Source organism: Rhipicephalus microplus, chromosome 3, assembly GCF_043290135.1.
Source record: "Rhipicephalus microplus isolate Deutch F79 chromosome 3, USDA_Rmic, whole genome shotgun sequence".
In the NCBI taxonomy this organism is placed as follows: domain Eukaryota; kingdom Metazoa; phylum Arthropoda; class Arachnida; order Ixodida; family Ixodidae; genus Rhipicephalus; species Rhipicephalus microplus.
In genome coordinates, this window is record NC_134702.1 from 139,326,358 (window position 1) to 139,436,106 (window position 109,749).

Consider the following 109,749-nt stretch of genomic DNA (forward strand, 5'->3'; position numbering starts at 1 on the left):
TGATACTCGTCAGATTATCATTCATTGTATCTACGCTAAGGTTGAATTCCTCGCTTAGAGCAGAGTACCTGTTCTGCAGTGACACTCTGAATTCCTGTACTTTCCCTCTCAGTGCTAGCTCATTGATTGGCTTCTTGCGTATCAGTTTCTGTCGTTCCTTCTTCAAGTCTAGGCGGATTCGAGCCCGTACCATTCTATAGTCACTGCATCTTACCTTGCCAACCACTTCCACATCCTGCACGATTCCTGGGTGTGCAGTCATTATAAAGTCTATTTCGTTCTTATTTACGCCATTAGGGCTCCTCCGTGTCCACTTGCGCTTTTCTCGTTTTCGGTAGAAGGTATTCAAAATACGCAGATTATTGCGTTCTGCGAATTCTACTAGTAGCTCTCCTCCGGCGTTTCCAGTGCCGATGCCATAATCTCCTACTGCCTGGTCTCCAGCCTGCTTCTTCCCTACCTTTGCATTAAAGTCGCCCATTACTATAGTATACTGTGTTTTCACCTTACTCATTGCCGGTTCCACGTCTTCATAGAAGCTTTCAACTGAAGCGTCATCATGGCTGGATGTAGGCGCGTAAGCCTGTACTACCTTCATTTTGTATCTTTTATTCAGTTTAATTACAATGCCTACCACCCTTTCATTATTGCTATAGTAATCCTCTATGTTGCCAGCTATGTTTCTGTGAATTAGAAACCCTACTCCCAGTTCTCTTTTGTCTGCCAAGCCCCGATAGCAAATGACGTGCCCACTCTGTAGCACAGTATAGGCCTCATCTGTCCTCCTAACCTCATCTGTCCTCCTAACCTCACTCAGCCCTATTATATCCCATTTAATGCCTTCTAGCTCCTCGAATAATACAGCTAGACTTCCCTCACTAGATAACGTTCTAACTTTAAACGTTGCCAAGTTCAAGCTCCAATGGTGGCCTATCCGTATCGCGAGATTCCTAGCACCCTCTGCTGCTTTGCAGATCTGACCGCTGCCGTGGTCAGTTGCTCCGCAGCTGGTGGGGACTGAGGGCCGTGAGTTAATTGACGAATTCCTACGAGAGGGGGTGGCCAGATACTGGCTGGCGGTTCGGTGTGGGGCAAAAAAGAGCTTTTCAGGAAGTCCTAAGCCTTTAACTACTCGGAGTGCCGTAAACAATTCGTCCTAGAAGGAGGGGTGCCGCGTATTGTGGCAGAGGCTGGTAAGCGGGCATTTTAGGAAGTTCTAAGCCTTTACCTACTCCGCGCCCTGTCAACATTTCGTCGTAAAAAGAGAGTTGCCCCGTATTGCGGTAGGCTGTGCAAGTGGGTGCAATGCGAATTTCTTGCCCGCTTCTGGATTACGCGTGTAGTGGGGGCCTCCCGGCTGTGCACAGGGTTGCTGTTGGGCATGTCTTGCATGGCACAAATGATTGGGTAGTAAAATAAAACAGACGACAGCTGCATTTAGGAAGAGTAGTTACACTTGGAATTGTTTTGGGTTGTCCAGTGCCCTTCGCAGCTGCAGTGCCGTGAACTCAGTTACTATTTTCATTGTTGCCGTTATTTTTTTCTAATGCTTTAATTGCTGCAAGTGTACCAGGATTCTCATTTATTCCTCTGTCGAGGGTGTTAAATCAGTGGATAAGGTATGACTCTCGTTGTTCACGTTCTCGATTTGATTTAAATCCCGTCTCTAAGAGCGTTACTGATAGTTTGTCGAATGCATGGTCGGGAAGATTGAGATGTTTGATAGAGGTAGACTTGGGGCTGATTTCGCATGGGCTCTGTGATTATTGAAGCGGATCCTAAACGGTGTTTCTGTTTGTCCGATGTACTGCATACCACACACGTTGCATTCGAGTAGGTATACCACATTAGAGGAATCACATGTTAGGTTTCCTCGTACGTTAATCAAAAACTTGGATTGCGTGCTGGTTGGTTTGTCTGTTTCTCGCATCGCCTTACATACAAGACATCGTGGCTTTAAACAAGGGCGGCATGAATTATTGGGGGGTGATGTGTTAATTTGGGAGTGGACAAGGGTGTCTTTGAGGTTACGTGGTCGTCGGTAAACGACGCCTGGAGCGGATGGGAATGCGCGTTTCAGACGTTCACTTTGTTCCAGAATGTTGTAATGCCGTTTAAGGATTTTGTTTACATTGGGGAAGTTTGTGCTGTAAGTCAGGCCGAGGTTTGTTCGTTGTGGGTCTTCTCGTGGTGGTCGCTTCATAAGTAAGTCTTCACGCTTTAGTTTTCTCGCTTTTTGAACAGCGTCATTAATTACATGTGGGGGGTATTTTTGTTTCTCGAGCATAAGTTTTAGCCTCTGTGAGCTCGTGTCAAAGTCAGCGTCTCTAGAGCAGATTCACTTAAACCGGTGAGCCTGGCTGTATGGAATACTGTTTTTACAGTGGCGTGGGTGATCGCTTTGGTAATGGAGGTATTGTTGTCGATCCGTTGGTTTGCGATATAGGGTTGCAGAGAGCTTCTCTTCTTCTATCGTTATGGTAACCTCAAGAAAATTTACGGTAACTTGCGAGTATGTGTGTGTGAAGTGTATGTTCGGATGTACAGCATTGTAAGTGTCGATAAAGCTGAGAAGTTCGTCCTCGCTGTGGGTCTAAATAAGAAAGATGTCGTCTATGTATCTTCTGTATAACATTGGTTTCAAAGAACTTTGTGCAAGAAATTCAGATTCTAGCTTTCCCATAAATATGTTGGCATAATTAGGTGCCATTTTGGTGCCCATAGTGGTCCCGCTGATTTGTCGAAAATACTCTTGGTGAAACTCGAATGAATTTAATTCGAGGACCGTCCTCGTCAGAGTTGCAATGGCAGAGAAATCTGGGGTGTTAGATTGTTTATGGTTTGTGTACATGTTTTTTAATGCAGCTATGCCGTCATCGTGAGGAATATTTGTATATAATGAAGAGACATCAAGAGTAACCAAGTACGAGTTTTTCGGCACACAGATACCTGCAATGTCTCGAAGAAAGTGTGTAGTGTCTTTTATGTACGACGCAAGGGTGCATGGAATGTGGCTTATTAGTTTGGCCACGTACCCTGATATGGGTTCAGTTATTGTACCGATGCCTGATATGATTGGTCGACCTGGGTTACCGGGTTTATGAATTTTTAAGAGGATGTAGAAGCGACCTGGAAGAGGGTATGCTGCTTGCATCAGTTTGTGGTCAGTGTTGGTTATCTTTTCTGCATCCAACAGTTTCTTTAGTTCTGTTGATACGATTTGTTTGTATTCGTTTGTCGGATCACCTAGGAGGCGTTCGTAAAATCTTGAGTCGTCTATTTGGCGGTATGCTTCTTGTGTGTAGTTGGTTGTATTAAGGATTACAATTGCTCCTCCTTTGTCAGCGGGTTTTATTGTTATGTCTGTCCTAGATGCCAAATTTTTCATACTTATTTTTTTCAGATTTTGTCAAGTTTTCTCGGTTTCCTTTCTGTCTGTGGTATTCGTGTACTATATCTTTCTGTACTGCGGTGACATAAAGGTCCAAGCACTTGTCTCGATTACTGTTCGGTGTCCAATCATTTGATTTACGACGGTGAATTGTTTCGTGGTTAGAAGGCCTGTCCAAAATATATTCGCGCAACCTTAAGCTTCGAGCGAAGTTGTCGAGGTCTCGGAGCAAGTGGAATTCATCGAAAAACTTTGTGGTCGGGCAGAAGCTTAGTCCCTTAGATAGCAGTTTTTCTTCGTCAGGTGACAAGCTCGTGTCCGATAAGTTTACAACCACAGTGTCACAGGGTGTGTTCCTAGATGGGTGCTCGTTTGTACCATTAGTGATTTCCTGGGTGGTGGTGTTGTAGTGATAAGGAACTATATCAGGGAACGCGGGTTTGGGCACATGGTCTCTTTTGAGTTTATGAATTTTTGTGGTCATGATGGCTTGGTATTTATTCTGTTCAAATTCTGTTAATCGCGTGAATTCTTCGTTCGATAAAGTGTTGTGGCGGAGAATGGTGTTGGTCGTAGCGACCAGTTTCTTTACCTGCTTATCACTGTGATTAAGAGCGATTTCTGTTAATTTAAGAGATGCCTCAAGGAGGACGTTTTTCCAAGTTATTTGGTCGTGTTCATCTAGATTTGTAGCGGCTGGTGTGAGGGAGAGTGCCATACTCTTGGGGGCTATTCTAGCACGAAGGTACACTTGCAATGTTGATTTATGCATTTCATGTCTAATTCGTTTGTCAGCAAGTTTTCGTACTTTAAGGAAAGTGGCACTGCAACTGGGAAGCGATGAGCTGGACCTACCTTTCAAAAGTCAATCTTTTTTTGGGTGCGGGGATGGCACTGATGAGGTGCGCAGGTTGTAGTTATGTCCGGCAGGCCTTCGTCGTTGTGGGGAGAATTTCGGCGTTGGGCTCCCGGCGAACGTGTTCGTTGGCAGTTCCGGGGTCCGCAATAGGGGGACGCGGTTTCGTAGTTCGGCAGGCTTCCCTTTGAGGAGTGGTGTAGTGGTGCTGTCGTGTAGTGCTTTTGGTCTCGACATCCGCAATGGAGGGACGCGTGTTGGCTGTTCTGCAGACTTCCCCCTAGTAGTGGTGCGCTGTTGATGATGGTGAGGGGGTGCTTGCGGCTCGCGGGAGTCACAGTTTCGCTGATCGTCGGGAACTCATCTGTGATGTTGGGTGGGTGTGGGGCTCCTGGTGTATGTTGATATGCTGATATGTTGATATGATAGAATCTGAATTTCTTCCACAAAGTTCCTTGAAACCAATGTTATACAGAACATACATAGACGACATCTTTCTTATTTGGACCAACAGAGAGGACGAACTTCTCAGCTTTATCGACACTTACAATGTTGTACATCCGAACATACACTTCACACACACATACTCGCAAGTTACCATAAATTTTCTTGATGGTACCATAACGATAGAAGAAGAGAAGCTCTCTACAACCCTATATCGCAAACCAACGAATCGACAACAATACCTCCATTACCAAAGCGATCACCCACGCCACTGTAAAAACAGTATTCCATACAGCCAGGCTCACCGGTTTAAGCGAATCTGCTCTAGAGACGCTGACTTTGACACGAGCTCACAGAGGCTAAAACTTATGCTCGAGAAACAAAAATACCCCCCCACATGTAAATTAATGACGCTGTTCAAAAAGCGAGAAAACTAAAGCGTGAAGACTTACTTATGAAGCGATCACCACGAGAAGACCCACAACGAACAAACCTCGGCCTGACTTACAGCCCAAACTTCCCCAATGTAAACAAATTCCTTAAACGACATTACAACATTCTGGAACAAAGTGAACGTCTGAAACGCGTATTCCCATCCGCTCCAGGCGTCGTTTACCGACGACCACGTAACCTCAAAGACACCCTTGTCCACTCCCAAATTAACACATCACTCCCCAATAATTCATGCCGCCCTTGTTTAAAGCCACGATTTCTTGTATGTAAGGCGATGCGAGAAACAGGCAAAGCAACCAGCACGCAATCCAAGTTTTTGATTAACGTACCAGGAAACCTAACATGCGATTCCTCTAATGTGGTATACCTACTCGAATGCAACGTGTGTGGTGTGCAGTACATCGGACAAACAGAAACACCGTTTAGGATCCGCTTCAATAATCACAGAGCCCATGCGAAATCAGCCCCAAGTCTACCTCTATCAAAACATCTCAATCTTCCCGACCATACATTCGACAAACTATCAGTAACGCTCTTAGAGACGGGATTTAAATCAAATCGAGAACGTGAACAACGAGAGTCATACCTTATCCACCGATTTAACACCCTCGATAGAGGAATAAATGAGAATCCTGGTACACTTGCAGAAATTAAAGCATTAGAAAACAATAACGGCAACAATGAAAATAGTAACTGAGTTCACGGCACTGCAGCTGCGAAGGGCACTGGACAACCCAAAACAATTCCAAGTGTAACTATTCTTTCTAAATGCAGCTGTCGTCTGTTTTATTTTACTACCCAATCAATTGTGCCATGCAAGACTTGCCTAACAGCAACCCTGTGCACAGCCGGGAGGCCCCCACTACACGCGTAATCCAGAAGCGGACAAGGAATTCGCATTGCACCCGCTTGCACAGCCTACCACAATACGGTGCAACCCTCTTTTTACGACGAAATGTTGACAGGGCGCGGAGTAGTTAAAGGCTTAGAACTTCCTAAAATGCCCGCTTACCAGCCTCTGCCACAATACGAGGCACCCCTCCTTCTACGACGAATTGTTTACGGGACTCCGAGTAGTTAAAGGCTTAGGACTTCCTGAAACGCTCTTTTTTTCCCCACACCGAACCGCCAGTGCCAGGAGGGGCCGTCTGATCGGGAGGAATGCGTTAGTGAACGGAAACATACACAGACCACTGACATCAGAAAGGTGAAGGGGAGAGGGAGAGAGAGATGAGGGGGGAAGTGGAAGGAAGAGTGGAAGAGGGGCACCCGAGGGGCGTCCACCTTATAATATTTTTCTCTTTTTCTTCTTTGTCTCTTTTTCTTCTTTTTCTTTCCTTTTTTTCCTTTTTTCCTTTTTTTCTTTCCTGTCTTTTTTTCCTCTTTCCTTGCCCTCTGATTTGAGATTGCATAAATCTGAGCACCGACAAACTGTATCTTTAATCCTGATGAAGGCCAGACTCTAGGCCAAAATGTCGAAATAAACCACGTTGTGACCGCTCACGGAGGATCTACTGGACTATATATATATATATATATATATATATATATATATTATCAACATGTACAATCTGCATACATTGCTCAATTGACTTGAGGACTGAAGGCATTATTACTTTGGGGGGAGGGGAATAGCGGTAGGGGCAGAAAGTGTCATCGCAACACTTATATAACGACTTTGTTTGTTCAAAGAACTGGACACAATGATACTTGGTTCGTTTTTTTAGTTATTCCCTCACTTATCTCCATGCATAAATAGATGTCAAGGGAGTAAAGCGTAAACACCCGCCGATAGTAATCTGCCTATGTGATGAAATACTCATATAGAAGCAGTAGAGAAAACAACGTCGTTTAAAATATACCATGATATGCAAAAGATAGCGTTTACAATAAATAAATATATAACTCTCAACACCTCCACACCACGTGTGGTTCAAGAACGACCAATGCAATGAACGCAATCGAAAATCATTTAACCGCTAATTACGCTCTTCTATGACAGTAATAACGTGAGGCACAATATGAAGTACGTGAAATAAGCACTAGAGTGTACCAAGCGAGACGTGTGTCTAATCTCATTAAGAAGCACGAACATGTAACCAATAATTGCGAAAGGCTTCAGTACAGCGTCGCGTTCAACCCACTGCTGAACACCGGGACCACATGTCTCAGTTTTTGCTGGTTCATCACTGGTACGATATGCTTGGGTGGCATTTTTTTTTATCCTGTCGTTTGCTGAAGCTCATATAGATTCGTACTATAACCTTGAGGCAAATCGGGTGGCACGGTCGTTCAACTATGTCGGCAATGATGGAAAACACACAGTTAGGATCTAATTGCGTTAGTTAGCGAACTGCCTACGGGTGTTTTCAGTTTCAATTCGGTTCTACGCGCAGCAGCTTCACCCGGCCTACAGTATTCACAGGCGTGCGTGTATGTGTTTGTCGAGGAGCGCCACAAGGAACTTCATCTTCTTGAAAGTGGCGGGAGAATGCTAGCTTCCCTGGTTTAGGTAACGTTGCATATTTACGGTTGGTATTTGATTGTTTTGGCAAAGTGCCGTTCACGTAACGATCCCTATTATTATATAATCCCAAATTTACCTAGGGAACCACATAGAATTCACTTTATTGTCTGTATCATTCTGTCTTTCCTGGACGCACTCAACGTGGCTGAAAAACTACGACGAAGCTGCGTGAACAACCCTCAATGATCCGCTGAAACTCCCGGCGTTGAAAAGATCTGTTCTGCTGTGTACGGAATGGTCTTTACAGCTGAGTAAAAGATCCGTTGTATACGAACCAATGATTTCACGATCTTTCTGCGCATGAGCACACGTGCCTGCCAGTAATTTTCAAAAAAAGTGTTTATTATTTATTGTTCTTTACAATATTTTTATATACAAAAATTTATTATGCATTTCTGAGTTCTAAACGCATGTTTATTTTCACCATTTCAAAAAAAACTTTGTATTATTTACTAGTGCCAAATCTCGAGAAGAATTCCTAACAGTGTATAATATCCCACTTTGGTTGAACTTGTCCCGGGTTTGCGTCAATATCAAGGTCTCACAGAGTTCCTGCGATCAGCCTTATAACTGGAAGAATGAAGCAAATCTTTATTGAGAAGGAGTTCATGTCATTTTGTTTTATTCTCGGTGAACAAGCGCAGCGAATGCCAAGAACTAATCCCATGGACCCGAAGCAAATACTAAACTTTTACTTTTCATGAATCCCATTGTGGTTGGAGAGTCTGGTGTCTAGCCTGTTCGTGCATTCTTTGGAATCTATAAGGATCCAGCATTCATAAAGCTCATACACAAGCAAACAAATAAGACAACCCCTCGCGCTGGGGCTTGTAGCCGTCATGTGTATTTTGGAGGCTGGGTTTCTCGATTCCAAGCCAGGGTGCTTCGCGTGCCCCAGGCAGACATTAAAACAAATTGTTTCAGTGCAAACACACGACAAATTCACGCACACCCATGTATCAAACGCACACAGCGCTGTGCGCGTGTACGTGTGTGTGTGTGTGTGTGTGTGTGTGTGTGTGTGTGTGTGTGTGTGTGTGTGTGTGTGTGTGTGTGTGTGTGTGTGTGTGTGTGTGTTTGCGCTCAAATAATTGTTTGCAATGATCTACCAACTAGCCCAACAACAAGTTCTTCTACTCGCGTAAACATTCGCTCCAGATTCCACTCTATAGGATTTGTGGTACGAAATTTCAGCTCAAAGTGTGGCCTTCTCAATCGGCATCAGCAGTGCGCTCGCCGATCACCGAGGAAACTGTGATGTGAAAGCACTCGCTCACTCTAGTCATGTTGGTAAAAGCCGGCACGGCCACTGTGTCTAGAGCTTTCAGTATTGTACGGCGTTGTGTGACTTTACCGCGTGAATTTAGCGCATTCACTACGTCGTCGTGATATTTAAAAAAAATGGCCCGAATCTACATGATACACTGTATATGTCGTCGAAAGACTATAGTCTTGCGTCTGGAGAGAGTGAAGAAAACGTTTATTTGATGTTCTGCGCGAGAAAATCGGTGAATGGTATTCTGAAGGCGCTGCGTTAGAGCGCCTAGAGCTTGTAACGGAGGCGAACACGCGCATCTAGGCACGTTAAACACGAGTGCCATCTGGCAGTTTTCTTCGAAAACGAAGGCGTGCAGCCCGCGGAGAAAGATGCGCGCCAGTCTCGGAGCTGATAAGGTGTAGAACGCAAAGCGACGGGCAGGAGCCACCACCGTGACGTCGTAGCAAAGCGTTGGAAACACCTTTTTGAGCAACGCGTTGCACTATTGGCGCCGCACAATTACATGCTCCATTCCTTAGAGTTACTTGTGTGTGCTTCTAGTATAAAGACAACCATAGAAAATATCGAAGCGTTGTTGTGGCGCCTCAGATATGCTCAATAATAGCTTTTTAATTGACGATTGCACAACTATGAACGCTATACTTTGAGCATTATAGGTGGGCGCTGTGGATGGGGTTGGCCGTTTGAGGTATAGTTAGGGTGGACAAACAGAAAACTGTACAGACAGACAGACAGACAGACAGACAGACAGACAGACAGACAGACAGACAGACCAATTTTTTTCCGTCGAAGGTCCCCAAGACAGAGTGTCGTCTTTAAAAACGAATTGTGGCGTGGCGGCGGCGTGCCCAGCTTGAAAATTTTGGCCGCAGCGCACAGCTCTAGCTGTGACAAGGCAGCACTTGTGCTGTAAGCCAGCGTCAGCGTAGCGCTAGAATCTGGTTCCAAATTACGCTCATGCACCGCATGTGTATCAACTGCCAGTCCTGCCGGGCACTCAGAACACATACGCGCTGAAAAAGTGCCAGCCAGAACAAGATCTTAAAATGCTACGGGGACGCCGGCCGACGCCGGCCGAAGGCACTTTTAGATTCACCTAGTGACATCAAGGAATGTCGCAGTTCGACCGAGTCGAAAGTTATGCTTTCCGCGCCGTTCATGCATCGCGATAGTAGGCAGTTGTACCATACATGCGCTGTGCGTGCATCCACTCGTGAGTCGTAATGCGTATATCCTATTATTGACATGCGGCCTTTCAAAGAGTACAGCAATAGTTTTGTGCCTCATACTACAGGCATACTGCCCGCAAATCGCTGCTGTAAAGTGAAATAGCTGGAGTCGCGCTTGCATAAATGCAATAAGTGTACTTACTCGTGCAGTTCACAGGGCTCGTAGTTTTTCTTGCTGATTGCGATTATATCCTAAGGCGGCGGAACTCGGTGTTTTTCGTTATGGACGGAAATCTGTGCAATCGCAAAACACCGCAGCGGCACGATTCCCGCGATGCGCTGTGAAATTCACAGGCAGTGCTCAGCAATCTCTTCCTTTTGCGCTGGTTGTCGCATGAGATGACAGCACAGTGGTAACCAGATGACGTTTTGTAAGCGGGCGCAGAGTGAACAAGCGCTTTTTCGCATTTTAAACTCCCAGAGCCACTGCATTCCATGCTAGCGAGACGCGCCTTGGAAGTTGCAAACAAATTATGGCGTAACTTTCACCGTCCAGAGAGGGCCCTAGTGCAAGCCCAACATGGCGGTCGTTTTGAGGGATCGTGCAGCCGGCGCGCCAGCAGCCGCCGCCGGTGTGCCCGTCACTTCGAACTGCGTAGTATTTTCGGATGCAGCCACCGTGTTGTCAAGGCTTTTCTGAGAAGGTCATTGACTCAAGCATGTATCATATTTGACACTGGGTGTTGAGAAACACTTGTGCGGCGTATATTGAAGTAAAAGAATCTTTGAACGCCAGGCACATCGTCTGCTGCGGTGTGAACCAATGCACGTACCGACACGGCCGGACGCGCATTCACTCGCGTGCCTTTCCAGTCAGGCCGTGGCACAGCTTTGTGAACGCTGCTCGTGCCATGGCCGGGGAAGATCAAGCGGCCGCGTTCGTGCAGAGCAGGAAACTTCGCCTTTGACTGCACGTCGTCTGCACAGCGGCATTCAACACATTTCGTGATTCTTCTAACTCAGCAAGGAAACAATAAAGAGTGAATCATTGCTACTACGACTCAGTACCTGTCCGACTTCATAATAACAGTAGTAGAAATTCCCAGCGATAAAATATAAATCGCTAGCCGACTGATATAAAGCCGACTGAACGATGGCACGGGCTGGCGGCGTGGACGTCCCCCGAACGACAATTATTACGGATGCCGCATGGCGACGCCACCATCTGTGAAAGTTGCGAAGGCGCCTGCGAGATAGGCGTGCTCTCGTCGTAGCGTCGCTGTGCCCAGCGTGCGCGCGCGTCAATGCTACATTGGAGCACACTGGGCCCTTCATGATGCGCTCGCGGCCGTTTTGCTGGCTCCACATATACCGAATTTGGTGTTACGCGACGTAAATGGATCACGAAATACATGACTGGTGCAAACATGATAATCCTGACACGTGTGTCACGTAAGAATATGGCAGCATACCACGCTCATAGGGTGCTCGCGGCCGTTTCGCTATAGCTCCACATAGATTAAATTGGTATCACGTGACGTGAATAGAAGATGAAGGTTAACGACACCTCCGATAATGATAATCATGACACGAAAGTGACGTACGGCATCATTTACCTTTACCTCGTAAGGTTCTGCTGATTTCAAAGTGACATACCATCATTTTTCGTTCGTGCTTCGCATACCATAGATTCCCACTGCACGTGAGATCTGCCAATTTTTGTCTCACTCGGTCCCAGTTCTTTTCAAAAGGCATGAACTAAACATAAAGTGAAATGAAGGAGCCAGTAGTACAGCTGAGAGTTTTCTAGTGCATGAACACCTGGCATGCATGAAAACGAAGTGTTTTTTGTAAAAAAAAAAACTGTTGACATGTCTGCTGCTGGGGACATGCGCCCTTTAGCGTGACTGATACGCGGTTATGAGTTACTGTACGCCGCTAAAACTGTTGCATTCGGAGACCAATAATTGACTGCTAAGTGAATATTAAATTTGTGGCTTGCACAAGATTATACGTACGGAACAGCACAACAGAGTTCAGGTACCAATGTTTCTGCTCGTGGTTGAATGAATTCAGCATGTTCAAACTAATATGAAGCCTTCCAGTGATCTAACGTCTCTTAACGTACCTGCAGCTTCACAGCAAATAACCGCAATATCACGAGAACACGAAAGTTGCACCGAGTCTCGCTCGTACGTCTTTTTGAGAATGGTTCGCAGAGATGAGACTTTAAAGGACTCACCTGCCTTGTGGTGCTCTACACTTGCTCGATCATAACGATTTTACCGAAAATGGGTGACCACCACATTGCGCTGGAGCAATTTTCGCGGAGAGCTGCGCATGCTCACTTGTATGTCGTCTGTGCAAGGCTACCCGTACCTAGAGGTGTGCGCCGACTGGTCGGCGCGCCGCCGCCGATAGTTTTCGCCGCGCCGCCGCCGCCGACCTTTTTCGTCGGCGCAATCGGCGCGCCATTTATGCGCCAGTACTGACTTTCCCCAGATTGGTCTTCTTTTTCATCGTGATTTATAGCTTCGTTTCACATTTTATGTAGCCAGTAAAAACCAGGCTTCTTAGTTATCTTCATCCAGCTTCAGAGACCAAGAGTACCACTATGAACAGCGGAACGAGTTTGACGGCCGCTGCATGAACTGACATATTGAACAAATTGACAAAAAATAAATGTAACAGTTACAGTAAAGCATAGACACTGCCATCTTAGGCTTAGAAGCAACTTATCTGTTTTTTTGTGTCGTAATTAGCTATGATTATGGTGATACGACGTTGAATGTAATGGCCCAGCGTTTTGATGCGTGCGAGTTCGCCATAGCACAATTCGAATATTCATACGGATGGAAAACGGCATCATTATCAGTCCAAGATGGCAGCCTATAATTGTGCCCGAAACAGGGCGTACATAAAGAAAAAATGAAGTGGTAGCAGTGCAGCACGAATGCAGCGCGTTAGATGAAGGGAGGAGGAGGAATAAATGAGGAAGGACATGGAGGTTAGGCGTTAAATGAAGAACTACACAAAACCCCGAAGGATGAAATTGAAAGGGAGAAGTTTAATGAAGATTAAAAGCGTCGAGGCATAATACATGCTCGAACCTACTCAGGGTATATCAGCACCTGTCCGCGGTGTTAAAGTTGATAATTTTCGAGGATGACCACTTATACGCAGCGTCTGAACATGCTGCAGAAAATATTCACCATCTGTTTTATTTTTTAACTTGTCTGTTTGTACCGGCCTTTTAAGACATTGGATACCCGGGATGAAGATGCCAAGGCAGTAAGATGGCAAGAGAGAGAAAGGAAGGCTGCGGGATTAACCATATCTTGGCATCCGGTTCGCTGCCTAGCACTGAGGGTTGAGAAATAGGGGCAAGAAAGGGCGTGTAGAGAGACAGAAAAGAAAACGCATGTGCACTCAGGAGTAAGATGGCAAACTTAACAGAGTATTTATTACATTCTGTACAGACAGGGCGAGAGGTCTCTTGCGAATGAGCTGGGTGGCTCACTATAAAGTGTACGTTTTGACTTAATCAGGGAATCGGTCCAGAATGCGCTGTTGAATGACGAGACACACACACCACTTCTGACGGTGCCGCTCACACTCGCTCAAGTCAAGGTCTTTGATTAGGGCGTGGTCACCACACTGCACCTGTGACACCAAGAAACCATTGTGGTCGTCTCGTCAAATGTCTTATGGTGTCGGAATGCCACCTCACTTCCCGGCTAAGATGGACAGTACACGGCGGACAGCAGGCTGGCAGCCCTTCGGTGACTTGTTTGATGAACAAAGAACGCGGCCCTCCCCCGTCGGCCCAGGCGCCGCGCGTAACAACGGCTATCCAGTGGTGAAAAGAGGCGTAATAAGCTTGTCTGAGACCACCAGTTTTAAAAAGAACAAAACAAAATTTTAAAAAACTTGCCAGTAGACAATTTACAAAAGACTGCTGGATTCATCAAAAATGCAGAGACCGACATTTGAGCGACATGTCATATATGACATAGTTCAGCAAAGTGGTTTTCATCACGTAACTTGAACGGACCTACTGGCACTGGGAGAGGTTAAGAATGATTGTCGCTGACAGATGTACTGCTGTTGCGAAGGTAATTCTCAGAGTCAACCAAATAAAATTTAACATTATATTCAAGTCTTGATAAAAAAACAAGTCAAGTTAGAAAGCTCCTCAGGTGGCCAAATAATAAATTACTTCACCATACTTTATGAAGAAGTAATTTGCAAATAAATAATGCAACCGCTGTTTATATGACATTCAATGGCGTGACCGCAATCAACGGTGTGTCGTCGCTATAAAACGGGAAAGTTATATGTGGACACGATCGGGCGAATGCGGTGGAGAACGAATATGTCACGTAATAAAAGCGATGTGATGTTGCACATTTTCATATTTACAACTCCGTGCCCTTTTGCTTGCTCGTGATGTGTTCGAAGGAGCTAGCCAAGTCTCAGGTAGAAGTCAAGCAGAGTAGCCGGGGCTGATAAGAGCAACGTTTATGTTCGCTATTTACACACTAAAGGTAGCATCATGGAAGCTTGATGAGAGCTTCTGAGAGCTGGTTCAGAGCGTCTCGGTGCTCGCGTTTTAAGCCGTGATCTTCCTAAAATTCTCTGCAGGAGAAAACAATAGACAGTTTGCAATAATCTGCAAGGCAGCTTTTCTGTAAGGTTAGTTTTCCAACCATAAACTCTCGTTCACAGACTGCTTTTCTCGCTCATTTTGTTTTTGCCATTCACCTTTTTGAGATCTTGTGCTCGCGTGCCTTTGCTGGAATTTGGAGAGGTGACATTTCGTTGTACTCACATGCATTCGCTGGAATTCGAAGAGGTAAAGACACAATGAGAGAGAAAAGCAGTCTGTGAACGATAGTTTTTGGCTAGAAAATAAACCTTACAGGAAAGCCGCCTTGCAGATCACTGTAAATGGACAGACTGCATGTCCATTCAGTCCAGGGCAGTCTTGTCTTGTCTTGTCTCCTAGGAGACCTTGGCTCATCAGGGCAGTCCAAATAAATTGTCGTCTTCATCTCCGTCCCCCAAATGGTGGGGGTAGTGGTTAGAAGAAGGCGCCTAATTTCTGCAGCCCAGCAGGGAGCACAGCGCAGCAAATAAAGATAAAAAAAAGAGAAGGAGAAATAGAGAGAAAGTCAAACACTGTCTTCTTTTCTACCCAGGAAATAGAAAGGATGCACGTTCAGTTCGTCACACGGCGAGAGAGAAACACAACGTAGGTCATAATGCAATAATACGCACAACACAGCACAGTGCGATAACGTTGCATCGCACGTGCAGAATAGGGCCTGCAGCGCTAGGCAGGCTAGGGCGTGGGAGAGTGAAAGACTTGAAAGCACCACAGAGTGTGGGAAACATACCTGACGACGAATCCCAACCTCTCGGCTAATTATTCAGCGCGTCTCGTGGCACGTCGAACAAATCAAGCTGCCTCGATTTCCGACAGCTCTTCCTAGGCCGTCAGTCAGTCAGGCGTGTCCAAAGAGTTTTTGACGAGCGGAGCCAACAGCCCTAAAGAATTCGAAGTATGACTTTCGTGTTGTCGCCTCTTTTGGCGCACCTCGAGAGCGTTGACCCGGAACAAATCAGGGTAGGTGAGGTGACTTTCCGCGAACCTTACCTGCTTTCCAAACCAGTTACTGCATGCAAGCTTCCCCTGAATGGATGAATGTGTGGTTGAAAAAAAAAAGACACTATCTTTCCTTGCGAGACCACGGCTCAGTCCCTTGAAGGGAAAGCGGAGAGTGGAGAAAATAGTTTAGAAGTAGGTAGGAGGAGAAGGTTTGGAAGAACGTGACGGTCATGGCTGCTAGAGCAGAAAGAGAATAGGGGCCATCGGCAGGGCAGTCCGAGTCGTACAACTTGGAAATGTGGAGCTGCAACCATGTACGCAGATACCTATGGTCATTCCCACGAAAAAAAAAAATCTGGATCACCTTTCTTGGGCAAGAATACAGAAAACTAGCTAAACGAGAAAGCTAAAATAAGTAAAGAAATAACCGATAATCTAACCACCAATTGTCACCACAGCTGCGGAAGGAAAGAAGCAAAAACGTAATCCGCGACCTCGGCACCAGCGGCTACACAGAGGCATTTCTTCGTAGAACACTGTGTATAAGAAAAGACACGGGAAACACAACACCAATGGCGCCGCAACGACGCCATGTGTCGACCAAACTTGAGCTCACGGAACAGGGAACGAAGCACAATGGCAGAACACTGCGAGACCACTCGCAACATATTTGCGTCATGCATACCAGTCCCGACGGCATGGTGTACAGCTCGTTGGGTTGTATTGTAGTCTTTCTGAATTCCTTGAAGTGCACAAAGAGCGCGAAAGGTTGGGTACAAGGAACTTGAACATAGAAAACGACTTTGCCATCAAGCCTTTTGCAGTGTGTACTGGACGAACGCAGTGACGGGTGACGAACGACAGGAATTCAGTTCTTATGCGCTTCAAAAATGACTATGAATAGAAAAGTTTTTGAATGGGAATGAAAAAGTCATCAAAAACATGGGTGTTGCTATGTCGGTGCAACAGAACTGCAAGCCTGTTGGAAAAAGATGGCAGCAATATCTCATAAAGAGACTGAAGAATTAAAAGCCTCTCTGATTGCCGAGAAGTAACAGAATTCTTCATTCACGTTACAGCTTGAATAAATTGATTTCCACGAGTGATGAAGGATCACGTATGGCATGAACGGTGCGTTTCTGCCTCCTTCCTTCTTGAAATATGGCCGCGACAATTTTCATGATAACCTAAATTACGCAGCCACTGTTTAATTGGTAGCAAATGACATGACAAAACCCATGATCTGTGTCATCGCTACATTTTAACAAAACTTGAAATCCTGCCAGATGGCGCATTGCTATCGGGAAATTTCGAGCGCTAACTAATGCCTCCACGCGACGTTCACAAGCACCCGTCCTGTCTCTCTCATTCTTGTTAGCGCCTTGTTTGGCGCTCACAACTTTCCAGATCGCCACATTTATTCAAAAAGAAATTGAAGTGGCATCTCAGGGCACAAGCAGTTCAACGAAATAGAGAGAGAGAATGGGCGCTCGATTGCTCGCGAATAATGCTGTTTTCTCGTCTTTGAAGCCACATTAATAATGAATCCGGAGCTTAGCTCTTATTCTCCGTTGATTAGGTACATAATCATAGATCAAGCTCAGTGTGGATTCCGATGTCATGTAATAAAGGTGACCTGGAGTGGCACATGTGTCACAACATGCTGCAGAACCCAATTTCATGCCTTCGTACCGTCATGATCATTTAATACGGACGTTTGTAGATTGGACTACAGAAACAACAAGAAAAGACCAAGAAATATTTAATTCTTCCGTTCGTTAGTAATGTACCTCGTTATGCGTTTTTCTGTTCTCTGGGAGCATATCACGAGAGTTGTGTAGCATGAATGAACATAAATTGCTGTTTCTATTTCACCACAGTCGTTGAACGGTGTACTCTATAAACGCATCATCTACAATAAACTTCGTGCCAGCACAATGCATAAAATGCTCAATTACATCACCAAAAAAAAAACGCGGATTTCACCGAAAGAAACTCGTAAGCCTCGTTAGATATTCAAACGTCAAATTTAGAAATAGCACTGCCATGAACGAGATTAACTCTATGGCCAAATTTCACTGCAAAAAGCGCTCGAATAACTGCACCTTGCAGGTATGCAATATACATTTCATGAGGTTTTAGAAGTGTGGTGACAATATTACTAAGGTTACATTGTTTTAGCGTTGAATTAGCTTTTTAGTCACGTTTACCGTGCTTTTAAAGTTAATATTTCACCTCATCGGTAATTTAGTGACGTCATTTCATTTCCACATCTTTAAATGAGAGCTATGAATAGTTGATATCCAAGCATTTCTTTAAAGATATGTGACTGGTGTTTATCAAAGGACCAACCCTAGAACGAGTGCCGGGGAGGGGAGGGGGGGGGGGAGATATGAACAGTTTATAATTTGAAAAATAAAGTTTTCGGCTTTACAAGCCAGAACGTCAATACGACACCAAGGCACGCCACAGTGGGAGGTTTGAAATATTCAAAACCATAGGTAGGCAAAATAAATAGAGCCTATACATAGACTCTCTGTAAATAGGCTTTTATCTTAGGACTCAATATAGGGCCCAGCCTATAGCTGAAATTTCAGTCACATATAGGTCACCAAAAATATTTTTCTCTCGAAAGAATTTTCCCGATAGACTGATTTCAATGAAGTAAATCAGCCCGACTTTTTTTTTTCGAATACACCTGAGATAGTCGACAAAACGTTTAGGACGTTTTGCGGGGAACGACCGATCAAACTTTACGTCGATACCTATCACTTTTCGTCTCCACTGTCTCTTTCTAAGTTCATGTTATTCCTTTCTTGACATTCAACTTCACAGTATTTTAACAAATCCGCATCATATTGGTTCTATAGAAGACAATAGCTTGTGGTATACGCATCTTAAACAAAACTTGGCCATGCACTTACGCCCCATCTCACTGTTTTCTATCAATCATTTCAGCGTTCTCATTTCACTTACGGTATTGCCGTGTGGTTGCGACGTCAAAGAAGATGGTACGTGGGTTGCTCAAGACGACACTTTTTATTGAGTGAACATGTGCATACGAAAGTGCAAAGTGCTCGAAATTCGTGCTTTACACAGATAGCGGTAATCAGAGCATTGGTCGTTGGTAATATGATCTGCGCGAAGGTACGTCGCCATTTATACACGTAGCATCCATATCGTAGGTGTCTCAAGCTTATCAGAAAATTCTAAAATAATCTAGAGTGTTCGCAGACAGCCAAGCGTCCTTTGCGCAAGGCAACTGATTAATATGTGGTGTTTAACGTTTCAAAACCACAACGTGATTATGAGAGATGCCTCCGGAAATTTTGACAACCTGGGTTTCTTTAACATGCACCCAAATCGCAGCACATAGGCCTACAGCATTTTCGCTTCTATCGGAAATAAAGCAGCCGCAGGTGGGACTTGATCCCGCGACCTGCGGGTCAGCAGCCGAGTACCTTAGCTACTGAACCACTACGGCAGTGCCTTTGCGCAAGACTGTGACATAAAAATACAAGCGAGCGTGGCAGTATAATAATGTTGTGATAAAATTTCAGCAGATGCAACATGTTTCACTGTGGATGCCATTTTCATACAGAACCGTCATCGGGTGGCCACGCGTTGCACGGTGGATCGACGTCTTTGGGTATTTTGAGAAGGCTAAGTTTCTACCTAAAGCATACCGCGTGACGACCGCACTGACGTTGACTGTAAACTTTAGCGAAACGAAGTGCACGCTTCGGTGGGATGATATGCATATCATTAATTATCAACCCTTCTGGATGAAAGGAATATATCTCCATGTGATGTTTACAGCCAGCCTGTAGACCGCAACAACTAACGGCGTGGGCCGACATCACTCCTGTAAGTCTATTTAGTGATGTATCCGTTACAGTAAAAAGTAACTAAATACCTCACTAGTTACTCAAATAAGAAAAAGGGGAACGTTTCACGGCTCCACGTTATATAGATACATAAAAAAGGTAACGCATTACCGTTACCGTAACCGAAAAAAAAACAGAACGAATGTTACCTCTGCCGTAGCTCCGGAGTCATCAGTTTTAATCAATGTGTCTTTGCTGCAGAAACCCACAATGATAATTTTAAATCTCAAATTTATGTTTCATACATACTAACCCAAGCAAGGATTATACTCAAAATGTTCAATTAACGAGAATTATTTGTACAAATGTACTGAACCTTAGCAATGTCATATAGAAGCTTAATGATGCCTGCACATGTGATGGCTTCTGACTCTGCAGTGACACAGGATGAAACCTTTTTTTTTTCATTGGAGCATTATACACAAAGTGAGGTCCAATAATCCACGGTATTCATGAAGAAACTATCACTGAACTCTCAAGAAATTTACAAATATCGGCCTTTTCTTGATCCTTCAGCACCTGCAATAAAGCAAGTCGAAATCGCCACTGTTGGATCTAGCCACCGAAATGGCCCGCCGCGCGCCAGTAGGCAATCACGGAGGCCTACGGAGGCCTACATTGGTGCCTTTTTATTAGAGGGGGGGAATCGGTAGATGTCGTGGGAAAAAGGGGGGGACACATACAAGTTTGTGACACCAGATGTGCCTTGCAGAGACTTAAGTCTAGAAAAATCACGTCTTGCAACACACATCTTGCAATAGCAGCCTTTTTTTAATATGTTGCAGGTTTTATTTTTGTTTATATAAGAATTCAAATCATGCCTAGAAATCAAATATACAAAAGAACAAAGGTTCTCAGCACTCGTAATTGCATTGTTCTATTGTGTCTTTTCCGGAACAAGTCGAGAGTGGCAGTTGCTATTTCGATTTCTTACACATCTTATGGGTATTGAGCACGTGAACACGCTACAACAAAGCATTGAAAAGGTGAATGTTTTAGACATACTTATCAAGCATTCTTATTTGTGACGTTTTTAAAGAGAAATTTTAATGGGGCCCACTTGGAAGGGGTGTCCCCCTGCCCTAACCAAACACAAAGGGGTCGGGGAGTCAACGTTCTCTGCAGGCGTGGTCAACGGACGCCCAGCTCGTGACCAGTATGGGCTGTCTATCTGAGCAAATATTGCATTTGCTGTCATTTGCACATATGACCATCGACAGGCTTTTGTCTTGGGGGGATGCAAAGCCTTCTTTCAACTTGCATCACGACTGAGGGAGTAGGTCGTGTTGGTGTCGCTAGAGTGGGTAGCAAGTGCTGGTGGAGCTTGAAGGGTTCAAGTGTCCTTTTTGCACCACCCGCCTCGCCCACGCCCATGTCTACACTGCATTCATTGAACACCGCGCTGAGAACTAGTTGAATAAATGCGCAGATTTGTCTCCTTCCGCATCCTATACCGCTGCATAAAAGATTCTCACATTGTGAAAAGTAGGTATTTTGATTCGTTTGAAGGAAAGTTACATTCAAAGCATGACAGATACTCAAAAAAGCGGTTTCATGCAATCGTAATAAGACAACTCGAAGCAGAGGTGCTTCTTCTTTTGTGCAGCGTACAATGTAAAAGTAAGATCAGATCCGGAAAAAGCGAAATGAGTGACGTGCGTCACTGCTTGCTCATCGTTCAATGAAAAAAGGTTTCATGAAGTATGACGTTGCCAACAACAACAACAACAAACTGATGCATCTTAAATTAAAAAAAGCAAAGTGCTGCACATTTACCGTAGAACATGGACATAGATTGAAATACGCGTTATTTTTTCATGAAAGCGAAATAAAAACTACTTTACAAAACGCTTTGCATTCATCGGGATGTCGACACATCTGTGTAGTGTCATTTATGCTATTTGGATTAAAATTCCTGAATTTCCACTAATTCAGTAACCTGTGGCGGAAGAGCCTTTTGAATTTTCAGTTTCGGTTTCTGCGCCGCTGACGCCGCCGCCGCCGACGAAAATTGGCCGCACGCCGCCACCGATGAAAAAACTGGCGTGCGCCGACAACGCCGCCGCCGCCGACTCTGGACGACCCCCACGCCGCCGCCGGTCAAAACCGCCTCGGCGCACACCTCTACCCGTACCTGTGCGTACAGCACACCAAGTGGCATCGTCGCGCGTTGGAGAGCGATTTTAGCGACCACTTTTCACACACCCTCATTCTAGCCACAGTAACCAGGTCGTTTCTTCAGCTAATGCTTTCCTCTGAAAATGTTGGTTGTGGACTGAGGGGGGGGGGGGGGGAGGGTAAACAACAAGAGGGAAGGCAGGGAGGTTAACCAGGCACATGCCCGGTTTGCTACCCTACGCTGGGGGAATAGGAAGGGGGCATAAAGATGAGAGAGAGAGAGAGAGGAAAGAGAAGAGAAAGAGAGAGAAAAAGAAAAAAGTTAAAAAAAGGAGGATTGTCAGTCAATCGGCTGGCGCGTATGCAGTGGTGGCACTACACAAAAGTTAAAGGTTGTCACAGAGGCCTGTAGTCCTCAAAAAGCACAAGACAGCTTTGACTGCTTTTTGAGCCGACGAAGGGCGATGACGGTGTTCCAGTAGCATCTGCACAGAGAGTGGCCGATCGTCCAATTGTCGCAATGCGTCCGAAAGCTTCTGTCTTTCAGAGGCAAATCGAGGGCAATGGCATATCAGATGGTCGATGTCTTCTTTGGTGCAGCAGACGTCGCATTCCGCGGTTGTGGACTGAAAGCTGTAAGGTGCCTTGTACGGACCGAAGTACAGTTCATTATTTTAAACACGAAATAATTAACAGTCTATAGTGGCTCATGCTTATAAGAGCTGCGAAAGAACACGGGGGCGAAGTATAGAATACACCCAAGACTGGCGCTTCCGTGTGTTTTTTTCGCGCTTCTTAAGCATGTATTTATGCCTATACTAGGCGAACTAGCTGTATTGCTATATTGACGCTAGCCTCCTTGACATTTTTGTCTGAGACTTCAGAAAACTTCGCGAGTTTTACAAAACCCGTACAACCCACGTAACTATCTCAGACTGAGTGTCGTGAAGAGTGAGGGGCTCGTTGTGGTTCTATCAAGCGACGTCGTTATGACGCCGTGCGATCCCATCCGTGACGTCATCAGGTGACGTGATCAGTCCACGAAGTTGCTTGGTGAACAGCGCGCGATGTGCATGAAGCTCCATGGAGGGAAGAATGGAACGATGGAATCGACTGAGGGCACGTCAAGGTAATTTAATGCGTTTCCTATTCACTGGGGGGGGGGGGGGTCCTTATTCTTTACAAGGAGTCTTGCCGTCGATTGCGTAACTCCATGCGTTACCAAGTGCACAGTGGGCTTTTCCACTGAAAAATTACAGATTGTAACAAACTGCCTTTCTTCAGTAAGTGCCATAACACTTCCTTAAATCACGAAACCTCGCTCCTTTCCTTTTGTTTGTCCCATTTGCGTGGCTCGTTCTAGTTCGCACATTAAATAACGAAATTCACGCACGTGCTATAGCCGGGGCACGCTGATAAGGAACGGAATTCAACATAGTTTGAGACAGGACCGAGCGGGAACACACACTGGGCTGAGGGATGGCGCTGACACGGTACTGGCCGTTCTGAATTCTTTCAAATAATTCCGTTCAAATACTGTGTACCAGCCCCAATCTAGCGTGCCGAGGAGGAGGCCAGACGTTCTAGCCCACAGCTACGCGGGAGCCCAGCCCACGTCGTTTTTTTTTTTTTCGTCCATTCAATAATCCAGCCAACTATACTGCAGTATTGCAAAGAGGATTTGTGTATAACCTTTTCTCGCGAAGTGGGATTTTCACAAAATAGCGCATGGAATTCTGCTTTAAATTTCTAACATGTTCGCGACATGCAGCCGCTTCGCAATTTTCAGCCACAGTCGACACCGCATAAACAAGGCACAGTGATAGCTCGTTAGCAATGACAAAACGTAATGATTTTCGCACCTATGTACGATGTCTGCGTTACAAATGAAACCGCCTGCAATAATAATGAGTATGCGCCAATTTCCTGCCGTCAGTCATTGAGGTGATTTCCAGGAAAGCTTTATAAATATGAAACGTGATAGATGAAGAGATGATGTTGTTTGAAGCGGCGGTTGCAATGACTGAACACTATAGCCATGCGTTACCAATCGTATTATAGTATATACGGAAAGTCGCAGCTCCGATTATTTTTTTTGTGTGTAGTAATTATGGCTGAAAAAAGGATGAGTCTGCGCATTAGCGAAGCCTAAATGATCTAATTCAATCCCCATTCTAACCACAAGGCGTGCTTCGTAATAAATTCGTGATTCTTTATTTGGCAAAACGCCGACTTTATTATGAGGAGATTGTGACCGCGGATGGAACGTGCATCTTCCAAATACCCTGTGACAGTCAGCGCGAAAAAGGACAGGAAAAAAATAATATACACGACTCTTATGTTTTTCCGTGTTATTTTTTGCGCTGACCATCGCTACTATGTTCCCACTAGCCAAATTTCCTATCGCTTCATGCACCTCCCATCTCTGTAGCGTGACACTTCATAGCCGATAAGCTACCAAAGTAGTGTGTAGAAAATTCCGAGGACAAGACCGATTAGCGCGTGTCTCGGCCGCAGCCCCCGTAGTCCGCGGTGACGATGCCAGACGTAAGCACCGCTTCTCCTTGTAACCTGCTCGCGGCAGATACCTCTTCCAGGGACTCGTTCCTCTGGTTAGCGGCGAGCACCACCATCGACGACGCGCTCGACTCGTTGCCTTTTGGCCGCTGACGACTGCGTAGATTGACGAAGCGGTTGAAGCAGGAGCGCTCGATGTTGGAGAAAGGTTTCTCGCAGACCAAGTAGAAGGCCCAGCCGAACAGGTAGCTCAGCACTGCGTTGCCCAGGAAGCCACGAACCTGTACATCGGGAGAGCACGGCACGTGGTGGCGATATTTCTGCAACAGTTGCTCGCATTACACAAAGAAGCGTCTGCAATATTTGCACTTGAAAAAAGTAAAACGTAGTGTTTTTCTTTTTTCTTGTCATGTAGGGAGCCGTGAACAACATTGTTGCTGATGTAAATTATCATTGACTTTCAAGGGCTCTGTAACTGCCGACGAAAGTTCAGTGAGCTTTCCATTACCTACGCACTGCAAATAAAAGTACAGCCCCAGCCACGCCATTAAAAAAAAACGTGGTGCAGCTTACATATGTAGCTATCAAATCAATTATATGTTGTTTGAAGCAAGAAGTTTCCCTTCATGTGAAATATACCGATCACTGAGGCCACAAAAAAGGTCGCGCCGTTTGTGCCCATGGATTAATTTTCTCCTGATGCGAAACTAATGAGTGCTCAGGAACCACGCATGAACAAGAGGTTCAAAGGACAGACGCTCCGAGGTTTGTTGAAAACAAGCATAAATATTTTTAACAGTAACTAGCAAGGGTGATAAGATTCGTGATACATTGTGATAATATTCGCGATTCGCGCATCATGAGCCCACACCAATGCAGACTCGAAGGTCGAGCAGCAAAGCGATAGAGATACTCTAAGATTATCACATCACATGAATGTTGCATTAAACAAGCTTGGAGTGGCATTAGAACAAATTCACTACAGCGGAAACGTAGATAACCAAAACGGAAAGAAGCGCCACTGAGGACAAACAAGCCATAAAAAAAAACGTCTGACGTAGAAAAAAAAACGAACCAACCCACCATTAAACACAATTGGGCTAGAACAAGTGTAAACGTATTAAAGATAATGTAAGTGGCCTATACTTAGCCAAGAAGCCGCTTGGATAAAAATTATTATCAAAACACAGCACACACACAAAAATCCAAGCACAACGATTTACCGCCAAAGCTCTGCCTCAGTAAACAAATAAATAACAAAAAAGACCAACAAGCCATTAACAACGTTAAGACAACAAGGAGCAACAAGCATGGTACAAACAAAACATCCAGCGTGAACCAACTTCCCAAAGACATGCCTTGCTGCGTCCAATTTCTACCGCATGCGTTTTTTTAATGCTTTAAAGCGCAGTATAAGAGCATCGTGACTCTGTCGGCGGCGATTCACCTCGTACCAACCCAAAGCATCTCTTAGGTGCAAATGTCATGCATAAGGATGCTTAAAAGCACCATTGTGCAGGCGTCGATATCTCGTAACGGCAGAGTACCTCGCGAGGAGCACACTCGTGCCCTTTTTTTTTCTGTAGGTTCTTGAGGCAGTGAGTGCTGCTCGGGGCCGCAGTTTGTGCTCGACAACAAGGCCACCTATGCATATAACTATAATTACGCAGTTGCGTATACCAGCAAAAAGCCCAGTGTCATAACCCTCAATTATAAAGTTGATAGGCTTCTGAAGGCACTGATACACTAATCCAGAACGTCTTGCTGGATGTTGTACGCTCATTTATATACCAGCACAGGAGTTCCGAGGTGTCATTGTGATGCTCATGCCTCCATAGCCTTTTCCCTCTTTTTAAACTTTAGGTATTCAAGGGGCTATAAGGAGTCTCAATTACTTATTAATGTGACAACTATTCAAACTGTAAGTGAAGCGCCAAAATCGAACACTTATACCATCCTGTTTTTGCCTGCACTTCCTACCGTCAGCGTGAAACGCCTTAACAGACAGTCTGTGTCGAGGTCTATGGAAACGCTCGTGCCAAATTAGATCACGGACATAAGAGTGAACGCCAGAAAGAATATACTGGCTGTGGACGTTTTGCACGCAAGTGCGTTGGGCGTTCTGCGCAGTGTAACTGACTTGGACGGCAACCAGGTGCGTTCTCATGTTCCCTTGGGATGTGATGTAGTAACCGGCGTGATCTACGACATAGATGTGGCTATTTCCAATAATGACTTACAATTTCTTGTCAAGTCAACAACTGATACTCCAATTGTTGATGTCACCCGGCTAGGCAAGTCTCGCTGTGTGAAGATTGCGTTTAAGAGCACATCCCTCCCCTCTCATGTGAAGGTGGGGTACTTCAGACATGCTGTGCGGCCTTTCATTCCAAAGCCTCTCCAGTGCCGTAAATGCATGAAACTTGGACATGTGAGCAGCGTCTGCGAGAATTCGGTGGTATGCCACCGCTGCGCCGAGCACCATGAAGCGGATAAGCGCGTCGCAACTGTCAAGAAATGCTCTAATTGCAATGGATCCCATGAAGCCACATCGAAGGACTGCCCGCGGATTCTGAAGGAAATTGCCATCTTGAAGGAGATGGTGCGCGATCACTCATCTCATCGAGAAGCCGCAGCTAAAATCAGAAGGCGTCGTTCACGTCGACGTCGGTCTTCGAGGACGCCCGCTACCTCCTCGACACGTTTGCCAGATCCCTCATCAGTACCACCTCCTTTGCCTCCCAGACCACATGCCGTGGGAAAGGCTGTAAAGGACAAAGCCAGTGAGCATACCCTAACTGCGACAGAGTGGCCTGCACTTCAAAGGGAAGCAGCATCAAGCGAACCGAAGGAGTTTCATGACGGCCAGTCCGCGATCCCGGTTCGAGATCTTTCCAACCAAGACAGGCAAGTGACTGCAATCGTGAAATCATTAATTGCCACAATTCGCACACTACTGGGCAGCATACAATCTTCGTCTGCTAAGAGTGCACTGCAAATACTAGATGCACTGAATCCAGTTCTTGCTAACTTCGTATAAGCACAATGGCTCAACAAAATCTCATCTTCCGCACTGAAGTTAAAAGTGCGTCGATTTTTCAGTGGAATGCCAGAGGCATGAATCCCGTATCTCGGACTTTCGCCAATTTGTTCGGGCCAATCAATTCCCTATACTTGTCATATGTGAACCAAACGTATCAACGCCTTATAGATTGTCCGGTTATGAAGCTTTTTGTTCAGCCGCTTGCGAAGAACGAAGCAACGTAATTGTTTACATTCGCACAGACTTGACTTATCTTTCGCACCCAATAAGTTAAAATGACGACAATCAGTACGTGTGTCTTCGTGTAAAGAAGATTGCAGTTTCGTTCACGCTTATTGGTGGATATATATCTCCTTCAGCGCGATTTGACTGCGACAGATTAAAAGACATCCTAATGAGGACCGATGGGCCTTGGATCATCACCGGTGACTTCAACGCCGATCACATGCTTTGGGGGAGCACTAGGATGAATGCCAGGGGCCGGAACATTGTTACATTCGCTTCCGATTACGACCTTTCCATCATGAACGATGGTACCCCCACATATCTGCAGGGTCTCACGTATGGTAGTTGCCTTGACCTGACATTGGTGTCACGGTGCTTCTCTCACAAAGTTAAGTGGTTTTGCGATATTGAGACTCATGGGAGTGATCACATACCCACCTACGTGACGATCGATGGTATCATAAAGAATTTCTCTTCCGGTGTTGCAATTGGCACTGACTGGTCGATGTTTACATCGCGTGTTGAGAACGCTTGCCAAGAAGGCCTCGCTTGCAGCCTAGAAAATACCATAGCGGAAGCTATGCAAGCGTCCATATGTAAATTACCATTTTCGTCTAAAATAACACAGTTTGACATTGAACTGGAAAAATTACGAGCTATACGAAGACGTGCTGAACGACGATACAGACGCACAAGATCAATTTACGATCTGAGGGAAGCAAAGCGGCTCCAGAAAAAGATTCAACGACGCATTTACAAGCTTGAGAGCGAACGCTAGAAAGCATTCTGCAAATCTCTAGACCCTCATAAACCGCTGTCATATATCTGGAGGACAGTTCGTGGTCTTCGCTCCTCTCCGCAACAACGGCACCCTTTTAAAGCTTTGGCACTCCATCATGGAAAAACAGAACTCGGGGTGGCTGAAGAATTTTGCACGAGAGTTGCCGGGAATATTATGAGTGAGAGCATCGACGCCATGATCGTTCCTGAGACGCGATTACCAGAAATGGACATTCCATTCACCATGGAAGAACTGGAAGGTGCGTTAGTCGCTTCTAAGCGCATGTCATCGCCAGGTCCGGATGGTATTACTTATAGTGCGTTGGGACACCTTGGACAAAAAGCCAGAAAAGAACATTTAACATGCTTCAACAACTCCTGGCTCAGCGGCAGTGTTCCCCGAGAATGGAAAATAAGTCGATTAATACCACTTTTGAAATTGGGAAAATCACCATTGGACTAGACAGCATATCGCCCTATTGCCCTCGCAAGCTGCCTCGGAAAAGTGATGGAAAAAATGGTTCTTTTTCGTCTCGAGTGGTACTTGGAACGATACACCAAATAGCTTTCTTGCATGGCAGGCTTTCGTCGGAGCCGCTCCTCTATTGACTGTGTCCTTGACTTATCGGCATTTGTTCAACAAGAAAAAAGTCGCAAGCGCATATCAGTGGCACTCTTTCTTGACGTGAAGGGTGCATATGATAATGTAGCTCACGATGTCATCCTCACTTCTCTCGCAGCAATGGGCATTGGTGGACTAATGTTTCAATGGATAAAAGATTATATACCTGGCAGGGGTTTCTTTGTACAAACATATGAGGGTGCAACTGGTCAACATTACACCTACTGCGGAGTACCTCAGGGAGGTAGGTGTTTTAAGCCCCACATTGTTCAATGTTGCCCTCATTGGTCTGGTGAAAGTTCTTCCAAAGTCGGTGTGCCTATCCATATACGCCGATGATATTTGCCTCTGGAGTGCTGCAGTTACTCGCCCTCAGGTGCGTGCACGAATACAGCGGGCAGCAACCCTCACGACAGCCTACCTTCAGAAACAAGGCCTAAATATATCAACTGGGAAGTGCGCGTTGATGGCGTTTACATGCAAACCAATGACGCCATACCCTGTTTACATCAATGGGCAGAGTGTCAAATATGCACGGACGCATCGTTTCCTGGGCATAATAATCGACAGAAGTCTTTCGTGGAGCCCACATTGTGCGTACTTGAAGAAGAGACTGCTATCTATTGTGCATATAATGAAATCCTTGTGCGGGAAAGCATGGGGAACTTCTGTGGCCTCCATGCTACAGCTGTACAGGGCCCTATTTCTGGGTCTATTGCGCTACAGCTTGCCGGTACTGACTAACACTTGCAAATCGAATACTCATTCATTGGAGAGTTTGCAGGGTCAGGCACTGCGTATCTGCCTAGGACTGCCCCGATGCGCTTCTACCTATGCCACAATCATGCTTGCCAAAGACCATCCGGTCAGGATATATAGAGTTGTGGGTTGCCTCAGAGCGCACATTCGACATGCTAGCCGTGTCCCCGACCACCACTTGGCCCTTCTACCTTCCGGAAGACCACGTGCTACGTTTTCAGACGTCATAGCCAAGCACCTAAACAGCATTCCATCAAGATATACGCCAGCTGCGAGATTGGCATGTCCTTTGTGGTGCCTCGACCAGCCGCAAGTACGTCTAGAAATTCCGGGAATCAAAAGGAAAAGCAATCACTCCAGAGTAGCATTGAAGCAAGCAACACTGCTATTATTACATGAGTTGTACTTAGACCGAACGCAGATATACACTGATGGGTTCGTCTCGTCCTCCAGCTCATCAGGTGCCGCTGTAATTCCGGCTGCAGCAATGACAATCAAGTTTAAGTTGTCGCATATGACTACATCTACGGCATCAGAGCTTGCTGCTATAAGGGCTGCTTTACAATATCTCGTTCAAGAACGTCCAGGAAAATGGGTCATATTCTGTGATTCGAAGGCAGCGCTTCAGAGTTTGCAGTCTGCCGTGCGTAGGAGGAGTCATGACCAATTGGTACAAGAAATAGGACATTGCCATCATGAAGCTCTAGCACGAGGGCATGATATTGCTACCTGTAGGCTGCCACAAACCATAGTGCGAATGCGCGTGTGCGCCCGACGAGGAAGATGAGGCTCGCTGGCTGCTCGAGCTCGGAGCCAGACTGGCCAGTGCTGCAACCGCTCTTGCAAATATATTTTTCGAATATATTCGCAATACTTTGTCTCGTTACTCACGTAACATATTTGGTGGAGGTGGAACGATCCCCGTCCTCACCACGCAGCTCCGCAGTGGCCGCATCCTCCAGCTTTCCGCCATGGCTTCCAGTGACAACGCGTCCGCTTCATCATCTGCGGCTTCTCCGACAACCTTTGTCGCCGTCCAAACACCACGTGATCCCGGGACATTTTCTGCGCAACCTGGCCTCGACGTCGACAAATGGCTTCGCCTTTATGAACGGGTCAGTCAAACTCACCGTTGGGACCCTACCATGATGCTCGCTAATGTTCTCTTCTACTTGGACGGAACCCCGCGTGTCTGGTACGAGACAAATGAGTCCGAACTCACCAGCTGGGACACGTTCAAGGAGAAGCTACGTGACATCTTTGGGGACCCGACCGGTCGCCACGCAGCTGCACGACAGGAGCTGGCTACCCGTGTCCAGTCGCCAACTGAATCGTATGTGTCATACATCCAAGAAGTTCTCGCTCTTTGCCGAAAAGTGGACGAGGCGATGTCTGAGGCTGAAAAGGTTGGACACGTTTTGAAGGGGATCGCGGACGACGCCTTCAATTTGCTGGTGTACACTAACGTCTCGACCATCGACCGTGTAATTCAAGAATGCCGCCGTTTCGAAACAGCAAAAAGCCGTCGGGTGCGCCCTCCTTTTTCTCGGTTGCCAAACACGGCGGCTACGTCCACCTGCTCCGATTCTACCGTCACACCGCCCTTTGAGCAGAGTGTAACGCGTATCGTTCGACGGGAACTTGAAGCAGCAAGTCCAGCGCCGCTTCAGCCCACTTCTTTCGAACATACGATACCGACAACCCCCGCGATCTCCGTTATTCAGGCGGTCGTACGACAAGAATTCGCCAACCGCGGGTTCCCTGATGCTTGCCCCATCTCTTGCCCCTCCTCCAGACCAATTCCCACTAATGCACCTCGACGTGACCCATTTGTTGCTCCACGATCTCGCAACCCGGCGGAATGGCGAACTCCTGACAACAAACCGATCTGCTTCCGGTGCCACCGCGTTGGACATGTCTCCCGCTACTGCCGTGCCTCCTGGACGCCGCCACATAGGAGCCAGTTTTTCGCACCTTATAGCCCATATGAAGATCTTCGCCGGTATTCGTCCAGCCGTACCGCCCCTGCTTTCGACACGTCTAACAGCCGCCTTCCTGCTCGTTCTCCGTCCCCTCAACGCCGTCGTTCCCCGTCGCCCCAGCCACGCCGCCATCACTCGCCGCCTAACTTTTCATCGTACCCGACGGAAAACTAGACAGTGCAGCCCCTGGAGGTAGTGCTGCATCATCCCTGTCTGAACCAAACCCTCCATTGACGCTTCATACGAACAAAAATCTTGTCGATGTACACGTGGACGGTATTTCTCTGTCGGCACTAGTCGATACTGGCGCTCATGTGTCCATAATCAGCGTTCATCTTTGTCGCCGCTTAAGAAAAGTACTCACGCCCCCTGCTACCGAAGCTGTACGTGTGGCCGATGGCGGCACTGTTCCTGTCATTGGCATGTGTACGGCTCGCATACGCATCGCCGACCGTTACATCCCTGTTCTATTCACGGTGCTCCAGAACTGTCCTCATGACCTCATCTTAGGGATGGACTTCCTGTCGACCCATTCTGCTCTCATCGACTGTTCCGCTGGTACTCTTTGCTTAGACCTTCCTCTTCAGCCGGATATTCACCCTGAACCTCAACACGGCCTTTCTGCCACAGACTTCCTCCGCTTACCGCCTAAAGCCCTCACATTCACCGAATTTGCCACGACCTCACCCGTATTGGATGGGAATTACATCGTCACGCCGATTCCTGATGTCCTACTGGCACGTGACGTCACCGTCCCTCACTGCATCGTAACTGTAGCCTCCAACCGGACCCGTCTACCCGTCATAAATTTCGGCTTCACAAAGCAAGTCCTCCCTGAAGGCATCCTAATTGCCACGTTGCGGTCCTTAGCCGATGATCACGTCACCACTTTCGCAGCCGACGCATGCCCCAATTTTCCTTGTCGCCCACTCGATGCCACATGCCTCGACATGTCAATACGTCCCATGATCGACCCTGACCTTCCCCCAGCGCAATCAGCCGCTCTCGCACGCCTTCTAGCTTCCTACCGTGACATCTTCGACCTTGACGACCGCCCACTCGGCCAAACTTCTCTTGTAAAGCACCGCATCAACACCGGTGATGCTGCTCCCATTCACCGTCGACCGTATCGCGTGTCCGCGTCGGAGCGCCAGATTATTCAAGCTGAAGTGAATAAGATGTTAACTAAAGGCATTATTGAGCCCTCATCAAGCCCATGGGCGTCACCCGTCGTCCTGGTTAAAAAGAAGGACAACACATGGCGTTTTTGCATCGATTACCGGCATCTAAATCGAATCACCAAAAAGGACGTGTATCCTTTACCACGTATTGATGACGCCCTAGATTGTCTCCACGGCGCACGCTACTTTTCATCCATCGACCTTCGTTCTGGTTATTGGCAGATTGCCGTAGACGAGAAAGACCAAGAAAAGACCGCCTTCATCACTCCAGATGGCCTATACCAATTCAAGGTTATGCCCTTCGGTCTATGCAATGCCCCCGCCACGTTCGAACGTATGATGGACTCTCTGCTACACGGGTTCAAATGGTCAACATGCCTGTGTTACCTAGACGACGTCCTCGTATTTGCACCTACGTTTGAGACCCACCTTGAGCGTCTGTCGGCCATTCTCGACGTCTTCCGCAAAGCTGGCCTCCAGTTGAACTCCTCGAAGTGTCACTTCGGCCGCCGACAGATTACCGTGCTGGGCCACCTTGTCGATGCTTCTGGTGTGAGACCGGACCCTGAGAAAATTCGTGCCGTCACGAGTTTCCCAGTACCCCAATCCGCCAAAGATGTCCGGAGCTTTGTGGGACTTTGCTCCTACTTTAGGCGGTTCGTGAAAGATTTTGCGGCAATCGCCCAACCACTTACCGATCTTTTGAAGAAAGGCGTTCCATTTTCGTGGGGGTCCACTCAAGCTGCCGCCTTCTCTCACCTCATAACACTTTTGACGACGCCCCCTATCCTCGCCCACTTTGACCCATCTGCCCGAACTGAGGTCCGAACTGATGCCAGTGGTCACGGTATCGGAGCCGTTCTCGCCCAATGCCAACAGGGACACGACCGCGTTATCGCGTATGCTAGCCGCCTCCTTACACCTGCAGAGCGTAACTATTCGATCACGGAGCGAGAATGCCTTGCTCTTGTCTGGGCGGTCTCAAAATTCCGTCCATATTTATATGGCACTCACTTTTCCGTCGTCACCGACCACCACGCGCTCTGCTGGCTTTCATCCTTAAGAGATCCTACAGGTCGACTTGGTCGCTGGGCTCTGCGACTGCAAGAATACACCTTTTCTGTGATATACAAGTCTGGACGCCTGCACCAGGACGCCGATTGCCTTTCTCGCTATCCAGTTGACCCATCGGCCACCATACCTGACAACGACGCCTGCGTGTGCTCCGTTTCTCAACTGAACCACATAGCCGACGAACAACGCCGTGATGCAGCCCTACGAGCTATCATTGAGCGCCTCGACTCCTCCCCATCGAACCGATCCTATCGCTCGTTCGTACTCCAGAATGGCACATTATACCGGCATAACTTCCATCCAGACGGCCCATCTCTGCTGCTTGCCATACCCAAACACCTCCGCTTGGCTGTACTCCACGAACTTCATGACGTTCCTACTGCCGGTCACCTGGGTGTGTCCCGCACATACGACCGGATTCGCCGTCGCTTCTATTGGCCAGGTCTGGCACGGTCCGTCAGAAGATACGTCGCGGCGTGTGAGGAATGTCAGCGCCGCAAAACACCATCGACGCTTCCGGCTGGGCGCCTTCAACCACTCGATATTTCTACGGAACCTTTCTTTCGCGTCGGCTTGGACTTACTCGGCCCTTTTCCTCTGTCTTCTGCTGGCAACAGGTGGATAGCTGTGGCCACAGACTACGCCACACGCTACGCAATCACACGCGCCCTTCCAACAAGTTGCGCCACTGACGTCGCCGATTTTCTTCTACACGACGTGATCTTGCAACATGGTGCTCCACGCCAGCTGCTCACGGACCGAGGCCGCACATTTCTATCGAAAGTCATAGCGGACATCCTACGCTCTTGTGCAACACGCCACAAGCTCACTACGTCGTACCATCCGCAAACAAATGGCCTCACAGAACGCCTGAACCGAACCCTAACTGACATGCTTGCAAAGTACGTTTCCTCAGATCACTCTGACTGGGACATCGCTTTACCATACGTGACATTTGCCTACAATTCTTCGCGCCACGACACGGCTGGTTACTCCCCTTTTTTCTTGCTGTTCGGCCGCGAACCCACATTACCCCTCGATACGACGATTCCGTTACCAGCAGCTCCAACTTCACAATATGCTCTGGACGCCATCAGCCGGGCCGCCCACGCACGCGAAACCGCTCGTGCTCGCCTTCTGACCTCCCAAGCAAACCAACGGCGTCGGTACGACCAACGACACCGCGATGTGCACTTTTCGCCCGGTTCGTTGGTTCTGCTGTGGTCTCCGACCAGGCACGTTGGCCTGTCTGACAAGCTGCTCTCTCGGTACACAGGGCCCTACAGAGTGCTTCGTGAGGTGACTCCCGTCACTTATGAAATCACTCCTGCTGCCTCGCCGTCTTCATCCACCCCTAGGGCCACCGACATCGTACACGTCGCACGCCTGAAGCAGTACCACTCGCCCAATGATCTTGACATCTAGATGCGCCGAGACGGCGCCTTTGCCGACGGGGGTTATGCTACCTGTAGGCTGCCACAAACCATAGTGCGAATGCGCGTGTGCGCCCGACGAGGAAGATGAGGCTCGCTGGCTGCTCGAGCTCGGAGCCAGACTGGCCAGTGCTGCAACCGCTCTTGCAAATATATTTTTCGAATATATTCGCAATACTTTGTCTCGTTACTCACGTAACAATATTATATATCAATGGATGCCTGGACATATCGGTATTACCGGAAATCAATTAGCCGATGATGCAGCCCGCTCAGCCCATGAAGAAACCCGTGTAGTCCCGATTCCTATATCAAGGAATGATGTAGCAAGACAACTTTACCTGCTGGCTCGAGATCTCACACGCACGTTCTGGTCGTCTACCAGCTTCCAAAGGTGTCAATATTATGAACTGGATCCTTCGCTCAAGCTAAAGCTAACATCACAACTTTCCCGCTCCGATGCGACACTGTTATGCCGCCTTTGATTGGGTGTTGCATTTACGAAGGTGTACTCCTTTCGCATTGGTATGGCAGACACTCCTACATGCGACTACTGCGGAGCTGAAGAGACCATCGAACACGTCCTGTGCAGCTGCGCTTGCTATGACACACAGCGATGCCAGCTCCGAATGGTTTTGAATCAACTTGACCCCGGACCATTTTGTGTGCAGAAGATACTAGGACCTTGGGCATCTGCCTCAGTTGCGCAGAAAGCAACTAAAGCACTGCTACTTTACCTAAAGTCAACAAACCTGAGCGACCGCCTATAGACTGTGTGTGCTCCCCGAGTGTGCTCGTGATTGTGTGTACCTTCTCATCTTTCTGCAACCTCTTTTCTACCCTTTATCCATTCCCCAGTGCAGGGTAGCAAACCGGATGTGCGTCTGGTTAACCTCCGTGCCTTTCCTTGCATCTTTATCTCACTCTCTCTCTATTAATGTGACAACACGCAGTCGCCACATTTTCAGTAATAAAGTGTTCGACCGTTCATGACGCCTGTCAGATGTACTGACTTTAGATACACAGACAGTGCATGAACGTCTATGAATGAGATGAACAAGGCAGATGTTCTGGGAACTGTGCAGCTTTACTTGATGATGAACTTCAATTAAACCTCGCTCGGGCACAGTTGATGCATTATTTTTAAGGTAATCATTTCGGCGAAAAAAAGGACGGACCACAGAGGAAGATACGAGGCAAGCACTAGCGCTGTGCTTGTATTTCAACACTGGCGTTGTATTGTGGTCCGTCCTGGTTTGCGCTGAGATCTCCACGCTCATAATTAACTTTATGACGAGCCATGGAGCTGAAAACACCGCTGGAGCTGCCCTGGTGAAGACGTCACCTTGTCTAAATGTGGCAGCAACATTTCTTGCAGTTACAGGCTCCAGTGATATTCCATGTTACATGATTTCTCCTCGCGCAAGAAACACGAGTAAAAAATTATTGTTGACAAAAAACATCTATAGGTCAACGGCACGGAGAAGGCGCGAATAATGTCGCCTAAGGCTTGAAAACCGTCGCATTCATTTGATTGCGAACGAACCTAATGATTGTATATGGAAATGCAAAGTAAAAATACCAGTGCAGGACCACAGAATGCTCGTAATTTGGACTTACCAGAAACCAGTGTGCAATGTAGATTCTCTCGCGGGCCATTCCAGGCGTAGCCACAAGCACAAAAAAATGAACGAGGTAGACGGAAAAGGTTAACCGGCCAAGCGGCACGAATGCCTCCCACGCGAGGAAACGGTTGACCAGGCCTGCGTAAGTGAAAACCCCAGTGAATAATTACACACAATTGTGTGCACAATGTTGCAAAACTAATACACGAAACTCCTAACTTTTCAGCATCAATGTTGAGCTCTGCGCATGTTGCGATCAAATCGATTGAGTAATAATAAAGATATGAAAGCTGATTCATGCCAAAGGCATGAGGGGTGATAGTGACTGACATCGACTTAAGGAAGTCCACAAACATTACGCATTGTTAGAAAGTCACAGATTTGCTGCAAAGACGAAGCAATGAACGCGATAGCAACATATTGGAGCGTCACGCACAGAATGGCAAGCAGATTGAAACGCGCTTTGCGTTTTTCACGCACAAATGACGCATGAAACGTACTCACAGGTACAGATTAACGCGAATAAGCGTCTCAGTTGTTACCTCGCTGTGTCTGAAAAGCACGCCCTTTTCGCAAACGGAGGCTCTGCAGCGATTGCAGTGACCTTTGTACGCCCGGTAACTACAACATAAACGTTCTAGTGAAAACCCAACGCCAGCCTAGACGTACGATCATCCCACCGCGAGATAAGGGCGCGCGAGAGATCACCACTCACCTCCTCCCCGCGGGCCAAAGCACGCGTGAAAGGTGAGAGCCGCCGCGCGCTCATTGCACCATCTTGCTGATAATGCTGAAAAGACGATAGTTCTCCTCCGAAATGCCCGCCAACAGCGGTAAGTGGTAAATATAAATAGTTCGCCGTTTTAATGTTGATGGGGGTTCTCCTCGGTGGCGTAGTGGTTAATGAATCGCATTCATGACGCGGACGCCCCACGTTCGATTCTGCGTGCCGGAGTCTTTATTTTTTTTCTTTTTTGCGTTTTCATATATATATATATATACGGTGCATGGCACCGACGCCAGCGGCGAAATCCAGCCAAGTGTGTCCATATAATTGCTAGTGCAATAATAGGAACGAAAAGTAAAAAGGGGTGCCATCGACCCTGGCTCGCACTACAATCACCGCGTTGGAACAAATTTCGGCATTCTGTTGCAATAATACATAGATAATTCTCTTCATGTAATAAAATCATTGGTTTCTATGTAAACAAGTTTGTTATAACTTTCTTATTCAATCACTCACACATAGAAAGACCCGCACGAACATAAATAAAGTATGGTTAAACCCTCCCTCACCCGCCCCCCCCCCCCCCCCAAACAAAAAAAAGTTTGGCTACGCCCCTGGTAGGAGGAAGCACTGCACAGTGCGATGTGAATAAGTGCGATGTGGATTAACAAAAATAAATTAAGAGGGTAAAGTATAGCTGGCCAGGCACGCACACAGCAAGATCTTCTTACCCCCTTTTCGCGATAGGGCAAGTGTTCCTGAAATATGTGTTTTCCCGTGCTTCATGAGGGGGCGGTATCACACTAAATGTTGCTGCTCCAATATTTCCCGCCACTTAACTTCCACTTTTCCACATTAAGTTAACATGGTCACGTCATCGCTTCCATCAGCCGTACAGGTCAGCGACATCGTACGCGTAGCACGTTTGAAGCTCTGCCACTCTCCCGATGACGTTGACTTCTAAATTCTCCGAGACGGCACATCCGCCGCTGGAGATTATGCCCGACGAGGAGAACGAAGAGCTGTCGCCACTCCCGGTTTGAGCTCAACCGGTCAACGCTGCAACATTTACAATCTCGTTGAACAGGCGCTTGTCGTTCACAAAACGATATATGTGGTACGCGAAAGGAAGCTGACCGGCGTGTCCCGACGCGCAGGCGTAAAGGATCCAGGCTATTCCTGCGGCGAACAGCGTGCGGTGAAGCCCGTTGTAGAGTACCACGTCAGCGCCCCAAGGTGGCGCTCCTTTCTGCCACTTGAACGCGCCGAACACTCCATAGACGCAGGCTGCCGTCGAGAACGACCACATGGCCAGCTGCGCCATCTGAAAAGAAACAGGTTTTTCGTTAGGCTGAATCAATCAAACTCCGTTGATGCAAGCTTAAAGAGACACTAAATTGAAATAATGGATTGCTTTATGTTGATATTGTTGCGATTGTTACTCTTCCGAACAACAACCACAACGATGTTCCGAAGTCGCAATCATTGCCATTCAATGCCTCTGCCACACCTGTGTCGGCGACAATAAGCAATGACTTAACACCTGATCAAACTGAAGATTTGCTCGCCCTGTTAAATTGACACCGTTCTCTATTTGACGTGAACTCGCCCGCCCTCAGCATGACTACCACCGCTACTCACAGCATCCAGACTGACGGCTCTCGTATTGTACATCGGCGTCCATATCGCGTGTCTCAGGCAGAACGCAAGATCATCGAGGAAAACGTCTCAGACATGCTACGACGCAACATCATACGTCCTTCCTCGAGTCCCTGGTCATCCCCAGTTGTTCTCGTTCAAAAGAAAGATGGGACAGTGCGTTTCTGCGTCGATTACCGTGCGCTAAACAAAATAACGCGCAAGGATGTTTATCCCCTCCCTTGGATCGACGATGCACTCGATTCATTACAGGGCGCAGAGTATTTTTCCAGCCTCGACCTTAGGTCAGGCTACTGGCAGATACCAATGTCGGAGTCTGATAAAGAGAAGACCGCCTTTTCAACGCCAGATGGGTTGTACGAGTTCAATGTGATGCCTTTTGGACTCTGTAATACGCCCGCCACCTTCGAACGCATGATAGACGGCGTATTGCGTGGTTTGAAATGGAAAACATGTCTGTGCTATCTCGATGACATAGTAGTGTTTTCATCCACGTTCTCGCAGCATCTACAACGTCTTGACGAAGTCCTCACATGCCTTGCAAAAGCCGGTCTACAGCTTAACACCAAGAAATGTACCTTTGCTAGCAAGACAATCAAGGTTCTCGGCCACCTTGTCAGCAAAGAAGGAATTCGGCCCGACCCCGAGAAGCTTGCCGCTGTCCTCGATTTTCCTCGTCCACTACGTCAGAAGGACCTGCGCAGCTTTCTTGGGTTATCTTCTTACTTCCGGCGCTTCATACGTGGTTTCGCGGAACTTGCGTCTCCGCTCCATCAACTCCTCGTAAAGAACGTCCCCTTCATTTGGTCCGAAGACTGCGAAAGCGCTTTCACGGCATTGAAGCAAGCCCTCACGTCGGATCCGGTACTGTGCCACTTCGATTCCACCGCACCCACCACCCTTCACACCGACGCAAGTAGTCATGGTCTCGGTGCGGTACTCTTGCAGCGTGACAAAAACTCACGCGAACGCGTCGTTGCCTACGCAAGTCGTGCTCTTACCGCTCCAGAAAAGAACTACACTATCACAGAGCAGGAGTGCCTTGCTGTTGTTAGGGCAGTGCAAAGATTCCGACCATATCTTCACGGCCGTCATTTTACCGTCGTGACCGACCATAACGCCCTATGCTGGCTTTCATCGCTGAAAAACTTATCGGGTCGCCTTGGTCGCTGGGCGCTTCGCTTACAGGAGTATGATTTCAATGTCACCTACAGATCTGGGAAGAAGCATCAAGATGCTGATGCTCTATCGCGCTGTCCTTTGCCCAGCGGAAGCAATTCACCATCGATACTCCAAAACAACAGCACCTCTTTAATCGCAGCGCTAAGTTCATCACCTGCCACCCTATCCGTCCTTGTTTCACAAAAACGTGTCGACCCATACTGCCGCACCATTGTTGACCGCTTGACCGGCTCTACAACTCCTCCAAACGCCAGACTCCGTCGACAACTTAAACAATTTAAGCTTGTCGGTGATGCTTTATGTCGCTACGTTTACCACATCGATGGCAACAAGTGGGTACCCATCATTTCACGTTCTCTGCAACGTGAAGTTCTGGAAGCCTTTCATGATGATCCAACCGCTGCTCATCTAGGCTACCACAAGACTTACGACAAAATACGAAGTCGTTGTTTTTGGCCTGGCCTCTCTTCAGCCGTCGCTAAGTACGTCGCCTCCTGTGTCCATTGCCAACGGCGAAAACGACCGACAACTGCTCCGGCTGGCTTAATGCAACCTCTTCTTTGTCCCGCCTCACCTTTTGAAGTCGTTGGAATCGACTTGTATGGCCCTCTTCCTAATATCATCCAATGGGAATCGCTGGATTGTCACGGCAGTCGACCACCTTACCCGCTACGCAGAAACAGCTTCTATACCATCTGGGACTGCCACTGAGATCGCCGATTTCTTTCTTCGCCACATCTTTTTGCGTCATGGAGCTCCACGCATTCTCCTCAGTGATCTTGGCAAAGTCTTCCTATCTTCCATTGTCGAGCAAGTTTTGCGTGCCTCGAACACTGTTCACAAGACCACTTCTAGCTACCACCCGCAGACCAACGGATTGACTGAACGGTTTCATCGGACCCTATCGAACATGATCGCCATGTACATTCACCCCAACCACACGAACTGGGATACAATTCTACCCTTCGTGACATTCGCCTATAATACGGCTGCTCAACGCACTACCGGCTTTTCTCCATTTTTTCTCGTCCATGGTCGCTCGCCGAGTTTCGCTATGGATGTCTCTTTCCTTTCGGCCCCTGCACCCTCGACGGCTCCTTTCTCTGAAGAATTCCTATCTCGTCTCGCACACTGCCGTCACCAGGCCGGTGTTAACACCGGCCTCTCTCAAGACACTCGAAAATCTCGCTACGACTCGTCTCGCCGTGTTGTGAGTTTTTCCCCTGGTGACGAAGTTCTTCTATGGACTCCACTACGCGTCCCCGGCCTATGCGACAAATTCATCAGTCGCTTCATTGGGCCATACACGGTGGTCGAACAGACATCTCCTGTCAATTACCGCGTTTCTCCTCTTAGCGCTAGTCCTGATCATCGTTGCCGAGGAACAGAGATAGTGCACGTATCTCGTTTAAAGCCTTATGCGCGACGCATTTCATAATACTGTCAAGCGACCAGGCGGCCGCTTTCACCGCGCGGGGGAATTAGTGTGAGCGCGACAAGCGAATGACTCTTTATTCTCTTTGTAATCATCATCACCTGTACATCTTCTTCATCTAAGAATATCATCACCGGCGTGATTGAGCTCGAGCCTGGCCGAATAAACCGGTTCCTCACAAGTAGAGGCGTAGAGGCGACACTGAACGGTGACCTGGCGAAGGCGACATGCGGCGAGACGTACGGGAATTCCCAGGCATGTCCGTATGGTAAGTAGGTGACAGTGAACGGTAATAAGACGATCGGGGGGGTGGCCGTAAGTAGTTCATGGTCGGACGGAAGCTTCGATGTTCTTCGGGAGCGTAGCCGCGTTGCTCGTCTTGTTGGCGCCTTCGACAAAACCGAGCAATATGTCCTCGATAGCCGCAGTAGTAACAGATTGGCCGAGGTGGGCGCTGAGGTGCGTAGTAAGGTGTTGCACGCACTGGCGGTGATAATGAAGCCACAGGCGTATGGTCTGCTGTTGTAGGCACAGAAACGGTGGGTGCGGCAGAGAGCGCGGCAACTTCGGCGTACGTGCGCGTCTGGCGCACGCAGGGACTGTTGGAACACGTCGCACGCGATGCGGAGGCGATCTCTTGTTTAATCAGGTCTCGCAAGCTATCTTTTTCAGGAGGTGAAGTAACTTCGACAGCACAGGAAGAGCAGCGCCCGTGCAGCTCTTCACGAACGATGTCGCGAATAAGCGCACGCAAGTCGAGGGGTGCAGGCAAAGGAACGTCGGTGGCATCGTAGCAAAGGCGAAGAGACTGAAGCTCGTCACGTCGCTGACAGATGGTTATCACGTCCTGGGTGGTGGCAGGATTTTGCGTGGCGAGGGCGTTAAAGGCGACGGTGTTAATGACTTTAATAATGTGGCGTATTTGGTCGTTTTGAGACATGCCGGTGTTAACGCGCTTGCACAGTGCAAGGACATCCTCAATATAAGAGGTGTAAGATTCACCCGGCAGCTGCGTGCGTTGAGCGAGTTTCTTCTTTGCTGCCTCAGTGCGAACTGCAGGGGCACCAAATACCTGACGAATTTGCTGCTCGAAAGTGTCCCAGTCGGGAAGATCCGGGTGGTGGTTCCATAACCAAGTTTTCGCAACATCGGACAAGTAAAATGGGACGCTGCGCAACTTGTGTGGATTGTCCCACCTGTTCAAATCGCTGACGAGGTCGTAATTCTTGATCCAGTCTTCGACATCATCGCCTCGGAGACCGGAAAACACAGGTGGATCACGCAGGCGTGTGTTGTTGGGCGGAGCGGGGGGCGGTGGCTGCAGTAGGACGGCGACGTTGGATGGGCCAGGGTTTTCTTGGGCAGCCATGGCAGGGGGTTGTACGCGACGACCCGAGCGGAGCTCCAGCGAGAACGGGCGAGAGGACTTGAGGGAACGAAAAGCACAGTCCACCACTTGTGAGGAACCGGTTTATTCGGCCAGGCTCGAGCTCAATCACGCCGGTGATGATATTCTTAGATGAAGAAGATGTACAGGTGATGATGATTACAAAGAGAATAAAGAGTCATTCGCTTGTTGCGCTCACAATATCTACACTGCATGAGAACTCTAATCTCGTTAACTTCGCCACGCAAGTTCATTATTAAAAGAGGAAATTAAGAACATAGTTTCGTTCTTCAGCTTCGCTTCGAAATGTTTGCGCGTGACGTCACTGATTTGAAATTTTATAATCTTCGTACTTTGCAGACAATTGTGGCAGGAAACTTTTCTGAAACTTGCTATGTTATGTCCATGTGCCACTCATAGGTCTATGCAGTTCACTTAAGGAGCGAAATGCAAAAGCGATGATGGTCACCTGTTATATGACTAAACAACCAGTAGCATCACGTAACAACTAGTCAAAGGACTGTTATATTGGAAAGAAACAGTGCGAAATATGAAAAGTAGGCATGGACGGACACATACACAGCACTGACTTACAACAAAAGTTTATTTGTCAAGACGATAATTATAGCGCGAGAACAGAACGACGGGCAAAGAGACAAGAAGGATACGAGCGCCAACTTCCAACTGAGTTTATTGCGCAGAACGCGAAAACATATAGAGGAGACAACAAACCATGTGACGAAAACCATGTGGCCCAAAGAGGAATAATTACATGAGTAAGGGCGAAAACAAAAGCACACAAAAAGGCAAAGAAAAGCCTATAAGGAAACAAAACAGAAAAGTAAAAGTAATATAACTACTTGCGCGCACCGAAACCTTCGATGAACGATGACAACAGTTATAGCGCGAGAACAAAACGATGACCCAGAGACAGGAAGGGCGCGAAGAACACTGTCTCTGTGTCGTCGTTTTGTTCTCGCGCTATAGCTATTGTCATGCCATACCAGCTAGCCCAAGCTGCCACACTTCGAGGAACGTTAGTCCCTTCTCGGACAGACAGAGACACGGAGGGCTTGCTAATGCATGACACCTGTTCGCGTGCCATCTGCGCGGCCTCGACGATGACTCGGGTGCGCTCATCTCTGTGCTTGTACAGCGTCACTGTGTCCTTGAAACGGGGCACACAGTTGTACTCAGTGCAGTGCTGAGGAAGAAAACCATATTTCCCGTTTCTAACATTGTTAGCGCGTTCTTTCAGTCGATCGTTCAGACACCTTCCGGTCGTTCCGACAAAACAAGCACCGCAGGAAAGGGAGGTCCTATAGACACCTTCCCGGGAGCATGCCACATACCTGTTTATATGCCGAACTCTACATTCAGTCGATGACGGCATTTTCAGGGGGCTAGTGGATTTGGTGAGCCTGAATATTCTGAATGGTGCAGAGAACAGCACACGAACTTCGACACGTTGTCTGATTTTCTTGAGCCTGTGTGATATATGGTGTTTGTATGGAACAACGGCTATCCTCTCACTCTCTGTATCCGTGTTGCTCAGATCCTATCGCTGCCTCTGCTCTGCCCTATTAGTCCGCAGGATAGTCTCAGCAACAGAAGCAATGAACGCCTCAGGAAAACCCGAAGCCTTACGCTGGGAAACTTGAGCTTTGAAGTTCGCAGAGATGTTGTGAACGCACGACCTATTTAAGGCATTTTCAAGACAGGTTCGTGCTATGCCTCGCCTAACTAACTTGCTGTGAGCGGAAGAAAAAGGAAGTAAATGTTTCTGAGCACGTGGTTCACAACACCAACAAATGTGCTGTGTGCTAAAAAAACAATCTTAAATCCAAAAAGCATAAATTGTCATTCTTGGGCATTTCATGCGTCACCACAAGAGGCATTAAACAATCTTCGAACACGCCTATTGTTTGAACCGCAATCGAGTGGAACATAAAAGGGTTACAATTTAAAAGAACCAAGAAATCATCCACGTATCTGAATACTTTGACAACGTGCGTGCCCTCTAACTTTTTCTGCATTATTGCTCGTTTTTGGCGATAGTAGATCATTGAGTGGAGGTGCTATGCATGAGCCGATTGAAACACCTTTTTTCTGCAGATATATGTAATCATTCCATTGAACGAACGTAGAGGTAAGGTACAGCAAAACAAGGTCAAGAAAATCTCGTGCACTGACGCCAGTTTTAATTGGAAGTTCATTCCCCCGAAGACTTCTGTTATTCCTTTTACATTCTAATAACTCATCGTGAGGCAGTGAGTAGTATAGGTCCTTTATGTCAATTGAAAAACCGAAAGCATTAGTATAATTTGACTGTTTGAAAAATTCTATCAGTACCTGCGAGTTTTTTATCAGAAATGGGTCATCAATCTTTAGACATTTTAGATGGGTCTGAATAAACAAGCCAAGTTGCTTTTCCCACGTTCCACTTTCTGTCACAATGACTCGAAAGGGCATGTCAACTTTATGTGTTTTGGCAGAAAAAACAAACATGCTAAGCCCATTTTTGTCGCTTTTACTAACAAGCTGTGCTAACTGTTTCATCTCTACGACACATTTCCTTGGCTTGCGTTTTTACTCTATCTAGACGAATGTTGGTACAACATTTGAAAACAGATCCAAAAGCTGTGACCGCCTTTTCTAGGACAGGCAATTAGGAAGAACAGCAAAACCACCCTCCTTACATGACGACACGACACAAAGTTGATTGTCTCTCACAAACTCTGCCGTCTTCCGCAACGGAAGGCTGGCGCTAGTAGGCTTACCCCCTAGGAGCACGTCGACGCCTTCTGCGATGCACCTGTCTGAATCCTCTGGTGAGGCGCGGCCAGCAACAGAGTGCACCATTGAAAGAAGCTCGGGTGCGGACCTCTCTCGGTCGACGGCGAACTTCGGACCTAGGGCGAGGGTGTTGTGAACGTAGTCTGGGAGGACGACATCACTGCAAGAGTGAACCACACCCAATTGCCGGTACTTTGTCGGGCACTGCGCACGAAGGCTAGTTAGCTCATGTGACCACAAGCTGTTTGCAGTGTGTTCGATTCGGTCGCAGTACTCTCGCCATCTTCTTTTCTTCACTCCCGGTGGAAGATCTGTTTGTTGAAGCTGGACAAACAAGGCGTTGCGGTACGTGCACTTATGTCGGTGCCTTTCAGACCACAGAATTTCGCACCCCCGTATACAATGGCCGATAGAAGGGTGGCAACCTCCAAACAAGGCTTTAACGTCCAGAGGCAGGTGCTTGGTGCGAATTCAGAAACTAAAGGTGCGCTCACGGCAAATGGAGACTGCGATGAGGGTTATGAGGACTGATTGATGAAGAAAAACACACGAAAAAGAGCCCAAATAACAAGAAATGTAACTCAGAAGTGTGGCAGCTTGGACTAGTTGGTATGACATGACGATAGTTATAGCGCGAGAACAGAACGACGACAAAGAGACTAGAAGGACATGAAGAATGCGAGCGCTAACTTCCAACTCAGTTTATTGCGCAGAGCGCGAAAACATATAGAGGAGACAGTAAATCATGTGACAAAAACCATGTGGCACAAAGATAAATTGATGAGTAAGGGAAAAAAACAAAAGCACAGAAAAAGGCAAAGAAAAGTCTACAAGAAAACGAAACAGAAAAGTAAAGGTAATATAACTACTCGGTGTGCATAAGTAGTTACATTACTTTTACTTTTCTGTTTCGTTTCCTTATAGACTTTTCTTTGCCTTTTTCTGTGCCATTCTGCGTGGCTATCAAGCAAATGTCTAGAAATGTTGCACAGAGCCATGCCTGGTCTCAGAACTAGTTTTTGAATAGACTCTAATGTTTGTTAAACGTGAATCGTGGCTACAGTGCTGGCTATCTAATTTTATAAACGTTACACATTTACTCGTATGATACAGCGGTGACTTTCAATTAACCTCGATCGTAGTATTGCGCTATACACTAGCTGATTCATTTAGTGTTGTCCGGAGCTATACCATACTTACGAGCAGCAGCGCTTTAACTCAGCTTACCGCTCCGAGTGTTGCTAATACCTATGTTGCTGTTGGCACCGTTCAGCAAGTGTAAACAACCCGTTATATAAAATACAAGCGGCTGTTTAACGTGCACCTGTTTGTGCATATGTACATATCTGAAGGCCACTTCGTAATGTTTTGCACAATAAAAACAATTACAACGCAGTCACCTTCCATCTGCATGTTTGGCATAACATGGATTCCCAAGGTATGTACATGGAATATGCCAAATTTTTACCTCAGCTAGTATGCTTTGAAGCCCTCTTGAACTCACATATTTTCTATAGCGAACACGTTTGCGCGCTTTTGTAAACCTATATCGCCGGTAGTATGAAATAAACCCAGAGAAATCACAGACTTCACAGGGATTCCATTCAACATTAAATCCTACATCTCCTATCTCGCTCACACGAAGTATAAATTTTTCTTCTGTTTCCTTGCGAACAGGAAGGCCTTAAGTGTAAGTTTCAGTTCTCTTTCCTTGTAAAGAAGAAACGTGTTCACTCTCTTGGCTCTACGCAGCGCACTCACCCTGCTGATGCGTACATTTCGGAATCGAAGAAAAGCGAATGCCGCCAGGGCTCCGGCCACGTACGATCCAATGTGCGGGTACGGTCGTTGATGGATCAGATCAAGAGCTTGCATCATCTTCCTAAGAGTGCGTCACAAAAAAAGAAAAAGCATAAACAACGCGTGACTCGGTGACTTCATGCAGAAACACCTACAGCTAACAATTTCCGGCACAATTTTATCAAATTGGCCGAGCGCAAATACACCCGAAATTTGTCATTTGTTTATCCATGGCCTTTGCGCTTTCTTTTGTAACCTTCAAAAGGAGAAACCTTCAAAGCAACAAAATACCGAAACTAAGAGAGAATAACCTCCTTAAAATGGTAAACTTCTAGAACTGTTACTTCGGAAATTTTCGCTATATGCGGCCGAGTGCAACGCACTAATCAAACGACCATATATTATTAAGGGAGGTAATTTTTTTTACTGAAAATTAATAAATTATTAAGACCCTTGAATATCAGTTATTGCAAGACAAGTTGTTAAGTCAAGCTTGAACAAAATGTGCTTTCAATTTGAGGAACTTGCTGCAGGCCACATCATGTTGCTTAAACGAAGCACTAAATGTGAATGCAGGCCTGCAGAAGTTAACTGTTGCAACGATGTTTTTGCTTACTTGCTGTTTGTAAACCAGTGATGTGCGCTATGAGTAATTATGCCATTATGTGAAATATAGGTCGTTCTTAATGAAGCTTTGTAAGCGAAACCGGGTATAACAACATATACCATCTCGGCACAATGATTAAGCCTAAGATGCAGTAATCTCCATTCAATAACTGAGATTCTAATCGTTATACAACGACAATTGGGTTACATGTGTTTTCATTGGCTCCATTGTTATTTATTTATTCACCAATGTTCTGAAACAAACAACCACTCAATAGCAGTAGTAACAAATTGGAACGTTCAAGTGGCACTATTGCTTCAGTGAGACAGAGAGAATAAATGACAGAGAAGGAAGGGTAGGGAAGTTAACCCAACTAGAATAACCGGTTTGCTATCCTACACGTGGGAATTGGATGAGGGAGATAGAAAGAAGAAAGAGTGTCGTCAAAAAGGTGCGTCAAGCATGGCACCTCAGTCAATGAGCTTTTTCTGACTTACCCTTTAATTAAAATAGCACTCTCCACTGCTAGCAAAATGTTTTTATTCACTCAGTATTGTAAATAGGCTTCATTGTATAACATTTCATGAGGAAGTACATCGCTAAGTCACACTTTTCCACTAGCGCATGCTTATTGCGGAGAAACCCCCTTGGACAAGCCTTGTTGCTCTCCCAACAGAATAATGTTTTCCACTTGTGGTAGTCTCATTTCACCAGTGATATAGTCACACGAGCTAATGAACTGCTTTCAGATGTGGTGGTATGCCTCGACAAACGAAAATGAACGCAGTCCAAAAGTGGCAGGAAGTTCACCCTAGCGACTCATTTCAGACGTGGTGAACATCACTTGTTCAACTGTCGCGATGATTACTTGTCGATAATTAGTACAATACGAGTGAGAATTGATGCGTGTGTGAATTAACAAGCACAAACGCACGGTGGCTTGTTTGAATAAACATAACGCTGACAAATGCGCGAGGCCAAAAGAAAGCGCTACGCGTGCTATACTTCAATACTTCTTTTAGTAGTTAACTATGAAGCCAGCTATGAGAGACGCTAGCATTAGCGTTCGCATAAATCTTGCATTAAAGTTGCAAACTGAACCAGTTCATCAGTTTTAATCTTCTTGATCATACAGTGCTCGCATAATAGACCGAGGAAAAATAACGTACAGTGCTCGCCCTGCTCCTGTCTTCACCGTCTTTCCTCTGTGTCAGCGTGCCGCGATCAAGAATATGAAACCATGAAACTTGCTCCTTGGTTTCGATCAGAGCAAACTGGGTGAGAAAGTGCGTGGATTTGGGTGATAGATTTACGGATGCACAGGCCTCGTTATCCATTTGCAGGCACTTTCCACAGACCAAGAACTCGAGCTCGCTGCACGTCCCAGGTTCATTATTTTTCCTTGCCATGACATGTCTATGTAGCATGATAATTCAGCGTGGTTCTGAAAGGAACGCCTTCTACACTCTTAATCTTCCCCTGGTTAAATGCTGGCTACATATGACGTAGATCCCCACTCACGAAACGTCGCCACCCGAGCTGACTCGTGAAGGTCCAATCTGCGTCTTGTGCGTGAAGTAGGCAATGAAGGCGTTGCAGCCAACGGACACGAGTACCATGGCAGCGATGCCCAACCATGCGTTCCTAAGCACCAGCGAGAGAAGAACCAAGGCTGTCAAGCACCCAAATTACTGTTCACAAACTATTTAAAAATATAACATTAGCACAGACTAACAACCTTATAAAGAACCATATGTTCTAACGCGTTTCAGCGCAGCGGCATGTTGACGACTGTAAGATTGTCCTGTGATGTCCGAGGATTTATCGTGAACTTGTTTACAGCGCAACACAAGAAACACAGACACAGGCAAGGAGCAAAAAAGGAAGAAAAATAAAAGGCTCCTTCGCTTTTTCTCTGTGTCTGTGTTTCTTGTGTGTGGTGTTGCGCTGTAAAGAAGTTCACTATGAACCCCAACCAACTGGCCCAACTTACCGTCTTACTGCAATTCCAAGGACGCGGGTTCAATTACCAACCGCCGCAGCGCAATCAAGTCAGTGGCAAATTGCAATGACATTCATGTATTATTCATATACATATGCACCATCAATCTTAATTAGTCAAATTTTATTCAAAACCTACCCCCCCCCCCCCATTGGAGCCTGTCGTATAATTGTGGAGATTTAGGATATTATCAAGTAAGCAAATATGCGCAGGCTAATCATGGTGCTATTCAATCAAGAACTTTCTCGCTCTCTGTTTTTCTACATCCCCACAGCAAATCGTCTCGCTTGTTACGTCACCTTCACTCTTAGCCTGAACGCGTCACTACGCACTGCATTCACCCGCCACGGTGGTCCAGTGGCTAAGGCACTGGACCACCGTGGTCGAATACAAGATCGAGATCGAGAGCGAGATCGAATACAAGCTATGGTGGCTTCATTTTTCGATGGAAGCGAAAATGCCTGAGGCCTTTGTGCTTATATTTAGGTGCACGTTAAAGAACCTCAGAACGTAGAAATTTCTGGAGACCAGCACTACAGCGTGTCTCATATTCAGACGGTGAGTTTGGGGCGTTATACCCCAAAAATTGATGATGTGCACTGCACTGGTATAAATATGCGGTGATTATTGTGGTACCTGTAAATATACCAATGAGCTCGTACTTTTTCATGGTAGCTCTCTGTAGGACTGCCAATATTGTTGTTACTAACCAAACTGTGAAGTAACAAGTCGTGTGACTCGAGAAATAAGCATGCAAATGAGGAACGACCTACCAAGCACTCACATAGAGAGGAGGATGCAGAGGACGGAGACGAGGGTAAATATCTGCATGTCGCAGGCTACGTACCACAGGTGACCGGAGCACTGCGTGAGAATGGCCACGTGAGATGCTGCGGTATTTACTAATTTATTTCTTTTCATTCGCTGCTGAGAGCTTCAAATTAGCTTTGACCATTTCAACAAAGAAAAAATGATAGCCTCAATTGCATATTACGCTATGTAATGCAGCAAGCTTGCATCGTCACGCAACGAAATCAAGCAGTATCGATATAGTAGAAAGATTCTGAAAACTCCAATAATGTCCTTTTTTTTTACTGCCAAAGAGTTGGGTTTCACCAGGAACCTAATGTGGTCATTTCCTGAAGCGATGTCGTTACATATTTCATCATCAATACCAGCATCACCATCAGTCTTTTTATATCCACTACAGGACGAAAGATTTTAGTAAACCTGGATCGCTGGTGCGCAGTTTCTTCTTGCGCTAAAATCGCTAATAGAGAAGGAGGCGAGCTGAACAGATGTAACACGTCGTCGTCATCTATATTTTCCCGTGATTGTCTTTAGCGCATGAAGAAACTACGAATGCCAAAGTGAACATTGATAGCTAGCTGAAAACTCATAATCACGTCAACAATGGAGCAAATATTCCGGAACTCGCTAATGTATCAAAGTATTTTACAACATACATATAGCAAGAATCTAATGGGATGCATTGTTCTGCTAGCATCGTACCTTCGTATTGCAAACAGTTATTGTCACAGTTTCTTGTTACATATGTTGATACCATTGCTTCATATATTTGCCCAGCCCTGCATGCTGTCAATAAACTTTTGTATGTACGAGTCGAACCTGAATTCGGTTCTTCTAAATCACATTTCAAAAAAAAAAGGCGACTCATACGACTGAACCTTGCCTTACACTTTTGTTCTGTACCCTCTCTTCAGTTAATAGATTTCTCGACTCAGGAACACCAACGTTTTTCTGACTCATCTCCACCCTCCATTTTCACCCGCGGCTTTGTGGCCATTCTCCAGTAGTAGAAACGCACCACAGAAGCAAACAAACTTTGTTGCAGCAATAAAACATCCGCATTCTTCGGTGCTCACGTCGGCTTCCATGTGTTCGATTTTAATGGTCCACTGGTGTCCAGCTGGGCTCATAACGCCTATATGCCGCGGAGGTGTGCTGAACCAGAGACAACGTATTTTAATAATATAGCAGCTCTTCATTCCTGCATTCTTACCTTTCCTCAGTCAAATGCTTCAAAGGAATCAGTGTAGCGTCATTCCATCAGCGCTGTCAATGGCATTTGGCGAGTAACCGCAGTTCCCGTAAGCGAAGAATTCGTTGTCGATACAAAGCAAAATACACATCTCTCTGCTGATATGGTATCGTATATGGCATGCTTGGGACGCTCTATACTATATAGACCACTTTATATAGATCACAGTGACACCGAAGGAACCTGGCGGAAACCATCAGCTACTCAAAGCCACGTTGGCCCAGCGTAATGAAGGCCCCCACCACCCACCATGCCTGCAGGTTCCAAGAGGCAACCGAAACTCTGAATCTGATTCAACCGCTATCTGACATGGAACTCTAAACAGCGTCTGCATCTCTCTTGGATCAAGGCCTCCACACCTGAATCAAACTTGTACCGCGTGAAAACCCAGGCTTCCTGCTCTGCAATTACGCAATATGTAAGCCTGCCCGGAAATTTCATTTTGCTAAAAATTGACATTCACAGCCTTCTCGTCTCACACTTCACCGGACAGCGAAGTGCCAACTCAACCACATAACTAGGTATACAGCATCTCAAAACTCAACAGCAAGCACCAAAACCATGACCCAGTGGCTTAATTAAACGACGGTCAGGCTTCGTGGGATCTCTGGACGGCCCATAGTTCCGTTGTAGGGGTTCCTGATGTAGGGAGCTTCGTTGTAGGGGCTCCTGATGGCAAATCACCCCTTCGCTTAGTTAGCTCGATCGCTGCCCAGTAACGAAGGAAATCGCCACTCCTGAGATTATTTGCACCCCCCCCCCCTCCGCTCAAGAGGATCGACCAAGAGTCAGGTTGATCATGTACTCTAAAGATATGAAGTGCTAATAGAGGTTACAGTGTAAACTAGAATGGAGATTTATGTTTAATGAATTCCACTTTTAGCCATGACCCAGTTGCATAACATCTTCATGTTGCATTGACGTTTTCAAGTCCCTTGAGTTGTGGTAATAATAATAACCATACTATCTCGTGTTTTACGTGCTCAAGCCGCGGTATGATTATGAAGTACAGCGTAGGAAAATGGTCAAAAAATATCGACCATCTGGTGTTCCAACTGGTTCAAACTGTCAAATGTTATGTGCTCCTTCGACACCTTTTTTCAATATTTCTGCATGGAAAAAACAGCCATACTTTTGTGGCTAGTGCATTAACATGAACCAACTAGCCCAGAACATCATGCCCATTTTGTGACACCCCAAACCAAGATGTATCTGCCTCACCTTTACAGTGGACCTGCACTGGTTTACAATTAAGTCGTCGCCGTCACCACCGTGCAACAGGTCTCGGGCCTGGCCGACAACCCGACTTTGACCGCTGCCTTCGTGGACCACACCACTGTTCTCTATTAGACTTTATACACGAAGAAAACTTGTATGTGTATTTTTGAAAAATTTATTTTTTTTTCTAGGGGCTGACTTACGAAATGAAAAAAAAACTAGCTCAGCAACATGTACTTCTAGTGAAGCTCCGCAATGAACGCAAAACTGAAAATAAGGCAAAGACCAGCTTCAGGACTTACTCCCTGGCTTTTCAGAAGTGTAAGTGGAGAGAAAAGAATTGTTAAAATCCAAAATCAGTGACTTTTGGCCGCTATGATCGCGTGAGGAAAGCTAGGAAAGTCTGCAAAAAGGTTTACAATCGAACCGATAACGTTCAATGGCCGGAACATTGCAAATATAGTGAGGAATTAAAGATATCGAGATATTAAAACGTACGAATGGCGAGTATCTTATCAGGTATATTTCTTCTGCTGGTGTCTTGTATCTGCACCTCAGATAGTTTACGTCTCGGAATCTTGTATCTCGCTACAGTTGCATAGTGCATTTGCCCAGCCTTGCTTGAAACAGTGTGGTCCGGAGCATACACACGCCCCCGTTCGGCCATCTTAAAGAAAAATACACCTACTATGCGGACGTGCGTGAGCCAGTTGTTGTAGTGCAAAAGCACGGCTGGCCAACTCTGGTAGCATTTGGCAACCTTGCCCGGCAACCACTGGTCCGCAGCGGGTCCGCGAACCAACAGGGGCAAGAGGAACACCAAGCCCAACAGGAGAGCCGTGGGCACCGTCAACCTGCGAAACCACCCGTAAGAAGTGGATGTGGGCTGGTCATGTCAATATCGCGGAGTGAAAATTACTAAGGCAATGACCACATGTGTTGCCTCACAAGGATCTCATGCAAAGTGACTTAGAACGAGAACAGAGCGTGAGCAGCGGCATCAAATGAAGCAAAACGTAATTATCAACTCAGCGTGCGAGCGCCACGCTCACGTTGTCATTGCTACAATCGCGTGCCGGAAAGATTGGGGACCCTTAGGCCTATGATGACTGAAAGGTCAGTCATCTACTCCTCCGTTTTATTCTATTTCAATGTGTTGACCCTCTGCCGCATCCCTCCAGAAGTCTTCTGCCCCTAGCTTGTTCTACATCATCTTGTGACGTCATAATAAGGTAACGAATTTCAGCTATTTATTGTTTCATTGTGAAGACATACGGTAGCGCCATCATGCTATTATGTTGTTTCTTCATTCGTCTTGGCATCGTGAATGCCGCCGAGGCATCCAAGGCTGTCGCCTTGAATCAAAAAGGGCAGCATTTCTCACAAACGTTGCAAAAGTCCTGTGTCAACTTCATCTCTGGAGGGTGACTAGGAAGCTTTAAAAATCGGCGTTTGCGTGCAATAAAGTGGACAGATAAATTAGCCACACCGAGTGATATTCAACGTCGAGTCGTCTTAGGTGAACGTCTAAATACCGTCATAGTCGTTGGCTGCTAAAGATTTCCCACTCGAAACTACAGTGCACTTGACAAGACAAACATATAGGCTCAGTAAGCGGATGTCAGCCTTCGCATATTTGCGAGAGGTGCCGTCAACCTTAAACAGAGCATTATTTGTGTCTTGTGTTGTTTTTTTTATGCCTAAATCACTTTTTGTATACTCACTCAAGGTCCGAATTGAACTGCATAATAACTACAGAAGCTGATATGCATTAAGGGGCGTAGACACATTTTTTCAGGGAGAGGGGAAGGTTCAACCATAATACATACTGTGTATTCGTGCATACGTTTGTATGAGCGTGTCTATATGAAAGCAAGCAAAATCGACAAATTTGGGCGGTGCCAAACTCGTAACCCCCCCCCCCCGCTCGCTACGTCCCTGCGCGGGACTACAAGCGCAGACGAACAGCGCATTCACGACAGCGCAGTTGTTATTCGTTGGTTGGTTGAGTTCGTTTTGTGCCATTTCTTCGTAGGTTGACAAACTCACTCCTGGGGTGACGCACTGCACTCAAACTCAGTTCGGTCAGGGAGTCTGAGTGTAAGGGAGTGCGGGCGAGTAACATTTTGGGTTCGAGTGGGTCCTGCTGAGAAAACATTTATTGAGTCTCCCTTCGAGTGAGTCTGGATGAGTAAAATGTTGCCGATACCGAGTCTGAGTGAGCCCTAAGCGTCAGACATGTCTCTCGAGTGACTGTGAGACAGGCTTTATTTTTTCCCGAACTATACGATTCTTCAAACTTTTATAGGTCATGTACGGGTAGGCGTGCTCTGCGCTCATTTTCTTTTTTCACTTTCTCTCTCTCGTCTTCCTGTTTTCCTTTCCCATTTCTCAGTGAAATTTTGCCAACCATATTATTATTTCTTTAATTATCATTATTTTTTGTGAATATACATACCTTCTGTCTTTCAGCTTCCAAGTTTTCTCAATATATATGCACAGATCTTCTCTGGACTGAATCGAAAAGCACAAGCAAAATGACGATATACTTGACATATTGTGCCAGAGAAATTTGACCAAGTGCCTACGCTACCTTATTTTTTATTGAACACAATAGAGCCGAAATAAATAAATAAATAAATAAATAAATAAATAATGCCTACGCACCTGATGTACCGCCTAATTTCAGCCGTTAGGAAAACCATTGTTCTTGAACGAGCGTCCTTGAGCTTGGGATACATTTGGTGCACTAGAAGAAATCCACTGGAAAGAAAACGAAGAAAAAGAGCAAGAACAGAAGATATTGGTGCTTGAGCAAGAACAACCATGCCGGCATCCGCAAACACGTACGATTGTTGTCAATGCATGCTTTTGAAAGAATGCTCGCGTGAAATGCAAAATTCGATTAACACTCTTTGTTGAGTACATATCCAGATAGATAGAACGTGGTTTAGTAAAAAAGCCGAGTTTTAGGCACCATAAATAATACTTGTAGAGTAGGAATAGGTCATTTTCGAGAGTAACCTAGGAAGACAGGGCCAGAATAAACAAACGAAAAGTGCTGGCTTCATCCTGGATTGTTTTCCCGTAAACTCATTGAAGCATGTAGCGTCCATTCAACTTCACCGCTAAGCCGCAAATATTATTGACGTGGATGAGGACTAAGCGAATACGACGCACTTGTTTGTCTTTTTCTTTCGCGTCCCATTGGTGTGCGCTGCGAAATATTTGGTATGAATCTATACCAACTAGCCCGCTTTTCAACCCTTCTGGAAGTTATCAAGGCTGACTTTGGAAAGTTCCCCTGTTGAGCAACAAATTTAACAAGAGAAACTATGACGAAAACTGTGACATGAATTCGACGTTATCAAAGTCGTTGTCTCTCAGCAGCAGTAAAACTCAAATGTGACCTTCCTTTTGTCGCCGTAACATCAGAGTCAATAGATGTGGTGAGTTGTGAACAAAAATTTGCCTAGGCATAGGAACTTTAGTGTTTACTTTTTTTTTATGTACTCAGCACTTTAAGGGCCCTGGCTGTTGTATGCTTTTGTATGCTGTCGTCGTCACTTGGGGCAGGCAAAACCCCGTATATAAAAAAAAGAAATGCAAAGCAAGCAAGAAATAGAAAGAGAAAAACAAGAACAACGATAGAAAAAGTTGAAATAAAAAGGTAAAAGGAAGGGAAAACTGAAAGAAAGAAACGCTAATAAAATATCTTGGATTTATGTCCCAAAACACGATAGTATTATGAGAAACGCCGCAGTAGAAGGTTCCGGGAATTTCGACCATCTGGTGTTCCTTAACGTGCACTAAGATCGCACAGCACATGGACCTCTGTACCGTTTCGGCTCCATCTAAATTGCGACCGTTGCTGCTGGTATCGAGCCCGAAACATGCGGTTCAGCAGCCGAGCACCTTAACCATATTTCCACAGCTGCAGACAAAATAGAGCGACAAGGAAAGTATAAGAAAATGAAAGAGAAACTAGGAAGGCTGTGCCGAGGTCTGCGCTTGCTTCAGGCTTGCCCCCCAAAATTAGTTTTTTTATTTATATATGAAAAAAATATTGGAACGCAGGCTACGTCAGACCCGGCTATCTCAACATCACGGTAGTAATGTTCAACATACATACACAAGTAGAAATGTTTTTTTTTCTTAGATCTCACCTGAGAACGAAAAATGTTTCGACACTGGGATAGGCGTTCGCGATGATGCAAAACAAGAATTCGTTCGTCATCTCGAAGATTCCAAGTCCTCTTCCTAGAGTGAGTGAGTAAAAACTTCATTGACAATGCCCTCTTCCAAAAGTAAGAAATAAGATATGTGCATAGCAACATGAAAGGCAGCATTTACGCAATGCACAACAGCATACATATACCATCTACTTGCACCTAAAGGCAATGCCATTCGGGGCATGTAGAAAACAGCAAAAACAAAAGTGAGAGACGGGCGAGAGAGAGCAAGCAGTCGGGCAGGAATGTGCAGTATCATTCTAAGATGCATCGGTATGTCCTTGTATATAATCTTACATAAATTATTCTATTATTATTATTATTATTATTATTATTATTATTATTATCATTACTATTATTATTATTATTATTATTATTATTATTATTATTATTATTATTATTATTATTATTATTATTATTATTATTATTATTATTATTATTATTATTATTATTATTATTATTTATTATTATCAAGATCATCAGCAAAGCTCTGTAGAACGCACACAAGCATTGAGCATTGTGTCCTACCTCCTCGAGTACAACACACAGAGAACAAGCACATGAGTGCGACAACTTAAATCCAACTAAACTTCATCTCCCACATAAATTCTTGTTGATATTGAGAAACCCTTCTGAAAGGTGTGATGAATACCAAAAAGCAATTTTTGTGCTTATCACAGGAAATACACACGCGCACGAACGCAAGCACACACACAATGAGCGTGAATTTCATACCATCATCTGTAGCTGTCATGTGTTTTTCACAAAATTAAATTCTAGTTCTGGTAGATCAAGCTGGTATATGTTAGCATATTCACCTTCCGACATTCGTAAACTCTTCACTTCATACAAATTATGTTTCGGTCTTCGTTCCTGTTTTGGCTCTTTCAATATTTTTTTCATCTCACTCACCGATGCCCTCACTGTACTTAATTATTGATTTCTTAGCGAACTTCGGTGACTTTGAGCGTATCAATCTATCTAGCTGCCTACGACTTTTAGCTCTCCTGGCCATTTCGATAATGGTATGGATACGAAGCTTGGTATGGCATAACATGACTGAACAACATATCTGACTAGTCATAACATGGAAATCATGATATTGTCGCGACGTCAAGAGAGAGGTCATACTCGAAGACGCTGAGAAAACAGCAGCGGGTCGGTCTTTTTGTTAACCGCGTGAGAGAGAGTTTCTCATCTTTCTCGTTGTTGCGTTCTGCATAAAAGCGTGCAGATGCGCGTATGCGCTGTCGCCTTCGTCTTTTTCGCGGGACGCATGTGACATTTGCCTCCCTCCAAAAATGGCATCGTCCCGATGCGCAGCCAAGGCACTCTACTTATAAAAACGCACATATGCACCGGCACGCACAGGACAAACGAGAGTTAGCTGGACAAGTAGGGTTTCATCCGGATGACATGCACGATTTCGGGTGAGCAGTTTCGGTGAGTGGAACTGCAATCGCCGTCGGAAATAACTTCGTAGTTGATGTCGTTCAATCGTCGGGTGACTCGATATGGGCCAAAGTATCGTCGTAATAACTTTTCTGAAAGTCCGCGTCGACGTATTGGGATCCAGACCCATACCTTGTCGCCTGGTTTGTAGGTTACCAATTTATGTCGTAGGTCGTACCGTTTCGCATCTTTGTGTTGCTGGTGACAAATACGCACGCGGGCTAGCTGTCGGGCTTCTTCGGCACGCTGACCAAATTCTTCGGCGTCAGCGTGAGTGTCGTCACACTCGTGCGGCAGCATAGCGTCCAACGTTGTAGTGACTTCGCGCCCGTGTATTAAACTAAACGGCGTCATTCCGGTAGTTTCCTGCCGGGCAGTATTATAGGCGAAGGTTACATAAGGCAAGATTTCGTCCCAGTTCTTGTGTTCTGTGTCGACATACATGCAGAGCATGTCTGCGAGGGTCTTATTAAGCCGCTCTGTTAGTCCGTTCGTTTGTGGGTGGTACGCCGTTGTTCTCCGGTGAGCTGTACCACTGAGCCTGAGAACCGACTCCAAAAGTTCTGCCCCGAACGCAGTTCCTCTATCCGTGATGAGAACTGTTGGAGCACCATGCCGAAGGACGACGTTTTCTATGAAGAAATGAGCCGCTTCTGCTGCTGTGGCCCTCGGCATGGCTTTAGTTTCTGCGTAGCGAGACAAGTAATCAGTGGCGACAATGATCCATCTGTTCCCTGTGGTAGAAGTTGGGAATGGGCCCAGGAAATCCATTCCGATTTGGGCGAATGGCTTTGCTGGCACTTGAACGGAATGTAATAAGCCTGCCGGCCTGCCGGGTGGTGCTTTGCGTCTTTGACAGTCGGCACATGTTTGGACGTGATGTTTCACAGCAACAGGTAGGTTAGGCCAGTAGTAACTGTTTTGCAGACGGGACTATGTTCGAGTGTAACCGAGATGACCAGAGGTGACTTCATCATGGCAGGCTTCCAGAATTTCTTTTCGCAGTGATGCAGGGACGACGAGCAAGTATGGGCTGCCGGTGGGAGAAAAGTTTTTCTTGTATAGGACGTCGTTCCTTAAACAAAAAGATGGCACTCCTCTCGCAAAAATTCGCGGCACGTCTTCCCGTCGTCCTTCTAAGAAATCGATAAGCGAAAGCAGGTCAGGGTCACGGCGCTGCTCTTGTGAGATAGTGGCCGCGTTGATGACTCCCAAGAATGCGGCGTCCATAGACTCGTCATTGATAGCGGCAGGCTCAACGGGTGACCGCGAGAAACAGTCTGCGTCGGTGTGCTTCTTCCCTGATTTATAAATAATGGTCATATCAAACTCCTGAAGGCGAAGGCTCCAGCGTGCTAAACGGCCGGATGGGTCTTTCAAGTTAGTGAGCCAGCAAAGCGAGTGGTGATCACTGACGACCTTGAATGAGCGGCCGTACAGATACGGTCGAAATTTGAGAACCGCCCAAACCACGGCGAGGCACTCTTTCTCGGTAGTCGAGTAGTTCTCTTCCGTGCGAGAGAGAGCTCTGCTGGCATAGGCTATCACTTTCTCGGAGTTATCGTGCCATCGTATCAGTACGGCGCCCAGGCCTACATTGCTTGCGTCGGTGTGAAGTGCTGTTGGTGCTTCCTGGTCAAAGCGCGCCAGAACCGGAGGTGTTTGGAGGCGTTGGCGTAATTCGTTGAACGCTGTTTGTTCCTTTTCGCTCCAAAGAAAGGGGACATCCTCTCGTGTGAGCCGCGTCAGAGGCGCCGCAATAGACGAAAAGTTGGCGATGAATCGTCGGTAATAAGCGCAGAGGCCTAAGAAGCGTCTCACTGCTCTTTTGTCATGCGGTGCGGGAAACTTTGCGACAGCGTCGATTTTGCCCGGGTCAGGTCGAACACCTTCGTGGCTGACCACGTGGCCTAAGAAGCAAAGTTCGTTGAAACCGAAATGGCCCTTCTCTGGCTTTAAAGTCAGGCCAGCCGAACGTATAGCTTCTAGAACAGCGAATAATCGACTTAGGTGTTCCTCGAATGTAGCTGAGAAGACGACAACGTCGTCTAGATAAACCAAGCATGTCTGCCACTTAAGTCCTGATAGCACAGTGTCCATTAAACGCTGAAAAGTGGCTGGCGCTGAGCATAACCCGAATGGAAGCACTTTAAATTCATAAAGACCGTCGGGCGTCACGAAAGCAGTTTTCTCACGGTCTCTCTCGTCGACCTCTATTTGCCAATAGCCACTTCGCAGGTCCATCGATGAGAAATAGCGTGCATGCCGCAGCCGATCAAGAGAGTCATCTATACGTGGCAGTGGGTAGACGTCTTTCTTCGTTACTTGGTTTAACTTGCGGTAATCTATACAGAAACGCAAGCTGCCGTTTTTCTTTTTAACCAATACCACGGGGGATGCCCAGGGACTCTTGGAAGGCTGTATTACGTCATCTTGGAGCATCTTCTGAACTTGCTTTTGGATCTCCTCACGTTCTTTCGGAGCCACATGGTATGGGTTTTGACGGATCGGTCTCGTATTTTCTTCAATGATGATTCGGTGCCGGGTCAGTGGTGTTTGCTTGACTTTCGACGTGCACGAAAAACAATTTTTGAACTGGTGTATAAGCTCTAGTAGGCGCTGTTTTTCCGAGACTGACAGGGTTGAGCAAATGTTGACAGACAAAGGTGTCGAGGCTGGGATGGTCGCCTCGTCCGGTTGAAAAGCGAAGCAATCTCTGGCTTGGTCCACGTCGTCGTAGTAGGCGATCGCGGTGCCCTTCTGGATGTGACGACGCTCGTTGCTGAAGTTGATAATGAGGACTTCTGCCCGCCCATCAATTAGTGCCAGAATGCCTCTCGCTATTGAAACACCTTGCGTAAGCAATAGCGTGTCTATTCGCTCCGCTATCACCTCATTACGGCACGGCCGTTCACACAACACCGACACAAGGCAGCAAGATCTCGGCAGGAGCATCACATCATCGGCTACACGTAAACGTTGCAGTTGTTCTTCAGAGGTGGCGTCGACGTAAGGATGGGCGGAAAAGGTGACGATACGTTCTGGGATGTTGATGACAGCACCGTACTCTCGCAGAAAATCCATACCCAAAATCAACTCTTTACAACAGTCCGGTAAAATGACAAAAGTGGCGACGAAGTTCGAATCATCGATTACGAGCCGAGCGGTGCATTTACCGGTTGGCGTCATTAGCTGCCCACCAGCACTCCTTATGCTCGGCCCACTCCACGGCGTCTTAACCTTCTTAAGGCGGTCGGCGAGCTCTTGTCGCATAATAGAGAAGTCAGCACCAGTGTCAACCAGTGCTGTTACGTGGCGTCCGTCTATAATAACGCTGAGGTCCGCACGTACAAATTCATTGGCAGTAGTACTCGTGGTTGTTGTCGTCTTCGTCATCACCGTCGTCACGTCGTCTTTGTGTAGAGGCAAGGGGGTCTTTTTGGTGTCTCGGCAATTGGCAACCTTGCCCCCGGAGGTCGCGGCAGTTAGTTTCCCTGGCACGGGCTTGGGGAGCGGTTTCTGACGGCGTCCGCGTATCTTTGGCGATTCGGAGAATTCTGACCTCGTGCAGGTGAGGGAGACCGCCAGCGACGACTTGGTGAAGACGCTTGGTTGGTCGGTAGGTGATCAGCACCATGGTCACGAGGGTCTTCAGAATAAAAAGAAGCGGGCCGAGAAAAGTTTCCAAACCGGGTTTCTCGATGACGGCAGTAGCGCGAGATGTGGCCTGGTTCGCCGCAGTGGAAACAAAGGGGTCGACGGTCGGCGGTGCGCCACAAGTCGGTCCGACGTACTGGTGGTCGCCGCACAGGTTCACGCTGCCACCACGGCAAGGTAACGGGCCGTGGCTGAAAGGGTGGTTCTTCTGGGGCAGGCGGATGACGGCGGACGGCATCACCATAGGTCAGTGGACGTGGTTCGGGTGGTGGCGCCGGTGAGGGAAAGGCTTGCCGTAGTTCCTGGCGCACGATTTCTGCAACAGAAGCAACTGGAGGATCGGTAGACGGAAGGCCGAGGGCCCGCAGCTCTTCCCGCAGGATTTGTCGAATCATTTGCCGTAAAGAATTTTCAGAAACGGCGGCGTTTTGAGCGGCGGCACCAACAGGCGTTTGGTCGGGCAGGCGGTCAAAGTGACGGCATCGTTGCCGGAGCGCCCGCTCAATGACAGTCGCCTCTTTGATGAATTCATCCACTGTTGTTGGCGGATTTCGTACAAGGCCGGCGAAAAGCGGTTCCTTAACTCCCCGCATCAGATGACGAACTTTCCTTGCCTCGGGCATGTCAGGGTCAGCGCGGCGAAATAGGCGGGCCATATCCTCCGCGAACATGGCCACGCTTTCGTTCGGCTTTTGCATGCGGGCTTCGATCATCTGCTGTGCGAGATCCCGTCGGTCCGCACTCAGGAACGTCTCGAGAAGCTTTTGGCGGAAATTGTCCCAGGTTTGGAAAGTAGGCTCCCTGTTCTCGTACCATGTGCGAGCGCTATTCTCCATTGCAAAGTAGGCACGGCCAAGTTTTTCTTGCACGCTCCAACGATTCACCACAGCGGTCCGCTCGAACTGGTCGAGCCAGTCCTCGACATCTTCATACGGTTCTCCACGGAAGAGTTCGGGAACACGAGGAGTCTCAAAAGTTACCTGGTAAGGGTGAGTCGTCTGGGCCGGGGGAAGATTCGCAGACGCTGAAGGGGCCGCCATGTTGGTAACAGGAGATGCCGTCAAGAGTTCTGGGCTTAGGCCTAATAGGCGCCGGCTGAATCGGTGTACTGGAGTCGCAACAAGACGTTGAGGCTCCGGACTGGGTGTACGGTCCCGAACAACGCTTTCTTGCATCAGGTTGCAGGTCCCAGCACCTCCACCAGTGTCGCGACGTCAAGAGAGAGGTCGTACTCGAAGACGCTGAGAAAACAGCAGCGGGTCGGTCTTTTTGTTAACCGCGTGAGAGAGAGTTCCTCATCTTTCTCGTTGTTGCGTTCTGCATAAAAGCGTGCAGATGCGCGTATGCGCTGTCGCCTTCGTCTTTTTCGCGGGACGCATGTGACAATATGTATATCATGAATGTCATGAATTACATTTCATGGTCCTGCCGCTCTTGCGGTGGTTTCGTTCACATGGCATATTGCAAAACTGGTATGGTATGGCATGATTGCATAGCGAACACAAGCGACAGACCCTAACATGAAAATCATGACATGCGTGTCATGTAAAAACATGACTACATGCCACGCTCATGATGCGCTGGCGGCTGTTTTGCTAGCTTCGCTAATACCACATTTGGTATTACGTGACGGGAATGGATGACGAAGGTATGATACTGGTGCAAACATGATAAACATAAGATGCATTTCATGTAACAACATGACTACAGGCTGTGGTCATGATGCGCTCGCGGCTGTTTCGCTAGCTTCAGATGTACCAAACTTGGTATTACGCGACGCGAACGGACGACATAGGTAAATGACGCATTCAAATATGATAATCACGACATAACTACATGCCACACTGATGATGCACTCGCGGTCATTTCACTAGCTTCACATATGCCGAATTTTTTATTACGTGACGCCAATGGACGACGAAGGTATGTTACTGGATAATCATGAGATGCGTGTCATGTGAGAACATGACTACATGCCAGAATTAATGCGCCAATACATTTCGAAATGAAACGGACGCACGTAGTCGCCGGCGTTGCCACGCCAAGCGCCGGTGACATATTAGCATTTCTCACTCGTGCTTCGCATATCATCGATTACCAGTGTACGTGGGATCTGCCAATTTTTATTTTTTATTTTTTGTCAAAACGATTGATAGGAGAGGCTGGTGCCTTGATGGCGGGTGCACCAGCTACTTTTTCTTGCTTGGCAATGCTAAAACATTAGGTGAACACCAAAATATGTCATACAGTAGAAGACATTCTGTACACGCTCAGTGAAATTTAAAAGCACACGATTCTCGAGTACTGTAGCACGATTTGTTTTATGTGTTATCTCCAGTTCTTGGTCTCTCTCGCAGTCGTCCATTGTAGGCTTGCAAGTGGACTTACCGAGAATGTGTGGGTCCAGAATGTTGTAGCTGTGTCCCAGTATGACCCACAAGGCCGTGAAGAAGCGCATTCCGTTCAGGCACTTTAGACACTCGTGCTCGGGTGGAGTCTTCTTGAGCAGCGATTCCGTGTTTCTTACGGCAGAGAAGGCCTTCCATGCTGCCACCCATTTTCCTGCAAGAAGCCAGAGGAATTGACAGAAAGAGGAGAAATCAACTAAAGAGTCAAATGAGACTTCTGCACTCGTCGGTTTGTAGCAGCTTCTAGCTCGCCTGGGTACATTAGACAAAAAAAAAGATCTTGTTGACTCTTTTGTCTTAGTCCTGTCTTATCACGTGTAAGACCTCTTTGAAGAAACATGTAAAGTCTCTCAGAAGATCATTATACCCACGTCGGAGAGTCTTCCGACGCTGGAAAAAGCTAATGTGCCTCGTTAAGGATAGTCGTATACGTGCCGAGCCAGGACACACCAAAAACGAGCAAAGTGTACTCCCTTTTTTTATTGTTTAGAGCAAAGCGCTTGAGGTAGAAGTTAGCTGTATGCTGTAGATAGAAAAATATCATTATCAACCAGCACGCTCCATCTTCGTCTTTTTCTTCGCCCTCTTCTGCTTCGTCACCACGAGAAATGCGCCAATTTGTCCAGCGAGTGATGCATTAACTTCACGGGTGAGGCAACAAGCAAACATGGAGAGAAAGAGGAACAGAGATAGAAGTAGAATCAAAGAGGTAGAAAGTTCTTGGTGAAAATGTCTCCTTGCCGCAGCGAGATTAGGACCCGCATAGCCCCGATCTATGTAAGCGAGCGTCCGAACCACTCGGCTGTATCCAGACGGCTGTCGGAGCAGAGAACTAATCGTGGGTGCCTCGATCATCGTGCATTAGTTCACTTTAAAGAACACTGCGAAAGAACAGTGTTTGATTTAAAAAGCGCGTTTGTAAACCAGTTGACGCAATGATTAGCATACCCGGCAGTGGTTGTTGCAGCCCCAAAGGTCATGACATTGACTCTCGCCGACGACACTTTTTTTTCCTTCTGATTGCGTATTTGTCGACGTTATTTTCGCGACGGAAATACGTCACTGCATTCTTGGTAGACGCCGACATAAAACCTTTTCATGTTAAAAAAAAAAGCAACCACAACCATGCCTTTGGTAAAGCAATGAATAGGAAAGAGAGAGGTGCATACATCCAGATGTGATTCATGCGATAGTTAGGAAACAGTAGAACGTCTGTTGTTTTCCTAGCTGTTATTGTTTTGTGAGCGAACGCAGTGTTCTACGTAGTACGTCGAACAAACTGGATGATATATCTGTTTTCGTCGCAAGTTGGAAAGCAACGCGACCATTGCTGCGTTTTTAAAGGTCGACTGGCTTAAGAGACCATACTTGTAGGCATGCAATGGACGGGCGCACATGTTCCCTGACTGTGCTATGTTACGTCTTCTCTTTTTTTTTCTTTTAGTCCCTTCGTTCCTTCCTCTCAGTGCAGGGTAGCAAACCAGACGCGTGTCTGGTTGACGTCCCGGCCTTTCCTTTATCCTCAGTCTCCTCTTCTTAGAATTCATGAATAGCAAGAAATTGCATATATATTCAATGTTATGGCAGACCAGGTAAAAAAAACTGCACCATCCCCCATTACAGGGAACCATGAGTACAGCATGCGAAGCAGCGCATAGACTTAAAGTTCTGTTCGTCACGGTCACCTTGCCCAATGTTAACGCCTCTTTGCAAATGAGGCACACCATGAATTCACTGCGGTTTCTGTTGCTCTTACTTTTCCCGTACTCAGGCAACCCAAAATCACATTATTTGAGAATGCAAGGCAAACACACCACCAAAGGAAATACTGCCAGCTTCCCTTGAGGCGTCATGGGAGTCACTACTGTCGTCCACTGCCCACCACGTTCAGGCTGAAGCGGTTAACTGGGCCGAAATGGTCGTAGCAAGCTACTGGCCACCACCCTCCGCACCACCAGCACGCTGAATTGAACTACATCGCTGTGCCTTTTATTTAAGCTGTTGCTCTCTCTTGTCGGAGCATGCCACGCAGGTTCATCGCCACGCGACGCGGAACAACATGGGTTCATCTGAAGGATCTCGTTCCCTGACGCCATCACATGATTGCTGAAAGAGTGTAAGGGGCAGAAGCCACAGCGTCTTACACTTTACACAGGCTGAAACGCGTTCTGGAAGTGCTTCCTGTTGCGCGCGCACAGTAAGGGTAATTACGCACACCGGATTGAGCTTCGCCATAAGCTGCTTCGCATTTAAAGAGAAAAAAAAGCTGAATCAGCTTCAGGTTGACCTGGCCACCACGCATATACGGAAAATATTATATTATTTCAAATCGATAACAACCTAACAATGTTGTAACGGCCAATATACCACCTGGCGCGGTACACAGTATACTTGTCGTCAGTAGATTGTATATTCTGCTGCTTTTGCTGATGTAATATTCTAAAGTAACATCAGAGTCACTCATTTTTGCTCAGTAGTCATGACTCATGACGAACCGACTGGTACGTCAGCCTCACCTGAGTCTTTGTCCTTGTGCAGTAGAGTAGTCTCCTTCTTCTTAAGCCTTTCTAGCACGTCAACTATCGTTCCTAGAAGAACGCAGATTGTCAGCGTGGAGTATATGACACTGAAAAGGATATCGCAAGACATAATTAATTTATTAATTTATTTGTATTATTTATTTATTGATTGATTATTACCTTTTTAAATAAATTTATAGCACCTTGTGTAAAATTTTATCTACACGAGGTGCCTATAGTAGCTCAAGAAGAATCGAATGTTGGGTCACTTTGTGAAAGTCCTTGAACATATTCGAAAAATAGTGTAAAAATCGATATGAACATAAGCGCTGTCGCGCGTTCCTTCTTCTTGTTTTAGAAAGTAATCAAAATAGTGGCTCTACTGCTCTCCCATTGAAGCGCTCTATGCTAAAGGAAATGAAGTGAGCATAACTACACCAACCAATTGAAGAAAGCGTTTAAGCATACTTCCCCACCTCGAACAATGGATGCGGCATTCAAAGTGAAGTTTACGGATGCTTACATGAAGGCGACTTGTGTGCCATTCAACTCGTTGCTCTCGTCGGTTCGACAACTGGTCAACGCAGAGGTCAGGCTGATAAGCTGGGCTACTGCAAAAGAAAAGAGCGGCAGGAAGATTTATATATGTTTAGCTCGTTTCGTTATTACAAAAGCCAAGGAAATTCACACTGTCCTACAAACAGCGGTATACTCTTGCACAAGTGCTAAAGGTGTGACAGCCACAGAATAAGGAACTTCCGCGATGATGGTTTATCGAGGAATTCACAGCGTCCTCACTACAGTAGACACGGCCGCACTGTGACAGCAAGTCACGCATTATGAGATCGAAACTTCGGGAAGTTGGCATGGTATCTTATCAAGCATGCAAATCATTGGGAAATCATGAAAAATCATTGGTCCGGTGGATGATTAGCCTAGGTTTCTTTATGACTAATTTTCACCCACATTTACTAATTTTCGCTGTTTTATTATACTGGGTGCGAACCAGCGAGCCAAATAGAGTATGTGTGAACTGAAGTAAAGTAGTCAATTCAGCTAGTGGGAACATACTCATCACGATCAGCGCACAAAAAAAAAACAAAGAGAACACAAGAAAGTGCATGACCCAAGTACTGGCTAACAACCGAAGGTTTAATCAAAACAACGTGTCATATATAGGCACACAGAGATGCATAAATAAACCTTGACATCCCCAACCAAGCACGTAATTAAGTATGCTGTAGGTACGAAATCTCAGCATTTGTGAGAACGATTGAAGGTTGGCTCACACACCTGTTTCTTGCTTTTTATAATTTCATACGCTTCAGCGATTCAAGCGTGTGCTGGCCTCTACGCCTCATCAACACAGTGGTTTTGGTGAAGTCAGCTGCGCAGCCACACCACCGGCAACGGAGGACAAGATGCGTAAATGGTCGACCTTTCAGAGAGCAAGCATACTCCTGCAGCCGGACGTTGAGGCAACGACCCGTCTTTCCATTGTACGAGCCCCCGCAAGACGAAGGGGTGGAGTACACCACTCCGCTGACACAGACATTGAAACGCTTAGAATGCTTTATAGAGCAACCTTCAGGGCTGTCAGAGACGTGCCCCGTCTGCACTCTTTTGTCAACTCTGCACACACGCTTCCTATATAGCTTCTTGCCAGCACGAAAGACAACATTTATGTCATAATGACTGACCACCTTCTTCCAACGGTGCGACACAGAGTGCAGGTATGGGATAACTACGAACTTTTTTTGCCGATATGAAGCCACATTCGCAGCACCAAGGCGCTCTTTTTGTTCCCTTCGAAAGCGATGGAACAGTCGCTGTGAAGGGGAGGCAAGGACCAGGTGTGGGAAACCCGCCGCTTCTAACCTGACAACCTGCCGTAAAAACTCACCTACAGCGTGAGGACAGAATTTTTTAGAGCCGAATCAAGACCATACGTGACCAATTTATTATTTACAAATTTTGAAAGAGCGAAGCGATAGCTTAAAAGCGGTTTCCTGGAATAGGGAGGGGGGAGAATAAGACTAGCAAACATATGGTTCCTCTGGAACTGTAATGAAAGCTCTAAAATAGCAAACATTGTGTCTTGGCACTTCAGAAGTAAACCACAGCTCGTTGCCTCTGTGCTAGAACATACTTACAACCTGGTTTATAGACACCATAAAAAGTTGACGCGATCAACAAACACCAAGTAATCGTAGACATATCTAAAAACATGCCTTGCAATATACTCGAAATCTTGCTGATGGGTTCACTACACTTTTTCAAGAAATATATTGCTTAATACTGGGGCTGTCCTTGACCCGATACAGGTAACCGATTTATGTACGTACAGCATGGACAAATGAAACAACTCTAGAACATAAGTAAACCAAATTAGTTCTAGGGAGCTTTCCACTGGAATGCCAACATTATTTCTAAACATCACTTCATCATTGTCCTCGACAATAGTTTCTTTCACACAGATCACGAGGCAACTATGTGGCAAAGAATAAAACAAGTCTTGTATATCTACACTAAATGCAGTACAACTTGAAGGGTTATGCTTAGCCAACACTGTTACCACCTCAACTGAGTTGCGAATAAGGAAAGGAACAACCAAATGCAACGCCTCTAAATTTCCCTGTAAAAAAACAGACACAACGTGTTGCCATGAGTTCTACTCGGTAACAATTTCCTGGAAAAGGTCATCAGCCTTATGGGTTCTGGCAGTGAAAATAATCTGCAGCTCAAGGCCTTTAGCAGCTTTAGCACCAGAACACAAGTGCTCAAAATTTAAATGCTCAAAAAGTGCCAAGGCACACTTCTTTATCTTAGAGACCTTTTCTGATACCAGCTTAAAGTTCTTTTTTACGGAATCAGTGGCTTTCTCATTAAACAACTGCGGCATGGCAACAAACACCCTTCCTTGTCAGATACAAAAACCCGAAGGCACTTATCTACGAACCAGTTCACAAGTCCCCACAAATTCTGCCCGTGTCCTGGTTTCTCTACCACTTAACAGATATACCTAGTACCGACTCCTAGATGCAATGCACGTTTTCCGCTTCGGGAGCCTGACGTAAAAACTCGCGTGCAAGGGCCACCTTTGCAACTGAAGAAAGATGTGGTTCAAAACAGAATTTCGGACCTAATCGAAGAATACGTTCGAAATGTTGCAGTACCCGAGTGTCCCCTAGAAGAATGACACGTCCTTTACTTGTAGGTGGCTTGGGTTTCGAAGGCAGCGTCGCTAGCACGGCTTTCCAAAGAAACCCGGTGAGATTATTTGGGGTCCTAGACCATTCGAAAAATAGACAACGTTGTCCATGTTTACGTCACCGATAACACAACAGCAAACACGAATGCACCCACAAAAGTGGCGGCTTTGTCGCAACCACTCAGACTGCAGCAAGCGGCACATCCTCCTTGCATGCCTGAGCAATGGCTGACGCCACTCACAGATAAATAGCTTGTATGTCTCGTGGGCACAGCGAATGATTTGCGTGCCAGGAAGCAACACGCGCCCGTCATTCCCACACCGCAACAAGTTATGGCAATACCGCTTAGTTAGAGAAGTCCAGGTTAACACACTGAAAATAGCCCGTTGAGCTAGTGATTAACTGAAGTAGCAAATTGGGCTAGTTGGAACATACTCATCACACTCAGCTCACTAAAAACGCACAAAAAACACAAGAAAGTGCGCGACACAAGCGCTGTCTGACAACTGAAAGTTTAATCGAAAAAAAAACGTGTCATATATGTGCAAACATGAAGGCATAATAAAACCTTGACACCTCCAACCAAGCAAGTATGCTCGAGATACAAAATATCAGCATCTGTGAGAGTGATTGAAGGCTGGCTCACGCACCTGTCTCTTGCTTTTATAATTTCATACGCTTCAGCAATTTCACGCGTGCGTTGGACTCTACGCGTTATAAACACAGCTCTTTTGTTAAATTCAGCTGCACAGCCGCACTGCCGGCAATAGAGGGCAAGATGCGTAGATAGTGTACCTTTCAGAGAGCTAGCATGCTCCCTCAGTTGAACGTTGAGGCAACGTCCCGTCTGTCCAATGTACGAGCCCCCGCATGACAAAGGGATACACCACTACGCTCACACAGTCAGTGAAACGCTTATGGTGAATTCCCCTGGGAGACCAGGAGCTCTCAAAAGCACGCTGAAAGTATTCTCTTTGGAGCCGGAGCCGGCGTGTTTCAGTAGTGGTTGAACAGGCACAGGAGCACTGCCATCCATTGCCAGAGCGAGAGTGCTTTTGCTACGCCGAGAGCAAACCCACTTCACATGAGGAACGTTTCGATCCCATGCATGGTCTCCCCACTCCTAACCCTCTCATCTGCTCTCCGGGAGCGTGCCCCATTCCATTAGCAGATCGAGTGGCCCTGCACTAAATGATCTCCTTCCCACTCCTAACTGCCCTACTCCTCTACTCCTGTTTTCTCAATGGAATTTGCCATTAGAGTGATTTATAGAACAACCTTCAGTGCTGACAGTAGCCTGCCCCTTCTGAACTCTGTCAACTCTCGCACACAAGCTTCCTAGCTTCTTTCCAGCACGAAAGACAACGTTTATGCCATAATGACTGGCCACCTTCTTGCTGTCAATATGACAGTGCAATCAGTGCAATCATTATGACTTTTTCAACAAGTTTTTACGGGGTGCCGCCGTAATCCCCTTTGAAATGTTGTAACTGTCTGAGTCCCTCAAATCACACTGTCAAGACAGTGACGTCAGCCTTTGTACTTCCATGTTGCAGTTCAGCAAAAAGATGCTTCTTCTCTGCGGCGGTAGCCACCTTTACTCTTTAACACTACCGTATGCCAGGGTCAACGAATACTTCAGTTACGTAGTTTCGCCACAGATGTGACGTTGTAAAGTTAACACTCCCAAGTGTGAAAGACAAGAAACATTCACCAAAGCTTTCCCTCGCCGGGCGTTGAACCTCTGACGTCTTGTAAAACAACTAAAAGCACCCGGTGCTCTGCCGACTGGGCTATTGAAACCACTTCTGCACTATTACGAACGCGTTTTATATCTTCCACACATTCTCTTTTGCTCCTTGCTCTCTGCTGGCGAAGCTAGAGTTACTGTATATGCTAGTAACTGTAGGCGAAGCGGGGTGGTGCCGCCGTCTATGAGTGTCCCAGAGAAGTAATGTGGCATCACGCAGTTAAAGCATGATGTCCGAGATTGTGCGCCAGCACGCAGTCTTGGAGGCCATGGCTGATCGAAGCGTCTTGATAGTGGTGAAAAACCTTGACCAATTGAGCATTGGAGAGTAGCTGACGCAGTTATGTTCTTCGCCTTTCGCTTCGTCTTAGAACGTGACAGGTCGTTGTTGAAGTCGTGCAACTTCCACATGCACCAACGATGTTTCACCGCCGACAACTCCGAGTATGATACGCCGGCTTACTAATTAAAACTGCATTGCTGCAGTGCGTACTGCAATGCAAACTGTTACAAATATATCAGTGTCACTACCTCTTAAGATCTTAACTGGTTTCCTCATGCGTCCAACATCATTACATAAAGTAACAAAACTTTAGGCTTTCTAAGACGTCATCTACAAAACACCTCTTCTCATGTTAAACTCATTGCCTACAAGTCCTTATTTGCCCAAAACTTGAAGTCGCATCTGGGGTGGAACCCTCGCCACAGCTACCTCACAGATGCTCTAGAGATGGTGCAGAACCGCGCCATCAGGTTCATTCACTCATCATATTCATGCAACGTAAGTGTTTCCTCGCTAAAGGTGGAAACAGGCCTGTCCACCCTTTCCCGTCGCCGTCGTATTGCCAGCCTATCTTTACTGCACAAAATGTACCACAGTTCATTCAATCAGACACATTATTTCTTAATTTTTCACCACATCCTGTGGTGATACCCCGTGTTCATAACGATACGCTGTGTTCAGGTACAAGTTAAATATTTCAGTTACCGCAACGGTGAAATCATGATAATAAGTGGTAGTCGTCGCCATGAAGACAAGCCTTTAGGCGTCAACGTGGCTGTGTTCACGTCAAACGACAACGCCGATAGCAATTGTACTGCGCAATAAGCAATGCCTTTATGAAGACACGTTCTACTTTCGTGTTATACCGATTTCTATGACATAGGGATCGGCCATGTTTTATACAATGTCTTTCGATTCATACAGTCATGTTTGAGTTGAGGTATGGGCTGTCTTTACAGACGCTCACACCCACGGATGAGAAAGAGCTTTACGTGATGCAAGGATGGCCTCCACTTCGGCGGCCGAGCAGGAGGAAGGAACACACAGCCCGAAGCGCAGGCCACGGACACGTCCCTTTTTGATAGCCTTGCGCGCCATGGTGAGGTTGAAGCGCTTCTGCATATAAAAACAACACCAGAGAAGTTTATTCTTATTGTTCTCGAACTTTGCAACGTTCTTTTAGAATGGTAAGAAATGTGAGGCTGACGGCAAGCAGAGGTTAGCGAGTCGGTTTGTGACAGATCATTGTTGTAAGTCAGATGCTTTAGGATGTTTTTCTTATGTTATCACATTAACGCTCTCTAAATTGAAATGAACTCATAGCCTCCATACGTCTAATCGAAGGTAATAACGTAACAACGACACTTTTAAGTTGACTTCTAAAAAATGCATCGCTCGTGTGGACCCTGCGGACGCCGTCGACCAGCTTTCACGTTTGCTGAGGCGTCTAGCACGAGTCACGGTGCGCTGCTGATCACGGTCAAACCCGCTTGTGGTCAAATTTATGTATACAGTGACTGGCTTCTATTTGGAGCTTGCGTAAAGAAGCCAACCACGATCAACAACTTCGATCTTGATTGGGCTCAATCGCGATCGAAAGTGACCGACGGCTTTCGCCCCAAAGCAGTGGGAGCATCACTTATTTTGACGCGGACGAGACAGGATCTCCAGGGCGAGGAACAGTCACTCTCAACTAAGGATTGCTTTCTAAAAACTATGAATACGTGCCATAAGCCTATTGGCGTTCCCCTAGCAGAAGACGAGGGAAAGTGGTCCTTTAAACAACTGTAGGTATAGATGCACCGAATGCATTCTTACCTTGATGACGGGGTAGCGCGTAAGCTGTGCGATGAGCTTGTCCATTGCCCGTGATTGCTTCGGCTTGAGAAACACGCTGCAGTACTGGCCTCGAGAGGAGAGCGAAGTCCGGTCTCCAGAGGTCGGCTCGAGTCTCGAAGCGAGGCACTCGTCGTATGCACCCAGATCTCCGGTGGTGCCTTCCAGGATGCCAGATGGAAACTTCCCCGTCGCGTCCAGAACTGCATACGCGCCGGCGGAAGACCAACGCGAGTTTTAGGGGCGAAGCTCCTTGAGCCGATTAAAGGGACACTAAGGGCAAATAACAGTTTACGTCAGAGTAAAAGCTCAATGTATGACAGCATCTAAAACGACAATATTATCCATAACAGGGCCCTACTTACCGAGAAATTAAGATAAAAGCACAAGAACACATGCGCGGCACTAGGACATTCTCAAAATTATCCCGATGACATCAGATGAACCGCCTACAATTGATTACTAGTAATTGATCTATCTGCACTAAATAATGAACCTCCCGTGCATTATGAGACCCAATAATTTGATTGATTGATATGTGGGGTTTAACCTCCCAAAACCACCATATGATTATGAGAGGCGCCGTAGTGGAGGGCTCCGGAAATTTTGACCACCTGGGGTTCTTTAACGTGCACCCAAATCAAGAGACGGAATAAAATGCTGCTTGATCGTTTCTGTTTAATTAATCTTAAAAGAACGACCGGACATTACTAAAACTCAATTTTTGCACGGTCAAAGTGGATAGGTCGTGCCATCTAGCGGGGCTCAGTTGAACCTAAATACGTCTACGATCTCGGAGCCAAAGGCTGGAAATTGATCAATGGCCAGTGTTGCTGCTGTGGCTCCCACTGTTTTCGGTCTGCTGCTATTAGCGCAGTAAAGCCGGGCAACGTTGTGCATGGCAACAGTGACGTGAGTCGGTCCGGTCAGTCCGCTTCTTCAGGCGGTTATATTAAAATGCGCTAGCCCAACGTGGACCACTCAAACGTGATTGTATTTCAAGACAGGTTCTTTCTTGGCACAAAAGTAGCACAACGAGCTTTCAAGACCGCTATTTGAACAATCAACGTCGACTTCATAGTTGTCTTTAATGTTTCTTTAAGCCATGGGTCATGCGCCCGCGAGTATGTAGTAATAGTTAGTAGTAGTAGTAGTAGTAGTAGTAGTAGTAGTAGGTAGCCACCTCCACGGCTGGACTAGAAGAGCGGCACGCATGCACTCTTTTGAATTGAGGAGGAAACCCGAGTACGTGAACATAAGGTCCTTCGATTCGCCTGCACCGCATGAACCAGTTCACGAAGTGGTGTACCTTGCAATTCGTTTCAGTGGTGCAGCATTGACGACCTCTGAACCCTATCATTCGTTTCGAAAGGTGCAGAGTAGGTGCAGCGCTGGTTCGCAATTTTCTTGCACCTCCTACGCTGCCGTTACCGGCTTGGTGCAGCCATGCGTGCAACTAAGCAGACGACGCAGCACTTAGGCATAAGCGCAGTACCCGCCTCCACTAACGCAACGTGTTTTGCCAAGATGTTTGCGCCTCTTAAACTCTACGCATGTGCGACTTCCCATCTGTAAACTAAGCGAACAGAAATAAGCCCAGCACTTTTCGGCACATCGTCATTCGTTTCGGGTGTCGCACTGTGCCTGCACCACTCAACTCGCGCTCCACAATTTGTGAACTTCGCGTGCACATCTGTGAACCTTGGCACAAAAGGTTGGTTCCAATTGGTCAGGTGAATCGAACGGACCTATAAATAAAAACGATAGTTGTTTCTGATAAAATAGCCAACAGATACGAGTATCAGTGACCCATTCGGCAATAAAATTTGCCTTGAGTTTGATGCTTACCGAAAAAAAAACTGGTAACAGAAGGACACACGTTGAGCACTATCTGACCAGAAAAATTTGCCACATTAAACTCGCTGGACGTCACCTCTTTGGTTTTAGCAAGGTTTAGCGAGGATTGGGCCGTAGTGCCATGAACTAGAGGCGGTGAAAAGTGGAAACTAGACACGAAGCGCAGCCTGTAAGTGCGTGCGTGCCGCTCCCCTATTCCGGCCATGCCACCTCTTGTTTAGTCCTTAGAATTTTCGCTGGATGACGGTACTTCTATATGATGAATATATGATGAAAAGATGGGAGATGGCGGTACTTGAAGTGTTCACTGGATGGGCGAACGGATAGCCAGACGCACGCACGAAAGCACGCACGGACGGACGGAGACACAAACGGACGGACGGAAGCAAGAACGAACGGACAGACGGAAGCACGGACGGACTGATGGATGCTTTGCCCCATTCATCATCATACACTCTGTGGATATGCTGCAATTCCTTTAGAAAAAAGGAACAATACGAGAACACACACAGACGTGTGTCTCCCTTGTGCGGATGGTCGGTTTAACGAATGTTTCACTATAACGAACTTTCAAGAAATTCCGGGCGGTTTTCTGAAAATCTTTAAGTTAAACCGATTTCTGAATTTCAGTTGAATGGACTTGACCCGTGGATACAGGCTCACCTCTAAAACGAAATTTCGCGCTTTACAGCACTGCTGCTGCGCGTTGAAAGATGTGCTTCGTTTGAAGAATATGTATAGTATCCCAATAAACTATCAGATTCGGAAATTGGTTCCAGAGTTTGTCGTGAGCCGGAAGAAGAAGACGACGAGGACGTAGTAACGGCTCAGGCAAGTTCAATGCCTGTATCTCTGGTCGGAGCTGTAGGGTACATTGCTGTAGGGCTGTGGGCTCCAAGTATACACTTTAGGAACAGTTTTTTTTTTCGTGTTGATAGCACAGCTTGCAGAAGCTCCTGCCTGCTGTGGGGACAAGAGCCGCGCGATGGTCGTTGCCGTCATAGCGCGACAACCTTAAGCGCCCCCCCCCCCCTCTGCCCTCCTTGTTCGATCACGAGATAAGCGCACGTGCAGATGATATGCGAAGCAGGAATGAGAAAGGTTGACATGTCACTTTAAAATCAGCACAACGTTACGATATGGAGGTGAAGGATGCCGTAGATGACTTCCGTGTCATGATTATCATGTTTAGATCTGTCGTTTACCTTCGTCATCTATTCACGTCACGTGATACCAAATTTAGTATATGTGGAGCTAGCGAAACGACCGCGAGCACGCAATGAGCGTGGTATGTTGTCATGTCCTTACATGACACGCGTGTCAGGATTATCAAGTTTGCACCAGCCATATACTTTCGTCATCTATTGATGTCACTGAACACCAAATTTCGTATATGTGGAGCTTGCACCACGGCCGCGAGCGCATCATGAAGGGCGCAATATACTCCAATGTAGCGTTGACGTGCGCGCATGCTGCGCACAGCGCCGCTAAGTTAGTAAAACGCGAGCACTCTATAATCATACGCCAGGCGAGACCGGCGCGGCCAGCGTCCATCAGCGCGGCCCGACGGCAACCGGTGCAAAATGCGACATCCTACATTTCGCGCCGATGCGTTACCCAGACAACACTGCGTCTTCCTCTTTTCGTGACGGAGTGCCGGACGCACTGAAACGTGCATGCATCAAAGCAACGCAGCACGGCACGCGCCAGCGAGTATATGGCAGGATCGGCGCCTGGCATCGCAACGCCGGCGTGACGCGTCTAAATGAACGCCTGCGAGCACACACACCGCGTCACGTCTAAATGTATTGTCGCCTTGACTGTGACATGTAGCCATGTTCTCACATGACGCACATCTCATAATTATCACTTTTGCACCAGTCACCTAACTTCGTCATCCATTGACGTCACGTAATACCAAATTTGGCATGTGTAAAGCTGGCGAAACGGCCGTCAGCGCAACATGAGTGTGACATGTAATCATGCTGTTGCATGACGCGCATGTCGTGATTATCATGTTTGTGGACTCACTCTCTGGATTTCGTGCCGATCGGTTGTGCCTCCGCGATCTGCGACGACAGCGCAGCTCTGGCCGACTGGCTCGCCTTACGCCATCTCCTGCCGCCGACAAGAGCTCTCGCTGAGTGGTGCCCCGTACTCGAACTCCTGCCACCGTATCCATCTTTCATACTTCGATCCTCCTTACTTCCGTCGTTTTTTGCCGTTCGCTGTCCCTGCGGCTCACTCTCTCCTTTCTCTCTCTATCTCTTTGCCGTTTAATCCTATCCTTTTAATTCCTCCTTACACCTATCCCTCGTGAGCTACTGTTGAGGTGTCGCACTCTGATGCAGACAGTTACGGAGCTCACTTTTCTCTTCTTTTCTCTTTAATAATCACATAAGTTATCATAGTTGTATGTGTCATTTACATAAGTCATGCGTTCGCGTCGCGTAATACCGAGTTTGGTACATGTGAAGCTAGCGAAACGGGCGCAAGCGCATCATGAGCGTAGCGTGACATGTTGTAACATGGCACGCATCTCATGTTTATCGTGTTTCACCAGTATCATACCTTTGTCATCCATTCACGTCCCACATTACCAAATTTGGTATAAGTGAAGCTAGCGAAACGGCCGCCAGCACATCATTAGCGTGGCATGTAGTCATGTTGTTACATGACACGCATCCCATGATTATTATGGTTGCTCCAGTCACATACCTTCGTCATCCATTCACGTACCGTAATACTATAATACTAAATTTGGTATATGTGACGCTAGCGAAACAGGTGCGAGTGCATCATGAGCTCGGCATGTAGTCATGTTGTTACATAATGCGCATGTCATGATTTTCTTGTTAGGGTCTGTCGCTTGTGTTCGCCATGCAATCATGCCATACCATACCAGTTTTGCAACATTTCATGTGAACGGAACCACCGCAATAGCTGCAGGACCTTGAAATGTAAATCATGACATTCATGACATACATGTTGTGATATTCATGTTATGACAAGTCAAATATGTTCCTCGTACAGTCATGTTATGCCATACCAAGTTTGGTATCGATACCATTATCGAAACGACCTGCAGGAGAGCTAAATGTCGTAGGCGGCTAGATAGATAGATAGATAGATAGATAGATAGATAGATAGATAGATAGATAGATAGATAGATAGATAGATAGATAGATAGATAGATAGATAGATAGATAGATAGATAGTTAGATAGATAGATAGATAGATAGATAGATAGATAGATAGATAGATAGATAGATAGATAGATAGATAGATAGATAGATAGATAGATAGATAGATACGATCAAAGTCACCGAAGTTCGCTAAGAAATGCTTCGCATTTAATAGACGAAGTCGCGGGATGAACGTGGACGCAGATTGTCACTTAACGGTGATCTTTTGCAACGCCCGCGTTGACGCTGCCGAAGCGAGACGCTGACGGCCGATTTTCGCGCTTGGTGAAGCATCGAAAGCTTTCGCCTTAAAAAAATATATTATTCTGGGCAGCTTTCGCTACAGAGAGATATTAGGTGAATGCGTTAGGGACCCTTCAACGTTTAAGGTGAAATCTTTACGGCCTGGCCACACGTCCCTGTCCAGTGCGTCAGCACGTGCATGTCCGGCTTTTCTTTCTCTCTATTGGGAGAGGGCGCGGTGCCGCGTCAAGAAGACACGCGCCGACGCGCTGCAACGGGTACGTGCATGCGGTCACGCATTTAGATACCTCAAAAAACAAGAAAATTGGCCTGCGACCCACGTCGGCGTCCCCAATTGGCGACGTCAACACGAATGATGCAAACAATCACTGTCACGCGATGACGTCAACATATGAAGGCGTCATGCCATTGCAGATATCTGTGCATTGCACTGCCTCCGTGATCAGCCCACCTTTGAGTGAGCACGAATGTCATGTGATGCCGTCGCACATTCTCAGGTTCTCCAGTCCTGGATGGAGTACAGATCTACGTCACAGAGTGGCAGGACAGTATCAAAACATCCATAAGGAGCAAAAGAAGACGTCTCTACCCTTTGAGCGATTTTAGGCGATTTTAGGCTTTGAGCGATTTTAGTCATCGGCCGCGGAGGGCATTCCAACCGTCTCGCCCTCTTCCCAGCCTTCGCTGCGTATCGTGCCGACGAAATGACGAGAACCGTCTGGAATGTCGCGCGCAAGGTATTTAACCGAGCAGCCGAGATGAGAGATCAGGAGAAGACGGAAGATTGCGCCAGAGTGCGTAAGGATTCCGCCGTGTAGTCGGCGAAGGTTTTGTCCGTAGGGACGAAGCAGGAGATGAAGAGGATTTCCACCTGAGGGGTGAAGGCTCGAGCTACAGGCAAGAGAGTGTGTTTACCGCTATCGAGCGAAGACGCGTGGCGACAGCTGCGTGTGTGAAGCCGACGTGTTCCGGCGAAGAAGTTTGAAGCTTGGAGAGTGGCCTATTGAAGACGTGAGGTTTCCTGGAAGAGAAATTTCGGGGCAGCGGATCGACAAAAACGCTGGACTTTGAGTGAGTGATTCTCGGAAGAGTATCATTCAGACTTTTGTTCCAAGGACTTTGGACTGAATAGGTTTTTTATCTCTTTAGTCTTTAAGTGTCTTGGATGTTAAATGCATGCGACTGCATTGTAGTGTGTATTGTTGTCTGTGTCCGTTGTTTTGAGTGTGGCTGATTGTACTGTGTAGTACGTTGTTTGTTTGGTGACATATTGTACTCAACTGTTGTGGAGTGTGCATACTTGTGTGTGTTGTTTTTGATCTGCCATTATTGAGAATATAATTTTGTTTTGCTTATCAACTCTCGGCTCTGACTTGTTCTTTGGGCCACAGCCGGCGTCCGCTGGCGCGCCAAAAAGGACCACTTCTAAATTGTCCACGCTTTCGTGGTGCGGTTCGGGGGGCCAATACTTCGGCCCTTGGAATTAGCCCGGCGATCGCCTCCCTAATTAACGGGACCGGAGTGTCAAGTAATCTGGCGTCCGCGAAACACGACCTTTTGGTGCACAGTGTGTCCAAAGAAGGGAGAAAGAGCCTCGAGTTGTTGATAGTGCTATCGGAATGATTTTGTGTGTTGTTCAGTGTTCTCGTTAACGAGTGCAGGGGAGTGTTCCGATAGACTGATTTAGGCAGATACTTTTTGCACGCGGCAAGGTTTTATTTGCGAGTTGCGAGACAAAATGGATCTCGAAAAGGTAGTCGCTCTTGGTGAGAAGATGGGTCTTTTTGGCGCCGAACTACGGAAGCGGGTCACCCAGAAGGAAAAAGAAGAAAAAGAGAGGGCCAAAGAAGAAAAGGCAGCTGAGCTGGAAAAAGAAAGGTTGGCGGTCGAAAGAGCCAAAGCGGAAAAAGAAGCTGAGTTGGAACGAGAGAGGTTGGCAGCTGAGAGAGCCAAGGAAGAAAAAGCAGCTGAGTTGGAGAGAGAAAGGCTGGCCGCTGAAAGGGCGAGAGAAGAAAGAGAAGCAAAGGAGCGACAGCTGAATGAAGAAAGAGAGCAGCAATTGAAGTTGGAGCTGGAGAGAGAGAAGTTGGCAGCCGAAAGGGCGAGAGAAGAAAGAGAAGCGAGGGAGCGACAGCTGAAAGAAGAAAGAGAAGCGGAGATGGCTGAAAGGGAACGGCAGCGGCAGCACGAAATTGAACTCGAGCGGCTCCGTTTGCAACAGCGAAGCGAAGCTCCTGTCCAAGCTAGAGTCGAAAGCAGCGAACAGGAAGATCATGGCTTCCGCTTGAACCCAAGCAAGCTGCTCGTGGCGTTTGATGAAAAGAAGGACGACCTTGACGCGTACCTTCACCGATTTGAGACGATTGCGAGGAGCCAGGATTGGCCGGAACACCAATGGGCAACTGCTTTGAGTACATGCTTGAGTGGTGAAGCGCTCAGTGTGTACGGTAGGCTGACGCCGACCAATGCAGCCAACTACGCAAAGGTGAAAGCTGCTTTGCTGAAGCGATTTAGATTTACTGTAGAAGGTTTCCGGGACAGATTTCGGACAGGAAAGCCAGCTGATGGTGAGACGGCTACGCAGTATGCCGCCCGACTTTGCCATTATTTCGACAGATGGATTGAACTTTCAGGGACAGCGCAGGAGTACGATGAACTTAGAGAGCTCCTAATTAGAGAACAATTTCTTACTAGTTGCCACCCAAGCCTGTCACTGTACTTGAAAGAGAGGAAGGCTGAGTCACTTGAAGGAATGCTTGAATTGGCTGATCAATTCTTGGAAGCGCAAGGTGGAACTAATTTGGCCAAGGTCAAGAAGAATTGTCCCGATGATTCGAAGAAATTGGCTCCCGAAGAAAAGAAGCGTGCACCAGAGAGCATTCCGCGATGTTTTCTGTGCAACCGAGTGGGTCATCGCGCGAAAAACTGTCGAACGATCTTTACGAGCCCAACGGTAGTAAAATGTTTTAAGTGTGGTCAGACTGGGCACAAAGCAGACGCATGTCGAAACGGAGTGAGTCAAACTCATCAGGTATCCTGTGTGCAAGCGGCACCGAAATCTGATAATAATGCCGTCACCGATGGATTCGTAGAGTTGAAGAATGAGGAGAAAATTCCTATTGTGGGTGCTGTAATGTCAAAACAGCCAACCGGTGTTACGAAAGGAATGCCAACGCTGCCTGGAAAAGTTGCGGGCAAAAAGATTACGGTGTTAAGAGATACCGGCAGCTTCACTGTTATCGTGCGGAGAAACATGGTACGGGAAAGTGAGTTAACCGGCAAAACGAAACCGGTTTGCCTCATTGACCGTACAGTTCGGATGCTTCCCGAAGCAGAGATTGAGGTTGAAACCCCATACTTCAGCGGGAAGGTTACGGCTCTATGTATGACGACCCCCCTTTACGACCTTGTCATCGGAAACATCGACGGGGCGCGAGGACCGAATGATCCGGAATGTTTGGGAGAAGACCTTAAGATAGAGCCCTCGCCAACCCAACGACCGCGAGATACAGTGGAGGAGCAGCCCGTGACGGATCCCACTCGAGCCCAAGGTGAAGCCGCGGTGCAAGGGACTATGAATGATAAGATGATCGTGTTGAACGAGTTCACGGGCCGGGCAACTGGACTTACGTCGGCACGACCTCAACCGACCGACAGTGCAAAGGAGACGGAGTTGGCCAGCCAGGCCAAATGTCGGGACGTGAACAAGCGGGTGAATAACCGGGCAGGATCGGTTGAGCGTCATGACCCATTAGCAGTGTCGGAAGTGACAACGATGGCTGAGGCGCTGCCTCAGATACCGTCGTTGGAAGGAGCTCCACGGAACAAAACGAGCAAAAACAATAAGAAAAGATCGAGAGAGCACCGCAAGAAAGGGCGCAAGCGCCGCTCGAAATACACAGAATAGGTGCTGAGGTAGAATCGAATTGTGTTTGGCAGGGCTGAGTGCCATATGTTGTGTTAGTGTTCTTGTTGTCCTGTGTCGCAACTGTATGTTGAGTGAGTCAAAATGTTTGTTACGGTGATGTGATGTATAGTAATGATGTGAGTATAGTAATTGTTGTAATGAGAGAACTTCATACATTTGTATTGTTTGGAATGTGTGATGAAGTGTTGTAGTCATCTACCTGTGGCTATATTTCATGTGTCGTGGAATTGAATTACAATGTACAGTTGTCTTGAGTGATCTATTGTGAATGTGAAGTGTCATGAGCGCCGGATTGTGTTACAGTCTGTGAGAGGTGTGGTGACTGTTCGCGCTCGTTTGTGTGGTTTTGAATATTATGAGATAATATTCTGAAAGTGGGGGGCAGTGTCACAGAACGAGCGCTAAAAATGGGCGCGCCGCCAAATTCTTGCGATAACGCGTGGGGGAGACGCCGGGAGGTGAAAAGAAAAAAAAAAGAAAACAAACATCCAAGGCTCCCCGGGCGCGCGCTCTCCCCTTGGAAGCGTGGCTTCGCCGACGAACCTCCTCACCCCACATCGGCGGCCGAGCAAGCGCGCGAGAATTCTAGAACGAAAGAGGCGTGGTCACGCCAGGTTGAGTCATCCATCGCGGAGGGCACTCGTACAGTCTCGCGCCTCTCCCCAGCCTTCGCTGCGTATCGCGCCGACGAAATGACGAGAACCTTCTGGAAGGTCGCGCGGAAGGTATTTAACCGAGCAGCGGAGATGAGAGATCAGGAGAAGACGGAAGTTAGCGCCAGAGCGCGTAGGGATTCCGCCGGGTAGTCGGCGAAGGTTTTGTCCGTGGAGACAAAGCAGGAGAAGAAGAGGATTTCCACCTGAGGGGTGACGACTCGAGCTACAGGCAAGAGTGTGTGTTTACCGCTATCGAGCGAAGACGCGTGGCGACAGCTGCGTGTGTGAAGCCGACGTGTTCGGGCGAAGAAGTTTGAAGCTTGGAGAGTGGCCAATTGAAGACGCGAGGTTTCCTGGAAGAGAAACTTCAAGGGCTGCGGAACGACAACAACGCTGGACTTTGAGTGAGTGATTCTCGGAAGAGTATCATCTAGACTTTGGGTTCCAAGAACTTTGGACTGAATAGGTTTTCTATCTCTTTAGTCTTTAAGTGTCTTGGTTGTTCAATGCATGCGACTGCATTGTAGTGCGTATTGTTGTCTGTGTCCGTTGTTTCAAGTGTGGCTGATTGTACTGTGTAGTACGTTGTTTGTTTGGTGACATATTGTACTCAACTGTTGTGGAGTGTGCATACTTGTGTGTGTTGTTTTTGATCTGCCATTATTGAGAATATAATTCTGTTTTGCTTATCAACTCTCGGCTCTGACTTGTTCTTTGGGCCACAGCCGGCGTCCGCTGGCGCGCCAAAAAGGACCACTTCTAAATTGTCCACGCTTTCGTGGTGCGGTTCGGGGGGCCAATACTTCGGCCCTTGGAATTAGCCCGGCGATCGCCTCCCTAATTAACGGGACCGGTGTGACAGTTGTCCTGAGAATCATCTTCGATTTTTAGGCGACTATGCACGCAAGTTATGTAAGGTTACGAACTGCAGTCCTTATTGTTCTGGTACTTCTAAAGAGTATGTGCGCTGTATTTCTCTCTCCAACATATATATTTTTAATAAGGCACCGTCAAATACTTCAGTGTTCTTGTTTTAAGGCTAGAAATGCCTATACAAAATGCGTAACGTTTTACTCCGAACGGCTTTCAATTTAATACGTTGCAGTCTCCATCTGATGTAGAACATCGCATGCTGTAAACATACCTGTAAACATACCAGCAAGATGTGCTGGTATATAAGGGCGTAGACCCTATATGGTTCATCAGTAAAAAAAATCGGCAGCACATGATGCTGTCTTTTACACTCGAAGGATAAAGCCCGCCACAGTAGTTGGCGCATTAAGTTTAAGTGAAATTAGGGTGAGAGCTACGCTAGTTGGTGACTGATCCTTATAACCACATGGTGAAGTTGCGCACTTTTGAGAGCGACAGAGACGACATGATGGACGCGACACTCGCTACACTCGCAAGTGTCCCCTTTGTCAGCGTCAGATCATTATACCACGCAGTATACTGATTAAGTAAATGAGATGGCGGACCAGACCTCTCGCAAGGCATAACGAGCCGAAGTGTGAGAAAGTAAGATTCACATTTCATTACTTTACGTTCTCAGCTGATTGGATTTATTCTACTCCCAACGCCCCAGGAAACATTTTGCAAATCGCAGTTGAACGAACCTCCTGCAGGTTCGTTCCACCATTGGCACAGCGACCAAGTCACCTAATGGAGTTACCACATGACGTCCTAATGACGTAACAACCTCTGAAGCTATATCACTACACAGCAGAACGCGGTTCTTTTGTGTGTGGCGTCCGGCGGCGTGTACATGAAAGGTTCCAACGTCAGTGGAGCCAATCCTGGAGTTACCGAAACACCTGGTGATGCGCAGAAAGCTTCAACCGTATGCGAAGTGACCGAAGTGATTATGCATAAAGGCGAAAAGCACGTCAGTTGAGGTGGATAAGAGTTAATCATATGGGACTCGGATTAGAATATGAATGACAACAATAAGGGCATTGCTCACGAAGACAATTCGGGCCCTACTCTGCTCAAGTCTTAGGGGAGTACCGGACTTAGCTTTCACAGTGCCGTTCAGTGTTTGTGTGGTTCTTTTGCTAGTGCTCAAATCTGCTTTTCTCTCCCTCCATCCCACTAAAGTCCTTTTTTTGAAGCGATTCCCTCTTGATCCTTTCTGCACCCAAATTTAGTCATAATGTTGAAATTTTCGCATCCTTGTATAGAATACGTATTAATGGTCGATAGTGGTAAGTAGGTTGCAGACACGAGAATCTCTTGACAGGAGCATTCGTGCATCCTAAAGAAGCATTGACTTTGTAACACTTGATTTAGGTACACTTTTTTCGCCTCCAGCCATGAGGCGTTACATCGGTCTTTCTATATATAGGAGGTATTCAGGTGACGTCATCCGCGCAAAGAGTGCTAGCACAGTAGTCGTCATACTTGTGGTCTCGCGCGCAAACATCATCGTCGTACCACAACCGAAATGCTCGGCAGTGGGTGTTATGTTCATATTTTTAATAAAAAGGACTAGTAAAGTGCTGCTGCACCAAATATCGCGCTTTCATACGCAGGATCGCTGACGGACCACGGCTATGGCGGCGCACTCGTTGACGCCGCTTGGCACGACGAGATCAGTAAATACCTCCTTATGTTAGCACATAAAAACTCGGAGCTGACATTTTGTCATAAGGCTGGATAGTTGGACTGGTTGATTGTGCAAACTACCAAGAAAAGTGCTGAAAACGATCAGAGATTGAGAAGAACAACTGAACAAGCACACATCTGTGTGCGTCTTTTGTTCGACTCTTCGTTTTCAGCGCTCATAATTCTTTGTTCCTGTAGTTGGAAAATACTGAAAGGATTCTCAATTATAACTTACAGGTGTTACGCATCCCCTTTTATTGTAGATATGTATTGTTAGGCATTTTCGCAAGATTTTCAGACATCATTCCAGGGTTTATAAAATTTTATGTTATAACCATGCAGCATTTATGCCACTACCTGTTATAGTGACCAGTTATAGAAAAACGCATGTTATAGTTCATATATTTCCTTCATAGCTTTTATTATTTTTAATGTGTTACACATTCTTTCTTGTCTCCTTCCTGCAACAATTTGACATTGTTTCAGGACACTGCGACGCGAATTAATTATAAACAGCATGAAAAATGAAGAAAACAATTAACCTAAAATGTGAACAAGTAATATAACATGAAGTTTGAAGAATAAAGAATTAATTACAATAAATAAAAAGGAATATAAGATTGAATAGTTTCGACGCGGTAGCCAAAAGCTGAATTTCGCGACACTGCGTTTATTAGGTGCCAATACTGTGATCAAGTTTGCCTATTTTTTCCTCTTCCTCACTGTTTCGTAGCCGATTCTACCTGCTTCTAGAGCTCCTTGCCAGTCTATGTATTGTATCTCTCATCTGTGCAGATGCTGTCGGAGGACCATTTTCGTCTTTCGTCGGCTCAAAAGGCAGTCGAAGCCCTCTCACGCTTTCTGAGGACCCCGGGCATACGTGAACCACTGCATACGCGTCAGCCTATGTATTGTCAATTTTCGCGTCTCTTTCTGTTCACATCTCTCTCATATGTATACTGCTCTTTCCCATTCCCCGCGCGTAAGGTCGCCAGGCATGCCTGGTTAACCTCCCTGCCTTCTCTCCTGTTCCTTTTTCCTCTTCTATCTATCGTCAATTGCTACTGTTTGCCTACGCATACTCACACCTCCAAGCAGCGATGTCCATCCTGAGTATTCTCCTGGAGAAGTCCATGAGCGCTTCGGTGCACAATGCGGACACGTTGGTGCGAGCGAATGACCGCTGCAGCACAGGAACCACGCTGGCCACGAGACCCCGGAGTAAGGACGACGTCGCGCCTTCGGACGGGCCTCCCTTGCCGTCTTCATCGTCCACCGAGGACAGACCTTCAGACGCGCTTGTCGCGCGCGCGACAATGCAGCACGCGATCGAGATTCTGCAGACCGCGACTCGCGCAAGCCACATCGCTCGGCTGATGTTGGTACGCGCTCGTGTTTAGGGAGGCAGTTTTCGTGGAAGAACTGTAAACGAGAAATAAAAAAAATGGAGAGGAGAGGCTTAGTTGTGCGCCATGTGATGAATGTACAATGGTCTACACGTTCAGAACTATAGAATGTCACACAAGATCCATATAGTCTACACCATGAACACACTTCTCAAGGGGCTCAAGGAGCTGGGTAAGATGATGTGACCTCTCCCTCAAATACTCCCTCAGCATTTGCGTGATGGTGTCGGGGAATCAGATTCTGTAGACGCGCGATGAAACCACAGTGAATTCATGGTATGTTCCACTTGCAAGGACGTGGTAACATCAGGCAAGGTGCCCGTGATGAACGGAACTTCAAGTCAGCCCATGCGCTGCTTCGCACGCTACTCACAATTCCATTTAATGGGAGATAGTGTAATTTTTTTCACTTTATCGTAGGGACACAAAACGTATACACACTATAAGCCCCACCACGGTGGTCTAGTCACTATATAAGTTACTCGGCTGCTGACCCACAGGTCGCGGGACGAATCCCGGCTACGGCGGCTGTATTTCCGATGGAGGCGAAAATGCTGTAGGACATGTGCTCAGATTTGGTATCACGTTACTTCTGGTGGTCGAAATTTCCAAAGCTTTCCACTTTAGCGTCTCTCATAATGATATGGTGGTTTCGGGACGTTACACCACACATATCTATCAAGTATACACCAATTGACTAACTCGGACCCATACGTGGTCCAGATAGATTTTGCACCTTCTTGCTGAAGTATCATCGTATCACTTGTGTCTATGTGCGTCACAATAACTATTCCGATACAGGTGAGAGCAATTCATTACAAATACAGCGAAGACGACAGTTGGGCAAGCTGGTGTCCTTACTTTTAAAAGGAGTTATAGTCAGTAATACGAATAAGTTAAGATCATGGATGCAGTTTTTTTGCCTCAGTATACAGTCTAATCTTGGCATGCATCATGGAGTAATTGATAGCAATCAACTTAATTAATCGTCTAGAATTATAGCAATAGCTTGTCATCAAATGTGGTATATCAAGCTGACAAAGCCCGACCAAACTAACACTTTTTTTGGAAGCTCTGGTGCACTGTCTTTTTTAATAAATAATTATATTTATAAAATAAGCCCTGTATAGATAGAAATAGAGGCTTCTGTCACAGTGAAAATTTTTTACCATGAATGGTGAATGTGTGCAACTGCTAAGACGATGATATCGAAAGACAACGTCACTTTTTCATCCCTCATGGTGGCTTAGTGGGTGTGGTACTAGGACAAAAATAATAGTAGGCAGTTTAGTACGCAATTATAGTATAAATTCTGTCGAAAATTCTGAATACTCATGTTCACGCTGAAGAAGATTGCCGCAAGGAATCTAAAATGTATTTCCTTAACATGAAAGCATGTGCGTCTATACGACGTACATAAAATGATATCGTTTTGTTTGATTTTTATTCGCTATTTATGCAAGAATATCTGTAGTTGAATGTTAAACACCCCTCTGGAAATCATGCTTCTGCGTATCAATTTTTTTGTACTATTCTCGCACTGTCTTGTGCAGAGCCTTCTGGAACTTTACTCAATAGCAGCTTTTAGCCACGGCGGACGTTTTAAGTCCGTGCTATATATAAAAAAAAAACAATGAAAATGAAACTATGGAGGGTTCTAGCTCCCAAAACCATGATACGATTCTGAGAGACACCGTAGCAGACTTCTCTGAAAATTTCGATTAGTTGATGTTCTTTGACGTGCACTGACTTGGCCCAGTACACGGGTCTTTACTCTTCTGCGTCCACCGAAATGCGACCGCCGCGGCCGGGATCAAACCCACGTGACCTTCGGGTCAGCAGCCGAGTACCGTGACCGCTACACCACCATGGCAGACGGTGTGATAAAAGGTACCATACCCGCTACCCAACCGCGAGGTTGCGAGAGCACGGGTTGTGCGCGAAGGTACGGGTTCGGTTCTGGTCCATGGCGACCGCATTTCGATAGGGTTGAAAGGCAACTACGTTCGAATACTCATGTATACAGTTAGCTGCTCGTAAAAAATGAAAAAAAAATACGCGTGGTAAATATGAATCAAGAGTCATTACGCATCGAGTGCCTCATGATTCTATACTAGCTTTAGAACGTGGAACTCCAGAACTTAATGAGAACTTCAGCTGGTTCATCCGGAGCTTAAGGCCGTTTGATGTACCGGAACACTCACCTTATCAGGTTCCAGATAACCCTAAAAGCAGACCTAGCGCAAAGCCGCTAACGTTTCCGAAACGAATGGATTTTGAGCATTTAGAAAGCTGGCAAAACTAAGGACGTTGGCACCACGCCCCGACTCACCAGACTGCGTGCTCTGGGAAAATATCGCCGCTCGTAGCCTCGTGGCTCGCAAGCATCGTATGGCTGCGGCAGCACAGCTACTCAAACACAGCCGCGTATGAGCGATGATCGTTTGAGTCTCCCAGTGCGTGGAAAAGGCCAACTTCTCGGCTACTATATGCAAGGTCAGCCATACTGAAACTTGTTCGGCGCATCCAGAAAATATAACAATAAAAGAAAGCGCTGATAAAAGAGCACTTCGCGTACACAAAAACCAGTATATCAAAGATATTTTACGTAGTGTTAAACGGTCAGAGGCAAGTCAGTCCCTCGGACGTTCACAATTTGGAGAAAGGTGCCTGCTAAGGGTAAGAGGCGTCCGCGCGTTCGAAAGACGAATATTTAAAAAATAATCTCAAAAGTTTTTTTGACCGGAAGTTTGTCCTGTTCCAAAATTCAGAAGGATCACCCTGAATGCTTATTAGTGGAATTCGTCAACTAAGAAGCTTTTCAACTAATCCTTGTGAATCCCGAAATCGAACAAACTTTATAGTTAAAAAATATTTTGCGTTCTGAATCAACGCATTTTTGTTATATACTATATTTACTGCTGTAATCCACTCAACGTTTAACTCCAGTACCATCTGCACATTGCACGGAGGAAGGAAAGGTAGGAGAGACCCTGACGTCACTCGTTGTGAAGCTGCGATGAAGCCGGAAGTCGGCCATATTGACTGGGCAAATTCTCCTATTTTGTTTACATCCGAATGTAAAGCAGAAGGCGCGACTCTTTCTACGGCTCGAAAAGCACGTGGGCTGCGCAGCGCATGTGTCGTGACGATCCGAAACTAGTGGAACAGGGCTCATTACTCTGAGCCAGCGGGACACCATCGGCGAAATCATTTCATCCGAGTAATAACAGGGAGTAAAGGCTCGCCGACAACGAAGCAATTACAAGAGAACGCGCGCTAGATGCACTGGCAACGGCGAGTGTTTTCACGTCATTAATTCAGCGACTGTACAGACAACACGATCGGTCGTGCGCCTTGTGCGGTTGCATTCCGCCACGCGACCCGACGCAGCGTCCGGCCACTATGTCCGTGGTCCGCGTGAAACTCACCGGCGTCAGCATTGTGCGACCGTGGTGACTTTGAGTACGATGGAAGTGACACTTGAACGCGGTTGCTGTTACGATGAGATTACATGCAATGCTGGTGGAGAGTGTACGAAGCGGAACAGAAAAAGTGTTTTAATACGCACATACAAGTTGTTACTGTACACACAAAACACGAAACTACGTATGTGCACATGGTCCTCATGGCGTCTTGCTGGGCTCAATAGCGTCGTCCGGGAGAGGTTCTTTGCAGTACGTTCCACATGGATCTCATTTGCGCATGCGTGGCCGTCGCCTAGCAACGGAGACGCGCTTTTCGAGCGTAGCCGAGCAGAATGGTGTTGGCCGTGCACAGGCATGTCGGGCGTGTAATAGCGCGATAGCGCCGCTTGGCCGCTGTGACTTCACTCAGCACTTGTTGAGAGCAGATTCCGTGCCACTTTTCCTGCGGCACGGGGCTCTGTGGAGCCTGCAGTGGCGACAGCACCTGAAGAAGATGTACAAAGGAGGCACCTACGGGACTTGAAGAAGTGTGGAAACACGTGGACCGGCTATGCTGACTGCAGAGGGACATACGAAGAGCTTTTAAGGGAACTCGCCGCTGTCAATGTGTGCTTCCAAACTGAGCACTCCGTGAAGCCAAATGGTATGTTCATCGCAAATACGTAGCGCGTACGTGCCGCATCAGGATGGTGCGTGATAGATGGATGGTCAAACTTTTATATTTAGAGTTCTGAGAGATGCGACTAGCGCACAGTGGGTTCCTCCCACGTTGGGATGGATGATGTAAAGATTTATTTTATCTGTGCAGGCAGGCTGATGTTCAGCACTCAACGCGGACATGTGGTCATAAATGAAGACATCCCTTTTAAGGTTGTCCAGACCACGGACAGAGGCTGCCTCTTTGGGAGAGACCTGCACAAGGTGCAGAATTCAAGAAATCGACAGGTAACATTCGCACGGACACATCGATCGAGCCGATACGGATAGTTTAATTTGTCACATGCACTCATATCTTTTTGGCATTGAAGCGTGCAAGTATTGGTACGTCGCACAAAATCCTGCTGATGCGCATTCACATTGACATGCCTTCACGACCACATCACTGTAGGAAAACAAAAGAGCAAACCCACGCTGATCGACATCGTTAACGTTTATTAATTATTTGGCAGATTTTATTTTCATTTAGTTATTATATAGGACATAAAAGTTTCATCTGTTTATCGACCAATTAACGTTTTCATGGCGATCGAGGTACGTATTACCAGATATTAGTGAAAAACGCTTGCCTAAAATGTGCCATTCTCTGATACTGGAACCAAGTGAGCCGTATTCTAACAGCTGGACTTCCAGTGCTGTCTGTCATTGCTGAATGCATGTAAAATTGTAACAGCGAAACTTTTACAACTGCTGCAGTTGCAGAGCGACACGAAATCCATAAATGAGTAGCACATGGGGCATCGAATAATGTTAAAGTGAACATCTTTGAAAATAATCTGTCTTTGGCAAAGAAATATCAATGCAGTTTTTTTTTCGGTAATACACCTGTTCTAAAGCTATAAAGCTAGATAAAACAGTAATTACCTAAAGGAGGTAATATTCAGGTTAAAATGATTAAACGTACAGCCCTATTAGCATTTCTTGTGGTATGCACTTTTATGTTTGTTATAAAACCCAGGGGATTTATTTTATGGGGAGGGGACAACGGAGGGTTAAGCCATAATGCTAATTTAAATGTGAGCCAAATACTGTGGCACCTGTACCCAAGTGGAAACAGTGGAAACAGTGGTCGCCGTAGCCTGCAAGGGCTTTTGAAAGTCTTAGTTGAAAGCTTTTTTCCGGAAAAAGAGGTGCAGTTCTTGCAAGCAAATCTGAGTTTTTCAACTTCATACCGCCTTTATCATCCTGATGTGCCCGATTTCCTCCATGGGAGGCACCCTGTTGTAGCTAAGCATATTATGGAGCGGCTCACAAGAGCATCTGATTACAGGTCGGAGGACGTGGAAGTCGGCAGTGAACAAGGAACACTTCGCATTCGTTCTGTCACTCAGGGTGGTGGTGGCTTTCATGAAGTTAACTTCAGTGATCCAAGCTATACATGCTTCGACTTCAAGAAGTCAAAATTGCCATGCAAACACTTTGCTGCCATTTTTTTTTTGCTTCTTGATGGGTGGGGCTTTTCACGTCTACCCGTGGAATACAGGGAAGGGCCTAACATGACTGCCCATTCTGTCACAAGCTGCACATCTGCTGACACAGAAGACCCTGAAGTGCTAGCTGATGCGGTCACTGAAGAGTTTCAGTGTGGTTTGCAGAAAACATCTGAACAAAGTAGGCGCCACTTAAGATCAAAAATAAGGGCTGAAACCGATCGTCCGCTCTCTTCTCTACGCTACATTCATAGTGACACAGTGTTGCAACACTTGTTTGGCGCACTACATGAGGCGAGAATCCTCGCTGAAGAAAATGTTACCACAAGCAGTGGAATCGCTGTACGAGGCTCACCAACAAAACGGTGCTCAGGAGTGGCAGCAAAAAAAAAAAAGAGCACAAGCATCACCAGCAACTGGAGTTGCAGTGAAGAAACTGCAGTTACATAAGGACCATCTGCCTCAGAAGGAGCACTGGGTCTCAAGGGGAAGAGTAGGCCGAAAGGCTGAAGTTATGAGGGAATGTTACAAGTCACCGTTCTGATTTGTAAGCCAGCAGGTAATGTTTGGTGCTTTGGAGCAAGGATACTAAAATAAAAACTGTATTTTCAATATGCACACCCCATAGCTTGTATGTCAATGAACCCTTTCTTTTAGATAGGCTGATCCAGTATCTTTGCTCCTATCAGGTTGTGTAATATCTTTTGCTGGTTCATACTGCCAGAGTTTGTGAAAGGCTGCGTGCTGGCAGACTATGGTCCTTTGTATTAGCGAGACACTTTGCATGACATCTTTTTTTTTTCGTCGCAATCTGTTAACAATGTCCTCTTATGGTGCTCTTCTTCACTGTGGTTTAGTGGAGTCTGCCACACATGCCACCAGTGTTTATTTTTAGTTCTTGTTATTAGTTCCTGAAATGATGTTTGTGCACTATTCTTTTATGACTAATATTCATTTCTGTGCCACCAATGTGTATCATTTTTGAGGCAGCAGCTGTGGCAAGTGGTTCTTGGATCCCATTCTGATTGCTTCCTACTTGCTCTGCAGCTATCTGGATACAGCTATCTTCAGGGCACGTGTGCTGCTCATCAACTGTCAAGTCCAGTGGCCTGTAAATCGCCTACATCCACGACGTCATCATCCGAAAGAGGGCGCCTACTACCGTGACGTCACAAGGATAAATAACGACGCTTCCCGTGGAAGTGCATCATTTTTGAGGCAGCAGCTGTGGCATTCTTTTATGACTAATATTCATTTCTGTGCCACCAATGTGTATCATTTTTGAGGCAGCAGCTGTGGCAAGTGGTTCTTGGATCCCATTCTGATTGCTTCCTACTTGCTCTGCAGCTATCTGGATACAGCTATCTTCAGGGCACGTGTGCTGCTCATCAACTGTCAAGTCCAGTGGCCTGTAAATCGCCTACATCCACGACGTCATCATCCGAAAGAGGGCGCCTACTACCGTGACGTCACAAGGATAAATAACGACGCTTCCCGTGGAAGTGCATCATTTTTGAGGCAGCAGCTGTGGCAAGTGGTTCTTGGATCCCATTCTGATTGCTTCCTACTTGCTCTGCAGGTTGGTGTCCTTGTTTTCTGCTCACGTTAGTGTGTTCTTTTTTACCGCAGCTGCTGCCTCCCAGTGCGTGTTTATCTTAGTTTGTGTATTTGCTATCGTTTGTGTATTTGCTGTCATGCCATCCAACGCAGAATTGGCCAAAAAAGTTGAAGCACTTGAGTCTTTGGTTCGCTCTAGTCTTGATACCCTTGCAAATGAACTAACAGCTAAAATTAAAGAAAAGCTAGCACAGGAAGGTCTCGGGGAACATGCGTCCCTCAGTGATAGTGTTCAGTTTCTGTGTGACAGTTTCGACTCTATTAAAACGAAGCAGAATGAATTGAAACTAGCTAACAAGGAACTAGTTGCGCAAAATGAAGTACTGACTAGAAGGGTTGCGGAGTTAGAGCAATACTCGAGGCTCAATAATGTTGAAATCAAGGGCGTTCCGGTCACTCAGGGTGAGGACTGTGCAGTCATTGTGATGCAGATTGGCGAAGCTATTCAGTGTCCTGTCACGCTCAGCGACTTTGACACAGTTCATCGCGTTTCAACGAAATCAGATGAAAAGAACATTGTGGCACGGTTCTGCTGCCGTGAGAAGAAAAACGACTTTGTTCGTAAAGCGCGTAAGACCCGTCCGAACACTTCTGATGTTGGCTTCTCCGGTAGCCCAAGTAGGGCAATCTATGCCAATGATCACCTGTCTCCAGAGAACAAAAGATTGTTTGCTAAGGCCCTAACTCTGAAAAAAGCACACAAATGGCAATTTCTGTGGACAGACAATTGCCAGATCAAGGCGCGGAAGTCTGGTGATGGCAGAGTATATCGCATTATCAAAGACAGTGATCTTAGCATCTTTTCATAGCCACTGAGTCCTACGCCCATTTTTGTGCTGAACACTCGTTCACTTTCATCTGATCATCATGGCTTTGCTATCCCCTGACGAGGCTACACATATACTGAATGATATTAATCGCTCCTTGGTTCATTTCAACGCGCGTAGCCTCAGCAAAAATTCGGATAATATTTATAACTTTATAGATTCACTCGCGCATTCTTTCTCCATCATTTGCATCTCTGAAACATGGCTCTGCACTTATGACGTCAATTTGTTCAGCCCGTCATCGTACGTAGCTGAGTACTGTCACCGTTGTTCAGACAGCTATGGCGGCCCAGCAATATTTATCGCCCCAGATCTGTCCTACACCCGCCGACAAGATCTTTCCTTAGGCATCTCGCATTGCGAATCCGTGTGGATTGAATTAGATCATTCTTTTTTAAACGATAATAACAACGTTATTCTGGGGTGTATTTACCGTTCCACTTCTTCGAATATGAGGGATTTCATTTCTCGCCTGGATACCATTCTACATCAGTTATCATCTGAAGGCAAGCGCGTTGTGCTAGTAGGAGACATCAGCATCAACTTGCTTAACACAGACAATCATGCATGCAGAGAATATAATGACTGCTTCAGTGGATACGGTTTTGAGTCTCTCATTTCATCTCCTACTAGATGTCCAATTTCTGGTGCTGCTTCATTGCTTGATCATGCCATCTGTAATTTCTCGCCCTCTCCCTCTGCAGGAGTAATTGATGTGAACATCACTGATCATTATCCCATATTTCTTGCTTTCAACGTCATGAAGCCATTTGATCCACCCACACGTGTTACTTCCGTACTGGACCAGGAATTGTTTTTTATTGCCATTAGTAAAACTGATTGGTCCAGTGTTACGTCCTTATGCAATGTAGACCAGGCATTCAACAAGTTTTCTTCCCTTTTCCTTAAAGCCGTAGAAGAATGTACTAAAACAGTCAAATGTAAAAAGAGGTACAAATATCCTAAGAACCCATGGTTATCTGAGCGACTGCTAAAATGTATGCGTAAAAAAGATAACCTGTACAGAAAAGTCAAGAAACAACCATTTAACACTGCTTTAGCTTCACGCTACAAAAAATACTCGAATGTTCTTTCGTGTCTCTTGAAAAATGCCAAGAAAAAATATTATGATGGCCAAATATCTAGTGAAAAAAACAACTCTAAAAGACAATGGCAACTATTAAACGATTTTCTAAATCGATCAATACATAGTTCACCTTTGCAGACAGTAATATATAAAGGCGTTACACATGATAACCCTGAAAGTGTTGCTGATGCTTTTAGTAATTATTTTTTCGAAATTTTTAGTGAAAAACATACCAGTTCTTGCTGTAATCTGCAGCGTCGTAATCATTCTTTTTTTTCTTTTCCCCGTGAGCCCTGATGATGTTTCTACAGCAATCAAAAGTCTCAAAGAAACCGGCCCTGGTATAGATAAAATCTCAGCACGACACTTAAAACTTGCAGTAGACATTATTTCTGAACCACTTTCTATAATTATAAACCTTGCGTTCAAGCATGGCAGTTTCCCTACTTCTCTAAAAATAGCTAAAGTCCTTCCGATCTTTAAAAAGGGTGACAAGCAATCTATATCTAACTATCGCCCCATCTGTATTCTTTCTTCCCTGAGCAAAGTCATTGAAAAACTGTTAATAACTCGGCTAAACATGTACCTTAATAAATTTAATATACTGAAGCCCTGTCAATTTGGCTTTCGCGCTGGAAGTTCTACTAACCTTGCTATTCTTTCCCTATCAGACTTCATCAAACACTCTATAGACGCAGGATTTGTAGTAGGGTCAGTTTTCTTAGACTTCACAAAGGCATTCGATACCATCAATCATCTCATTTTATCCAAAAAACTCGAATCATACGGTATTACAGGTCCAACCCTCAAATTTTTAAACAGTTACCTCCTTAACCGAAAGCATACTGTTTACATATCGGGCTCATTTTCTTCTACTAAAACAATAAATCAAGGGGTTCCTCAAGGGTCATTACTGGGTCCGTTACTTTTTTTTACTTTACATTAATGACCTTCCTGGCATTATACACATGGCTCACTGCGTTTTATATGCTGATGATACTACCATTTCCATTGCTGATAAATGTATTGACAATGTCACTAATAAATTAAATGCTGTACTTTGTAGTGTGTCAAAGTGGTGCCAGGAAAATTTCTTAATAATTAATCCAAATAAATCTAAGTTTATGGTTTTTAGATCAGCTCAACGCAAGTTAACTTCCCCACCACAGCTCACAGTTGACTCTCATTTGATTAATATCAGCGACAGTGTATCTTTTCTTGGCGTTCACCTCGACGCGAACCTTAACTTCGCTCTCCATATTGCTCACATTAGAAAAACGGCAGCATTCGGCATTCGCGCATTACTCAAAGCTCGCTCATATTTTTCTCATAAAGCACTCCTTTCACTTTACTTCGCATTCATTCATTCTCGTATCACTTATGGCATCGCATCTTGGGGGAATACTTACCAGTGTCATCTTTCATCCGTACAATATCTACAAAATCGAGCTATTCGCGCTATTTTTAACTGTTCTCGCGACAGTAGCGCCGCTCCCCTTCTTCAATGCAATAAAATCTTAAATGTTAACTATCTATTCAGGTTTAATCTAATTATGTTTTTGCATAAACAAATAAGAAATCAACTTTCTGCTAACTTCATTGATCCTAAGATGTTAGTTAATACTAACACTACCAGGTTTGCGGCTAATAATAACTTTTTACTTCCTAAGGTTCGTACTAACTATGGTAAATCATCTTCACTCTTCTGTACCATCACCATATGGAATAATTTGCCAACTTCGCTAAAATGCAAAGTTTTTTTATTTTCTTTTAAAAACTCATTAAAAGAGTACCTGTTAAATAGTTGATCTATCATCTTGTTTGTGTTGTTTTATGCTGTATTATTCGTTTTTTGATTCCATGCCTTTGTTTTCATTCTGCTTTATATATTTTTGCTTATACGATTCTAACAGCTGCTTGTGTTTTTATTATTTGTAATGATCACCGAGGGTCCCGTTGCAGTCTTGTACTTTGGGACCCTCTTCTGTATATTTTACTCCCTGTAACATTGTTTTATGACATGATAATAAACTGATTGATTGATTGATTGATTGATTTTACCTTGTGTATAACACTCATTGCTTTCAATTTTTATTTTTATAGTGTTTGTGCAGTATTGTTTTATGACACATATTCATTTCTGTACCACCAATGTGTATTTACCTCTTGTATGTGACTCATTACTTTTAAATGTTATTTTTAAGCTGATTGAACTATTGACATGCATTTGTAATATTGAATATGATATATATTCTGCCTCTGATGCGTCTCTTGTGGCAGCATTAGTCTTGCTGCTTGGTACAGCAAGCCCTCAAACATCAGACCTTCTTCTGTGTACCGTGTTTATTAGTAAATAATTAAGCGCTAACAAAAATAAACTGTATTCTGATTTTGATGCACCGTGGTCAGCAGTTCACATTTTCTCATTCTTGCATGTCTATTACTACGACAAACAATGAGCGAAACAGCTGAAGTGTTCGTGGATTTCGTAAGAAAACAGGCGAGTTTGTCTTGGGTCTGCCAACGTTCATAAAGTGGTCAGCACGGCTGCTAATGGTGCTTTTTTTTAATATATTTTGCTTCTACACGCGTGGCCGTCTTGCATGCTTAGCATTCGGTGCCCATCTACATGCCACGCAGTACATGCGCTCTTTAGTGAACCCGCAACCATAGGTCGGCGTACTCACTCGTGAGTTGACTCACTCAGGCTCGGATCGAGCCACCAGTCTGAGTCTGTGTGAGTCGAGGTGAGTGATATTTTGGTGAGTTTGAGTCCGAGCGAATCCGGTCGAAGAAAATTTTCGCGAGTGTGAGTCCGGCTCAGAAAACTTTTGGTGAGTGTTAGTCTGAGTGAGCTCTACAATTTTTGCCGACCTATGCCCGCAGCCGCCCCAGCATCGCACTGTAGCTGAGACCCAGTATCAAACCCAGCCGGACAGCCTTGCGGTAAGTACCGTCATAGAGGTGCGAGGTGTGTGCAGGGTTCCCCATCATTCAACGCAGCAACCCCCCCCCCTCTTGGGTGACTTGGGGGTCAATGTATGGGGCAGATTTTGCGCCCTCCCCTCCTAGGTGACTAGGTGAGGCGCCCCCCCCCCCCCCCCCCATGCGCACGCCTATGAGTACCGTAACGTGTCGCCTTTCCTTCTGCATAGACAGGTGACCGACATTTGCGCGCGGTAGATGCCGTATTTTCGGCGTTTACTGTACGGAGGTGCTAAGATGCCCCAATAAAATGGCCTGTACTTAAGTACAATAAAAACTCGGGCTCTCTTATACATTTGCCTGAGACGACTGGAAGGTAAAAGCCACGAAGACGATGTTTTAGATGAATTACCCGTTCAAACGCTCACCGTTAATGGGCCTAGTTGCTGCATAACTTTGCAGCTAAGAACTTCAGCACAAACGAGGACTAATTACAGAGAGATGAGACGAACCCTGGCGCAGTGCGCGTGTTCCGTCCTGATTAGCGCTAAAGTTCTCACCTTCAAAATGTACTGAAGTAACATTTGTATCGGATGGAGAGAAGTAGCACAAGCACAGACCAGGAGCGTAGACAGGAGGGGGGGGGGGTTACCCCCCTTCGAAATTTTTCAGTTTTGTACAAGTATATATACACGCACACATACAAACGCACGCACGAACATACACGAAGTATGGTCAAACCCCCCCCCCCCCAAAAAAAAACAATTCTGGCTACGCCCCTGGCACATGCCTGCGTGCAGCGTATATAATCGCCCATCGTAGCAGCTGCACACCCAATACTTCTTTCAAATGTGCCCGCGTGGGAGCCTTCGTCTGTTTTTCCTATTCTTCTAAGCTTGATTTAACCTGTTGTAGAGCGACATTTTTAGTTCGGTCCTCATAGGCGTCTGCTAGTGACGCGAGCGAGCGCTGCCCATGGTTGCCAGGCGTGGCACGCATGCGCAAAGGAGACCCATGTGGAACGTACTGCAAAGAACCTCTCCCGCGTCATCCGTTGCAACGCCTCCTCTAGGAAGATGCCTGACGCATGAGAAAAAAAAATGCTGCCACACCCTTTTTCTTCTTCATTTTGAAAATGTTCTTGGTCGCTAGCGTCACCTGTGGTGGACGGTGCAACAACGCAACACTTTGCATAGCCTCCGAAACAGTGATGCACAGTTGCAGGTCTCGAACAACTCTCGACTGACGCGCCCCTATGGGCCGCAGATAAAAACGCTTAGCTGGTACCGCCCGTCGCCGTGATTACAGTGGCTGGAATGGAAAGTGTGATGAGCGGCAAGCGGCGCCTACGGACTACGGAGTGCACTGAAGCCTCCGAGGAGGAGCCGCGCGAGGCGCGCGCAATTGTTTATACGTCGTTTTCACGTTTCCGACAGTTTCGTCGTGCGCGTTCGTCCTCGTTTTTTTTAATTGCGGAGGCACTCTGATACCAATGCTTCTGTATGCACTCTCGTGGTGCGAAAACAAAGTCATTGCTTCGTCCTGGGGTTCACTACAGGTTAAAAGTCAGCTAAAAAAGTGCCGCCACATCCACGAAGTGAATGATGATGAGTGGGCGAAGCTCCGGAGGTAAACCTGGTAAACCATGAATCCTCCGTACATTTTGCCCACTCGATTTTATTGCAACGCTCCCCCTAGCGTACGTCGCCGCACTATATCGAACGATGACACGCGCCATATGTGGCATCATTCCTATTTTATAACACCTCGCATCTTTCATAATCAACTACACGTACCGCCGTCTAGTTTATAACATCTTGCATCTTTTGGATGGATGGACGGACGGACGGACGGACGGATGGATGGATGGATGGATGGATGGACGGATGGACGGACGGACGGATGGACGGACGGATATGGCTGTACCCTTTAGATCGGGCGGTGGCTAGCGTAATACTTAATGCCGTCAGCTACAAGTACCGCCATCTAGTGAACACTGCAAGAACTGAACGAGAGGTGGCTACATACAGGGGACGCACAGCCCACGCCTTAAGGAGCTTCGCTCCTAAAAGAAGCACGCGTTTTACGACGTTCCGAAGGACGAAGCTCTGTTGGTGCAGTGGCAGAGAGCCATCCCGCGCGCTGACAAGCTGCTTCAAGAAAACTCGGCTGTGTGCGAGCTGTACTTCGGCGAGGGGTACATTTCCCGGCACTTCGAGCACACTGTGATTGGCAAAATTGTCCGCATTGAAAGGGGTTGCCCATAAGCGTGCTTGTGGTTCGGGGGGGGGGGGGGGGGGATATTGGCAAAGGTTTATTGCAGGGTGCCTTTTTCCTATCAAATCAGTATATGAGGCAGATTTACGCCCCCTTCTAGATGACTAAAAGCGTGCCCCGCTGCCTAGTTAATCTATAGGACAGATTTAGCGCCCCCTCTCCGGTCGCCAGCCCACTTTGCCCCCCTCGTGCGGATGCCTATGTGTAGGCCTTTCGGAGAAGCTCTTCGCCTTTGTAGACGCCTTTGAAATCACTTTTCCAAGGTGCTTTAGCTACAACGAGCTTCACAGTGACAGCTTGGAAAAGCTTGTTTCCTGCTTGAAAAAATAAAAAAAGGTGTCACACTGGGCTGCGCACAACATGGTCCGAGCATCACCAGTCAAGTAAACAAGTTTTTTTCCGCTCAATCATTTGCGTTTTTACACAAAGATGCTCCACAAGGAGCGAGCATCTTCCCGAGAAAAGAGGAAGTACCTGAAGCTCAGGCTCATCACCTAGGCTTTCAGCCCAATGTTTTGTGGGGCGCTTGTGAGCTATAAAACTTTTTTCTTGGGGATAAAAAAGGACGTGCAACAAATTATTCAGAATGCATTGTTATAAACAGATAGTGAGTCACTACTTGGAAATGTGTTGTATTACCTGTGTGCAGAAAATAAAAGTATTTCATGCAGATACCGCTCGTGGTTCTCGTCTCTGAGTATGACGTTTTGATTGATGGGGCTTTATTTACAGATTATTGCTTGAGGAAATGATGGTTCGCCGTGGAAAGTGTTGCAAGCAATGGCTCACAACTGAGTTCATCGTTCCACTCTTCTACCACTTCACATTGATAAAATGTTTCAGCGCCGTCACGCGCTCACTTTCGGCATCCTGTCGACTTGACGATATTTCTGATCAGTCATGCACCCACGTAGGCATCCTGTTTTCCAGAAGCTAATAAACATATTTTTTCGGTCACCATTTGAGGCCATGCACGAGTAAAAAAAATATATTTTGAATGTTTCACATTGCCCGCACACGTGGTTGATTGCCGTCCCTGCGCGGCGCACCGCCGCCTTGGCTGACGTGCAAACGTGTGCCAGCGCGATCTGTCGGTTTCCTCCCAAGGCGTTACGCGCCAGTCGGCGCGTTCATCACACTTTCCTATTCTAGCCACTATACCGTGATGATGGATGGATGATGGATAGATATGGCTGTACCCTTTAGATCGGGCGGTGGCTCACGCCACTAAGCCATAATACTTAGTGAAGCAAAACTAGATTTAATTTATTCCCTTAAATAGTGAGGTAGAGGATTCGTACTTTGCAGCGAAGGGTTCAATTTTCACTCGTGTCTTGACTTTAACCACCAATCAGATAACCTCCTTCTAGTTAATTCTACCCGCTTAAAGTCTAATTTGCCCTCACTGTCCCTAAACCCCAGCTCCGCGCGGTGGCGCTCGCGACCAACACGATGTCCTAAATGAAAATACAGCAAGACTAGCAACCACAGTGGCAAAAGGCGTCGATGACATGCGCGCCACTTCTCCTCAGGTACAGGTAGTGGTATGCACGATACCGGAGGTACCGGTGCGTAATATCAACCTGCAAAGAGCGGTTGTCAACGCAAACCAAGAGATATGGCGGATAAGTCGAGAGGAAGGCTTTCATGTGGTGGAAATAAACAGAGAGGTGCATAGGTGGGGTGGTTTTCAACGAGACAGAATTCACTTCGTTGGGCGGCTAGGTCATGAGGTGGGTTGGCGACTTGCAGGACGCGCAGTAGCTTTTTTTGGGGGCAAGCGGGCCCTTCGGGGTGCAGGATAGCTAGTAACGAGGAAAAGAACCAGGGAGACTCTTTGACAGGTGGTATGGACAGATACGATTCCAAAGTGGCACCAGTATCTAAGATAGGTAGAGTCCGGGGCAGAAATAGATGTAGCCACGAGCACCGAGCCAATTCAGACATAGGGTATATTAACAAGCAGGGTGGTAGGAACAGGCTGAAGTGGGAAGAGATAGAACAACAGCTAAGGTAAGAGAGGCCGATGGTATACGGTTTTGTAGAAACACATCTCAGGGACATGGAACAACCTCCTAACAATCCGGACTACGCGTGTGAATATTGTAAGAACAGAAGGCAGCAGAAAGGGGGGTGGTATTGGGGCATTCATTCATAAGAGTACAGACTGGCAAAGGGTCAAGCAGGAGTGCAAGGAACATTTATGGCTAAAAGGGAAAGTGGCAGGTCAAATGACACTCCTTGGTTTTGTGTACCTGTGGACGGGAGCAAAGGCCAGAGAGGAAAACCAGGCAATGGTAGAGTGTATATCGAAGGACATTGAGGAGTTAGGAGGAGTGCTAGATAATTATACTACAAGATATGAATGTGCACATAGAAGATATAGATGGGTATACCGACCCGACAGGCAAAATGATCATAGATATGTGTGAAAGACTTAATTTGATCATTTGCAACAGTACCTAGAAGTGTGAAGGGCAAATAACATGGGAGGTAGGAAGGCTGCAGTCGACGATAGATTATGCTGTAGCGAGAGAGGAAGACGGGATGGCGCTCAACGTGGTCGTGTCGTTCTCTCGCCACTTTATTCCACGCCTGAAGCGGAGCCGCGTGGCTTTCCCCGTCCGACACACCGAGTGCGCTAGCTTGTTCTCATCCTCGCGCTGCTCGAGCTAGCATCAGCTGCGCGAGAGGCACGGCGCGGTGATTGAGAAATGATGATGGTGATGATGGCACTACAGGGCTCCCCCCCTAGCGCTTTGCGCGATTTGAAGGCATATGAAAAAAAGAAAGAGAGTGACAAATGCTATATACATGAACGACAATCCATAAAGTGTTCATTTGGCAAGTCCAGGTTGTCAACGTTTATGGGCCATCGGTAAGCAGTGTGTCTCCGGTGGGCAACTCTGGGAGAAGCGCAAGAGACGAAGAAGGAGGTGCCGGGTCGCTGTGGTCGCCGACAAGCGGGTCTCACGATGACCTGGTCGGACAGGCCGAGAGTGGACCGTGTGTCGCGAGGTCATGCTGCTAACGTCGGCAGAGGGTCCGCAGTGCGGGTTTTGACGTTGGGGTCGACGTAACACAGATCTCAAAGTCGAGCGGCGTCTGACGTGCCGGTATAGATAGGCGTGCCGACGCACGCAGGAACGTGTCCTAACAATGCCGCCAAGTGTACGGTGGGTAGTCGGGTACACGACTAGTGGTGGGACATTGCGTCGGATAGGCCGAGTAGGCGCTTGCGCCGTCTTCAAGGCTGTGACTGCAACTCGTGGCTGCGTAGCAGGGCGGCTCAAAAGTTGCCGCAATGTGTACCGCCAAGCACGTTGTCGTCGCCGACGTAGGGTAATGGGTGGTAGACACGTATGAGGTACGAGCGTCGTCGCGGTTGTGACACACGAGCTGGCGTTGTGGACACACGTCTGGTTGTTGCCGTAACCACCGAATTGAGCATTTGAAATCAAGCTGTAAATAACGTTTCTGGGTGTACTGAAGGTTCAAGGACCGTTTTGTCATGCTTTCAGGACCTGGCATTTCATTTGACCCGAACAAACGACAAGTCGAGTGGCTTTCATGCAGCAGTATTTTTTCACCGAGACAGACACCCGTTGCTCACGACACAATTGCAGCCTGGTCATTCCCTCCACCACTTTTTGTAGCTCTGTTCTTTTTGAACGCCGATGTAACTTTGTTTTAAACCATTCTGAAATTGATACTGAAGCATGCCTTAGCTGCATTCCCTAGCCGCTGTGTTCGTCATTGTTTAGTACAAATTAAGACTTCATTTCCTGGCAAACGCTTTTTTTTTTCGAAATGTTCAGTTTACTGAATCACTCTGAACTCGCATTCCGTAAGCCCGCACGATTACTGAATACCCTTACTCAATACTGAGTCCTATAACTCAATACCCTCGCTGTACTTCCTGAAAGGATCTCTCATACGTTTGCTGCATTCTGTGTATTTCCACGAATTATAACCCAACGGTTCCTTATGTGCATTCACACAATAAGAATGTAGAGTGAAGGCAATCAAATTTGGATATTTTAGCATGCCGTTTTAGAATGAGATAGCCATCTTTCTTTAGATTTTTCAGGGATGCAAACTTTGCAAGGAAAAATTAAACGCACCTGGAAGCACAGGGCACTCACTTGGTCGAGATACCACACGCTGGTTTCAATGCGATAGGATTAAAGAGCTCGTTTCACGGATAATACGGTGTCGGCATCGGTGGTTGTGAGCGAAAAATCATCATCTTATGCATGATCGAAAAATTGAAAACGATGAAAATAAAATAAACCTGACGCCATTGCTTCCTGTTCAGATCGACGGAAATTTCACGAGAAACTAACCTGCCATTTTGTCTAACAATAGGTGCTTACCATAGCATGATGAATTGTCTTAAGTATGCAATGCTACATTTGTTTCTCTTTTCCTTTGTTTTTGTTATTGATTAGTTGTTTTACTTTTGCAGAACCTGTGCATCTTCTAATGATTGATTGATGTGTGGGGTTTAACGTCCCAAAACCACGATATGATTATGAGAGACGCCGTAGTGGAGGGCTTCGGAAATTTCGACCACCTGGGGTTCTTTAACGTGCACCCAAATCTGAGCACACGGGCCTACAACCTTTTCACCTTCATCAGAAATGCAGCCGCCGCAGCCGGGATTCGAACACGCGACTTGCGGGTCAGCAGCCGAGTACCTTAGCCACTTAGACCACCGGGGCAGGGCAGCCTGTGCATCTTCTATTTTTTCCAATATGCGCCTACCAAAGGATATCGAATTTTTCCTGATGTACGTACCTTATGCTACATTTATTTAGTTGTCTTCATATTGTTTGATTTGATTTGTTACCAATTATTGTATTATAATGTTTAAAAACCTATGTATGCCCCCCCCTTACTTATGTAATGCCTTTGGGCCCATAAGGAGTAATAAATGAAAAAAAAAATGAAATGAATGATTCAAAATCCTGGAGCAGAGTGGGGACCAAACCAGGGTTGATTGATTTGTGGGGTTTAACGTCCCAAAACCACCATATGATTATGAGAGACGCCGTAGTGGAGGGCTCCGGAAATTTTGACCACCTGGGGTTCTTTAACGTGCACCCAAATCTGAGCACACGGGCCTCGACATTTCCGCCTCCATCGAAAATGCAGCCGCCGCAGCCGGGATTTGAACCCGCGACCTGCGGGTCAGCAGCCGAGTACCTTAGCCACTAGACCACCGCGGCGGGGCGACCAAACCAGGGTTGTTTGGGCCTAAGTGGTGATCGAACCCGGGTCGTTTGCGTGGCAAGCGGATGTTCCACCACACGGCCACGCCTCTGCTCGTGAAAAGAGTGAAAAGAACTTCCTCTGCTTGGAAATGCAGTGAAAGTAGCTTTCATGCTTCTCAGACACACGCGTCCTGCATACATGCTTCACAATGCAACATGGTATTGCAGTAATAATGTGTGGTACAAGCGTCTAATGCTAACAGTCGAAGTAATATGCGATTATCATATTGGCTCCGTGGTTGAAAGCCCGTACCCCACTCTAAAGGCACACACAGTACTGCGCCTATTCTCTTAAGGCCACTTAGTGGGTGCATAGCAATTGGAAAAGGTTTCATGCACTAAGTGTTTAAAGTACGCACTAGGAACAGGATGTGGCTTTCGCGTTTAATTCCAAAAGGTGAGGCTTTAGGGTCCCCCAATTTCCTTCACATTTTTTTACGAGGGTCCCTTCAGGTGAGCAACGTGAGGCTTGCCCCTTTAAAAGTTTAAACAGGCTTGTATTGTTTACGCACTTGAATTTAGTAACCACAGCAGATTTTTATTAAGTATATAACCTTAATTTTCAACAATATATATGCCACTAGTTCATAAATTACATTTAGCGATTTTACAGGTACTGCTGTGTTAATATTGTGACCTCATAGTATGTATTACAAGAGATGTAAACATGAACAGAAAAATGATGACGAGCTTCTGGAAAACCAGAAACAAATCGCTTGTAGCTGAGGAAATATCGTAACAATTTCCACAACATGGTCCCCCGATTCTCCCTTTGGGTGCAAACGAAGAGGCCGCCGTATTCTGTTGTTAATACTGTTATCGATGGTTTGTTTTGATGCTTCAGTGGTAGCTTGCTACAATTTAACGTCGTCATCGCAGTTATCGTGCGAGGTTGCCACGAAGTTGGCAAAATGCGTCGTGGCGTCACAGCACACCTTCTGGATGCCCCTCCAGATCACAGCTGATACCACTGTTGTGGTTAAACGATTGCAAGAAAAGAGTGCCGTTAAATGCTTTTATGACGTGCACGGGAGGCGCGGGAACAGCGTGTAGAAGATAGTGCCT

At 46.5% G+C, this 109,749-nt stretch overlaps 1 protein-coding gene across 1 annotated transcript; it reads right to left on the reverse strand.

Moving 5' to 3' along the window:
* Positions 1-23,926: 23,926 nt before the first annotated feature.
* LOC119187201 (nose resistant to fluoxetine protein 6) lies at positions 23,927-91,443 on the reverse strand. The gene is made up of 16 exons (XM_037435432.2): positions 91,305-91,443; positions 88,781-89,116; positions 75,183-75,403; positions 74,357-74,480; positions 68,643-68,730; positions 68,117-68,226; positions 65,581-65,754; positions 58,018-58,111; positions 56,519-56,614; positions 54,540-54,705; positions 51,356-51,435; positions 50,091-50,213; positions 47,924-48,044; positions 38,841-39,027; positions 36,972-37,114; positions 23,927-24,533 (listed from the first exon to the last, which is right to left on the reverse strand). The coding sequence occupies exons 2-16, from the start codon at positions 89,058-89,060 to the stop codon at positions 24,231-24,233; spliced, it is 2,310 nt and encodes a 769-aa protein (XP_037291329.1). The 5' UTR covers positions 89,061-89,116; positions 91,305-91,443; the 3' UTR covers positions 23,927-24,230.
* Between the last annotated feature and the right edge of the window lie 18,306 nt (positions 91,444-109,749).

What these genes read in the sequence shown, in the direction of transcription:
- LOC119187201 (XM_037435432.2), bottom strand. Translation starts at nt 89,060, where the DNA reads ATGTGGCTTGCGCGAGTCGCGGTCTGCAGAATCTCGATCGCGTGCTGC. An exon ending in GAAATGTACGCATCAGCAGG is followed by an intron (nt 39,028 to 47,923) that starts GTGAGTGCGCTG and finishes GTTTCTTTTCAG; the next exon opens with ATGGCGCAGCTGGCCATGTG. An exon ending in CTGCGCGTCGGGACACGCCG is followed by an intron (nt 37,115 to 38,840) that starts GTCAGCTTCCTT and finishes TCACTTACGCAG; the next exon opens with GCCTGGTCAACCGTTTCCTC.